The sequence below is a fragment of the Macaca fascicularis genome, chromosome 7 (assembly GCF_037993035.2).
Source record: "Macaca fascicularis isolate 582-1 chromosome 7, T2T-MFA8v1.1".
In the NCBI taxonomy this organism is placed as follows: Eukaryota; Metazoa; Chordata; class Mammalia; order Primates; family Cercopithecidae; genus Macaca; species Macaca fascicularis.
The window spans coordinates 5,348,654-5,492,832 of record NC_088381.1 but is presented as its reverse complement, the minus strand read 5'-3'; the positions used below and the strand labels follow the sequence as shown (position 1 = coordinate 5,492,832).

At 41.5% G+C, this 144,179-nt stretch overlaps 1 protein-coding gene across 11 annotated transcripts; it reads left to right on the top strand.

Moving 5' to 3' along the window:
• The first annotated feature begins 71,613 nt into the window (after positions 1–71,613).
• On the top strand, positions 71,614–137,380 carry MKRN3 (makorin ring finger protein 3). 11 transcript variants are annotated; one of them, XR_012414707.1, is made up of 4 exons: positions 71,614–72,924; positions 134,628–134,726; positions 135,024–135,085; positions 136,368–137,380. XR_012414707.1 is itself a non-coding variant. In XM_065547648.2 (3 exons), exons 1-3 carry the CDS (start codon positions 71,723–71,725, stop codon positions 136,441–136,443), a joined length of 1,065 nt encoding a protein of 354 aa, XP_065403720.1. In that variant the 5' UTR covers positions 71,614–71,722; the 3' UTR covers positions 136,444–137,380. The 11 variants fall into 11 exon arrangements, 9 of the variants coding, with proteins under 9 accessions (XP_065403720.1, XP_073851464.1, XP_073851468.1 ...); XR_012414708.1 differs by lacking the exon at positions 134,628–134,726; XM_065547648.2 differs by lacking the exon at positions 134,628–134,726 and having other exon boundaries at positions 71,614–72,649.
• Positions 137,381–144,179: the final 6,799 nt, after the last annotated feature.

The following is a 144,179-nucleotide window of genomic DNA, read 5'->3' as shown; positions in this document are numbered from 1 at the left end:
AGTGCCTTAGGAAGAGCAGCCCATGGGCATTGTTGGGAAGCCGTCTAAGTGTCCAAGGTAAAGTAATCTCCAATGCAGGAGGTGAAGTCATCTCCATTGGTGAAGTGTTGCTCTGGGGCAATGTTCTCTGAAGCTAAGTCATCTCCAGCAGTGAATTACTGGGCTAGACAGACCACTGTCATCTGGGATGTGAGACTGGGGTATCCTTCCCAAGTGGATAGCCACTAGGGTTGATGTGAATCATGTTTTTGTTCCTCTATTGTATTATAATAAAGCTGAGCCACTTGTGGAATTTGAAGGCAATGTTGTACCTGGAAATTTGACTTGCAAATATTCGTAAGGTCAAGGTGCTTTGTGGGTACACAGCTAGCTAAGGTAATGTCTGCATCTAACATGCTGCTGTACCTGTACCAAAGTGCTGGAACTCGACTGGCACAATTAACACTATAATTAATAGCATCTAAATCTGAATCTCCCAATAGTGGTGATAAGAAACATTTTACTACAAATAGGGTTTAAATCGCACAGCCAGATTTGCGTGTACGTTGTTAATAAGGTGTCAGGATTTTTGCCAATTAAAATCCTGAGGCTGAGGTTGGATATCCATCATTAGATTGTAGGCAGGTCCTCCAATTTAGCCACTTAGTATGAACCCTTTTCCCCAGTTGTTGGTTTGTTGGTGATAAGCAAGTGGATGAGGTTTTTCTTTTTGAGATGGAGTCTGGCTCTGTCCCCTAGGCTGGAGTGCAGTGGCACGATCTCAGCTCACTGCAAGTTCCACTTCCCGGATTCATGCCATTCTCCTGCCTCAGCCTCCCGAGGAGCTGGGACTACAGGTGCCCGCCACCACGCCCGGCTAATTTTTTTTTTTTTTTTTTTGTAGTTTTAGTAGAGATGGGGTTTCACTGTGTTAGCCAGGATGGTCTCGATCTCCTGACCTCATGATCTGCCTGTCTCAGCCTCCCAAAGTGCTGGGATTACAGGCGTGAGCCACCGCGCCCAGCCGTGGATGAGGTTTTGGGTTGTATTAGCAATACTTGATGACTTGTGGACCACAGCGTTTGCTATGTCTGTTTGAAACAATGGCTTACTTGGAGGGTTTGGACTACCAGATTGCAAACCAATGAAAGCACCCAAATCAATAGTAATAAACCCAATTGTCAACATAATAGTGCACAGCGACACATGACGCTTTGGTTATCTAACGATGATTATTTTTCTAGCATATATTATTACCAGGTAGGAATATGCAAACCTACCCTCAAAGGCTGAGGGAACTGAAAGACCAAAGAAAGAGGCTGACAAATCCAGTTTCTTAGAAAGAAATATTTAATATGAACAGAAGCTATGTTTCAGGCGGCCACTAGAGGGCGAATCCTTGCACTGGCCCTCTGGAAAGTATTCTTTATACAGCAAGCCTTCTTTGGGTAAAACATATGCAGCTGGTTATGTCTGAGACCCTTTAGTGAAACTGGTGACTATTGGGGAAGTTAGATAAGCATCTTTATGAAGGGTTAGCTATGCTGCAGGGATTGTTCCTTTAGGAGGGGTTAGCTATGTTGCAGGCATTGCTTCTATATGAGGAATTAGCTATGTTGCAGGCATTGTTTCTTTATGAGGGGTTAGCTATGTTGCAGGCATTGTTTCTTTATGAGGGGTTAGCTATGCTGCAGGCATTGCTTCTATATGAGGAATTAGCTATGCTGCAGGCATTGTTTCTTTGTGAGGGGTTAGCTATGTTGCAGGCATTGTTTCTACACAAGCAGTTAGCCATGTTGCAGGCGTAGTTTCTTTATGAGGGGTTAGCTATGCTGCAGGCATTGCTTCTATATGAGGAATTAGCTATGCTGCAGGCATTGTTTATCAGGGGTTAGCTATGTTGCAGGATTGTTTCTTTATGAGGGGTTAGCTATGTTGCAGGCGTAGTTTCTTTACAAGGGGTTAGCTATGCTGCAGGCATTGTTTCTTGACCTTGCTGCTGGAATGCCTTGGTATGCTGGAGTGAAACATCTGTCCTTACAGCAGTTTTGCTGCAAGATGGCATTATTCTTGCCATGCAACAGGCTGTTTTCCCACAATACTTTTGGAATATAGTGTTTATTCTCTTAATATCTGAATGTGAGTTTAAGTTACTAAGTGGAGTTTTCTATCTTTCATTCTGCCATTTTTGGGACTGGCTTTTGTTCAGTAATTTTAATTTCTGAGTGTAATCAGAGGATGAGCTCAGATAAATTATCCATCCCTTATAAAATGAATATTGAGGAAGATTTGGGGGAGTAAGTTTAGGTTCAAGTGAGTTCTATATCAGATGAACAGGTGCCTGACCTGTGAAACAATCTGATTAGCAAAAGTACCTAAGAGAGTGGTATCCTCAATCTGGGATCACTTTGAATCTGCCTTTAAATATAGACAGTGGTGATGGGAAGATTTTTTAAACTTGCTATAAGCCAGTTCCACTTCTTTAACTTAAGAGAGATTAAGGTCTGGGGCAAGATAGAGGCCGTTTAGGAATTCATTTAGTATTTTGTAACTTAAGTAGGAGTAATTTGAAGAGCCCACAAGACTTCCCAATTAATCCAGCTTCCTGGGGCCTACTGGGAAAATATAATTTCATTGAATGTTGTCTCTATGAGCCCACCATTGTTTTTGAGAGTAAAATGTGTACCTTGGAGCTATAGACCGAATGTCTGTGTCCTTCCAAAATTCATGTGTTGAATTCCTAACCCCAAGTGTGATGGTATTGGGAGGCGGGATCTTTAATAGGTGATTAGGCCATGAGAGCAGAGCCATCACAAATGGAATTAGTGTGCTTACAGAAGAGTCCCCAGAGGGCAAGCTTGACCCTGCTGCCGTATGAGGACTCAATAATATAGTACCACCTATGTGTGGGAAAATTAACCCTCACTGGACACAAATTTGCTGGCACCTTGATTTTGGACTTCCCAGGCTTCGGATGGTGAAAAGTACACTTCTTTTGTTCATAAACTATTCGGTCTATTGTATTTTGTTAGAGAATCTCCCAAAGGCTGAGACGGAATATTGGTTCCAAGAAGTTAGGGTGTTGCTGTAATAATGGAAATGTGGTAGCAACTTTGAAACTGGGTAATGACTAGAAGCTGGAATAGTTTTGAGGTGCATGCTAGCAAGCACCTATGTTTCCACAAGTGGCCTTAAATGATTAATTCCAGCGAGGGCTCAGAAGGAGAGAAGGAGAGCTGCAGAGAAAGGGTAAATCTTCTTTGAGAATGCCAAGATGGCCATAAGCCCAATGTTCATAGAAACATGGATGACAAAAGCCATTTTGATGAGGTTTCAGACAGAAATGAGAAACATGTAGTTGGAAACTGGAGGAAAGGAAATGCTCATTATAAAGTGACAAAAAAATTGGATGAACTGTTTTCATATTCTAGTGTTTGATGGAAGGTAGAACTTCTGAGAAAATGAATGGATAGTTTACTCAGGAAATTTCTAAGCCAAGTGTTGAAGGTGGAGCTTGGTGTTTCTTGAAGGCTTATAGTAAAATTCAAGATGAGAGAAATGGTCTAAAATGTTGTTAATCAAAAGGGAAGCAGATCTTAAAATTTTTGATTCTCAGCCTACCCACATTGAAAAAAAAAAAAATAAGAAAGCTGGCCAGTTGTTGTGGCTCACACCTGTAATTCCAGCACTTTTTGAGGCCAAAGTGAAAGGATCATATGAGGCCGGGAGTTCAAGATCAGCCTGGTCAACAGAGCAAGACTCTGTCTCTACAAAAAATTTTAAAATAATTTAAAAATTTAGTCAGGCATGGCAGCACACACCTGTAGCCCCAGATATTTGGGAGCCTGAGGCAGGAGGAAGAGCTGAGCCCTGGGGCTCAAGACTGCAGTGAGCTATGATTGCACCATTGCACCCTAGCCTGGGCAACACAGCAAGACCCTGTCTAGAAGAAGAAGAAGGAGAAGGAGAAGGAGTCATCCTCCTTTTAGGGAAAGAACAAGGGCATGGTCAAGTGACCATTTGATAAGGAGACTGATAAGGATTGGGCATGTAGCACAAGCCAGGTGCTCTTTCTCAAAACAAGGAAAGAATAACCAGGAAGGAAGTTTGGAGATTACGGAATCCGTCTCTCTCTTTACAGGCTTATGCAAGGACCTGGAGGGAAGAATGATTTCAAAGCTCTGCTCCCTGAATTTGAGCACAATCATCCTTGGCCGCACCGGGTGGCTCCAGTGGGCCCAGGTGCAGCACAGGTCATGGTGGTCTCCCTCCACACAGCATAGATGGTAAACCTCGGCAGGGTACATGTGGCGCCATCTCCAAAGAAGCACAAAATGCATAAACCATGGGGGTATGGCTACCCCACCCCCTAGATTTTGAAGAATGAAGCCAGGCAGAGCCTCAGGCTCAAGGCTCAAGCAGCGGGCTACCGTAAGTTTGGGGCCGTCACAGAGAGTCACCACTAGTGTTATGCCTAGCAAAGCCATGGGGCCCCTCCTCCAAAATTCGTATGTTGAAATATTAATTCCCAATGTTATAGTATTAGGAGGTAGAGTCTCTGGGAGGTGATTACGCAGAACTCTCGTGAATGGTATTAATGCCCTAATAAAACAGACTCCAGAGAGCTAGCTCACCCTTCTATCATATAAGGACACAACAGAAAGGCACCATGGATGCATCAATAAATGGGCCCTCATCAGATATCAAATCTACTGGCACCTAAATCTTGGACCCTCCAGCCCCTGGAACTGTGAGAAGTAAATATCTATTCTTTATAAAGTACTCAGTATTTACTATTTTGTTATGGCAGTCTATACCTCTGTTTCTGGAGAAAGCTGGATTTAGTTAAGATCTTTCCTGCAAAGATTGTGTGTGATGAGGAAGCTTTTGAGGTACCACACCGTAGTCTGGAAGGGCTTATTGTATCCCTTCCAGGGTGAAGCCAAACTGAGGCTGAGAAGTTTTTGAAATAGATACTGAACAATACGTATTAGTCACTTCCATAATAGGAAAATATGTATTGGTTGTCGACTGAATAGAATCAGAAATGTAAATACATACGGTGATGGGCCCCCCACCAGGTTACTTTAGGGTGTAGGTCCTCTGCTTGGCCCCTGAAGACCAAGTGGTGAGCCAAGGCAATGGTTACCAGCAGAGGACCAGGGGTTCCTGGGAACCCAGACATCCTGGAGCGTACAGGTTACCTACCAAGAAAAACTAATCCATTGCATGCAGTAGGCAGTGAGCCAAAAAATAGCTTAAAAGCAGCTTAGAAATATGTAGCAGGGAAGGTCTCTGGAGTTTTCCTGTTGCTGCCCAGGAATGTCCTGTATATAAGTCCTAAAACCCTCATGTACTCGTTGAGTTTGGTCACTTAGCTCCTTCCCAGGGTGTGGGGACATTCTTCTAAATATTCTTGTTTTTTTTTTTTTTCTCATAACAAAATAATATTGGGTATTGAATATGGGAGCCTTAACAAATGGGACCACAGCATTTTAGCTGTAGTAGTCTACCATGAGGCAATTTTCATTCTTCCCAGGGTTAAGAATAGGCAAAATCGGGCTGTTAAATGGAGAAGCAACGGGAATGATCATTCCTGTACTAATTTTCTTTTATATAAGAGATTTTAATCCTTGAAAAGTCTGTTTTTAGTTATATTAAATCTTATAAACTATTTTAACTGGGGGCACGTGGGGTCCTGTTTAATCGATCCAATTTGTAAATGCCAAATAATCGATTTAAGTTTAATTTGTTATTCATTGTGTTGGAACATAATTTAGAACAATGGGTATTATGATTGGGAAATTTAGGAAAAGAAATGAAGTGAAATATATCTATTTTTCTCTATTTTATATTTAGCTATTCTCATAAGATGATCAGGGTGTCTTGTTTAAATCTAGCAGGATCCCCAAGTGTAACTCTAATTTGAGCTCCAGTATTAAAGCCATGAACTTTTGTCAATTGCTGTATTGAAGTCAATACTAAAGTTAATTCAGGAACTACGTTGCAGAGGTATGAAAGCCAATCAGTGCATTTTTATCTGTTATATCAATTATTTTAGTACATTTTGGATTTCCAATTGGGTTAAATTACAAAACTTTGTTTCATCATCATCATCATCATCAATGAATTATTTTAGGAGTATCAGTAGTATTTCTTCCCCTTATATAATTTTTCTTTCTTTCTTTCTTTTTGTTATGGGCTTCTAGCCAAATAAAGACATGGTTTTTTTCCTATTTATGTCTGATAACTCATAGTACTGAACTTCTAGGTGGTTAGAGAAAAGGGGAGTGGGAAAAGAGTAAAAGTGGACTGCCATATGAGTATCTGTCTCTTGTTCCAAGGCTTCCTAGTTCACTTCACAGAGATTGGAGTTCGTACCTTGAGATTCATAGTGGTCTCTCACTGGGACAGCACAAGTTAGTTCGTTTGTCCAAGGTGTCAGTCTGTTAGGTTAATATGCAGATCCATTTACTAAAACCCAAACAAATGGTTAGAGGTCTTGCAATATTTAAGCAATGGGGTAACTTTATTAGGTGTTCTGGTAGGGGTTTTAGACATTAGATATTTTTTCCTTGCCCCTTTGGGTTAAACACTGGGTTATTGGTCTCCAAGGGTGTGACCAATGCTAGTCCTCAGGGTCTGGGGAGCTTGAAGATTGCTGCTGATAACAATGAAGTACACAGCAGCAACAATGATAGGTAGGCCACTGCTTCTATCAGAGCAATACTGATGAAATCAAAGTGTCATTTTTGTACATTGGGTGAGTACAATCAATACCTTCTTCCACAGGGATCAACTGAAACACAGGGGAAAACTAGAGTTCTTCACTCAGATAATGATTGTCTTAGTCTGTTTTGTGCTGCTGAAACAGGTCAGGGTTATTGGTCTAATTGTCTAAGGTGTTATCTGAGCTCATTGTCTCATGACTGAGAAAATTAATGAGCGTCAACACAAAAGGTGAGGTTGGAGTGAAAGTTTAATGAGCAAAAGAAGAAAGATCTCTGCAGCAGACGGCGGGAGCCCTAGTGGGTTGCTGTTTTTACAGTTGAATCCAAAAGCTTTTATAAGAAACTCCTGTCATCTCTGTAGCCGTTTGAGTAACTTCTCTTATCTGAAAAGCTGTCTGCACAACTCCCCCTTACCTATGTAGTCGTGGGTATGTCTCTAGGCAAGCGCAAAGCACCGCTTTTGTTTGTGTAACTGTGGTTTGTGTGAGGTAAGCCCCACCCCTCCCTGTGCAAGTTCCCATGGAGCCCACCATGTAAATATCTGAAAAGGGGAGGAAACTTTTTCCTAGGGGCCTGCCAGTTACACAAAGAACAAAAAAGGCTTTTACGCTGGACCTGCCTGCTTATCGATGCAGGTGCGGCCTGAGTTTTCAGGATGTTTTTGCCTGTAGCTGTAATTTTTCAGGAAGACTGCTTCTCTGAGGACCAGCCTCAACTGTTTGCTTAATTGATTTTTCCTTTTCTTCTCCCTCATTCCATGCCCCCTTGGGGAGGAGACCCTAACTGCTGTTAGGAAGATTGGGTGTTGATCTTTCTGGCTACTTCGTGCCAGAGAGGGGCGTTGTGTGGGGAACAGCAGCCGGGATTCCTCCTGGGGCTGGTGTACGGGTTCTCAGGAGAAAGGCACATTTATGTATGGTTCCATTTGCATTGTCGTTTAAAGCTTGATAGCCTCGAGGTGAAAAGAAACAATTTAGCTTATTAGAGGACATGTATTAAAATGAGAACAGGAGGGGAAGGACAGCTTGAAAATCTCGAGGTTGCTGAAATGCCCTGATTACTCGTTGCTATAGTTATTCTTGTTAAGATTTGGGTGAATGGGGTTTGGCTTTGGTTAGCTTCCTTTGTCTTCTCCTTCCAAACAAAGAGAGCTCTGGGTTATGGGCACTCTATTTACTCTTATTACCTGGCAGTATTTGTAGGAGAATTGCCCAGAACTAGAACACTGTTCCAGATTTTTACATCGCCCATTCCTTTCTGTCTCCTCAGAGCTGCAGCCAGAGATTGCTGGTTGGTTCACAGGAATAAGTGGGGTTCGTTTTAAATGCAGGCAAAAACTTAAAAACAACTAGTGAGAATAGATGTTAATGACAGATGTATGATAAGTTTTGAAACACAATTTCTCTCTCTCCATTACACATTTTTGTTAAAAACAAATCAAAATAGGACTGAGTTGTTTGCAAAATGGACTTTAGTCTTATCCTGGGCCTGATTATTTGTGTAAAGTGCAGCAAGAATCATTCTTTTCACATACACCTTTTAGATTGGCTTTGATGGAACTCTGTTCTACAAGGAATCTCAGACAGGATTTTCGGAAGCTGCAACCAGCCATGGGTTTGTGTCCTCAGATACCTGTGAGTTGGGTAAACTCCTCTTTTTTTGAGGTCCCAAGAGCATGTGTTTCCTGGGCCTGTCAGAAAGTGACATTCTTTACTCACTGCAGGTTAGGAACCAGGTACGGGGACCGTATAGACAAGGTATGAGGTCAGTTTTCCCAAGGGGCTTTCATTGGCTCTGCAAATGGAGCTTGACTCCTTAAAGAGAAACACACCCTTCCAGTCAAAGCCTTGGTAAAACAACCAGTTTTCCCCATTGCGTCTTGTTGCAAAAGAAAATGAATTCTTATTGGACTGATGCAAACAACTATATTGTTATAAGTCAAGAATACTCATAACCAGTTTCTGAATTCTAGAGGAACCAGGAAGAGAGAAACAAGCATGTTTCAAATTTTGTTCAAATTTTGTTCAAATTTTGTTACTTAATTGTTAAAAGCTGTAGCTAGTTCAAAAGAAAGTTCCCTCAACTCTGAAAAACAAAATAAGGATCAGCAATGTTCCAATCAAAAGTCAAAAAGCTTAGTTCAGTTTTCTATTACTTCAATCCATTCAGTTAACTCTTGTTCTGCCTGATATTCGTAAATGTTTCAGCTTTCCATGAATCCTATGCATTTTTCTGTTGTCACAAACCTGCATTTGAGAGTACCTGTTAAAGTCCTACAGCTGATTATAAACCATACTGTAAAGGGGATTAAAACAAGACAACAATTGTCTGTAAACAACAAAATGTCCAGGGTGGTTACAGTCAGAAACACAATTGACAAAGAAATTTGGTTACTGCTGTGGTTTACAATAGCTTAACATAATAATTTTAATTATAATTGATAACATATGTTCAGACATCATAACCTTAGATATTCCATATGGTTTTGGAACATACTTTTTGTTTTTCATTTTTGTTTTTGAGACAAATTCTTGCTCTGTTGCCCAGGCTAGAGTGCAGTGGTGTGATCTCAGCTCACTGCAATCTCTGCCTCCTGGGTTCAAGTGATTTTCCTGACTCAGCCTCCCAAGTAGCTGGGAATACAGGTATCTGCCACCGTGCCCAGCTAATTTTTGTATTCTTAGTAGAGACAGGGTTTTACCATCTTGACCAGGCTGGTCTCAAACTCCTGAGCTCGTGATCCACCCACCTCGGTCTTCCAAAGCGTTGGGATTACAGGCGTGAGCCACTGCACCCAGCCAGAACATATGCTAATATTGTGCACTGAAATATATAACCTGAGGGTGGTTAAATATCATTTTGGCAATCCCACATATCCAAACACGTCAAATAATCCTGTTTACCTCTCTTCTGGATGCTCCAGGGGCCCTCTGTAGCACTCAAAAGCTAGGGGTCAGGAAAGACAACTTTGAGATTGAAGTTTGATTTGGGGAAGCTGGTTGAATATATTAGAAGTTTAAAACAGTTGATATTATGAAATACAATTTTAGATTACCATAAGTCATTTATTCTGACAAAATGATGACTCAAAAATTTGAAAAGGCAAAAACCTTTTATTAGCCTTTACTATTACATGAAAATCCTGTTCAAGACAGAGAAGGCGAAATTTCACCATTGCATTAGCCTACTGTTAGTGTTAACCCCAATTTTTAGTGAAACCTTCTAGACAATTCTGTCTAATCTTAACAAGTTTCACCATGAGGTGAGATTTTCACAAACCTTTTATAACACTTCACAAGTTTTGCTAAAGAGCAGATTAGTGCCTTAAGATAACCTTGTTGTGCTTTTATTTCAATGCTCAATTTACAAAAAAAAAAAACCCTTTTGAATTTAGTCAATATGTTCACACAGAGTTTTCTTTGCAAGATTAATTGTTACAATTTTTCCCCAATTTGCTTAAACCTTCACTTTATCTCATTTAAGACAATCCTTTATCTCTAGGCAAAATGTATACTTCCATGCCTTCTTTTTTTTTTTTTTTTTTTTTGAGATGGAGTCTTGCTCTTTTGCCCAGGCTGGAGTGCAGTGGCATGATCTCGGCTCACTGCAAGCTTTATCTCCCAGGTTCACGCCTGGGAGATCACAAGGTCAGGCGATCGAGACCATCCTGGCCAACATGGTGAAACCCTGTCTCTACTAAAAATAAAAATAAAAATAAATTAGGTGGGCGTGGTGGCACGTGCCTGCAGTCCCAGCTACTTGGGAGGCTGAGGCAGAAGAATCATTTGAACCCGGGAGGTGAAGGTTGCATTGAGCTGAGATCATGCCACTGCATTCAAGTCTGGTGACAGAGTGAGACTTTGTCTCAAATAAATAAATAAATAAATTAATTAATTAACTAATTTAAAAATAAATAAATAAATATACCTATAGCTTGGATTCCACTTTCAATTATGCTGAACACTCTTTAAGAAAATCCTTTTTCGGCTGGGCGCGGTGGCTCACACCTGTAATCTCAGCACTTTGGGAGGCCAAGACTGGCGGATCACGAGGTCAGGAGATCGAGACCATCCTGGCTAACATGGTGAAAACCCGTCTCTACTAAAAAATACAAAAAAATAGCCAGGCGAGGTGGTGGGCACCTGTAGTCCCAGCTACTCAGGAGGCTGAGGCAGGAGAATGGCATGAACCTGGGAGGTGGAGCTTGCAGTGAGTCGAGATGGCGACACTGCACTCCAGCCTGGGCAACAGAGCGAGACTCCATCTCAAAAAAAAAAAAAAAAAAAGAAAAGAAAAGAAAATCCTTTTTCATTGATCAGAACTTTATAGAGAACATAAAGTGATCCTTATCATTTCTCTTACCAGTTAGCACCACTACCTGTTCACAATCATGTTCAGGTTCTCCAGTTTCCTCTGGGAGGAAAGTGGCTGGGTTCAGGCAAGGACAGATTTTCAATGAACTGTAGATCCCTCTAGCAGCACAGCTTAATATTTGAGGAGGCGATTGTTAACCAGAGACTTTCCTTAGAGGACAGCAGTCCTGCTGTGTGGGGTATAAACAGGTTATTTTCCCATGGTTAACTTGGTGGCCTCTGGAACCAGCAAAGCCACTGCTGCCACTGCTCGGAGGCAGGCTGGCCGTCCTTTAGGTACCAACTCGCTTAGGTAAATGATGGCTGCTGCGCTGGACCTCGAGCCTGAGTCAAAACTCCCAGGGCCATTCCCTTCCTTCCTGGTAGATACAGACTGAATCCTTTCCCTATGGGAAGACTGAGGGCTGGTGTTTTAAGTAAGGTTTGCTTTAGCTGGTTGAAGGCTTTCTGAGCCTCAGTTTCCCGGGTCAGAGGGTGAATTTTAACTGTCTAAATTTCTTTTATGAGGTGATATAAAGGGCAAGCTATTTTACCATAACCCGGTACCCATATTCTGCAAAAACCTTTAATGCCCAAAATGCTCTTAGCATTTTATGAGTTTTGGAAAAGGGAAAGGAGGAAATGGCTTAATCTTTTCCTCACCAGGTGCTGTGGTCCCTTTTGATAAGACTAGACCTACATACTTCATTGAAATCTGACAGAGCTGAGCTTTAGATTTTGAGATGCTATATCCTCTCTCAGCTAAGAAACTGAGGAGAGCCTCAGTGCCTCCCTGACTTCCTTGGTTGGGGCACAGAGGAGAGTGTTATTTACATACTGCTAAATTTCAACTTGAGGGTGAGAAAAATTAAATAGATTTTTGGACAGGGTCTGCTTCAGCAACTTCCTTCTGATGTCAGGGGCTACCTAACAAATCTGTTCATTATTGAATTGGGAGACAGGGAGGTGTGTTTCACTAAGTTCTCTCTCAGCCTTTCCATAAAGGCCAAGAAATTTTCATCTGTTTTTTTTTTTTAATCTATCATGGATAACTTAAGAGTAATTAAGAGGTTTGGCACTGGTTCTTTGCAAGTCTTTTAATATGCACATCAGAAAATGTTTTCTTTCCCTTGCAACTATGGGATTACTAGACTCCAATTAGGGTTTTCAAGGGGGCACTGTCTCTCTTCCTATTGGGAATGAAGATGCTGTCACTTTTTCACCCTCTTTCCCGTTTTGACTGGGTTTCTTTTTTTGACTGGCTATAGGCGACATGCTATTTGTCTCTGAATTTTTCTGCTGAAGTTAGGGTTTGGTGTAGGAGTAACCTAACATGTCGCCATGTAAGATCAAACACTTGAATTAGATTTTGGAAAGCCTCTCTATATATCTACTGGGGTCATCAGAGAACTTGCCTGGGTCTCCCCTTTGTTTGTCTAAGTTTTTACAATGAGAAGGGAACTTGAACTCTAGTAGCACCATGTCCATTGGACATTTCTTGCAGGGGCAACAGCAGAATTGGGGGTTGCTCAGAGTGAACTTCAGGGTCTGAGAGTTAAAGAAGATTCAAGCTGTACTTGAGGGAAGTGCAGGGTTGAAGACAGGTTGCTACCCATCTAAAAAAAGAGTAGGAGACAAGGCATCCCTAAGCTTCCTTTTTTTTGGAGTGACCCAGGGTAGAAAGAAAGATGAAAGGGCATCCCCCTTCACTTCTTTCCTCCCATCCTCTGGGTCCCAGTGACCATCATAGGTGCTGCCCATGGATGCAAGCATGGTTTTCACCCATGGATCCAGAAGAGCTATTTGGCGGGAATAGTCACACTTAACTGTTCATAGCCCTAGTCTTCCTCTGGTGCTTCCCCTTTAACTTCCTAATCTTGCATAACCAATATAGCCACTAGGTCACCCACGTAAGGGGAGACAAATTGTATGGGTCCTGGGAAAAACTGTGTAATAGTTGTTGCTGGGAAAGTCCCCCTAATGAAGGGAGGGTTCTGGCTGTACCTCCATATTCCACTATTATGGCCCAGACTACAGTATTCATTCCTACAGAATAGGCCCGACTGACTTCCAAACATAAAACCCTTCTTTGTTTAAATGCCAACGTAGTTGGACACAGAACAGGTGTCTCAAAAGAACATAAGGATTAAATGGCTGTCATCCCTTTGATGGGGACAGCACTGATGATAGAATTTGTCTCTCACGGATAGCTTGCTCCAGATATTGAAGGAGGAGTTTTTCTGTCTACAAATGGGACATGGAGCCTGGTACCCAGTAGAGGGAATAGGAGGGAAATGAATTGGGAAACTAAAGGTTTTGGACAAAGGGAAAAACCTTTGTTTTTTCCGTGGTGAAAAAATTCCCATTCCAATAGGTGGCGTGGCAGAGATTGGAACACCAAGTAGTAGTCTCCAAATGCTCTCCAGACGAAGGTTAGAGAGGGGAGTTTGAGGAGTGATAGGCCATCCCTGCAACGTGCCCCCAGTAAGAAAACATTGGTCCATCTCATAGAGAGGCTGTCTAGTTCTTCTGGCCAGTGCTGGCTTCTCACATGGAAAATGAAACAGCTTAAATGGATGGTTGGGGGATAGGCACTCGGGGAGAAATAACCCCCCATCCAACACCAGTGAGTACTATTATTGGGAAATAAATAGGTCTTAGAATCCCCCCAATTTCAAGAAAATCACAGAGACAGCAAGGTTTTAAATTACATTCTTGATTTCTCAGGCACTGGCTGACTTTACCCAGTAAGATTATATCCCCAGGTTGTAGAAACACCCACAACATTGCATACAAAGAAGGGATAGGAGATATAATAGCCATGAAAAGAATGGAAGAAAATGTGATATAAAAGTCTGGAGGTCCTGTTGTCAACACTCAATGGGCAGTCAGGAACTGGAGTTAGTCCAAGGGTCTTCAGGTAACACTGAGGTGTAGCTTCAGCCAGAAACCTTCAGTTGCCCCAGGACCTCCTTCCAGCCCCACACAATGGCCAGGCCCTGTGTGAGAGGAAACTGGATTGGAACAGAGCCAACATTCCCAACACTCAAGGGCAACTGGGGGATTGACAAAGTCCTCTCCAGCAAGTTTGTCCCCTGAATTTTAAGGCTGGCAGCCACACTTATTATATCTAAATGGCTGACAGGGCCCCAGTGTTTTTTTCACTCTTGAGAGGAAAAAAAGAAACAGAGGGCGAGAAACTTTGAAAATAAAACTAGAGTTAAGGTTCTGCTCCTACTCACCCTTTTGATGATCCCAGATGAGCCCCCACTAATGAAACAGATCAGGGTCACTGACCTTGTTGTCTAAAGTGCTGTCCAAGCTCATTGTCTCATATCTAAGAAAATTAAGAGGCGTGATTACAAAAGATGAGGCTGGGGTGAAAGAAGAAAGCTCTTCAAAGCAGAGATGGGGAGCCAGAGTAAGTTGCCACCTTTACAGTGAATTCAAAGCTTTTATAAGAAACTCCTCTCATCTCTGTAGCTATTTGAGTATCTTCTCGTATCTGAAAAGCTGTCTGCACAACTCCCCTGTACAGGACCCTGCCTGCTTATCTGTGCAGGTGCAGCCTGAATTTTCCCTAGGCTGCTCAATTTTTGCCTGTAGCTGTACTTTTTCAGGCAGGCTGCTTCTCCAAGGACCACCCTTAGCTATTCACCTAACTGATTTTTCCTTTTCTTCTCCCTCACTGTTGTAACAGAATATCAGAGATGGGTAACTTATAATGAAAACAAATGTATTTCTTATAGTTCTGGAGCTAGTAAGTCCAATATTGAGGGGCCAGCATTTGGTAACCTTCTTGCTACATAACATGACAGAAAAGATCACATGGACAAAAGAATGAGGAAGAGATCAAACTCACGGACTCAAGCCCTTTATAATTTGCATTAATCTATCCATGATGGTGGAGAGCTCATGACATAAAAACCTCCCAACATGCATTGGGGATTAAGTTTCCAACACGTGCTTTTGGGGAACACATTCAAACCATAACATTTTGTCCCTGGCCTCCCAAATCCATGTCCTTTTCACATATACAATATACTCCTTCCACCCAATAACCCCCAAATCTTAATTTATTCCAGCATTAACTCAAAAGTCTGAAGTCCAAAGTCTCATCTGAATAAGATACGGGTGAGACTTAAGACACAATACACCCTGAAGCAAATTCTCCTCTAGCTATTGTCTTGTGAAATCAAAACAAGTGCTTCCAAAATACAATTATGGGACAGGCATGGGCCATACATGTCCATTCCAAAAAAGAGAAATGGGGAAAAAGAAAATAACAGACCCTAAGCAAGTCCAAAACCCAACAAGAAAGATAATATTAAATGTGAAAACTAAAAATAATTTTTTAGTCCATGTAATTTTTAGCCTTCTGTACACTTTGGGGTAGGCTGGGCCTGCAATGTCTTGAGCAACCTCAGCCCCATGGCTTTACTGGGCTCAACCAATGCTTCAGCTACCTGAGGTTGAAGTCTCGTTCTGTTACAAACTACAAAATGTTAGGCTCCCTATGTAATGGAAGTTAACACGAGGCCAATCAGATTTCCCAGACAAGGCTTTAATTGTGGGGCTTGAGCTCAAGTGCAAGAGAGAGAGCAGAGGCACAAGGACCTTCTGGCTGGCCCCTTTAAAAAAGCGAGCAGGAATTTTTTTATCAGGCAAAGCATAGGCATTGAAATCAGGAGTGGGTTTGCAGTGGGCATTTCTTCCCCTTGTATACAAGGTTGAACAAAACATGTGAGGGGTGGGGTATGTAGGTCAGCATACCTGGTTGTGATGGCTATCTTAGGTAATGGTCCACTTGGGGGTCTGGATGGTGGCAACAAGGCTACAAATCAGTAGTTCAGCATTCTTTCCTGAGGTAGGACACTCCACAATCTTGGTTATTTCCTAAGGTATGTTCCTGGAATTCTTTGAGCAAAAGGACTATTAGTGGGTATGGCATCAGTGAGGTAGTGGTGTGGGTTTTCTGATCAGTAGGAATGCATGAAAGAATGCCCTAGTGGGGCTGAGTTGAAGCCAGTTCCCATCCCTACTCTGTTTCAACCCTCCCTGAGAAATGTTATCCTGCTTATTTTTAAAGACAAAGGGCTGAAGGTCTCCTCTTCTGAGTCTGCTTCCCGCTAGTCAGGGACATCATCGCTGCCTAATTTTTGAGGTCATAAAAAAATCCCTTGCTGACTAATTTAATGTGTTATAGGGGCTTAGCTCCTCCCCATAGGATGCTAGGGGTTGAAATCCTTGCACCACCATCAGCGTGGACTGCTGAGACCTAGAAGACATAAGCTTTAACAGTCTGCACCTCTGTTGAATATAACAAATAATTATTTTAAAAATCAAATAGCACCCAATGATCATTAATAAAATGTTTAAGCCTAGTTTAACAATGCTTATAAAAATAGATCAGATGTCATTTAGAATCTAAGTGAATAGGCTGGAAAACCAGTCTCTTGTTGTCTGAAATATAAGGCAAACAGATTTTTAGTAGAGGTATTTCTATAGAAACAGAAGAAAAACAAATGTTAATGGTGGGCATAATGTATCCAGATGTTAGACTCAATGCATTTTTAGTTACAGAGGAGGAAATTAGTGGCATTCTGGCACATTATTCTCATCTATACTAGAAGGAATAAGCTTCAGGTTGTAGGGTCTTAGAAAAAAGGTAATAGCAATTCTATTAAGTCAGAAAACTGTAAGGTAATTTTTTAAATGTTAGTGTGGAGACTTGTAGCCCAGAAAGAATTTAAGATTCAGTCCAAATTGCAGAAAATCATAAAAACCAATAAACAATGGACAAGGCTGGAATCTAATAACAGGTGTCTTATAAATTATTGTTGTAGCATAATTTTTATCTCTCTAGCCTCTCACTTTTATCAAAGACAAATCATGATAGGACTGATTTGTTTGCAAAATAAATTTCAGTGTTATTATGTAGGGCCTTATTATTTGCATAAAGACTGGCAATAATAATTATTTTCCTTATGGGTTCTCTTCTTAATTGGCTTTGCTAGAACTTTGTTCCATAAGGAATCTTGGATAAGACTTTTTAAGGTCATGAGGTCAGCCACAGATTTATCTGTGCCTGCAAATACTTGTATTCTCCTCTCAATGCCTCAAGATAATCTGAGGCTCTTGGACTTGTTAGAAAGTGACATTCTTTACTTATCGAAAGTCAGAAACCCTCTACAGGACCATATAGGCAAGGTATGAGGCCAGTTTTGCAAAGGGACTTTTATTGGCTTTATGAATCAATCACATGTTTTAAAAAGTAGTTTGAAAGCAGGCTACTCCAGTCACACAACCTTGGTAAAATAAACAGTGCTTCCGATTGTTTCCTGTTACCAAAAAAACACAGATTCTTATTGCACTCATACAAGTAACCATATTCCCATAAGTTAAGAATACTCACAAATTTGGGAGAAATCAAGTGGAGAGAAAGGAATATGCTCTAAATTTTGTTCACAGGAGTATATTCTACTCAACTGTTACAACACATAAATACTTCAAAACTGTTTATTTATTCTGGAAAATAAAATAAAAAAGATAAGCTGCATTTCAGGAAAAAAGTGACAAAAATTATTTTAACTTTCTATTAGTTTAGTCCATGCAATTAATTCCTGTTCTGCTTAATGTTTATGAAAACATTAGCTGCCCCAGAGAGCATTGGAAGTTGTTTTCTCTAATCTAATGGCTCGATTTCCAAAGTTATCAGAAATCTGCATTGAAAAGTGCCCATCATAGTCCTATATCTGATTATAAAACTGCCTTTTGAAAAGGATCAAAGTAAAACAACAACTGTGCATGACGAGAGTCTCAGAAAAGCCATGGTTAATAACGCAACTGATAAGGAAATTTGATTATTTTTGTGGCATCCAAAAATTTAACATAATCATAATGAGTTCTGGTAACATATGGAAACATATCAAAATTATCAGGCTTGCACAATTCTGGAACACATATATAAATAAAAACACATGGATACACATATATCACCCCCCCCCCAAAAAAAAAGCCAAACTCCACTTTATGCCTGATGATGCTTTTTGTATGATTTTAACATGCTAAATAAGCCACATGTGTCTTTGGACTTCAGGAGACCTAATATCTAAAAGGTTAACAACGTTGAAAGGGCTATATTTACAATATTATTTTGGAAAGCTTGTCAAATATTAAAACACTTGATATTGGCTGCTCTGCCTAAGGAGTAGCCATTCTTTATTCCTCTACTTTCTTAATAAACTTGCTTTCATTTTACTTTATGGACTCACTCTGAATTATTTCTTGCAAAAAATCCAAGAACCTTCTCTTGGGGTCTGGATTGGATTCCTTTTCCAGTAACATCTTTCTGGCAAATCCTGAAGGGCCTATACTGAAGAGACCCCTGACCCAAAGGAAAATCATCTGCACACAACACCAATTGGCCAAGTTTGGGTAAGTGGGTGCATTTACATGGGTAAAGAATGGGATTGAGTTAGACACCCAACTTAGGGGAGTTAGAGTCTCTCCTAGGACAGATGGGGTTAAAGGCCCATCTTGATAAAAGGCAAGGACGCTTTACCAAACCTGGGATCAAGGCCTAATTTAGGAAGGTTAGAGTCCTTCCTAGGATTTAGGGAGTTGGAGGCCCCTCTCAGTAAATTCCCTCTCAGCTGAGAACAGGTTTGGCACTACAGGATGTTAACTGGTATTCTCTTTGGATTAATCTCTCTTGTATTCTTTGCTGACAGCTATGGGTGACAGGATTAGGCATGTACAGGATTGTGGGACATGGGGTGCTTTTTCCACCCTAAAGGGGAAAGTTGAGAGCTGATGGGACTGCTGGAAAAGATTCCTTTGTTACCAACAAGCGGCCACCTGAGCTTTTGAATCAGTGTTGCTGCAATGGGGTGGGGGGTCTTTCTCTGGCCCCCTGAGCTCTTCGCCTTCCCCACCCCACCACAGGCAATGTTTTTCTCCTTTCCCTTTCCTTTCTTTCTTTGTGTAAACTGTTGAATGAATAGTAAAAATCACTGTCTACATCTGTCAGATGTAACCATGTGGTGGTACTTTCTCTTAGTCTCCACCTTCCAGGGGACAGAAATGTTGGGATTCATGTCATATCTCTAAAAATTATCTTGAGCATTTAAAACCTTTTGCAAGCTCAAAATTGGCTGCTCTAGACTCCCTCTGGGAAGAGCAAGGAAACCAACCCAATGCTGTAGCTCAGCAGCTAAAGCTTTGCCATTTTACAACGGTGACCCGGGTTCACTTCCCAGCTTAAATAATAAGTCCTTCCTGCTGGTTTGGTACCTGCATGACTCATACCATTTGTTGATTATCTTCTCCTCCATGAACTATCTTGAATTTTCCTTTCTCTGAGCCAGAAATATTTGCTATGTGGCCTAAATTCAGGTAATAAGGGATTTAAAAGAATTTTTTAGAGTGCTATAGTTAAAAGTCAGCTTAATTAAAAGTGGATATTCAAGCTCTAACAGCTTGGGACTCATTGGGAAAATCAGAGGAGGCACCAAAGACCGTTTTGGGAAAAACCTCTGTTTTCCTCATGAAACCCCAGGAATTGGAAGTGGATAGATCCTTCTCAAAACCTAAGGCTCTGTTCTGTTTTGCATTGCATTATCTTATGGTTTTGACTTTTGGGGGTATCAGAAATTACTTCACATTATGAAAGAGATTTGGTGTGTAATAAATAGGTAGGGAATATACTTTTAGGGATGGCTAATGTCAGTTATCGGGGGATACTCATATCTTTGCATGTTTGGATCAGAGAAGCATGCTCTTGGCCACCTGGAAAGTATGAAAATATCCCCACCTCCCACTGAGAGATAAGACTTCCATGGGAGATGGGCTGATTCCCTCTTTTGGGGTTCCATGATCTGATATAAAAATCAAACCCTTAATTTTTGGGAATCTCGTTTTTGCCTTCCAGTTGTGCCTGTTTATTAGGCCATAAAAGCTACATACTTTCCTGGCCCTGTTCCTCCAAGGGCTCCATCCTGAAGCCAGTAATCTATTTAAGAAACTGGCTGTATTAATCTGTTTTCATGCTGCTGATAAAGAAATACCTGAGACTGGGAAGAAAAAGAGTTTTAATTGGACTTACAGTTCCACATGGCTAGGGAGGCCTCAGGATCATGGCAGGAGGCAAAAGGCACTTATATGGTGGCAGCAAGAGAAAAATGAGGAAAAAGCAAAAGCAGAAACCCCTGATAAACCCATCAGATCTGGTGAGACTTAATCCACCATCACAAAAATAGCACGGGAAAGACTGACCCCCATGATTCAATTACCTCCTACTGGGTGTCTTCCACAGCACATGGGAATTCTGGGAGATGCAATTCAAGTTGAGATTTGGGTGGAGACACAACCAAACCATATCACTGGCAAATGAAAAATCTTTCAAGTACTGTATCTTTTGTCTGTCTGTGTATTTATATGTGTTGTATATGTGATGTCTATATATGAGAGAACTTTGATTAGTTGGCTTAAAATTAATGAGAGCTTAAATCAAATATTTTTTCAGAAAAGTAAAAACTGTAATGTCTTTTAGGTCATGTGACTTTAGTAATCTTCGGGAAATTAAAACAGCTTTAAAGATTATTGGTAAAATAAAGGCATTTTGTCTAAATTAGGCAGGTACTAAATGCTTTAAAAGTCATAAATTGCTTGACTTTTGAAAATTATTCAATTTACCTATCTAGGAGCCATTAGATTCTAGATAAGGCCTGGGGACATGTGGAGTTAGCTATGCCCCATAGCTATGAAAAGAAGGTTAATAAAGAAAAGATATTTTATACAAGAAATGATCTTGTATGGCAAATTCTTGATTTAAAGTAAAATGATTCATTGTTTAAAAAGAGGGATGTTTAGGACAAGTCAGAAAGTCCAAGCATGTCTTTTTAAGTCATGAAAGGATTCGTGAAAGGAAATTTATGCAAGAAATGTACAATGTAAATGTTATTAGGCCTCTTAGATGTTCCATAAAATGCCACTATGACTCGTAACTGTATAACTTACCTGCTTTACAGTGAGGTAGAGCCTGAGGACATGTGAAGTTAACTCTCTAGGCATTTCGGAAAGAGTCAGTTATCTGCACTTCTCTCTGATGTCCTAGGCTCCACACCTAGTACATAATTAACATTGCTTACTTATCAGGTTTTTCACCAAAAACAAAAGTTTCTAAGAGTTAACATTGTAACATGTAATTGAGACTACTGGAGGAACAGTTTTATATGCAAGGTGTGTAAGGAAAGTGAAATGTGTTTTTGGTAAAAGATTATAAGAAGGCATGGGAATTTGGATTTATTTTGCCCAGTTTAAAGGGTTAAAAGATTGTTTTAAGTGAGATAGAAAAATCTAAAGGTTTGAACAAGTTGTGAAAGGTTTATAAAAAATTAATTGTAAAATAACTTCTGTGTGTGAATATATTGGCTAATGTTAAAGGTGTATTATTCAGTTTTTCTGTAAATTGAACATTAAAATAAAAGCACAATAGGTTTTTCTTAGAGCACTGATCTGCTCTTTAACAAAAATTGTAGGGGATTATAAAAGGTTTATGAAAATCTTACCTTATGGTCAAACTAATTAAGATTGTTTAGATTTGTCTATAAGTTTTAATAAGAATTGGGATTGAAATTAATATTACACTAATATAATGGTGAAATTTGTCTTAGTTGGTATAAAAATCATACAGGAAACATTGTCAAATATGAAATGGTGTTTGGCTTTCTTTGGGCTGTATTTGTGTAAATATGTTATTGGTATGTGTCCTAAAATTATGGGAAACTCATATAATTGTGATATAACTTAGTGTATGTTATTAATAGTTGTAATTGTTATGTAAAGTTGTTGTATGCCACAGAAGTAACCTACATTTCCTTATCAATTGTGGCTTTAATACTGGCCGTCCTAATTAAGACTTTTTGTCATTCAGATAATTTTTGCCTTGTTTTGATCGTCTTTAAAAGCTGGGTTTATAATCAGCTACAGGACTTTCACAGGTGTTCTTAAATGCAGGTTTCTAATAACTATGGAGACTGTGACATTGGAGTAGAGGAAAACCTTTCAAGACTTATGGAGAGCTGAAATGTTTGTGAATATCAAACAGGACAGGAGTTAACTACATGGACTGAACTAATAGAAGACTAAAGTAATCTTTTTTACTTTTTTGCTTAAAATGTGGCTTATTCTTTGCTTTATTTTTCAGAGTCAAGAAAACTTTACTTTTGAGCTATTGAAAGCTTTCAACAATTGACTAAATTATACTCCTGTGAACAAAAATTGGAGCATATTTGTTTCTCTCTACCTGATTTCCCCAGAATTTGGAGAGTATTTGTGAGTATTCTTAACTTATAGTTAAGGCAATATAGTTATTTTCATAGGTATAATAGGAATTTTTTTGGGGGGTGGGCACAGGATGCAATTGGAAAAATTGGTTATTTTACCAAGGCTTTGACTGGAATGGCATGCTTTCCTTGGCCGGGCGTGGTGGCTCACACCTGTAATCCCAGCACTTTGGGAGGCCAGGGTGGTTGGATCACAAGGTCAGGAGATTCAGACCATCTGGCTAACATGGTGAAACCCCATGTCTACTAAAATTACAAAAAAAATTAACCATGTGTGGTGGCAGGCGCCTGTAGTCCCAGCTACTCAGGAGGCTGAGGCAGGAGAATGGTGTGAATCTGGGAAGCAGAGCTTGCAGTGAGCCAAGATCACACCACTGCACTCCAGCCTGGGTGACACAGTGAGACTCTGATTAAAAGAAAAATCAAACTTGATTTATAGAGCCAATAAAAGCCCTTTGGGCAAATGACTCATACCTTGTCTATGCAATTCCTGGTCAGGGTTCCTGACCTGTGGTAAGTAAAGAGTGTCACTTTCTGACAGGCCAAGGAGGCCCAGGTTATCTTGGGACCTCAAAAGGAGAGGAATTTACTCAACTCACAGAGATTTTATGGAACAAATCTATGGCTGGGCTTGGCTTTGAAAAGGTCTTATCTGGATAGTTCCATCAAAGCCAATTTAAAAAGCTTATATGTAAAATAATTATTCTTGCTGCACTCCATACAAAAAATCAGGCCAAGTATAATAAAGTAAATCAGTCTTACTATGATTTGTCTTTAGTAAAAGTGGGGGACTGGAGAGAGGAAAAAAATAATGTTTCAAAAACTAGGGTACACCCGTTATTAGATTCTAGTCTCATCAGTTGTTTTTAAGACTTTTTCTGCAATTTAGGCTGACTGCTTGTTCGTGTAAATCAACTGGTGATCTCCGACTATAGCTCAGAAGAAACAAGAGTGATGAGTAATGTAAAAAAAAGAAAGAAAGAAAATTGAATCAACATTCCAGTTCTGGGCGCACATTGGAATCAACTGATGACCCCATGTCAGCTTGGTTCCCACCCCATGTCTGCTTGGTTCCAACGGTTGCTGAGTTCATGGAAAACCTTATTTCGTTTACTTGGGAAATTTTTACTTATTTTGCTTTACTATTGTGAAATATATTGCGTTTGTACTCTGTGTAGAAATGCAGGATAAGCTTACTGAATGTTTTCTTAAATTGAACAATTATTAATCTTCCAATTATTACCTATTGTCAGAACTCAGATTTATGAAGGTCCCTCACCATACTGATGCTTTCTGACTGAGCTGCTTTCTATCCCAAATACAAGAGACCCTAACAGTTAGTCAGAAATAGCATCACCCCTATTCAGCCTGAAGAAGTGACAGAAGATGAATCTTTGTCCATCTACCATCCCTAGGATTAAGGGTTCTCTTAAAAAAGGGAGGGAGGAAATATTAGAGGCCTTTGAACTGGAGTGCCCCTATCTTGATAAGGAACTGGGTAAGATAAGGCTAGACTTCTTGGGCTGTGTTCTCAGTAAGTTTGGCATTCTAAATCACAGGATGAGATAGAAGGTTGGCAGAAGATACAGGTCATAAAGACCTTGCTGAGAAAACAGGCTGCAGTAAAGAAGCCGGCTAAAACCCACCAAAACCAAGATGGTGATGACAGTCTAACCTCTGGTTGTCCTCACTGCTCATGATGTGCTAGTTATAATGCATTAGCATGCTAAAAGACACTCCCACCAGTGCCAAAAGAGTTTACAGATGCCATAGCAATGTCAGGAAGTTGCCCTATATGATCTAAAAGGGGAGGAACTCTCAGTTCCAGGAATCACCTGCCCATTTCCCAGAAAACTCATGAATAGTATACCCTTTATTTAGCATATAATCAAGAAATAACTGAGACCAGCCTGAAGAACATGATGAAACTTCGTCTCTACTAAAAAAATACAAAACTAACCAGGAGTGGTGGCCGGCACCTTTAATCCCAGCTACTTGGAAGGCTGAGGCAGGAGAATCACTTGAACCTGGAAGGTGGAGGTTGCAGTGAGCCAAGATCACACCATTGCACTCCAGCCTGGGTAACAAGAGCAAAACTCCATCTTGAAAAAAGAAATAACCATGAAAATGGCAGGCTGCTGCTTTACCTATGGAATACCCATTCTTTATTCCTTTACTTTCTTAATAAACTTGCTTTCACTTAAAAAAAAAAAAAACAAACTTGAGATCAAAAATATTAGATCACAGATCATTCATTCAGCCTAAATTATTACTCAAAACTTCAAAAAGGCTAAAACCTTTTAAAATAACAGCACCCAATAAAGACAACGTGAGGCCAACTGAATCTGTCTGTTCTCTCTCCCCTCTTTTTCCCTTTGCTTCTGCAGTTTACTCTAAAGGCAAACAGAAATGTTTCACTATTTTTTAACATTATATTAAAAAGAAATAAATCTATTCAATTTTAATTAGTTTGATCATAAGGTAAGATTTTTGTAAGCCCTTTATAATTTTTTTATTAAAAAGCCAATTAATGCTCTATAAAAATGCTGTTATTTAGGCAGAGAGGCCCAGATTCTGGGTCTGCATCAGTGTACTTTCTACATTAATGTGATGTCCATAGAAAAACTAAATTATCCCCTTTATATTTTGGCCAACTTGCTCATATACAGGACTTCATTTCTAAGATCAATGTTTTATAGTTTTTTTTATACACTCTGTTCCCCAGGATGGAGTGCAGTGGCATGATCTCAGCTCACTGCAACCTCTGCCTCCCAGGTTCAAATGATTCTCCTGTCTCAGCCTCCTGGGATTACAGGTACCCACCACTACGCCTGGATAATTTTTATATTTTTAGTAGAGATGGGGTTTCACCACGGTGGTCAGGCTGGTCTCGAACTCCTGACCTCAGGTGCTCTGCCCACCTTGGCCTTCCAAAGTGCTGGGTTTATAGCATGAGCCACCATGCCCAGCCTTAAATCTTAAATTTAATCTTATCTCTATTTTCAAATTGTATTTTAGGTCTGGGGCACATATGCAGGTTTGTTATGTAGAAAAATCGCATGTTGTGGGGTTTGGTGTACAGATTATTTTATCACCCAGGTAATAAACATGATACTAGGTAGTTTTTTGATCCTTACCCTCCTCCCATCCTCAAGTAGATCCTTGTGTCTGTCGTTCCCTTCTTTGTGTCCGTATGTACTCAGTGCTTAGCTTCCACTTACAAATGAGAACTTAACATCTCCAAACTAGACAAAATTCAGTCTCTTTAAAAACTCACACTCCTATGCCTCTTTGTAATATTTTACCAAAAGCACATAACTCTTATTTTTAGTGAGAAACATAGGAGGGAAATTATTTTAGTTATATGTCAGGTGCAGAGCGTAGAACACAGGAAAGAACCGCAGATAAGAGCTGACTCTTTTCAGCACAGCTAGTGGACGTGGCTAACTCCATGTACCCAGGCCTTACCTGGAATCGAGTCACCCTAATATAACCAAGTTGAACAATTATCAAAAGCCATAAAAGCAGTTTATAAACATAAAGCATCTAGCAAAGACAATATCTGATCTGCCTAATTTAAACCAGATGTCTAAATTTTGAAGACTTCTTATTTATTTTACCAATAATCTTTAAAACTGTCTTTATTTACCAAAGATTACTAAAGTCATGTGAACTAAAGGCCCTAGTTTCCATTTTTCCGAGAAAATATTTTATTTAAGTGCTTATTTTTCTTTAAGTCATTAATTTTATATAAATATTCCACATACAACACATGTAAATGGACAGAAGCAGAACTAGTAGAATTATAATTTTTTTTTTACTTTCCAGTGTTTAAGTTTCTATTTTCCATTTTAGACCATCAGTCTCTTGATTACCTGTTCCTTGCTGTAAACAATTGTCAGCTAGAAAACTTTAAATTTGTATTTCTAAATGAAAACTTTTAGGTAAAACAGGACAGAGGATTTATATTTTACCCTAACTAAGAAAAACTGGTGTGAGTGAAAGTTCAGCTAAGATGTCCAGGAAAAGCAGACATTCTAATACATGAAGATTCCCTTAAACATGTAAATGTTTTCATTGTATTATTGGCTTTAGGGCAGAGCCTTTCAAGAAACAGGGCCAAGAAAGCATGCAGTTTGTAGGGCCTCATAAGCCAGCACAGTTGAAAGGCAAAACGGTTCCCCAGGAATTAAGGATCTGATTTTTACACCAAATCCTGGGTCCCCCAAAAGAGGGAAATGCTACAGGACAAGACAGTGCAATGCTTCCACAATGTATATCATCTCAAAGACATTTCTCCAAGGCTGGTGGGCAACCCAAAGTCAATCAGCCCATCCCCCCATTTCATGCCTTAAAGGGTGCCCAAGTGCATGCTTTTCTCATTTAAATGTGTGAAGAAGGAATTATTAGCCTGTAATAACCACTCTTGTAAGCAACTGCCATGAGCCATTCCTAGAAGTATATCTTCTACCTATATGTCAAGACTAAAACTTCTTTCATAATGAAAAGTCATTTCTGATGCTCCCCAAAGTCAAAAAAGTTCAGTATCGATGAAAAACAGAGCAGGGCCTTCGATTTTGAGAGGGATCTGTCCACTTAAAATTCTTGGGGTTCCATGAGGAAAGCAGAGGTTTCTCCAAAAACAGGGTCTATGGCACCACCACTCTTATTCCTAAGGTCGCCAGGCTGTCAGAAAATACCTGAGGTCCTTTTGTGTGGGCATTGAGGATGGCAAGAAAACAGACAGAAATCAATGGAGAATTATTCAGCTGACTGAGAAGAAAAAAAAAATTTCTCCAGAAACAAGATTCAATAAGAGAAAAAAGCATAAAGTTCTTTTAAATATATATATAACTTGGATATCTTTCTTAAATTACGCTGGCTTTCAACTCTAGAGCTCAAAAAAAAAAAAAAACTTTTAAATTGCCCATTACCAAATTCTAGCTAGGGCAAATAGCTGACAGCTGACACCTCTGGCTTTTAAACTGCTTCATGCTCAGATATTCTCCCAAATGAAACCAATAAGCCTTAACTATGATTAGGACATAACCACAGACACATGAGGTTTTTCCAAAGACAGAACAATAGTTCTCGCAAGATTTATAATCACTGTTAATGTAGCTCAGAAAAAAAAAAAAAATACATATATATATATATATATATAGAGAGAGAGAGAGAGAGAGAGAGAGAGAGAGACAGTAAATTAGAAGCAGTCCATGGAGGGAACATGAATCAATAAATGGCAAAAGTCCTACATGCATCAAACCAGAAAGAATTTGGTTCTCAAGCCAGGAATTGAACCCAGGATGCCATCATGAAAAGGCAAAACCTTAGCTGCTGAGCTACAGCAGAAAGCAGTTGCTGGTTCCTTTCCCAGAAGGAGTTACAGCAGTCATTTCTGAGCCTGCAAAGAATTTTTAACTGCTTGAGAGAATTCTTAAGGCTAGCCATGACATTATCATGTGTTCTTCCAGACAGGACGTCCGATGTAAACCTGAAAACTCCCACCCTCCAGATGGCCGAGACCAAGAAAGAGTACCTCAACATGGTCACAAAGTCAATTTCTCAAGGACATAAAACAAGACAGAAGGGAAACCTTACCGGTTTTTGTTTCTGGGACCTGAAGCAAAGTTTGAAACTCATCAGACTGCTGGGCCAGCTTGAACAGCAGGCTTACAAGGTCCTAGGCCCACCTTCTATCCTGTGGTACCCCTTTCCATGACAAAACAACACAGAAACACAATCGCATAGCACAAAGCACACCGGATTTGCTACAGCCTCACAGTTTGGCTCACGGTTTTGTTTTGTTTTTTAACCATTAATTAAAATCTTGCTGAGGAGACAAACAATGTTTTTTACTATTCACTTAACTGGCTTGCACAGAGAAAGGCCAGAAGCCTGGCTGGTAAGAAATTCTTACTGTTTTGCCGGCATTCCAGGATTCCAGGTTCCCTTTCTCTGCAGCTTCCAGAAAAGTAGAGTGGCTTTTGATGATCCTGCTCACTGCACCATAGCTGTGGGGGCCAAGCTGTGTTACAAAGGAAAATCATCTTTCTCTGTTTTAAGGAACCATAGGCAAAAGTCTCTCATTTTTGCAAGATGCTGTCCAATGGGTTGCATGGAGACAAAAAAAAAGGGGGGGGGGGTCGGGCGCGGCGGCTCACGCCTGTAATCCCAGCACTTTGGGAGGCCGAGACGGGCAGATCACAAGGTCAGGAGATCAAGACTATCCTGGCTAACACGGTGAAACCCCGTCTCTACTAAAAAATACGAAAAACTAGCCGGAGGAGGTGGCGGGCGCCTGTAGTCCCAGCTACTCAGGAGGCTGAGGCAGGAGAATGGCGGGAACCCGGGAGGCGGAGCTTGCAGTGAGCGAGATCCAGCCGCTGCACTGCAGCCTGGGCGACAGAGCAAGACTCCCTCTCCAAAAAAAAAAAAAAAAAAAAGGTGTCAAATTCAACACACAAAAGGAAAAGCAGATCAGGACGTGAGCGATGCAGACTTCAAACCCTGTCAAATGCTGTCAAGTTCTCTCCTCACAAAGACAGCACAGAGTCAGTAGGCTTACAGGCTGGAACAGACAGATGACAGAGCAGCCCACGGACTTCCCTTCTCCACAAAGTGTGGCAACGGGAGGAAAAGAACTCAGAAGACTTAAAGAAGATTGCAGAGTTCAAGCCAGGGTGCCAGACAGTTTCCTCTCAACGGAACCAACTGGCCGTTTCAATCCCTCCTGCACGATGTCTATTGAGACAGAGCCAACTGTTTCAACCCATCCCACACAGGGACCTTTTCAGGTCAGGCCGACGAAGTTAATGCAAAGCAAAGAAGAAAGGGAAGCTGGAGGAAGAAGGAAAAAGACACAACAAATTGGGGACAGGAGCGGAGGGAGAGTGTTGCCTGCAGGGCTGGCAAGGAGTCTCCAGGAAGCTGAAGAAAATCTCACCAGTTGCCACAACGCTGAATCAAATGTTTTGCCAGCATTCCAGGCATCCACTTCTCAGCTGCGAAGGGGTCATGTCTGGACATCCCACTGGCTCACGAACCTCCCTCTCCAGGGAGGAAATGCTGCTCACATCCCATGGTCTGGCTGCAGTCACCAGAGAATCACCCACATAATGGAAATTAACATGGGGCCACGCAGATTTCCCAGACAAAGTTTTCATTTCTGGGCTTGTATTCCAGTGCAAGGGAGACAGTGGAGGTGCAAGGATCCTTTAGCTGGCCCTCCAAAAAGAGACAGTGTAGAATTTTTAGTAGGCAAAGCATGGGAATTGACATCAGGGGTAGGGTATGGAGGCTGGGTCAGGCACCGCACGTGAGGAGTAGCGTACACAGGTCAGGATATCTGGTTGCGATGCTTGTCTTAACCAGCTGGTTTGGCCAATAGCAGCAAGGCTGTAAATCAATTGTTCACCATTCCTTCCCAAGGTGGGACACTCAACAACCTTGGTTCAATATTTCGGATCTCCTAAGGCCAGGTCCTGGAATTAAGTAAAGGGACTATTCACAGATATGGAATCAATGAGGTGGTGGTGTGGGTTTTGTGATCAGTGAGAATGCATGAAAGAATGCTCCAGCGGGGATGAACTGAAGCCAAACCCCATCCCTGCTCTGTCTCAATTCCTGTGTGTCTTCCAGGTTGGCATGGCACACTGGTAGTTCAACAGTCCTGGGGTCTCAGTGGCAGCCCCACCCCTGTGGCTACACAAGGCATTGCCCTAATGGGGGACTCTCTGTGGTGGCTTTGCCCCAGTGGAAGGTTTCTGCCCCCAAGTTTTCCATAGCATCCTTTGAAATCTACCAGTCAAGCCAAGTGTGGCATGGTTGTTTTTTTTTCCTCTTAGAGTAAAATGAGAGAAGGGAGAAATTATTTAAAGACAGAATTTATAATTAAAAGGGAATCAGAATGGAAAGATGAAAACCCTAAGCTTGGCTATCAGGGGAATCCCACCCCCAATGTTTAACACAGGTTCTTTTCTATTTCCTAGGTGTCTCAGCTGGGTTGAAAAATCAAGGGAAAGAGCACGAGAGAGAAATTTAAAGCTGGGTGTCTGGGGGAGACATCACATGTCGGCAGGATCTGTGGTGTTCCCCGAGCCATAAAACCAGCAAGTTTTTATTAGCGATTTTCAAAAGGGGAGGGAGTGCACGAATAGGGTGTGGGTCACAGAGATCACATACTTCACAAGGTAATAAAATATCACAAAGCAAGTGGAGGCAGGGGAGATCACAGGACCACAGGATGGGGGGGGGGAATTAAAATTGCTAATGAAGTTTCGGGCACGCATTGTCGTTGATAACATCTTATCAGGAAACAGGGTTTGAGAGCAGACAATCTGTCTGACCAAAATTTATTAGGCGGGAATTTTCCTCGTCCTAATAAGCCTGGGAGCGCTACAGGAGACCAGGGCTTATTTCATCCCTTCGGCTTCGACCATAAAAGACAGCACGCCTTAAAGGGGCCGTCTATAAGCCTACCTTCAGGGCACATTCTCTTTCTCAGGGATGTTCCTTGCTAAGAAAAATAATTCAGCGATATTTCTCCTATTTGTTTTTGAAAGAGGAGAAATATAGCTCTGTTCCATCCGGCTCACCGGTGGCCAGTTCAAGGTTACCTCCCTTGTTCCCTGAACATCGCTGTTATTCTGTTCTTTTTCTAAGATGCCCAGATTTCATATTGTTCAAACACACAAGCTCTACAAACAATTTGTGCAGTTGACACAATCACAGGGTCCTGAAGCGACATTCATCCTCCTCAGCTTATGAAGATGACAGGATTAAGAGACTGAAGTAAAGACAGGCATAGGAAATCACAAGGATATTGATTGGGGAAGTGATAAGTGTCCATGAAATCTTCACAATTTATGTTCAGAGATTACAGTAAAGACGGACATAAGAAATTATTAAAGTATTAATTTGGGGAACTAATAAATGTCCATGAAATCTTCACAATTTATGTTCTTCTGCTGCGGCTTCAGCCAGTCCCTCCGTTCGGGGTCCCTGACTTCCTGCAACACTTGGCCATGTAAAGAATAAAGAAGTATGTTCAGGAGAGAATGCTAATGGTGTGGCAAAGTGACCATTTCCTGGCCGGGCGCGGTGGCTCAAGCCTGTAATCCCAGCACTTTGGGAGGCCGAGACGGGCGGATCACGAGTTCAGGAGATCGAGACCATCCTGGCTAACACGGTGAAACCCCGTCTCTACTAAAATACAAAAAAAATTAGCCGGGCGAGGTGGCGGGCGCCTGTAGTCCCAGCTACTCGGGAGGCTGAGGCAGGAGAATGGCATGAACCCAGGAGGCGGGGCTTGCAGTGAGCTGAGATCCGGCCACTGCACTCCAGCCTGGGCAACAGAGCCAGACTCCGTCTCAAAAAAAAAAAAAAAGTGACCATTTCCTAAAGAGATTAATATGGATGAAAGAAAGCCAGGTTCTAGTCATCAAGCAATTGGAAAATGAGCTTGAAGGTAGTTCAGAAAAATCTTAGAGGCAAGCTGGGACCTGGAGGCCACCAGGGAGCCACAGCTCTTGGGTGCTGCACACCTCTAGAATTAGCACCACGTGCATGCTGCAGAGTTTACTGCTTCTACTTTAGGAAGCAGTAGGTTGAGCAGAACTTGAGCCCAGTTGAGCCAAGGCTGGGGTGACCAAAGAGTGCTGCACCAGAATGTGGAGAGCAGAGTCTTGAGGTAGCCCAGGGTAGCCAATTCTGAGATCTTGTATATGCCTTTTTTTGAAAATGTAGCCCTCAAGGTCCTAGCTTGCCAGAAATCCTATTTCTCCAAAGTTCTGCCTTCCAGAAAGTCCTAGGATATGAACAAAATTATGACAAGTTCTTTGCAACCATTTAACAAGAATGGCCTTTAACTCCAGCTTCCAATGCCTTGTTCCTCAGTTCCATCTAATACTTTGTCAGAGTAGCTTTTACTGTTTATATTTTGACCAGCATTCTAATTATTACCACTTAAGTGATACCTAAGAAATTCCAGATTTTGGCCGGGCGCAGTGGCCCATGCCTGTAATCCCAGCACTTTGTGAGGCCAAGGCAGGCAGATCACCTGAGGTCAGGAGTTTGAGACCAGCCTGGCCAACATGGTGAAACCCCATCTCCACTACTAATAAAAAAGTCTCCAGTTGTGGTGGTGTGTGCCTGTGATCCCAGCTACTTAGGAGGCTGAGGCAGGAGAATCACTGGAACCTGAGAGGCAGAGGTTGCCATGAGCTGAGATAGTACCACTACACTCCAGCCTGGGTGACAGAGGGAGACTCTGTCTCAAAAAAAAAAAAAAAAAAAAAAAAATCCAGATTTTCCCTCCAGTTCTCTTTTTCTGAGCCCTCAACAAAATGGGTCCCTAATGCTCTGTTCATAGTGATAAAGGCTTTTTCTAGCCTATTTCTCCAAATTCTTTCAGCCTCTGCCCATTATCCAGTTCCAAAGTCACTTCCACATTTTCAGGTGTTTGTTACATCAACACCCCCACTTATTGGCATCAATTTTTTGTCTTATTCCATTTTGTGCTGCTAAGTCAGAATACCACAAACCGAGTAATTTATAAACAATTGAAGTTTATTTGACTCATAGTTCTGGAGGCCAGAAAGTTCAGGGGGCTGGCATCTGGTGAGGGCCTTCTGGCTGTACCATAATATCTCTCACATGGTGAGAGAGATCAAACTTTGATCTCTCTCAAAAAGAGCCTCAAGCTCTTTTATAATCCACATTAACCCATTCATAAGAGTGGAACCCTCATGACCTAAATACTTCCCATTAAGGCTTCTCTCATTGCATAATCCACTTATTTATTCTTTTATCCTCAGCTATTATTTCTCCTTCTCTCCCTTTGACATTTATTTTTACTCAAACTCTCCACCTTTGGGAGGATGCTATGCTCAACCCATCTTGATCTACAGTACTGCTAGCAATACTGTTCTACCAAGTGCCTTCCTCTCAGCTCAGTCCCACTGATACAGGCTGAGGTTACATAGAGATAAAAATACAGAGCTATTCTAACCACGAGGAAACATGGTAGCATTCACTGTCAACCCCAACGGTGCCAGATGAAGTGAAGGGCACAGTCCATCCCCCTGGTCTTGGAATCACTTCATCAGGTAGGAAAAAAGACAATGAGGAGATACGGGGAAGAATTGTATAGCTGTATTAGAATCGTTCCCCAACCTCTTGATATGGTTTGGATTTGTGTCCTCTCCAGATATCATGCTGAAATGTGGAGCTGAAATGTGAGCACCCATGTTCGAGGTGGGCCTAGTCGCGGGGGTGTGGGTCATGGGACTGGATCCCTTATGAATGGTTCAGCATCATACTCTTGATGATTAGTGAGTTCCTGCTCAGTTAGTTCACACAAGATCTGGTTGTTTAAAGGAGCCTGGGAGTTCCTCTTCTCTCTCTTGCTGCTTCTCTCACTGTGTGACATGCTGGCTCCCCCTCACCTTCTGTCATGACTGTAAGCTTCCTAAGGCCCTCACCTGAAGCAGATACCAGCACTGTGTTTCCTGTACAGCCTGCTGGAACTACAGGAAAAAATAAACCTCCTTTTCTTTGTAAATTACTCAGCCTCAGGTATTTCTTTATAGCGTAATCAAAATGCTGGTTCAGTCACTCACCACTTGCAGAGTCCAACTACTAAGAGTGAGGTTTGGTATAAAGAAAGTGACTTTGTATTTCAAAGCTAGCTTAGGGGAAAAATTGCCGGCTTCCTGCTTTTAGGGTATCACTTCACTTTTGGAGAAGAATTTGAGCACATTTAAAGCGTACCTAACATGAACAGCATGTGGGTGGTGGGCAAGCAAGCAGGTGAGGGGTCTGCATGTTAGCTTAGTGTCTTATCTACAGGGAGGTCAAGCTGGTGACTGCTGGCATCTTCATGGGCAGGCATACTACTGGTTGTAAATTGACTGTTATCTCTCGAGGCAACCTGCTGGTGGGTTAGAATTCCTTTCGGGATCTCGTAAGCATGTAGTTACATGAACTTGTTCTGTAGGGAGTGTCTGGTGAAGGGCAGGTAAAAGGCTATATCTGTAATCCTAAAGGCCTAAATAGAAATTGGGGAAAATGAGGAAAGAGAAAATGAGAGAGAGAAACAAAATAATTAAACTCTCTCTTTGAAAAATGGGGGCCCTTGGTTACTATTCCCTACTGCCAAGTTCCATTTTATTTCTGCAGGACTTTTGTGGCATATGCGCTCTGGCTGCTTCCCGCTGAAAGAGGGCATACGCATTGGTGTCAGGATGAAACTGCTCTCTTTGGAGGTGGGAATATTCACAATACCTGGACTCACAGACGATACGTTTGGACCATTACGGTGCAAGCTCTAGAAAGTCTCTGGGAAAGGCTGTCTTGTATTCTCACTACAGAGGGCGCAACAGCAGAAAACTTCACAACACAGGGAATGCCCACTTCTGCAATCAGGGCCAAGGTTACAAGCGGCTTTTTCCACCTTGTCCTGACCTGACCAGGACACTAACCATTGGTCAAGTGACAATGTGGGATAAGGCACAGCTTTCTTTTATTGGTGCACATCTTGCAGGGCTATCTGAGACATTTTCCAAATTGTCTGGGATGTATACACAGATGTTAGTTTTAATTATAATGCATGCCCCCCATTTCTAATAGTAACTGGTTGTGATGAAAGGTTGGCTACATGTCTATTCAACAGGTTACAGGAAGAACTGTGAATACTTATGAAAGCAGTCATAATCCTGTCTAGTTCTTGATAATAGATTAGTTTTGTTAAATAGCTGCATCTCATCTAGGAAGTGATATTGCAGATGGGTGAGGCCTCTGTATATAATAAAGGCAAACAGATTTTTAATAAGAGACATTTCTGTGGAAAAAGAAGAAAAACAAAGTGTAATGCTAGGCACAATTTATCCAGATGTTAGACTCAAAGCATCTTTAGTTACAGAGGAGGAAGGTGGTGGCAGTCTGACATGTTTTTCTTGCCTGTATTACAAAGAATAATGTAGTAGTCATTTCATTTAGTCAAAAGCAGAAAAAAGGGAGAAAAATTTAAAAGTGTTAATTTGAGACTTATATCCCAGAAAGAATTCAGGATTCAGGCCAAATTGCATAGAACAATAAAAAAACAGTGGACAAGACTGGAGTCTAACAACAAGTATACTATAGTTTTTACTGAAACGTATTATTCTCTCTTCAGTCCCCGTTTATACTAAAGACAAATCATAGTAGGAACAATTTATTACAAAATAAGTTTTAGTCTTATTACGCTTGGCCTGAGTATGTGCAAATAGTGCAGCAAGAATGATTATTGGCCACATCGGTTCTTTTTAAATTTGGCTTTGCTGAAACTTTATTCCGTAAGGAATCTCAAATTAGACTTTAAAAGCATTGAGCCCAGCCATGGCTTTATCTGTGCCTGCAAATATTTGTATGAATTGAGTGAATTCCTCTGCTTGTGGTCCCAAGATAATTTGGGACTCCTTGACCTGTCAGAAAGTGACATTCTTCACTTACCATAAGCCAGAAACCCTGTGCAGGGCCTGCCTAGACAAAGTATGAGGCCAAATTTCCCAAGAAGCTTTTATTGGCTTTATAAGTCAACTTTGTTCTTTAAAGGAGTCTGTTTGTGTCTGAAAGTATGCCATCCCAGTCAAAGCCTTGGTAAATAACCAGTTTCTCCAATTGTGTCCTGCTACAAAAGAAAACAGATTCTTATTGGATTATGCAAATAACTATACTGCCATAAATTAAATATGCTTACAAGTAGTCCTTAAATTCTGGGGAAATCAGGTAGAGAGAAAGAAATGTCCTTCAAGTTTTCTTAACAGAAGTGTATTTTACCCAATCGTTAAAAGCTGCAAATAGCTTAACAGAAGAGAAAGGTGGCCGGGCGCGGTGGCTCACGCCTGTCATCCCAGCACTTTGGGAGGCCGAGGTAGGCGGATCACGAGGTCAGGAGATGGAGACCATCCGGCTAACACGGTGAAACCCCGTCTCTACTAAAAATACAAAAAAATTTAGCCGGGCATGGTGGTGGGTGCCTGTAGTCCCAGCTACTCGGGAGGCTGCGGCAGGAGAATGGCATGAACCTGGGAGGCGGAGCTTGTAGTGAGCCCAGATCGCGCCACTGCACTCCAGCCTGGGTGATAGAGCCAGACTCCGTCTCAAAACAAACAAAAAAAAAAAGAGAAAGATTTTTAGACACTGAAAAGCAAAACAAAAAGAATCACCAAACGTTTTAAACAAAAAATAGTAAAAGATTATTTCACTCCTCTATTAGTTGAGTCTATGTAATTAACTCCTGTTCTGTGTGATATTCCTGAACACATTGGCTCTCTATGGGAGTCTTGGAAGTTTATTTCTTCTATTTTAATGTCACAGTCTCCAAAGTTATCAGAAACTTGCATTCAAGAGTGCCTGTCAGAGTCATATATCTGTATTATAAAACTGCCTTTGAAAAGAATCAAAGGAAAATAACTGTTAGGACTATAAAGTCTCAGAGCAGCACAGTTAGCATCTGGTCATCTCTGTGGCACACAGTTTAATAGAGCTATCATAATTATTACTGATAACATACACTGAGACGTATCAGAGTTACATGAATCTTATATTATTTTGGAACACATACTAATAACATCCTTACATGAATATATCCTAAAGAAAGTTAAATAATATTTTATATTTGATAATGTTTACTTTATGATTTTAATATACCAAATAACCCCAATATGTCTCTTTTGGACTTGAGAAAACCTAATATCTAATAGGGTTAACCAGATCAAAAAAGGCTTAATTTAGAACTTAACTTTGGAAAGTTTTTCAAATATCAAAGATTTAAACACTTAATATTATAAATTAGAAACCCAGGTCCTTATAAATTAGAGGGAAAATATTTAGCCATTGATAGAGGGTAGAATCACCTTTCCAAACAAAACCCAATATAAACTCTATAAGGCCAACTGAATCTGTCTTTTTTTGCCTTCCCTTTTTTCCTTCTGTCATTTATTCAAACGGCAAACAAAACTCTTTCATTATCCATTAATATCAGATGAAAATGAAAATCCTGTCCAAAAGAGGAAGCCAGATTTTACCTTTGCAATAGTGTGCCATTAATTAAACCCAATTCTTAATAAAACCTTATAGACAAATCTATTTAATCTTAGTTTGACTATAATGTAAGATTTCAATAAGCCTTAAATTTTTTTGTTAAGCATCAGATCAACTCTATAAAAAAACCTGTGCTGTTCAGACACATGGGCCTAGATTCTGGCCCTGCATCAGTGTGCTTTTATTCTAATGTATAATTTCCAGAAGAATGAATGAATCCCCTTCAAATCATAGCCAACTTCCTCTTATCTACAGAACTTCCTTTACAAGATCAAAATTTAACAAATTGTTTACAACTTGTTTAAACCTTCGGTTTAGTCCTATTACTATTTTAGGTTAGGACGTCCTTAAAAACCTCTGAACCAGACAAAATTATATCCCCTTTAACAAAATCATATTTCCATACCTTCTTAAAATCTTTTACCAAAAACACATTCTACGTTCCTTATACACCTTGCCTGCAAAACTATTTCTTCAGTAGTCTCAAGTACATATTAAAATGTTAACTCTTAGCAACTTTTAGTTCTAGTGAAAAATCTGGTAAGTAGCAATTTTAACCACGTATCAGATGGCAGAGCCCAGGACAAGGAGCAAGCCACAGACAATGACACTTTCCAGCCTGCCCAAGGGACCTGGCTAACTCCATATGTCACCAGATCTTACTTAGAATCTACTGGCTATAAAATAGGCAAGTCAAATGATTATTAAAACTCAGAAAAGCAGCTCATGACCTTAAAGCATCCAGCAAACAGTATCTGACCTGCCTAATGTAAACCAAACATCTAAACATTGAAGAATTGCTTATTTTATTTACCAATAACCTTTTGGACTGTCTTTAGTTTTCAAATATTATTAGCATCGTGTGACCTAAAGTCATTCAAGTTTCTGTTTTTTCTGACCAGTATGTTTCACTTAAGCACTTATTTTTCTTTAAGCCAAATAATTGGCGCTCTTACATATACAAGTTCACATACACAACACAAATATATACATACACAGACAGGCAGAAGAAAATCATAGTTGCACAATTTTTCATTTGCTGGTTTTTAAGTTTCTTAATTGGATTGCTGGTTTCACAGTGGAGCCCTTTGAGGAACTGAGAAAGCATGCAGTTTCTAGGACCTAATATTTACCATACCTGAGAAGGAGGCACTGCTAGAAAGCAGAACAGAGTAAAAAAAAATTAAAGACCCCATTTTTATACCGAATCCTCAGTCTCAAAAAAGAGCGAAATGCTACAGAACCAAGTGCAGTGCTTTTACCATGCATTTCACTTCAAGAACATTCCCCCAAGGCTGGTGGGCAAAGCCAGGCCAATCAGCCCCTTCTGTAATCAGCTCATCCCCCATTCCATACCGTTTAGTTGCCCTACAGCATTATTTTTTATTTAACCATGAGAAGAAAGGAATATCAGCCTACAGGAATGACCGTTCACTATAAGCAACTGCCATTGGTCTTCCCTAAAAATATATCTCCTACCTCACGATTACACACCAAGGCTAAAACTCCTCTCATAATGCAAAGTAATTTCTGTTGTCCACCCAAAGACAAAAACTCAGGTAACACATGCAAAATAAAACAAGAGCCTTAGATTTTGAGAGGGGTCTGTCCACTTATAATTCCTGGGATTCCAAGAAGAAAATAAAGGTTTCTCCCAAAATAGAGTCTGTGGCACCTGCTCTGTTTATCTCAAGCAAGGAGTCCCAGACTGTCAGAAATGACGTTAGGTCCTCTAATGTGGGCATCAAAGGTGGCAAGAAAACAAATGGAATTCAATTGGCTGAGAAGAAGAAAAGAAAAGAAAAAAAAGAGAGAGAGAGAGATCCAAGAAGAGGAAAAGCATAAAGGCCTTTTGAATTTATATACACAGAAAGACCTGGCTATCAACTTTTAGGTAAGCTGACTTTTTTTTTTTTTTTTTTTTTTTTTTTTTTGAGATGGAGTCTCGCTCTGTCACCAGGCTGGAGTGCAGTGGCGCAATCTCGGCTCACTGCAGCCACCACCTCCCAGGTTCAAGTAATTCTCCTGCCTCAGCCTCCCAAGTAGCTGAGACTACAGGCACGCACCACCACGCCTGGGTAATTTTTGTGTTTTTAGTGGAGATGGGGTTTCACCATGTTGGCCAGGTCGCTCTCGATCTCTTGACCTCGTGATCCACCCACCTTGGCCTCCCGTAGTGCTGGGATTACAGGTGTGAGCCACACGCCTGTCCTAGTGAAGCTGACTTTTAACCAGAGAGCTTTTTAAAGAAAATCTTTTAAAACCTATTATTAGCAGACTCTAACTGGGACAAATAGCTGATACTTCTGATTTTTAAGCTCTTTTTTTTTCCCCAAAAGGTGTGCTCCCAAGAGAACCCAATAGGCCCTCACTAAAGTTATAACTTAACCACGGATGCATGCGGTGTCTCCAAAGAGATGGCAAACAATTTTCACAAGATCCAGAATTGCCCCTAGGGTATCTCAGATAAAAGAAAATTCAAGACATAAAATCACAAGTTGTCCCTGGAGGGAAAAATAATCAACAAATGGCAAAAGTTTCACAACTATCAACACAGAAATGACTCATTATCAAATCTAGGAATTGAACCTACAATTCCCACGTGGAAGAGGAAAGCCTCAGCTTCTGAGCTCTAGCACAAGGCAACAGCTAGTGCTTTTCCCAGATGGTGTCTAAAGCAGCCATTTTTGAGCTTGCAAAGGATTTTAACTACTCAAGAGAATTAAGGCTAGACATAACATTATCATGTACTCTTTTCAGACTCAAGAGTCAAAGCCTTATAATTTAACAGCACAAGAACTTTAAAAGCAACATAGACAGTTACATGGAGGCAATAATGTTTTCAAGTCCATAATTTGAATTAACTTTTAGATAACTTCCAAATTAGACAATATTCTTTTTCTCAATAAGAAGACATCTTCTTTGGAACATTTTATACAAACCTAGGAAGCAAGAAATCCTGAACTGCTTATCAGATATTAGCATTTTACAGATGAAAACCATTCCACAATTTTGGAACACATTTCGCATATAATAACTCTTTCTTAATTGGAAATAACCCAGATATCCAATGGCCATTCAAAATGACTTTAAGATTTTAAATTATACAAAAAGTTTACTGACAAGCATTTGTCTCATTTATATAAACCCAATTTTCCCATTTTTAACCATTTATTTAGATTACTTCTGAAAACTGATATTTTACACAAGGTCAGTCATTATTTAAAGTTATTTCCATGTTAACCATTTTTAAAACTTGTGAACATCAGGTGTTTATCTAAGTAAGAATTGTAAAGTTAAATATATGAGCATTTTGTTGTTAACTCAGATTTGGCTATTTTCATTAAATAATATCAAATGTCTTATTTATAAAAATTATAGAAAGATATTTCTGTTTGGGGCTGGGTTTGTATTTTGTATGTTGGCAATTCTCAAGACATTTATCATATTATTTTACCAATAATTTTAAAGTCAGCTTATTTATTAAAGATTTTACTTAAGTCACATGAACTTGTAAAGCATTGGGGCTTATTCACTTAATTTATGAATACTCCTTAACTTTCCTATAGCTTTTATTTCAGAATTCTAGCCATAAGATATCAATACAAACTCACCAGTTTCCAAACAAACCAACAAACAACAACAACAACAAAAACAGAAAAAAAAAGGTTGGATCCAAACAGTGGTTTTATCATCGCACCAGTAGAAAAGTAACAGCGATTTAAAGCATGCAGAAAAGAAAATAGAGAAAGGTGTAGCCTGGCCACCCTCTGCATAAGAACCAGCTTCTTGTTAGAGTGTGAGAAAGAAAAGAGGGTAACAAAAATATTAAAGCAACCGATAGGAAATTCTGGAGCCTTCCAGCCACTAGACAGTGTGGGGTGACTGCCCCCACCATTCTCATTTACCTTCCATCAGGAAGTCTCAGTACCCCAGGTGGGCAGCTCTCCCAGATAATCAGGAGGGTGAAACTGGAGGTGGAGAGTACAGGAGGAATCAAGGCACACACACAAAGTAATATATCGACACATGCAAACAAACAGCCTGCTTCCAAACGAGTCCGCAGTCAAGGGGGTTGGGTGAGGTCCTAGATCCCACTCCCTAGGTCCAAATGGCTCCATAGACAGCTGAGTCCAAGCTGAGCAAAGCTCCTATGGTGCTGCACAGGCAGACAAATACAAATGTTCAAAATGATGTCACCAGCAGCCAAGTCTTAAGTACAGCAGGGCCTCAGCAACACCTCAGAGAGTGGTCGGGGCATTCCGCCCAACCTACCCCGTTCCAAAGTTTGCCAGTTTTTTGGAGGTCACTTTCTTTGTACCAGCAAAGTGTTGAAGGCAGCAGACATTGATATAGTTAAGAATAAATTACTTAGGCAGATAGTAAAGGTATGGGAGTCCTTGGTAAGGCTTTTCTTTTTAATGAAAACCGGCTTCAAATTATTTTCCTTCCTAATAAAGATCAGCCTGTAAAATCGAGTGGCAGACATAATCCCCAATGTTGGAGGACAGCCTTGTGGGAGGTGATTAGGTCATGGTAGTTGCTTTCTCATTAATAGTTTAGCCTCATCCCCCTTGGTGCTGTTGTTGTGATTATGAGTTAGATCTCACAAGATCTGGTTGTTTAAAAGTTTGGCACCTTCCTCCCCTGCCACCTTGCTCCCGCTCTGGCCATGTGACATGCCTACTTCACCTTCTACCAGGATTGTATTTCCTGAGGCCTCCCCAGAAGGCTGAGCAGATGCCAGCATCATGCTTCCTGTAAAGCCTGCAGAACTGTGAGCCAATCAAACCCGTTTTCTTTATAAATTGCCCATTCTCAGGTTATTTCTACCAATGCAAGAACAGACTAATACAAGGGTACCACCTCACTTTTGGAGCATAAAGTGAGCACTTTTAAAGGGAGCCTGGCCGGGCATGGTGGCTCACGCCTGTAATCCCAGCACTTTGGGAGGCTGAGACGGGCAGATCACGAGGTCAGGAGATCGAGACCATCCTGGCTAAGGCGGTGAAACCCCATCTCTACTAAAAATACAAAAAATTAGCCGGGTGCGGTGGCGGGCAACTGTAGTCCCAGCTACACGGGAGGCTGAGGCAGGAGAATGGCATGAACCTGGGAGGCTGAGCTTGCAGTGAGCTGAGATCGCGCCACTGCGCTCCAGCCTGGGTGACAGAGCAAGACTCCATCTCAAAATAAATAAATAAATAAATAAATAAATAAATAATAAAAAAAAAATAAAGGGAGCCTAACATTAATGGCATGTGGGGTGGGGAAGCGAACAGATGGAAGGTCAGTGTGTTAACTTGATGCTTTATCTCCTGAGTTGTCAGGCTAGTGAGTGACTGCTGCTGTCCTCGTGGGCAGGCATACTCTGGGTTTTAAATAAACTCTTATCCCTCAAGGTAACCTCCTGGTGGGTGAGAGTTCCTTTCAGGATCTCCTAAGCACATAGTTAGGTGAATGTGCCCTGTAGGGAGTGTCTGGTGAAGAGAAATAAACAGCTGTATTTGCATTTCTAAAAGGCTAAGTAGGAAGTGGGAAAAAGGAGAAAAGAGAAAAGGAGTTAGAGAAAAAATGACTAAACTATTGCTTAGAAAAATGGGGGCACTTGGCTAAAACAGCAATGCAAATAGACTAACCTAGAAAATCGGTTCTGAGGAGTAGAGTGGTAAAGGAGTGAAACATTGCTGTGAAGATACCTGAAGATACGTAACTGTCTGGAGAACTAGGTAATGGGGCAGAGGTTGGAAGAGTTTAGAGGGCTCAGAAGAAGGTAAGAACAGGAGAGAGTATTTGGAAATTCTCAGAAATGGGTTTGACGGCTGTGGTCAAAATGCTGAAAGAAATACAGACAATGAAGACCAGGTTGATGAGGTCTCAGATACAAATGAGGAACTTATTGGGAGCCAGAGTAGTGTGCTTTAAGCAAAGAGCTTGGCTGCATAGTGTCCATGTCCTAGGGCTTTGTGAAAGGCTGAACTTAAGAGTGATGACCCACTCCAGCCTGGGCGACAGAGCAAGACTTCATCCCCCCGCCAAAAAAAAAAAAAAAAAAAAAAAGTGATGACCTAGTATATCTGGTGGAAGAAATTTCTTTTCTTTTTTTTCTTTTTTGAGATGGAGTCTTGCACTATTGCTCAGGCTGGAGTGCAGTGGCGTGATCTCGGCTCACTGCAAGCTCCGCCTCCCGGGTTCACACCATTCTCCTGCCTCAGCCTCCCGAGTAGCTGGGACTACAGGCACCTGCCACCACATCTGGCTAATTTTTTGTACTTTTAGTAGAGACGGGGTTTCACCATGCTAGCCAGGATGGTCTCAATTTCCTGACCTCGTGATCCTCCCGCCTCAGCCTCCCAAAGTGCTGGGATTACAGGTGTGAGCCACTGCACCCAGCCATCTGGTGGAAGAAATTTCTAAGCAGCAAAGCATTCATGAGGTGTCATGGCTGCTAGTAACAGCCTATGATCAGATGTGGAAGCAAAAGAATAATGTAAAATTGAAACTTTATTTGAAAGGGAAGCTCAGCATAACAATCTGGAAAATTTGCAGCCTGGCCATGTGGTAGAGAAGGAAAAAGCATTCTCAGGAAAGAAAAGCATTTTCAGGAAAGAGTTCTGGAGCAACCACTTACTAGAGAGATTTGCATGACCACAAGGGAGCCAAGTGCCAGAATAGTCAAGACAGTGGGATAAAGGTTGCAAGGGCATTTTGGAGGGTTTGAAGACAGCACCTCACATTATAGTCCCAGAGGTCTAGGAGCAAAGAATTGTTTCAGGCGCCAGGCCCAGGCTTTGCCCGGCTCAGCCTTGGGACACTGCCCCAGCTGCTCCAGTTCCTGCTGTGGCTCAAAGGGCCCCAGGTCCACCCTGGGCTGCTTCTTTGGAGAGCACAAGCTGCCACAGGCCTCAGAAGCTTCCACGTGGTACCAAGCCTGCAGGTGTTCAGAAGACAAGAGTGAAGGAGGCTTGGCAGCTTCCACCTGGATTTCACAGAATGTATGGAAAAGCATTGTGCTCAGGCAGAAGGCTGCCACAGGGGCCGAACCCTCACAGAGAAACTCTACTGCCGCAATGCCAGGGAGAAACATGGGGTTGGAATACCCATGCTGAGTTACCACCGGGGTACTGCCTAATGGAGCTATGGGAAGGCAGCCACTGCCCTCCAGACCACAGAATGGTAGATCCATCAGCAGCTTGCATCCTGCACCTGGAACTGAACTCCAACCCATGAGAGTGGCCACACGGGCTTCCCCTTGCTAAGCCACAGGGCACTGGGGACCTACCCCTTGCATCAGTGTACCCTGGATATGGGACACTGAGTCAAAGGAAATGATTTTGGAGCTTTAAGATGTAATGTCTGCTCCGTGGGGTTTTGTATGGTCCTGTTGCCCCTTTCTTTTGTCTGATTTATCCCCTTTGGAATGGGGATATCTACCTAATGCCTGTACCACCATCATATCTTCTAAGTAAATAACTTGTTTTTGATCTTACAGGCTCATAGAGAATGTACCTTGAGTCTCAGATGAGATTTTGGACTTTCGAGGTGATGCTGAGAGGAGTTAAGACTTTGAGTACTGGCAAGGCAAAATTGCATTTTGCAATGTGAGAAAAACATGAGATTTGGAGGGCCAGGGGTGGAATGATATGGTTTGGATGTGTGTCCCTTCCAAATCTCATGTCACAATGGGACCTCCAATGTTGGAGGTGAGTGTCGTGGGAGCTGTTTGAGTTATGAGGGTGGACCCCGTATGAATGGTTTAGCCTGTCTATCCAGTGGACACCCTCCCTTGGCCCCCCTCATGTTGAGTGTGAGCACACAGTTGTGAAGCAGGTCAGCCAGCTCCATATGCCTTTTTTTTTTTTTTTTTTTTGAGACAGAGTCTCACTCTCACTCTGTCACCCAGGCTGGAATGCAGTGGCCCAATTTCAACTCACTGCAAGCTCCACCTCCCAGGTTCACGCCTTTCTCCCATCTCAGCCTTCCGAGTAGCTGAGACTACAGGCGCATGCCACCACACCCAGCTATTTTTTTGCTTTTGTATTTTCAGTAGAGACAGGTGAAACCCATGTTAGCCAGGATGGTCTCAATCTCCTGACCTCATGATCCGCCCGCCTTGGCCTACCAAAGTGCTGGGATTACAGGCATGAGCCACCATGCCCAGCCAACCAGCTCTGTATGCTTTTATCTCCTCGTTTTAATCGGCAACTATTTTGACCGCCTGTTCCAATTTTCTATTAAACCATTACTCCTAGGATGATATGCAACACGATGTGTTCATTTGATGTGGTGTCTCTGCCCCTTGTTGCATACTATGGGTTCGATTTGACAACATGTAACTTGAAGTCCCAAATTGGTACAGTAGCTGCTGTTCTGATCCTTTCGTAATATTTTGAGCTTTTGCATCTACAACCAGGTATGCAAAACACAGCAGGGTAAAAATCTATTCCTGTCAGGACAAATTTACAGCCCCCAGAACTATTGTCATTGGTCCAGTGTAATCCACTTGCCAGCTATGTGCTTCTCCCTGGGTGACCTTCCCCATAGCTATCTTTGGTGTCTGTTTCTCTTGGTGGCACACAGAATAGTTCTTGCTGTCATTTTGTGCCTCAGCATGTATAAGGGTAACATGTCTAGATTCAGCCATCTCTGCATTGCTGCAGCATCCCCCACCCCCATGTTCACTCATTTCATGGACCTCAGGGGAGCACGTCAAAAGGTCCACTTGGTGGTTCCAATCACTCACCAAACCTGGAAAGGAGTTCTCTTAATGGGCATTAACAAGTCTTACTGTAATGCCCCCTTAAATTCACAGATAGACTTTAACGGGGCCGTGGCCCATACAGGCATCCCTTTAACAGTCCAATTCTCCACCACCCAGCTACCTGACCATATGATCAGGATTTGGGCTCTGCCCACGAGTCTGTAAAAACCCAAACATAGGAACTTGTACCATTGTTAACGTCTTCCATCACTCCTAGGAAAACAGCATGCAATTCAGCCCATTGAGCTGATTTAGTCTCATCTGCAATCAGAGCCTTTCCACCCACTGGTCTTTAGGCTGCAACTTTCCAAACAGGATGTTGTCTCTTCATCATGTAACCGCCATTTTTAAACCAAGCAACAGTTTGTTAGTCAATCAAAAGCTGTTCTTCAGGTTCTGTTGATGCGGCAAGAAGTTCCAGCAGCTCCTCTGAGGGTTCCGAAGTTGGTCCTGGGGGAAATGGCGCCATCTTCTTGGGAATACAGTGGTTTTCTCTTTTCATTCTGCAGTAGTATGCTTCTATTTGAGCCATTTCCTTTTTATCATGGAAATCTTCTGGACGCTGCCTTCCTTACTGGAGTGTTTCTCTGATATCACCCAAAATATGGATTTCTCAGGTTTCATGATTATTTTGTGTCCTTCAGTCATTGAGGCAGTCTCAACTAATGCCCAATAGCAAGCGAGTAATTATTTTTCAAAATAGTGTGTGCTAGGTAGCAGCATGTGGAAACTTTCTGGCCCAAAATCCCCTCAGTTCTTACAGGAGGAGATCACAGGCTTTTGACATAAGCTCCAGTCTGCATGAGTGTCAGTGACAGATACTTCCAAAATCATTTCTGAGTGGATACCAAGAGCCAGTCCACCCCATAAGGACTGCACGGTTGGCCACAGTAATCCCCCGTCAGTCACAACATGACTTCCTGCTCTAAACCCACCAGTTGGGACTCCCCACAGGAAACCTGCTGGGCAATGCCATGGATCCCAAGAAAGACTTTGGCTCACAGGTCATTTGCTCTTTCTGTCTCTTGCTCTCCCCACACTGGCTGAGTTCCCTGCAGCCCTGTGGTCACCCCTTACCTCTCTGGGATCTATAAGTAATAAATTACTCTATTTCATGGCTTTTGGTTTCCCTTCCTCATTATGTCTCATCTGACCCACACACCCAAACTGAACTCCACCTCTGCGCCTCATCAGGACTTCCCTAGAGGTAACCATCTTGGCTTATTACTACTCTCAACAAAGAAACTTCAAGGTCAAGTTGGAAAGAAACCATAACAATAAAAATCGTAACAATGGGTGCAGTGGACAGGGGACGTGGTCAGGACCAGGACCACGAGAAAGGAAACAGAATGCTGGTCAGCTGCACGTGGTTCCCCAGCTGGCTCTCCTGTCTGTGTAACACCATCCAGATGGTTCTGCTGCTTGCTGACTTGCATCCGTGCTGCTGTGCACCACCCCTTGTTGCATCTGTCCAGCATGACCAAGGCTACCCACTCTAAACTGTGGCTCTTAAAAAACGGAGTCCTTTCCAAGATCTACAAACTGCCAGCCCTAGCACTGCAAGAGGGGCAACCATAGTTGCTGTCATTCCCCTAAATGTGAACTACTGGTCAGAATCAAGGTGGCTAAACTATTCAAAGGTCGCAATTTGTGTCACAAAATTCTAGGAGAAGAAATAGGCAACCCCTACCTTGGTGCTGTGGATACTAGGCACGGACAACCAGTGCTTAGCAAAACCTAGACACGGAAACTGGGAGACTCCCATGTATTAGAGCCCAGGGTTGGCAGATGGTGTACTCACACCATCCAATAAGTGGGCCCCCCTGCACAGGAATCCAAGGACTTCCACAGGCGGTGGTGCTGCTGGGCTCTGCGAGCCTTATGTCACTGTTTTTCCTTGCTTCTGTAGCTCCTTGCAGCCTATGCCATGCAATGCAGACACCCTAGAGAGGGAGATGGCTGCCTACAAATGGGGCTGATGGAAACCACAAATGGAGACCACTCATCACAACAGGGACCACCTGGGACCCACCAGCTTGTCAGATAAACATCCAAAGAGAAAGGAAAAAAATAGCCACTTACAAATATAAGCCATTATAAGGATTTTATTTAAAAGGGGGGAAAAAAAGAAGAAAAGGGGCTGATAGCTGGGGAAAGAAGGTTGCTAAGAGACGCTGGGTCATTTTCTCTTCCCTCTTTTATCAGCCAGAGACAGAAACTAGGAACCATGGTTTCAAGTGGCTAAAAACCTAAAACAGAAAACAAAACAAACAAACAAAAAATGACTGCCACTTTATGTGATTACAAGTCAGAAAAAAAAAAATAAGAAGATGAACTTTAAGCATGGAACAAATACCAGTATGGCAAATATAATGATAGTGCTAGATCGTATCCCTGGACACAGAGGGGAAAATAAAAGATCAATGCATAAATTGTGTATATGTATATTTTAATACGACCTCCCAAAGTGCTGGGATTACAGGCTTGAGCCACCGCGCCCGGCCTATATATGTATATTTTAATACAAATATATAATAAATTAATAACTCGTATATATAAAAATATAAATTTAAACAAATTTTTATAATTTTATCCAATTGGAAATAGAATTTTCTATAAGTAATTCACATAACAAAAAGATAAAATGGGGCACCGATAGGCTTTTGTGCCTCTATGACATAGATTCTAACTCACCTTTAACAACTGCTAAAATGCACCAACTGACAAACAAAATTCACGGACTCAATACTGTGGCATAAATTAAAATCAACAGACACTTCTGTTCGTGCCTTCAAAAGAAAAAAAAACCTTTTATGGCAAAGGCTTTGACAACCTCTTCCCAGGCCTCCGGGAGTCTCGGAACCATTTATAATGGCCATTAATTGCCCCAGGCTTCTAATGGAAGAAATTGCCTCTCTCAGCCTCATGCTACACACCATTAAAACAACAAATGACTGGCTGGAAATAGAGGCTCTCACAGAACAGATCCTGAGCCTGTGACCTTCCACACCCAGCTACCCATTATCCTTTGGCTCACGGAAACAGCCCTGCACAAGCTCAGCATGGCTACAGAGGCCTCCCAAAGAGAGGGTGGAGCGAAACCTAAGCCCTCTGATATATGCAACTGCGGACAGAGACTCTTCCCTGTCCTCTATCCCTTGTCAAATGCCAGAGTGTTAGATATGGCCATCCTTTCCCCACACTTCTTGACCACCTGGGAAGCCCCTTGGGATTCACTGAGTGAATAGCAGTGGGAGTCTGTAGACTAAGCAGATGGCAATGATGAACATCCTATGCGGTGGGGCTGAGGGGACAGCTGCTGCTTCCCATCCCTTAGCCAGGACGTCTCTGATAAATGATGGGATAAAAACCAACAGACTCGGACCTTCTTCAGGCAGTCATCTTAGCACTGGATGCCCTGACAAAGCAATGACCCCATCATCATGTTTATTATAAACTATTAGGCCATTACTTAAAAACTGTTCTTTTCAAGGTAAAAAAACAAAAACAAAAACAAAAAACTTTGGGCATCTCTGGCCTAATGGACAGCCAAAATATAAATAAAAATCACATCTCCACCTATAACAAGGCCACAATACAAAACTTTGCCAGGAAATTCCTTTTTCCCTTCAGAGTTACAGGCTTTATTGGTACTAACCAAGACACACATAACACTTCTTAGAACACGCCATGCTGGGCTCTTGAGGAAGGGACTTAATAGACCTTCCATGTCCCTGATAGGAACCAGTAACTGCTTTCATGGAGAGACAGAATGGTCTCCTCGAACAACTTCTTTTCAAATTCCAATACAACAAATAAACCTCTAAACTTCTCTATCTTATCCCTGACCTTAACCTATCATTATACATTTTTGATCTTGTCCCTATCACAGAAGGATTGGAGAAGAGATCAAGGGCACATTCTCTCCCAAGACCCATTAACCATAGACTCACAACTAGGCAGCTGTTCGTCTGATATGGGATCCATTTGAACCTAAACTTCCATCAGAAACAAAAATCCTGTTGGGTGCAGCTATACACCATTCTACTAACTCCTGGCGTTATTACTGCTGATTTGAGTACTTTCACTGGTTTGCAATCTGGTGACCCGACTGTGAACCAAGTAAGATTGTAAACTACTGTAAGAGAGGGGACACATTTTAAGAGGATACCCTAGTCCCACATCCCAGATGACATCTCCCTGGCCCCAAATCCCACTCCTGATGATGACATCAACCTCAGACAACATTGCTCCAACCAAAGACCCTGTCATTGCAGATGACTTCTCCCCCTGCATGGAAATAATTTCACCCTGACACGAAAAACTCTGCCCCACCAACACCTTTGGGCTGTCTCTCCCAAGGAACAAATGGACACAGGACTGACTTTTGCTTTTCTTCCTGAACTCACTGTCTGCTTAACCAATGATCCCAGTATACTCCTTTGCTGTCTGCTCACATGTCCACCCATACACTCCCATACCTAAAGGAAAATCTGTTACTAAAATCAGTGAGATTGGCCTGGCGCGATGGCTCAAGCCTGTAATCCCAGCACTTTGGGAGGCCGAGACGGGCGGATCACGAGGTCAGGAGATCGAGACCATCCTGGCTAACACAATGAAACCCCGTCTCCACTAAAAATACAAAAAAATTAGCCGGGCGTGGTGGCGGCGCCTGTAGTCCCAGCTACTCGGGAGGCTGAGGCAGGAGAATGGCGGGAACCCGGGAGGCGGAGCTTGCAGTGAGCCGAGATCGCGCCACTGCACTCCAGCCTGGGCGACAGAGCGAGACTCCGCCTCAAAAAAAAAAAAAATAAAATCAGTGAGATTATTTCTTCCCCCTGGGTGGCACCTGCCTCATCTAAGCCAATCTCCTGGGAGAGAGAACCATCCACTCCATGACGGGTTTCCTACCACACCCTCCAGTTTCTGCCACAATCTCTCAATTTGTATATCCAAACAAATCTCTCAATTTGTATATCCAAACAAATCTCTCAATTTGCATTTCCAAACAGCTCTGCCCCTTGGTTTCATGTAATGCCACTAATCTTTACATATACTTTTTCAGTTCAACATAGGACAAAACAACATAACTTTCCTACTAAAATGCATACATCGTTTATTAAATGATCCTGTTCCCCTTATCGTCTGTATCTCCACCACTCAAACTGTAACTGTCTTACATTCAAAAGCTGATTCCAGGGACTAAAGGAGGGATTTTCATACATTTGTTTAATATCAGTGCTGAATATTATTGAATCTGACTTCCCTTTTCAGGCCTGACAGAAGCTGTTTGACACCCAGGCCTACTGTGTCACCTTTGGCGGAATTAAAATCTCATCCTCTTTCTGCGGCTGCTTAACCCACTTGTTCCTCACGCCACTGACCCAGCCCAAGGAACCCCACAGCCGCTGACCATCAGCGAACCTACCGGCCAACACTGGAGTCATGTAAATAAGCTCCCCCCTCACACATGTTTATTTCAAACGCCCCAATCCACAACCCCAGCGGGAAAGCCTAAGGGATAACGCCCACGGAGCTTACGCCTGGCCCCACAGCCCTCCTCTCTCCCAAGTCTCCACACACTGGGAGAGCTCACTGCCGCCCCGGACATTCTATCAGCGCCCCCAGAAGCACTCCTGACCTCTCAGGAACCGTGAGTAACACGTTTCTCCTGTTTCACTGTGCCTCAGCTGACCAACACATCGAAGCCTAACGTTCCCCTGGTGAGGGCTCCCCAGAGACAGTGGCTATCTTGACTTATACCCACTTCAAGACAGAGACCTCAAATTAGAAAGAAACCATAAATTATCCGGGCATGGTGGCCGGTGCCTGTAATCCCAGCTACTTGGGGGACTGAGGCAGGAGAATCGCTTGATTGCATCTTGGCTGCAATGACCCAAGATGGCGCCACTGCACTCCAGCCTGGGCTGGAGTTATTTATCTCAAATATAAATAAATAAATAAATAATAAATACATAGAAACAGTAACAATAAAAATCAAAACATTTGTACTTTTGGAATTTTTTCAATGTAGGTTTATCATATAGGCACAATGGATTATGAACTCCCTTTCTAGCCCTCTTGCCTCCCTGGAGAATGGAGTAGAGCATGGTGCCGGGGGTGGGTGGAACTGAAAATTCTAAGCTTCAAAGCTTCAAATGGTGGCTTGGTCTTTCTGGTGACCAGCCCCATCTAGGATCCCACCAAGGATCACCTTATTAAAACAAAAGATGCTCCTATAACCCAGAAAATTCCAAGGAATTCAGGAGCTCTGTGCCAGATACTCTAACCACTCAGGAAATTACAGAGGTTTTAGGAACACTGTGTTAGAAACTGGGGTCAAAGACCAAATATTAAACAGAAGCTTTTCGTAGCACCCTTATCACTCATCAAATTACAAGATTCTAGGGGCTCTGTGTCAGGAACTGAAAACAAACACACACACATACACACACACATACATATATATATATAATTTCTTATTTCACAGTACATACATTATAGATATGAAACATCAGCACAAAATTACTGAGAAATGTGCTATGTGGTTTATACTATGTAAGTTAAACTGTTAACTGCAGTGGTCCTGTGAAGAATTTATATTAGAAGGAAATACTTTGGTTTAGAATTATAAATAATAATTTAAATAGTATAGTGACTAAGTAGTCATGTTGAGATATAATTCACATGCCATACAATTCACCCATTTAAAGTGTACACATCCAATGTGTTTTTTCTTTTTTTTTTTTTTTGAGACGGAGTCTCCCTCCATCGCCCAGGCTGGAGTGCAATGGCGCGATCTTCGCTCACTGCAAGCTCCGCCTCCCGGGTTCACACCATTCTCCTGCCTCAGCCTCCGGAGTAGCTGGGACTACAGGCGCCTGCCACCTCGCCCGGCTCATTTTTTTTTTTTTTTTTTGTATTTTTAGTAGAGACGGCGTTTCACTGTGTTAGCCAGGATGGTCTCCATCTGCTGACCTCGTGATCCGCCCGTCTCGGCCTCCCAAAGTGCTGGGATTACAGGCTTGAGCCACCGCGCCCGGCCACACATCCAGTGTTTTTCAGCATATTATCATGTATGTGTCACCATTCCCATGGTCAGTTTTATAATGTTTTTATCAACTCTAAAAGAAACTCTGTATTCTTTACCTGTCATCCTCTTGTTCCCCACACCCTTCCGAGCCCTAAGCAATCACTAATCTACTTTTTGTCTTTATAGATTTCCCTACTCCGGGCATTTCTCATGACCACAATCATATAATATGTGGCTGTTTGCAATTGGCTTATTTTTTCATAATGCTTTCAAGGTTCATAGTTCATCATATATCCATCCTTCCATCCTTTTTATGGCTGAGTAATATTCTACGGTGTAGATATACCAGATTATTTGTATCCATTCATCAGTTGAGGCATGTGGGTTGTTTCTACCCTTTGGCTGTTGTGAATAATGCTGCTGTAAACATTCTTCTTTCGTTTCACTACTCCTAGGAGTAGAATTGCTGAGTAGTGAAGTAACTTTGTCATTATTTGAGGAACTGTCAGACTTTTTTCCAAGGTGGCAGTGGTATTTTACATTTCTGCCAGCAGTATATGAGGATTCTGATTTCCCCACATTCTTCTCACACTTACTATCTGGATTTTTTATTGTGGTCATTCAACTGAGTATGAAGTGATAGCTCATTGAGGTTTCCATTTGCATTTTCCTGATGATTGATGATTTCAAACATCTTTTCCAGTGCTTATTGGCCATTTGTGCATTTTACTTAGATGCCTATTCAAATCCTTTGTCCATTTTTTACGGGGTTCTTCTTCCTTTTATTGCATTATAAAAGTTACTTATATACTCTCAGTACATTCTGTTATCAATTGTATGATTTGCAAATGTTTCTGATGATCTAGATCTTGCCTTTTCACTCCTAATTGTGTCATTTAAATAACAAATATTTTTAATTTTGATGATGCCGCACTTACTACCTTTTATTTTGTTTCTCCTGCCTTTGTTGTCAGAGTCTAAAAATCCTTTGCCAAATTCGAGGTTATAAGATATACCCTGTGTTTTCTTCTAGGAGATTTAGTTCTTTCAGGTAGGAATATTTCTGATCCATTTTAATTTTTGTATATGGCATAAGATAATAGTGCAACTTTATTTGCCCCAGCACCATTTATTGAAAGACTATTTCCCCCTTGAGTGGTTTTGGCTCTCTTGTCAAACACCAATTGACCATAGATGTTACAGGGGTTTTTCTGGACTCCCAATTCTGTTACATTGCTCTATATGTCTATTTGTTGCCAGTATTATACTATCTTGATATACCATTACTTAGTACTAAGTTTTGAAATCAGAAAGCGCAAGACCTTCGAGTCTGCTTATTTTCAAGATTGTTTTGGCTATTTTGGGGTCCTTTGCAGTTTCATAAGAATTTTAGAATCAACTTGTACATTTCTACAAAGAAGTTGTCTGGGATTCTGATAGGGACTGTGTGGAATTAGTCCATCAGTTTGGGAAGTGTTGCCATCTTCATGTTAAGTCTTCTGATCAATTATGGAATGTATTCTTTTTTATTAATATACTATTTAATGTATTTCCACAGTGTTTTATAATTTTCAGAGTAAATGTTTTGAACATTTTTGTTAAATTTATTCCTGAGTATTTAATATAATTTTGGTCTCATTCTGTCACCCAGGCTGGAGTGCAGTGGTGCAATCTCAGCTCACCGCAGCCTCCATCTCCTGGGTTCAAGCGATTCTCCTGCCTCAGCCTCCTGAGTAGCTGGAATTACAGGCTCACACCAACATACCTGGCTACTTTTTGTATTTTTAGGAGAGATGGGTTTTCGCCATGTTGGCCAGGCTGGTCTCAAACTCCTGACCTCAAGTGATCTGCCTGCCTCAGCTTCCCAAAGTGCTGGCATTACAGGCGTGAGCCACTGTGCCCAGCTGAATTGTTTTCTTAATTTTATTTTTGGCTTGTTCATTGCAAGTGTATAGAAGTTCAATTGATTTTGCACCTGTATGTTGTATCCTGCAAACTTGCTGAGTTAGTTTATTAGTCCTACTAGTTTTTTTGGTGGACGCCTTAGGAATTTCTATATACAAGACCAAGTTATCTGTGAAATGGGTTAATCTTACTTTTTCAAACTAGAAGCCTTTTATTTCTTTTTATTGCTTAATTGTCCTGACTAAAACATACAGTACAATGTTGAATAGAAGTAGCAAAAGCAAACATCCTCCTCTTATTGCTGATATTATGGGGAAAGCATCCATATTTTCATCACTAAATATGATGTCTTACTGTGTACTTTTCACAGATTATTTTTATCAGGTTGAGGATGTTACCTTCTATTCCTAGTAGGTTAAGTTCCTTTAACATGAAAGGATGTTGGATTTTGTCAAATGTTTTTTCTGCATCTATTGAGATGATGGTACAGGGCAGGCCAGCAGGCTAGAGACCCAAATAAGACTGGATGTTGCAGATGGAGCCTGAGGACAGTCAGAATGCAGGATTCCTGCTTCCCCAGTGTGCCTCAGTCTTTTCTCTTAAGGTCTTCAAATAATTGGATGAGGCCGACCCAATTTATGGAGAGTAATATGCTTTCTTCAAAGCCAACTGTTTTAAATGTTAATCACATGTTAAAAAATGCCTTCAGGCTGGGTGCGTTGGCTCATGCCTGTAATCCCAGCACTTTCACCATCTTGGTCAACATGGTGAAACCCTGTCTCTATTAAAACTACAAAAAAATTAGCTGGGCGTGGTGGCGGGTGCCTGTAATCCCAGCTACTTGTGAGGCTGAGGTAGGAGAATCACTTGAAACTGGGAGGTGGAGGTTGCAGTGAACTGAGATCATGCCACTGCACTCCAAGCCTGGTGAAAAAGTGAGACTCCAACTCAAAAAACAAAACAAAACAAAACCTCTATAATCTTACTTCTTCCCCCACACATTTTGTTATTGATGTCACCATCTACATGTTTTGTATCATATATCCATTAACATATTTTTGTAGTTATAGTTATTCTTTATGCTTTTGTCTTTTAACTTTTATACTAAAATTAAGCAATTTATACACTGTCAATAGAGTATATAGTATCTGTGCATTTGTATGTATATTTACCTTAACCAGTGTGTTTTATACGTTTGTGTTGCTGTTTAGCATCCTTTTGTTTCAACTCAAAGTACGCCCTTTGGCATTTTTTGTTAGGTACGTCTAGTGGTGATGAACTCCTTCAGCCTTTGTCTGGGAAAGTCTTTATCTCTCTTTTGGTTTGCAAGGACAATTTTTTCTAGGACTAGTATTCTTGGTGCTTCTTGTGGGGAGGGGAATCTCAGGGTTATGCCCTTCACCCAGTCTTTCAGAGCTACCATTCTTTTTCCTGGCATTGCACTGGGAGGTCTGCATGCTGGATGCCTGGTCCACCCCCCTCCTTTTCCCTTAGAAGGCCCTTGAATCAACCCATGCTAGTGACTGAATATTTGTGTCCCCCACCCCAAATTCATATGTGTAGTGTAGTAGCCCAATGTGATGGTATATAGAGGTGGCGCCTTTGCAGGGTAATTAGGTCAGGCAGGTAGCGCTCTCATAAATTGTATTAGTGCCCTTATAAGAAAAAACGAGAGACGTGATTTATCTCTCTGCCACGTGAGGATATAGAGAGAAGATGGCCATTTGCAAACCAGGAATCAAGCCCTCACCACACACTAGATTTGCCACTTCCTTGATCATGGACTTCCTAGGTTCAGAACTGTGAGAAACAAATGGCTTTTGTTTATTTGTTGTTTATTTGTTTAAGCCACCAGTCTATGGAATTCTGTTATGGCAGACACATGAGTTATGTAATTATTACTTTTTGGACAGGGCTGGCCTGCAGTTTTACATCTAGGTTAAGTTATCTACAGATATATTTACCTATTTTCTCTCTCTGTCTGTCTCTCTGTCTCTCTGTGTGTGATAGATATTTGTGTAAATTTTCACTTTGAAAATTCTGTTCTGCTGTCAGTGTTGCTTTGAATATACAGAAATACTGAAAACATTATTTGTGCCAAATAAAATGTGCATCATATTAGTCCATTTTCATGCTGCTGATAAAGACATACCCATGACTAGGCAATTTACAAAAGAAAGAGGTTTAATAGACTAACAGTTCCACGTGGCTGGGGAAGCCTCATAATCATGGCAGTAGGCAAGGAGGAGCAAGTCATGTCTTACATGGATGGCAGCAGGCAAAGAGAGAGAGAGCTTGCGCAGGGAAACTCTGCCTTATAAAGCCATCATGTCTCATAAGACTTACTCATTATCACAAGAACAGCACGGGAAAGACCTGCCCCCATGATTCAGTTACCTCCCATCTGGTGTCTGCCACAACATGTGGGAATTCAAGATGAGATTTGGGTGAAGACACAGCCCAAACCATATCATGTACCTATAAAGGGGATGCTTTGGTTCATGGATATCAGTACTGTTTACAAGGATTTGCTATTTCTGCTTTTCAGATTTTACCTGGTGTCAAAATGAGAAATCTTTTTTTTTAATATCACCCAGCAATATGAATGTGCTTCCTGAATAATATAAAGCAGTTTCAAAGGACAATATGTAAACATGCTTAGTTATTTTAGAGCCTAAATAGCCAAAGCTATGCTAAGCAAAAAGAACAAAGCCAGAGGTATCACATTACCTGACATCAAACTATATTATAAGGCTACAGTAACCAAAACAGCGTGGTACTGGTACAAAAACAGATGCATAGAGCAATGGAATAGAGCAGAGAATCCAGAAATAAAGCTGCACACCTATACTCACTTGACCTTTGAACAGAATTGACAAAAATAAGCAATGGAGGCAGGGCGCATTGGCTCATGCCTGTAATCCCAGCACCTTGGGAGGCCGAGGCAGGTGGATTACCTGAGGTCAGGAGTTTGAGACTAGCCTGACCAACGTGGAGAAACCCCATCTCTAATAAATACATAAAATTAGCTGGGCATGATGGTGCATGCCTGTAATTCCAGCTACTTGGGAGGTTGAGGCAGAAGAATCATTTGAACCCAGGAGGCGGAGGTTGTGGTGAGCTGAGATTGCACCATTTCACTCCAACCTGGGCAACAAGAGTGAAACTCCATCGCAAATAATAATAATAAATAAATAAAATAAGCAATGGAGAAGGGACTCCTTATTCGGTAAATAGTGCTGGGATAACTGGGTAGTCATGCAGAAGAATGAAACTGGACTCCTACCTCTCACCATATACAAAACTTAACTCAAGATAGATTACAGATTTAAATGTAAAACCCCATACTATAAAAATCCTAGAAGAAAACCTAAGCAATACCATTCTGGCCATTAGCCTTGGAAAAGAATGCATGACCAAGTCCTCAAAATCAATTGTAACAAAAACAAAAATTGCCAAGTGGGAACCAGTTAAACTAAAGAGCTTCCACACAGCAAAAGAAACGATTGACAGAGTAAATACACAACCTACAGAATGGGAAAAAACCATTTGCAAACTATGCATACAACAAAGGTCTAATATCCAGCATCTTAGAAGGAACTTAATAAGAAAAAAACCACCCAACTAAAAAATTAGTATGTTAGATGGGCAAAAGACACGAGCAGACACTTTTTTTTCCCTCACTCTGTCTCTCAGGCAGGAGTGCAGTGTTGTGATCTCGGCTCACTGCAACCTTTGCTTCCTGGTTCAAGTTATTCTCCTACCTCAGCTTCCCAGGTAGCTGGAGTTACAGGCATGCAGCACTATGCCCAGATAATTTTTGTATTTTTAGTAGAAAAGGGGTTTCACTATGTTGGCCAGGCTGGTCTCGGACCTCTGACCTCAAGTGATCACCTTCCTCACCTCCCAAAGTGCTGGGATTACAGGTGTGAGCCACTGCACCCAGCCATGAACAGACACTTCTGAAAAGAAGACATACAATTGGCCAAAAACTGTGAATGCTCGACATTACTAATTGATATGGTTTGGCTGTATCCCCACCCAAATTCCATCTTGAATTGTAACTCCCACAATTCCCACGTGTTGTGGGAGGAACGCAGCGGAAGATGATTGAATTATGGGGACAGGTCTTTCCTGTGCTGTTCTCATGATCATGAATGTGTCTCATGAGATCCGATGGTTTTAAAAAGGGGTGTTTCCCTGCAGAAGCTCACGCTCTTGCTGCCGCCATGTGAGACGGGCCTTTCACCTCCCACCATGAATGTAAGGCCTCCCCAGCCACGTGGAACTGTAAGTCCAATAAACCTCTTTCTTTTGTAAACTGCCCAGTCTTACGTATATCTTTATCAGCAGTGTGAAAATGGACTAATGCACTAATCTTCAGAGAAATGCAAGTCAGTGCCATGAGATACCACCTCATGCCAATCAGAATGGCAATTATTAAAAAGTAACAAACAAACAAAACAACAGATACTGGTGAGGCTACAGAGCAAAGAGAATATACACTCTTAGTGGGAATATAAATTATTTCAGCCACTGTGGAAAGCAGTTTGGAGACTTCTCAAGGAACTTAGAACTACCATTTGACCAAGCAATCCCATTCCTGGTTATATATCCAAAAGAAAATAAATCATTCTATCAAAAGGACACATGTACTTGTATGTTCATCACAGCACTATTCACAATAGCAAAGATAGAGAATAATCCCAGGTGCCTTACAATGGAGGGCTGGATAAATAAAATGCGGTACATACATACCATGGGGTATTATACAGCCATGATAAAGAACAAAATTATGTCCTTCACAGCAGCATGGATGCAACTAGAGGCCATTATTTTAAGCGAATTAATGTAGGAACAGAAAACCAAATACTACATGCTCTCACTTACAACTGGGAATTAAATATTGGTTATTCATGGACATAAAGATCACAGACACTGGGGACTACTAGAGCGGGGAGGGAAGGATGGGGAAAGGATTGAAAAACTACTGGGTTCTATGCTTACTAGCTGGGTGACATAATCGATCATATCCCAAACCTCAGCATCACACAATATACCCACGTAACAAACTGGCACATGTATCCCCTGAATCTAAAATAAAAGTTGAAGTAATAATAATAATAATAATAATAATTATTATTATTATTATTATTTGAGACAGAGTTTCACACTTGTTGCCCAGGCTGGAGTGCAATGGTATGATCTCAGCTCACTGCAACCTCCACCTCCCGGGTTCAAGCGATTCTCCTGCCTCAGCCTTCCAAGTAGCTGAGATTACAGGCACCCACCACTATGCCCAGCTAATTTTATATTTGTAATAGAGACGGGATTTCTCCATGTTGGTCAGGCTGGTCTCGAGCTCTAGACCTCAAGTGATCTGCCTGCCTCAGCCTCCCAAAGCACTGGGATTACAGGTGTTAGCCACCGCGCCTGGCCAAAATTATTATTATTATTATTATTATTACTACTTTTTTTTTTTTTTTTGAGACAGAGTCTCGTTCTGTTGCCCAGGCTGGAGTGCAGTGGCACGATCTCGGCTCACTGCAACCTCCACCTCCCGGGTTCAAGCGATTCTCCTGCCTCAGCCTTCCAAGTAGCTGAGATTACAGGCACCCACCACTATGCCCAGCTAATTTTGTATTTGTAATAGAGACGGGATTTCTCCATGTTGGTCGGGCTGGTCTCGAGCTCTAGACCTCAAGTGATCCGCCTGCTTCAGTCTCCCAAAGCACTGGGATTACAGGTGTTAGCCACTGTGCCTGGCCAAAATTATTATTATTATTATTATTATTATTACTCCTTTTTTTTTTTTTTTTGAGACAGAGTCTCACTCTGTCGCCCAGGCTGGAGTGCAGTGGCACGATCTCGGCTCACTGCAACCTCCACCTCCCGGGTTCAAGCGATTCTCCTGCCTCAGCCTTCCAAGTAGCTGAGATTACAGGCACCCACCACTATGCCCAGCTAATTTTGTATTTGTAATAGAGACGGGATTTCTCCATGTTGGTCAGGCTGGTCTCGAGCTCTAGACCTCAAGTGATCTGCCTGCCTCAGCCTCCCAAAGCACTGGGATTACAAGTGTTAGCCACTGCGCCTGGCCAAAATTATTATTATTATTATTATTATTATTACTACTTTTTTTTTTTTGAGACAGAGTCTCGTTCTGTCACCCAGGCTGGAGTGCAGTGGCACGATCTCAGCTCACTGCAAACTCTGCCTCCCGGGTTCAAGCGATTCTCCTGCCTCAGCCTTCCAAGTAGCTGAGATTACAGGCACCCACCACTATGCCCAGCTAATTTTGTATTTGTAATAGGGACAGGATTTCTCCATGTTGGTCAGGCTGGTCTCGAGCTCTAGACCTCAAGTGATCCGCCTGCCTCAGCCTCCCAAAGCACTGGGATTACAGGTGTTAGCCACCACTCCTGGCCAAAATTATTATTATTATTATTATTACTACTATTTTTTTTTTTGAGACAGAGTCTCACTCTGTCGCCCAGGCTGGAGTGCAGTGGCACGATCTTGGCTCACTGCAACCTCCACCTCCCGGGTTCAAGCGATTCTCCTGCCTCAGCCTTCCAAGTAGCTGAGATTACAGGCACCCACCACTATGCCCAGCTAATTTTGTATTTGTAATAGAGACGGGATTTCTCCATGTTGGTCAGGCTGGTCTCGAGCTCTAGACCTCAAGTGATCTGCCTGCCTCAGCCTCCCAAAGCACTGGGATTACAAGTGTTAGCCACCGCGCCTGGCCAAAATTATTATTATTATTATTATTATTATTATTATTACTACTTTTTTTTTTTTGAGACAGAGTCTCGTTCTGTCACCCAGGCTGGAGTGCAGTGGCACGATCTCAGCTCACTGCAAACTCTGCCTCCCGGGTTCAAGCGATTCTCCTGCCTCAGCCTTCCAAGTAGCTGAGATTACAGGCACCCACCACTATGCCCAGCTAATTTTGTATTTGTAATAGGGACAGGATTTCTCCATGTTGGTCAGGCTGGTCTCGAGCTCTAGACCTCAAGTGATCCGCCTGCCTCAGCCTCCCAAAGCACTGGGATTACAGGTGTTAGCCACCACTCCTGGCCAAAATTATTATTATTATTATTATTATTATTACTACTATTTTTTTTTTTTGAGACAGAGTCTCACTCTGTCGCCCAGGCTGGAGTGCAGTGGCACGATCTTGGCTCACTGCAACCTCCACCTCCCGGGTTCAAGCGATTCTCCTGCCTCAGCCTCCCAAGTAGCTGAGATTACAGGCACCCACCACTATGCCCAGCTAATTTTGTATTTGTAATAGAGACGGGATTTCTCCATGTTGGTCAGGCTGGTCTCGAGCTCTAGACCTCAAGTGATCTGCCTGCCTCAGCCTCCCAAAGCACTGGGATTACAAGTGTTAGCCACCGCGCCTGGCCAAAATTATTATTATTATTATTATTATTATTATTATTACTACTTTTTTTTTTTTGAGACAGAGTCTCGTTCTGTCACCCAGGCTGGAGTGCAGTGGCACGATCTCAGCTCACTGCAAACTCTGCCTCCCGGGTTCAAGCGATTCTCCTGCCTCAGCCTACCAAGTAGCTGAGATTACAGGCACCCACCACTATGCCCAGCTAATTTTGTATTTGTAATAGGGACAGGATTTCTCCATGTTGGTCAGGCTGGTCTCGAGCTCTAGACCTCAAGTGATCCACCTGCCTCAGCCTCCCAAAGCACTGGGATTACAGGTGTTAGCCACCACTCCTGGCCAAAATTATTATTATTATTATTATTATTATTACTACTATTTTTTTTTTGAGACAGAGTCTCACTCTGTCGCCCAGGCTGGAGTGCAGTGGCACGATCTCGGCTCACTGCAACCTCCACCTCCCGGGTTCAAGCGATTCTCCTGCCTCAGCCTTCCAAGTAGCTGAGATTACAGGCACCCACCACTATGCCCAGCTAATTTTGTATTTGTAATAGAGACGGGATTTCTCCATGTTGGTCAGGCTGGTCTCGAGCTCTAGACCTCAAGTGATCTGCCTGCCTCAGCCTCCCAAAGCACTGGGATTACAGGTGTTAGCCACCGTGCCTGGCCAAAATTATTATTATTATTGTTATTATTACTACTATTTTTTTTTTTTGAGACAGAGTCTCGCTCTGTTGCCCAGGCTGGAGTGCAGTGGCACGATCTCGGCTCACTGCAAGCTCTGCCTCCCGGGTTCACGCCATTCTCCTGCCTCAGCCTCCCGAGTAGCTGGGACTACAGGTGCCTGCCACCATGCCCGGCTAATTTTTTTGTCTTTTTAGTAGAGACGGGGTTTCACCATGTTAGCCAGGATGGTCTGATGTCCTGACCTCATGATCCGCCTGCCCTGGCCTCCCAAAGTGCTGGGATTACAGGCATGAGCCACCGTGCGCGGCCCAAAATTAGTTTTTTAAAGATGACAAGTAATAGCAAGACTGTGGATGACATGGAGCTCTTAGGTATTGCTAATTTAACTATGGAATACAGCGACCACATTAAGAAACTACTTAGTAGTTTCTCAGAATGCTATACATGTAATTCCTTGCAATTCCACTCCTGGGTATGTACCCAAAAAAGGAAAACACATGGCCACATAAAAGCTCATGTGAATGTCCACAGCAGTGCTATTCATAATAGCCAAAATGTGAGAAAAAGAACCAAATATCTAATAACTCCTGAAAGGAGAAACAATATGTAGTATATTCATACAATGAAATATTCTAAAATCAAAATAAATGATATGTACAGAATGAACCTCAAAATGTAAAGTGAAAGAATTCAGACACAAGAGATCACATATCACATGATTCTCTTTAAGTATCCATAAATGGCAGATTCATGAAGATGGAAAAAGATTAAAGTTTGGCTAAGGCTGAGGGTGAGAATATTCCAAAATTATATTGTGAATAGGGTTGCAAAAATCTATAAATCTATTAAAGTCATTGAATTATGCATCTAAAACATTTTATGATGGTATGCCAATTATATATCAAGACATTGTTTAAAAAATATTTAATGAATTTTAAAAATCATATATTGTACACCAATGATGTCTAAGGTTAAATTCATTATAATTATTTTAATTCCTAATGCTAAGGACAATTTTTTCTTAATAGTATTGATTCATATCTTAAGGTCTGTTGTGTCCTATCCTTGTGTCATTAAGAAAAAGATTGAAAAACCATAGTTTCATGTTGCTAATATCAACAAGCACTTGTTGACAAAAGGAATCACAGATCTCCTATTTTTTTCAAAATTATCCTTGATATTTTGTTCCATTTAGTTGAAAACAATCTTGAAGTTCCCAAAACTTCACTGATTATTAGAGAAAAATATTCCTTTTTTAAGAACAAGAAAATTCTATTCCTAGTATCCTAAGAGTTTTCTTATAAATAGCTATTATTTTAACAGAAAAATATGGAATTTTGAGACCTTATTACTTGACTTTTCTCATTTAATATCTTTTTTTTTTTTTTTGAGACAGGGCCTAGCTCTGTCACCAAGACTGGAGTGCCGTGGTGCAATCTTGGCTCACTGCAACCTCCACCTCCTGGGTTCATGCAATTCTCCTGCCTCAGCCACCCAAGTAGCTGGAATTACAGGCACCCGGCAGCTAATTTTTGTATTTTTAGTAGAGACAGGGTTTCGCCATGTTGGCCAGGCTTGTCTTCAACATCTGACCTCAAGTGATCCACCCGTCTTTGTATCCCAAACTGCTGGGATTACAAGCTTGAGCCACCTCTATTGACATAATATCTTAATGTGATTATTGACACTACTGATTTTCAAACATTTAAATTACCTTTAATAACTAGAATGAATCCTTCTTTGCGTTTTATATTCTTTTATAGATTTGCATCAAAGATTATGAGCAACATAGATCTGTAATGTTCTTTCTTAAAAATGTAATAGAATTTATTGTGAAACTATCTGGTCCTAGAGTTTTCATTTTAATAAAATTAATAATTGTAATTAATTTCCTTTAACAGCTAGAGGGCTATTCATTTTTACCATTTACTTTTGTCTTACTTTTGATAATTCGTGGGTTTTCTAGAAAGCTGACCATTTCAAATACATTTCCGTATTAATGATCTAAGTTGTATATATCTTTCTAGGATCTCATTAAAGTCTGTATGAATATTAAGGATGTCATCACTGTTTATTCTTCATATTGTTTAGTTGAGTAATCATCATTTTTCTTCAGTGAACCTCACCAGAGGTTTATCAGTTTTACTGTTTTCAAAAATTGATATATAATAAAAATTGATATATAATAGTTGTAAATATTTTGGGAGTACATGTGGTATTTTAATACCTGTATATGAATCCTTTTAAAGAACCAAACTCTGACTATTCTTCTTGCTATACATTTGGGCTTTAAAAACTAAATTCTGTTATTTTTCTTATTTGCTTCATATATTTTATTTTGTTTAAATGTGTTATGTTTTTTGTAATTTCTGAATTGAATAATTAGATCAGAAGAAATCAGAATTTATCATTTTCTAATGTCTTACATATTAGAAATATGTATTATATATGCTAAGCTGTAAAATTTCCCCTAAAAAGCATTGCTTTTTAACTAGCACACAACTTTTTATATATAGCACCTTAATTATTAGTCAAATTAGAATATTTTCTGAATTATTTTGTATTTTTTCTTAGACATGTGGGTCATTTAGAAATATAGTTATTAATATCCAAATATATAATCTATTTTCCATTTATATTTTGTGATTTCTGGTTCCATTTCAATCAAGAGTCAGAATATATTCTGAATTATTTCAGTCTCTGGAACATGTGGGGCCATGCTTTAAGTTCAATATGTTCAATTTTTATATATTGCACACTCTAAAAAGAGGTGTAAATACTCCTACAACCACTTTGTTTTAAGATCATAAAAGATACTGCTTATAAACATTATACTGATTTATCTATATTGTAATCAAACACTGAAATTTTCAACCAATCTTCTGGATACTTTTCTACAGATGTCAAGAATTCAACTACATTTATACTTTAATGTGGTTAACAGAATTTTGTCATATTGCTATGACAAAGTAGAGTGTTTTTACATACATCAATTATGTCAGTAGTATTAATAGGTGAATAAATATCTTTACATTATTGTGGTCTTTTCCCTCTGCTATTCAATCAGTTCAATTGAATTGCCTATCAATTCAATTACAAATCAATTCAATTACCTATCAATTTAATTACAAATCAATTACCTATCCACCCTCTCATGGTCATATATATTAATGCTCTTTCTAATCTTTTATGTAGGACATGAACTTCATTGGCTGGCCATGCAGGTATGATTGTTCAATTGTACGATGGTACAATTTTCTTTACTGACTGCCTGAACATTTTGGAGGAGGAAAGGAACATGTAAAATTATGAGTATTTTTTTTTTTTAAAAAAATGAAAATCGCTCATTCTCCAAGCACCAAATTCCAGTTAATTTTGTCCTTTTTCCCTGTGGCCTCAGCATGCAGATCTAAGTGTAAAAATGGCACATCGCCTATGGGGATGCACCTCACTGGACCCCTTCCTGAAGAGAAAGGAGAAAATAGGACAACATCATTTTCATTTGACATTCTGCCCATGCCCTATCTTCTTTTTGTCATTTTTTTCCCCCTTCTGGAAATGGAGCTTCTTCCTTTCTTGCGAATGCATTTAAGGCTGTTAATTTTGCCTCTAAGCATGACTTTAAGTGCAACCTAAGTGTTTTAACATGTTATACACTTATTACCGTTCTGTTGAAAATATTTTCCAGTTTTCTTTGTGATTGCTTCTACCACCCACAGGTTATTTAGGTTACTTAAGGCCATCTTTTTTTTTCCCCTGAGCACTCACCACATTAACTATTTCCTGTCTTTTAAGCATCTACTTCATGTACGTAACCAGTTTCTATCCTTGTCCCGGATAAAAATACTAGCTTAAGATAAGTTATTTCCTCTGGCTATAAATTGGACATTAAGCACGTTTTATATGTTTAAAATACAGCAATATGACAAAATTCTGTTAACCACATTAAAGTATAAATGTGGTTGAATTTTTGACATCTGTAGACAGATCTGTTGAAAATTTCAGTGTTTGATTACAATATAGATAAATCAGTATAATGTTTATAAGCAGTATCTTTTATGATCTTTAAGTGGTTGTAGGAGTACTTACAACTCTTTTTTTATATTCATATTGAAATTTAAAGGTATTTTAAAGTAACTTTCTTGTTATCCAGTTATTCACTCAGGGTAATCAGATGTCTATTCAAAACAGCCAACAATGAGCTAAAGGAGTGCTGTTCCAGCCAGAATCCTACCGCTACCACAAGTGATGAAAGCACAAGAAATCCTCCACAAAGGTATTCTACAACTTTAAGTGCAACCTAAGTCTATTCTAAACTTCTGAACTAACGGTTGGAGAAAACTGGCTCTTTAAATTTCAAAATAAAAATCAGTTTGCCTATCAATATAAGGCAATAAATACTCATGCATCCACCTCTCGTGTGCCAGTAATTCCCAGGGACCCTATAGAAATCTTACTGCTGTGCAAATAGAGGGACTGACACAAAAACTCCAGTCACAGGATTCTCTGGGTGGTTCTAAAATAGAAGAGGCACGTATAGGTATCTTAAAGATCAGGCATCATTCCAATCACTTTATAAGAATTAATGAATTATTATAAATTATTAATACAGCAAACCTGCAAACTAGTCGCTATAATTCTTGCTGTTATTATTCCCGCTGTCAGATGGGATAAAAGAAGGTAACTAATTTGTGACAGGGGAAAGTCTCAGATAGTGAGTGGTGGATTCAGGATTTAAACCCACGATGCCTGATTCTGGACACTTGCATTTAACTTCCGCAGCCCTCGCAGCTGCCGGCGCCGGCGCTGCACACACAGCCCCGCTCCGCGCGCCCAGCCCCGCCGGGTCCCCGACCCTGCCGGCAGCCGGCAGTGCCTAAACGTTAGATCTGAAGGATAGGAGCGTGCTGAGAAGGATAATGCTTTTAGGCAATTAATTGTGTGTTCTTTAAATACGGGCATGTTAACCATACGGGGCTGGGCAGCGCATGCCTGAGCTGTTTGGAATAAAAGACTGCAGGATTTTGCAGTTTCTTTCTCTCCATCCTGCAGTCCACTTCTGAACTTGTCTCCCTCCTCTTGGGATATTCTTAGGCTGCCTGGACTTCACTTCAGCTCTGCTATCGCCCAGCCTTCCACTCATTCCACTCAGACCCCCAAATGCTGACCGGCCAGGGGATCCCATGCTACCCTGCAGACTGTTGTATGCACAAGAAATCCAGGTCCCAGCCTCTGAGGCTGTCAGTGCTTTGTTAGTAAAGAAGGCACAGCTGAGCCAAATAACCAGACAAATGACCAGATGTGTACTTTCTGAGAATTGTAAAAACAATATTGATGCTCAAAAAAAAATATGTATATCAGGGCAGGAATATGGACAAAGGCAGTCAGAGAAAATTATCTCTGAAGACATTTGGATAGGATGGGAACTAGTTTATTTTTCTCAAGATGCACTGCCCAATTATTTCCAGTTATTCAATTATTATTCATTTTTTATGGTATTTAAAATCATGGGATACATATTGGTTTATAACAGTTTATATGAAATATTGTTATGATAAAACTAAAAGATAAAGTCACTATCAGACTATAAGACATGAACACGAATGGCAGTTACACAGGTGGGCATTTGCAAGCACACACTGCCTGGCACCAGCTGCACAGCCTTGGGCAGGTAAGGAAACATTCTGCTTCTCAGTTCCCTTGTGTTAGATGAGATGGCCAAATACTATGTACAACTTCACTCCAATACAGTAACTACTAGCCCCATGTGGCTATTTAAATTAAATTTATAATTTTAAAAATGGACATTCATTTCCTCACTCTAGCCTCATTTCAAGTGCCCAAGAACCCCATGGAGCTAGTAGCTTTCATACTGTACAGCATGCATACATATATATATATAAATTGTTCACAGAAAGTTCTTCTGGACAATGCTGGTGTATCAAGAGAGGGTCAACTATGATTTAGATACACTGCTGGGAAAATATCACAATTAAGCAAATAATAGATGCAGTGCTAGGAAAATATCACAATTAAGCAAATAATAGTTTTATATTCAGGATTCTTTTGTTTGTGAATTTGTAGAGAGCTTGGCGTAGAAGCCTGAGAGCTGTGCTGCAAGTCTTTTTCTTGTAAAAATCACTGGGGCTGTCAAATCCTGATAAAGAGAAAGTTTATTTCAAAAAGTTCAAGTGAGGCAGACTTTGGGACAGCTTGCATGCAAAATATAAAACTCGGTAACTATCAAAAGGAGAAAAAGACAAATCCAACATTTCCTACATTCACGACGAATAATCAGCACCATTTTCAAATAATTATCAAATTAGAAAAAGACAACCTTTTAAAAACATTGAGCCTTTTATTTAGGTCTTCTGAAGCTAAAATGCTTTTCATTTTATTGTACAGCCTGAATTAGTTTAATTCCTAGGTTAGTTAACTTTTAATGTTGTTATGAATGTTATTAATTTTAAATGTTTACTTCAAATGTTATTGATAAATAAAAATGATTTTCGTATATTGCACTCCTGTCCAGTGTCTTTGCTAAATGCACCTATTAAAGCTAATAGCTTATCTGTAAATTATTCTTAATTTTCTGTTGCATTCCATCAATAATTTATTTCCAGTTATAACATCTTTTATTTCTTTGCTATTACACTAGCTAGGACTTGCAATAATAAATACAGATTTTTTTGCCTTTAGATTTATTTCAGAGGGAAAGTTTTAGAAACCTTTTAGATAATTATCTAAATTACAGATGTAACAGATCCATATTCACATTTATTTCTGCTCCTGTCATTTTTACTAATAGATGTTTCCAGCAATATGACTATTTCATGTAAATTTTCAAGTTTAATGTCCTAATTTTGTTCCTGATATTCTCTAATGATTTTTAATGCCTGTTATTAATGTAGTGATAACATATTTGAAATTACTGATGTTGGTTATTACAGCCTTCTTCATTTTTCCTTGATAAGTTTCACCAGAAATTATCTGGCTTCAATAAGCTGTTTAAAGGATTTTACTTAATTTATTTCCCTTATTTAATATTTGTTTTTCTTCATTGCTTTTCTTGGCCTTATTATTTGCTTCATTCTGCTTTCTTTGCTTTTACCTACCTAATTATAATTTAATTTGTTGACTTGGGTGATTATAAATATTCAGATATGTTTCCACTTTACAGATTTAGGCAACAAAATTTCCTCAAAGAAACTTACAGAAAAAAAAAAATCCAATAATATATAAAACGATATATCATGACACAGAAGGGCTTCTTATTAGAAACAAATTGGTCAGTTAAATATTTGAAACTCATAGCTGCAAATAATCACATTAAGAGAATAAAGGGAAAAACAAGATTATCTCAAAAAATATATAAAACTACATGACAGAATTCAGTATGCAGTCATGATACGTACTCTCAGCAAAGTAGGAATACAAAAAAATGATTAATCCACTACACGTATCTGCAAAAATGACAAAACGCTTATATATGGAAATTAAAGACCATTCCTTTGTGGATAGTATGCCACAACACAGCACAGATGGGGTTGAAAGAAAGCAAGAGAAACAAAGGGCTGCCATGAATTAAACCAGTAGAGAAAATAAAAGCCTGGGTCATGCAGGGGACAGTGCCTTATTCAGCCAGCATCAGGAATGATTGAAGTCTGGGGCTTCTACACAGTGGGAAAACGAGCATAGTAATCACAATAAAGAAAGACATCTGAAAGGTGCTAACTTAGCCTCGGATCAGAAGCGCTGTCTGCTAATGCCTTGCTGGTGAAAAGCGTATCCTGCGTAAGCCCTCAGAAATCCCAGAAAACAAAGACCAAAAGAAACGACGCTTTGTCAACAGAGCAAATCGAAAAAATCTTCCAGCAGTGACAGGGCATTAAAAAAAAAAAAACGCAGACATAAGATGGAGTGAATCAAAAAAGGATTTATCTAATTCATGTATGAAATGTTTCAGAATCTATTGGATTCTAATTTTTTTAAAGCAGACAGATACGAAAATACAACGAAGACGTGCATGACTGAAACCAAAAGAGATTAAAGTAAAACCTCATTCTCCTGAGGAAACGGTGTGAGGAGGGAATTAGGGGCTGCCGGAACACAGCGAAGCAGAGGCAGAAGGCAGACAAAAGGGGCTGGGTTGGTCCCTGCCTGTGTGAACAAAAAATATGTCAGATTGGAAAATTGCGGTAAAATCCAAGCGCGGCGCGTACGTTGCCCCCACAGGAAGTGTCCGCCGCGCTGCCTGTGCCCGGAAGTAGGTAGGAACACACAGTCACAGGCAGCCAAGAACCGGGGGGGAAGAAAAAGAGATGCACACTTCCCCTAGAGAAGCCTCCGAGCGCGGCCGCGACTCCGGGCCTCAAGCCCATAAAGAAAAAATACCGGAGACGTTCTGGCACCATTTCGGGGTAAAGAAGCTGCCATGGAAGAGCCTGCAGCTCCCTCAGAAGCCCAGGAGGCAGCCGGGGCCCAGGCAGGTGCTGAGGCAGCAGGGGAGGGTGTGTCTGGGCCGGACCTTCCCGTCTGTGAGCCCTCCAGGGAATCTGCTGCTCCAGATTCGGCCCTGCCACATGCGCCTGTGGGCTGGGCCCCCTTCCCTGTAGCTCCAGTCCCTGCCCACCTCCGCACAGGAGGCCTGAGGCCTGCACCAGCCTCAGGAGGAGGAGCATGGCGCAATCCGTTTCCAAGCCGAAGCAGCGGCATTTGGACAAAGCAGATCATCTGCAGGTATTATATACATGGGCAGTGCAAGGAGGGGGAGAACTGTCGCTATTCCCACGACCTTTCTGGTCGGAAGATGGCCACTGAGGGCAGCGTTTCGCCGCCTGGGGCCTCTGCAGGTGGAGGCCCTAGCACGGCTGCGCACATCGAGCCCCCGACTCAGGAAGTGGCGGAAGCCCCCCCGGCTGCATCCTCCCTTTCCTTGCCTGTGATTGGCTCGGCTGCTGAAAGGGGTTTCTTTGAAGCCGAGAGAGACAATGCAGACCGTGGAGCTGCTGGAGGAGCAGGTGTAGAAAGCTGGGCGGATGCCATTGAGTTTGTTCCAGGGCAGCCCTACCGGGGCCGCTGGGTTGCATCTGCCCCCGAGGCTCCTCCACAGAGCTCAGAGACTGAGAGGAATCAGATGGCTGTGGGCAGGGGGTTGCGGTTTTGCTATTATGCTTCCAGGGGAGTTTGCTTTCGTGGGGAGAGCTGTATGTTCCTCCATGGAGACATATGCGACATGTGTGGGCTGCAGGCCTTGCACCCCATGGATGCTGCCCAGAGGGAAGACCATATAAGGGCCTGCATTGAAGCACACGAGAAAGATATGGAACTCTCGTTTGCTGTGCAGCGTGGTATGGACAAGGTGTGTGGCATCTGCATGGAGGTTGTCTATGAGAAAGCCAACCCCAATGACCGCCGCTTTGGCATTCTTTCCAATTGCAACCATACCTTCTGTATTAGGTGTATCCGCAGGTGGAGAAGTGCCAGACAGTTTGATAACAGGATCATCAAGTCTTGCCCGCAGTGCAGGGTCACCTCCGACTTGGTCGTTCCCAGTGAGTTCTGGGTGGAGGAGGAGGAAGAGAAGCAGAAACTTATTCAGCAATACAAGGAGGCAATGAGCAACAAGGCCTGCAGGTATTTTGCGGAAGGCAGGGGTAACTGCCCATTTGGAGACACATGCTTTTACAAGCATGAATACCCTGAGGGCTGGGGAGATGAGCCTCCTGGGCCAGGTGGTGGGTCATTCGGCGCATACTGGCATCAACTTGTGGAGCCTGTGCGAATGGGAGAGGGCGACATGCTCTATAAAAGCCGTAAGAAGGAGCTTGTCGTGCTTCGACTGGCCAGTCTGTTGTTTAAGCGGTTTCTTTTACTGAGAGATGAGTTACCCTTCTCTGAGGACCAGTGGGACTTGCTTCATTATGAGCTGGAAGAATATTTCAATTTGAATCTGTAGCATTGTGCTGTGGCATGTGGTCTAGTCTGCTGAGGTTCTGTCGTCTGCTATTGCCTGTTTTCCCTGTGTTGACACTCTTATTGCTTTCAGGGGCTGTTGAGGCAGTGCTTCTGTTTTCTTGTCTATTCTGCATATCTTTCCTCCTAGGATTATGGTGATTATCTGTGTTTAAAAAAATAAGTCCTTAAAGTTACTGTTTTGGTGAAATTAATATTAATGTCAGCTTATGGCTTTTTTTGTCATCTCTGTTTTCAACAGGATTAACTCAGTTCTAGTGTAGTGTTTACTGAATTTCCACACTTATTTTGAAGACCCTCAAGAGTAAATGTGGCAGAGTGAAAGGAGAAGTTTTAATTGAACTAGTAGCTTTGTGCTATAATAGCCTTAACAAATGGACCCTCGCAGGGTCTTGCAGCTGCTCATCTGTTTACAGTTTGTTCTTTCCCTCCTTCCCCTTCAAGTGCACTTGTTAAACTGTGATGAACTTGTGATTTTGTGTTTTACTTGACCAAAACCAAGTGTATATGTTTACATGTTTTTATCCTGTTTAGCTTGACATGAAATAATTTATATTTGGAAATATATATTTAAGAATGATATATATATAATATATATGTATAAGAGCTATGTATTTGAAAATATATATAAAAGAATATACATCACAATATTTATGTTTATGTAATAAAGTAAATACAGAGCCGAAAGCTGAAGGTCAAAGCCTAACAGGATTGGCTGTTGTGTGGATGTGAGTTGTGTGAATAATCATTCTGTCCCTTGCACAGAAGCCAGTAATTAGCATCTAATGAAAAGGACTGTTCAAGTGGGTCTGGCCAAATGTAACAGATGCAGATCTTAGAGGACTTACAAAGCACTATATTGGTAATTCTTACAATGGCATTAATAGCTCACTCTATAAAAACAGAAATTGTGTTCCTACGCAGTTTTGCCACCTTCTCAATAATTCTTTGTAACAGCAAATCCTAGGCTCAGAGGCACAGTGCTTTGTATTTGATATACAAAGTCTCTAGACTTTCCCAACAAGGGGCTTTAGACAAAAGATTTCAACATAAAAGTAACAAGATTATAAAAGGGAAAATAGAACAAAAATACTAAAACCAGTGAGAATAAAATAATGGAAAGATAATAAAATATAGAAAGCACTAAAAACTAAGTGTAAGAGTAATATAGAAAATTTACATACAACTTAGATTAAATGAAAGCAGTTTAAAGACTGAAAGTCAAAGGCTATAAGACTTCATTACAATCAAAATGAAACATCCTATTTAAAATACACACAACATAAAAATACAGAAGCATTCAAAGTAGTAAGATGGGAAAAAAAACCAAACAGGTGCTGTGACTGTCTTGATTGTAGACAATGTTTATGGTAAGGATAAACACTTTGCTGGAGATAAAAAGGAATGATACATAAACATTAAATTGTAATTCACAGGAATATATAACTGTTCAAATTTTGTATACATTTAATAACGTTGTATCAGATACACAACTGATAAAAATAGAAAATCCTAACTCCAGACTCTTAGTGGACAATTTTAATACACCTTTTTAGTGACCAAACAAGCAAAGAAAAAATGAATGTGAAAGATAATTATGCCATTTTAATGACTTACCTGCATAACTTATGATCTGCATCAACTGCAAATGCACTTACCTTGGCTGAAGTAGCTGAAAAATATGCTAGGAGTGTGAATCTTGAGTCCCAGGTTATTCACACTGTCCTGACTGTCCAACAAATATGGCACATTTAAGAGTTTTTATACCATGTAATTTGCATGCAAAAGGATGAATTTGTCAGAACTACCTAATGTGGTACTTGCTATAATTTTTCTCATTATCCTGATGAGGTAAATAATAGAGAATTTAAAGGTTTTGCCCATAGAGTTTATGACCCATAGCTGTGAATTAGTGGAACAAAGACTGGAACTCAAACAGTGTATGTCCAGAGCAGTTGCACTTACCATGTTCACTAGGAGCAGGTGGACTAGCTGAGTGTAGCTGCTGGAGACGCAAGTACAGCCTTTAAGTATGGATGCTTCAGCCAAGTGGAGCAAAGATGGACATGAATAAGCTCCCGCAGAATATAGGAGCCATGGGGCTTTTGTCTATAGGCTGCCAGCTCAGTGATTTTAGTCCACTGCTTCAGAGTGTGCCTCAGCCTCCTATAATTTTACATTGCCTCTCCCTTCTTACATGACTCCTGGTGCTAGTAAGTACCTCAGCCTATTTGCCTGGACCTTTTGCCATATTCCTTTCCTTTTGATTCCTCTTAGCGAAAGAATTCACCAATTAGGACACCCTTGATGCCTGACTATCACTGGCATGCAAGGTGAGTGACAGATTCCAAATAAATTCCAAACATCTGAGGTTCCTGCCCTGCAGTTGTGCAGGAGAAAGAGAGATTAGATGAACTAAACAACCAAAGAATGAGACCAGATGGTGTATTCTCAAAGACTGTGCCAACACCAAAGTCTCAAAAAATGAGTCCCAGTAGTGGCAAAGCTTTCAGAGAGGTGTTTTTAAGCTGAGCCCAGAAAGCTGTGGAAAGTTTCTCCAAATGTACAGTTCCCTGCGTTGTGAAATACCATGTTTTTATTCAAATAGTATCTTGAGCCAGATAATCTTTAAGTTCAGGATTTATAGCAGGACAATGGTTAGTAGAAAATAAAGTGGCTTGGGAGACAAAGGATAGTTAGAATGCTGACTCTGCTTCTTACTAACCATTCAGTTTCACAGTCTAAGGAAGTTACTTAAATTTTTTGTACTTCAGTTTCTTCATATGAGAAATGGGTACAGTTCCACCTACTTTTGCAGGATTGTTGTGAGGATCAAATACAGTCTGGACAAAAAGCTCAAAACATAGTTTGTTGGTTTGTGTTTTTTTTTTTTTAGTGATCTATATAGATGTGAGATTTGTGCATATTTTTGGACATGAAAAGGTGATTGCACAGAAATTAATCACCAAGATTTTCTTTTTGAGAATCTTTGGAACTTGTATTAATGTAACATTATCATTTAATGATTATTTTGGTAAGCAAGGGGTATATTACCCTCACATTCATAATTTCAAAAAGATGAAGTATTTTTTCAGCAAAAAATACTCAGTTGAAACTAAATATGTGCTATTATCAGTTACTTAAAGTGTAACAAAAGAAATACATATTTTTGGCAGATTTCTAAGTGAGGAAAATAACAAAGGGACATTTTTAGACTATATGGGATTCCTTGTTCCGTCATCAGTTCATTCAGAAAAATGTCAAATAACAGAAGTATTACTGCCAGCAAGTCTGGGTGAAGTGTTACCAAGGGCTTTCCCACGATCTGACCACTCCCCTGCTGCAGTCAGGAACAAAGAAGCCCTTGCCACACAAAGGTCTGCTCTGTGCGTGGCGCAGTGTGTGTGCAGGCCCTCGCCCCAGGAGGACTCGGATTCAGCCCTGGGGTCTACAAAAATGGTATCATTTCAGCTACAACTAAAAAAGCCTAAAACAAGTCAGGTTTGCTTAGGTTTCATGTGTCTCGATTTGATGGATATCCACACATGCAAATATGCTAAGAGAAATTTACCTAGTAATTCTTCCCCTTCGAAGATACGGAAATCACTTTGTCTCATGGCTCACATGTCACTAAATCAATTCACTGAATTTCACTGACAGGGAAACATTTTCAGTCCGTAGTCTATGTCCGTATGCTCTTCCATTTTACAGTTTTCCAAACGTCGTGGAGGCGTGGTTTCTGTTGCCACAGCTAATGCTAAACTACAACTTCAGTGTGGGATAGAGTTAGGGTAGGGCTGGGAACAGGGATGTATGGGAAGTAACCCAGTACTAGTGCATAGAAGTAAATTAATTCATGTCAGTTTTTGCCATGAAAATATATATCACATTTTCCAATATTAAGGGAACAATAACAAAAATAATTATGAAATAGAGTACAGTGAAACTGTCAATTAGATCTAGATATTAAAAGTAGTACAGGCAACATTCTCTGAGGTCAATATAAGAAAATAAGCTACTACTGTCTGGGCACAGTGGTTCACACTTGTAATCCCAGCACTCTGGGAGGCTGAGGCGGGTGGATCACGAGGTCAGGAGATCAAGACCGTCCTGGCTAACACAGTGAAACCCTGTCTCTACTAAAAATACAAAAAAAAAAAAAATTAGCTTGGCGTGGTGGCGGGCGCCTGTAGTCCCAGCTACTCTGGAGGCTGAGGCAGGAGAATGCCGTGAACCCAGGAGGAGGAGCTTGCAGTGAGCGGAGATGGCGCCACTGCACTCCAGCCTGGGCAACAGAGCAAGACTCTGTTTCAAAAAAAAAAGAAAAGTAAAAGAAAATAAGCTACTACCACTTTTAATTGTCTCTCATAAATAATTTGATGTAGGAGTGAATTCAAAATCATTTAGAATATAATATGACAATGGCAAATTATACATACCATAATATACAGGATACTTCTAGATCTGTACTCAGTATAACTCCTAATTTTAAATACTAATGTATATTGTCTTAAAAACATAAAGAGCCTAATTAACTAGGTATTCAAACCTAAATTTTAAAAAGACCACAGCATGAACACATGCACACATATACACAAATACATACAAACACAACTAAGGTAAGCAGGAGGAATTAATAAATATTAAACTAAAAATCTGTTGAACAGAGAATGAAAATGTAAAGGCCGATTTTTTTTTTTTGTAAAAATAATTAGTAAACAGATAAACCACTGACTTAAAAAATAAAGGATAAAGTACAATTAACATAGGAAATGTTAATCAGAGGTAATTAGAGCTAAAAAGGCACTAAAGAAATGGGAAATAAATCCTTGTTATACCCAAGGGAAAGGTACTTGAAAATATGAAACAAAATTTAACAGTTTCAACATAAACATAAATTTCCAAACATCAATCCAGAAAGACAAATCTAAACGAAACTATTGCTAACAACAAAAAAATGAAGTTGTCTAAATTGCACTTACTCCCTACTCCACACAAAAAGAAACAGAAGACATTATCCCCTGAAATTTACTTACACATTTAAGTAAAATATATTGCAATGCTGTATAAACCATTTCTTAGTCCATTTGAGCAAATATCATAAACTAGGTGGCTTACCAGCAACATAAATTTATTTCTCACAGTTCTGGAGGCTGAGAGGTTTAAGAGCATGGCACCAGCAGCTTGGTGCCTGGTGAGGGTCGGTTCCTGGTTCATAGGTGACCATCTTCGTAAGAAGACACTGTCAAGTGTCCTCACATAGTGGAAGGCACTACCAACGCCACTGGGACCCCTTTAATTGTGCTGTTTTAATGTACAATAAAATGTATTAAAATTAAAAACTATAAATAATTACATAAATATATTTGTTTTCTTTTTTATGGGTAGTTTGTTTTTCAGTGGAGAAGTGCTTGAAGCAATGCCATATGATAACATGTTCTAGTGAATGTTTTATGCAAGTTAATCAAGAATACAATACAATATAAACCATGAGGGAATCACAGTTGTGGGGGCTTAGACACAAAGCTGTGTATACCATTTGAGCTGGTAAATTGGAGCCTCTTTTATTAAGGGCATTAATCCCATGTATGAGGCCTCCACCAGCATGACTCCAACACCTTCCAAAGGTCCCATCTCCTAATACCATTACCTTAGAGATTAGATTTCACTGTAGAAATTTTGGAGATACACAAACATTCAGTATACAGAACTGCTATGGTTTGGATATGGTTTGTTGAGCCCACCAAGTCTCGTGTTGAAATTTGATCCACAGTGTTGGAGGTGGGGCCTGGCAGGAGGTGTGTGAGTAATGGGAGCAGATCCTTCATGAATGGCTTTTGCTGCTGTTCTCTCAGAAGTGAGTGAATTCTCTGAACTCCCGTTAGAACTGGTTGTTAAGAAGAGCCTAGGCTGGGCACAGTGGCTCATGCCTGTAATCCTAACACTCTGGGAGACAGAGGCATAAGGATTGCTTGAGACCAGGAGTTTGGACCAGCCTGGACCAACATAGTGAGACCCAATCTCTACAAAAAAATAGAAACAATGAACCAGACATGGTGGTGTATGCTTGTAGTGCCAGTTAATCAGGATGTTGAGGAGGGGAGGATTGATTGAGCCCAGGAGGTTGCAGCTGCAGTGAGCTATGATTGTACCACTGCACTCCAGCCTGGGCTGCAGAGTGAGACCCTGTCTCTAAAAAAATAGGAAAACAGCCTGGCAACTCCTTTGCCTCCTCTTTCATGATGTGATGTCTTCTCCTATTCCTCTTTCATCATGAGTGGAAGCTTCCTGAGGGCCCTCACCAGAAGCAGATATTGGTGCCATGCTTGTGTGTGTGTGTGTGTGATGGATTTTTGCTCTTGTTTGTGGTGCCATGCTTTTGTGTGTGTGTGTGTGTGTGTGTGTGAGAGAGAGAGAGAGAGATGGATTTTTGCTCTTGTTTCCCAGGCTAGAGTACAAAGCCGCACTCTTGGCTCACGGGAACCTCTGCCTCGGGTTCATGCGAGTCTCCTGCCTCAGCCTTCCAAGTAGCTGGGATTACAGGCGCCCACCACCACGCCCAGATAATTTTTGTATTTTTAGTAGAGACAGGGTTTCACCATGTTGGTCAGGCTGGTCTCGAACTCCTGACCTCAGGTGATCCACCCAACTGGGCCTCCAAAAGTGCTGAGATTACAGGCATGAGCCACCACACCCGGCTGGAGGCATTATTCTTTTACAGACTCCAGAACCATAAGCCAAATAAGCTGCTTTTGAAAACTATATTATTCAGTTTCATATATTCCTTTATAGAAACAAAAATGGACTAAGACCAGAAAATTGGTGCTGAGGAGTGGAACATTGCTATAAAAATACCTAAAAGTTTGGAAGCAGCTTTGGAACTGGGTAATGAGCATAGGCTGGAAGAGTCTAGAGGGCTCAGAAGAAGATAGGAAGGGAACTCCTGGAACTTCCTAGAGACTGGTTGTGACCAAAAATGCTGATAGAAATACCGACAGTAAAGGACATGCTGAGGAGGTCTCCGATGGAAACGAGGAACTTACTGGGAACTGAAGCAAAGTTATACCCTAGCAAATACTTTGGCTGCATTGTGTATACACTCTAGCACTTTGTGGAAACCTGAACTTAAGAGTGATGGCCTAAAGTATCTGGCAGAAGAAATTTCTAAGCAGCAGAGCATTCAACAAGTGGTATGGCTGCATCCAACAGTCGACAGATATGGGAGCAAAGGAAGGACTTAAAGTTGGAACTTATGGTTAAAAGGGATACAGAGCATTAAAATTTGGAAAACTCAAGCCTGGCCATGAGAAAGAAAAGGAAAGAGCATTCTTCAGGAGAGGAAATCTGAGGAGGACAGCTGAACAACCACTTGCTAGAAAGATTAGCACAGATAAAAAAAAAAAAAAAAAAAGAGAGCCACTTGGTAATAGAACAGTGTGAAAAAAGTCCAAAGGCATTTCAGAATCTTTGAGTTTACTCCTCCCATTACAGGTCCACAGGCCTAGAAGGACAGATGGCTTCTGGGCCAGGCCCAGGGTGCTGCTGCCCTGTGCAGTCTTGGGAAGCTGCTTCCCACATCCTGGCTGCTCGGACCACAGCTAAAGCTCAAAGGGCTCAAGCTACTGCTTAGACCACTGCTTCAGAGGGTGCAAGCTGTAATGTTTGGGGCTTCCATGCGGTGCTAAGACTGCAGGCACACAGTATGAGACTGACTGAGGCTCTTTGTGGGTTGGCGCCCCCACGAAGTGTCTCCACCACGCACCGCCTAGTGGAGCTGTGGGAGTAGGGTTGCCATCCGCCAGACCCCAGAATTCTAGAGTCGCCAGCGCATGCACTCTCAGCATGGAAAAGCCGCAAGCACTGGACTCCAACACATGATAAGAGCCACATGGGCTTCACACAGCAACGCCATGGGGACAGGGCTGCCCAAGGCCTTGAGAGCCCACACCCCATACCGTTGTGCCCAGGATGTGGGACATGGAGTCAAAGGAGAATATTTCGGGGCTTTGAGTTTTTGTATCTGCCCTTCTGAGTTCTAGACTTAATATGGGGAGTATTACCTCTTTCTTTAGGCTGATTTCTCCCTTTTGGAATGGGAATGTCTAACCAATGCCTGTGTCACATTTGTATCTTGGAAGTAAATATCTTGTTTTTTATTTTACAGGTTCACAGCTGTAAAGAACTTGCCTGGAGTCTCAGATGAGACTTTGGACTTTGGACTTTTGAGTTGATGCTGGACCAAGTTAAGACTTTGTTGATAGGATGATTTTATCTGGCAATGTGAGAAGAACATGAGTTTTAGGGGGTCAGGGGCAGAATGCCGTGGTTTGGATATGGTGTCTTTGGCCTCACCGAGTCTCATATTGAAATTTGATAACCAGTGTTGGAGGTGGGGCCTGGTGGGAGGTGTTGGGAATATTGGGGTGGATCCCTCATGAATGGCTTGGTGCCATTCTTGCAGGGATGAGTGAGTTCTTATTCTGAGTTCTCTAGAGAACTGGTTGTTGAAAAGACCTTGTCATTTCATCCTCTTCTATCTCGGTTTCTCTCTTGCCATGTGATGCCTACTCCCCTTCCCTTTCTGGCATGGGTGGAAGTTGCCCCAAGTTCTCACCAGAAGCAGGTGTTGGGGCCATGCTTCTTGTACAGTCTCCAGAACCATGAGCCAAAGAAACCTCTATTTTAAATAAATTACTCATCCTCAGGCATTTCTTCACAGCAACACAAACAGACTGAGAAGCACTATTTCATAAAACAAAATAAAGGTGTACCTACATTACTTACGAATGGTATATAACGTGGTATCAAAATACTGCCAGTTCTAGTTCATTTTGTGCTGCTATAACAGAATACACATGCCCCTTGACTTATGGTGGGGCTGTGTCCCAAGAAACCTGCCATAAATAGAAAATATCATAGTTGAAAATGCATTTAATGTCCCTATAAACCCATTATAAAGACAAAAAATCGTAAGTCAAACCATTGTTAAGTCCAGATGCTCACTGAATTACACTGGGGTTACGTCCTGATACACCTGTCGTGAAGTTGAGTAATCATATGTCGAACCATCATAAATTGGGGCCCCTCTGTGCCTGAGACTGGGTAGTTTACGATGAACAGAAGTTTATTGGCTCATTGTTATGGAGGCTGGGAAATCTAAGATTGAGGGGCCAATGTCTGGAGAAGGCCTTCTTGTTGCACTGTCCCATGGCAAAAGGGCAATGAGCATGAGAGGGAGAGGGAGCAAGAGCTTGAACTCAAAACTTCCAGCCCTTTAATAATTGGTATTAATCCATTCATGAGGGTAGAGCTCTCATTTCCTCAGCATTTCCCATTAGGGCTTACCTTCCAACACTGTTATATTGGGGATTAAGTTTCCAACACATGCTCTTGGGAGAACACATTCAAGCCATAGTACCAACATAGTGTAATACAAAAATAACTAGAGATATGTCTCATTTATGAATATTGATGCAAAAAATAGGAAATGAAATATTAGTGAAAGAATAGCACAGTTGAAAAATAAGACATTGGCCGGGCGCAGTGGCTCAAGTTTGTAATCCCAGCACTTTGGGAGGTTGAGACGGGCGGATCACGAGGTCAGGAGATCGAGACCATCCTGGCTAACCCGATGAAACGCTGTCTCTACTAAAAAATACAAAAAACTAGCCGGTGGGCGCCTGTAGTCCCAGCTACTCGGGAGGCTGAGGCAGGAGAATGGCGTGAACCCAGGAGGCGGAGCTTGCAGTGAGCCGAGATCCGGCCACTGCACTCCAGCCTGGGCGACAGAGCGAGACTCTTGTCTCAAAAAAAAAAAAGACATCAGGAAGTAGTGGATTATATTCCAGGAAAACAAAGATGGTACAATATGAAAAAATATTTTTTCTTAATATATCAAAGGAAATAATCATATAAGCAACTTCATATCTATCCCAATAAAAATAAATTTGTGATCCGAGGTCAGGAGATCAAGACCATCCTGGCTAACACGGTGACACCCCGTCTCTACTAAAAAGTACAAAAACAAAAAATTAGCCGGGCGTGGTGGTGGGCACCTGTAGTCCCAGTTACTCAGGAGGCTGAGGCAGGAGAATGGTGTGAACCCGAGAGGTGGAGCTTGCAGTGAGCCGAGATTGCGCCACTGCACTCCAGCCTGGGCGACAGAGTGAGACTCTGTCTCAAATAAAAAATAAAAATAAATAAATTTGTGATCAATTTGCTTTAGTGTATATAATACAGCTATTTAAGGCATAAATATATTTATATATGTATATTACCAAATTAAATTTTTGAGAAATGAACACACAAAAACACATAACTAATGAAAGGAAATCAAAAATTAACATAGGAAAATTAAAATATTAAATATAAAGGCTGAGACTTTGAAAACAATTCATAAAATCACTAAACTGATGAGGAAAATGAGAAAAAATAAAAACAAAATCACATACACACTTACATTCAGTAGGAGGATTTCACAACAGATATTCTATTAAACAAACATAAGAAATCACTCAACCAGATGTAGATTAATTGCAAAACTGAAATTGATAATTTTCTAGGCATTTATCATTTATCAAACATTGGCTATAAAACATGACAATGTAACCTAGTTAACATAAAATTAAAATGATTATCACAATTTAAATAGGGATTCTCATAAAACCTTTAAAGAACAAATCATTAAAGTGCTATGTAACACAATCCAGAAGTTTAAAATGGAAGGGTCACTGACATGTTTAATTATGAATGACACAGAATTTTATATCAGAATATAATGAAGATAGTGAACACACACAAACACCCATTCACAAATACATGCAAACTAATGATCAAATTTATGAATAATGATGCAAAATTTAAAGAAAATATTAGAATAAAAATATTTCAGCATTGTATTTCTTTAATCGGTCAAAAAGATAATCCTATAATCATCTCTTTTGATCAAGCAAAAACAATTAGATTTTTCTCTCCTTTCTTCACTGTTAGTCATTATTTTGATGTATCAATCAATGCAATTGTATACAAGGCCAAATAATGAGACATATAAATGATACATCCTTCAAAGAAGGATTTAAATTCATCTGAGATGTTGTATGTTGAAAATCTGAAAATTTCTGTAAAACTTCAAAAAATAAAAATCAGTAAAATTCTAGGAGAATAATGTGGATAAGTTTCATATTATAGAAAATGTAATAAAACACCTATTTTTGTTATCACAACAATAAACTACACAGGAACAATGTACTTTAAATTTAGGAATAAATAAAAATGGAATAAATTTAACAGTGTGTTAAGTGTCTTCAGGAAACCATAAATACTTAAGCAAATGAAAATAATATACTATATAATTTGATAGGGAACTTTAACATTACCAATGTGCCAATTTTTTAATGAATTTACCAAATTTCTAATAAAGTACTGCTTAGGGAAAAGTCTTATTATAACTGTGTCCTTCCTCTATTCTCAACCACAACAATCACGAACGCAGAAAACCTCGGTAACTAAACGTGGGGGCATTTCACACACACCAAGCAGCAGACACCAGCTGGGAATCCTCCAGTTTAATTCCACGGCTGTCTACCTGAAGATAGTGTCAGATCCCACGGGGAGGGGGGCCAGCCGGCCCCAAGACTCCTCCCACTCCCTAGACACCGGTCACAAGTCCAGGCCTCTGGAACTTCTGACCAGTGGGCTTCAAGTTGGCGTTCCCACAACCCACTCTTTGGATTTGATTAATTTGCTGGAGCAGCTCACAGAACTCAGTGAAACATGTTTACTGATTTATTACAAAGGATGCAGATGAAGAGATGCATTTGAGGAGGCTATGGGAGAATGGGGCGGAGCTCCCGGGCCCTCCTGGAGTGCCACCCTCCAGGAACATCCAGGTGTTCAGCTATCCAGAAGCCTTTTGAGCCCAGTGCTCTGGGGTTTTTGTGGCAGCTTCATAACATCAGCATTCCTTCCCCCAGGGTATGGGGGGTATTGCCCTTTATGGAATGAGGATCTTCTGATCCAAAGGCTGGGTGAGATTAGAGTCCTCCTGCCTTGAGGTGGCTGAAAGGAGGTCAGGAGAAGGTAGAGAGATCCTGTTTCCTAAGTCCTGCTCCTGAAGCCTAACACCCAGTATTATTTTTTTTTAAAAGACTGTAATAAGGGCTATGGGAGTTATGAGCCAATAACTGTAAATGAAAACGTGTGTGTGTGTGTGTGTGTGTGTGTGTGTGTGTGTGTGTATCATAACAACACAAGTACAAACTAGTTCTTTAAACAAAAAACTATTATGAAAGTTGATAACGTTGTGGGGGAAAAGCCAGTAGGACCAGAACATTTTAGAATTGAAAACCATCCGGTCAATGAACTTTACCAGGTCTTCAAACAGTGTCATATTGCCAGCAATATGAAGAGCAGGTAGTGGGACTTGAATTGATAAAAAATATATACTAAAAAGGTTCATAAATAGACACATGTATTGGGTTTATGATAAAGATAAAAGGATTATTCAATAAAAGTTGTTGGGTGAATTCAGGAGTCATTTAGAAAACTAATATATGGGCTCCAAATAGCATACTTTAACAGCAGTATAAATTCCACTTAAACAAATACAAAACCAGAAAAGGATTTCCTTTATATTTTAAAGTCTTGGAGTCAAGAATGTCTTACAATGACATATACTATAAAACTCTTAAAAGTTTGACCATAATTGTAGCAATAACTGCATAGGGTCTCCTGTGTGCCAGGCTCTGTTCTAAGATGGTTTATCCCAATCCTTCCAACCATCCCAAGAGGTAGGCACTATTAACCCCTTGTAGTAGCTGAGAGCACTGAAGCTGAGGGAGGCTCATAGACATGTCTGTGGCACACAGTTAATAGACTTGCCCATCTGACTGCAGAGCGGGACCTCTCGTCAACTGCTCTGCCTTACAGATGTAACCAGTTTAAAATGAGCTAATGAATTCGGTATGAGCAGCTTCCCCACCCCTAAAAAAGTATCAAACTATAAGAATTTATTTCCATAATATATAAAGGCTTCTAATAAAATACTAGTAACTTAAATCAACAAAGTAGAAATCTTGCACAGAAAGCAAAATGCATATAGTTTGAAGATGGGGAAAAGTTGTCAAGCATCACTAATAATAATAATTATTAAAACTGATGAAATTTCCATTTCCTCCCAATTTGTCAAAAACCCAGATGTTTAAAAATACTCTGTTGGGGGAATAGGCATACATTGCTTGCAGGAGTATAATTGGTACAATTTCCATAGAGGAACATTCGATGATAACCAAATCATGAGTTCACATATGCATACACCTTGACCAAGCCATTCTATTTTTTTTAAATGTGACTGCAGGTTTATTCTATACATACAAAATCTTTCAAGTACAAGGATGTTAATCTCAGCCTTCATTATAAGGGGTGCAGTGGCTCACATCTGTAATTGCAACACGTTGGGAGGCCGAGACAAGGGTCTCACTTGAGGTCAGGAGTTCCAGACTAGGCTGGCCAACATGGCCAAAACATGTTGGTATTTTGTATTGTGAAAATACAATACAAAAATTAACCAGGGGTGGTGGCACATCCCTGTGTTCCCAACTGGGGAGGCTGAGGCACAAAAATTACCTTAACCTGGGCCGGGCGCGGTGGCTCAAGCCTGTAATCCCAGCACTTTGGGAGGCCGAGACGGGCGGATCACGAGGTCAGGAGATCGAGACCATCCTGGCTAACACGGTGAAACCCCGTCTCTACTAAAAAATACAAAAAACTAGCCGGGCGAGGTGGTGGGCGCCTGTAGTCCCGGCTACTCGGGAGGCTGAGGCAGGAGAATGGGTAAACCCGGGAGGCGGAGCTTGCAGTGAGCTGAGATCCGGCCACTGCACGCCAGCCTGGGCAACAGAGCAAGACTGTCTCAAAAAAAAAAAAAAAAAAAAAAAAAAATTACCTTAACCTGGAAGGCTTAGGTTGCAGTGAGCCGAGATCGTGCCATTGCATTCCAACCTGGATGACAGGGACGGACTTTGTCTCAAAAAAAAAAAAAAGAAAAAAAGACACTGGAGACAGAGACCTATACTCATAATTTTGTTTTTAAACTTTTTGATGTACATTGTTTTAGGTTTATCTTGGATCTGTATTTATATTTTTAATACATGTAAAAATATATGAGTGGAGGAGGCTGGGTGCAGTGGCTCACACCTGTAATCCCAGCACTTCGGGAGGCAGAGGCGGGCAGATCACGAGGACAGGAGATCGAGACCACGGTGAAACCCCGTCTCTACTAAAACTACAAAAAATTAGCCGGGCGAGGTGGCGGCGCCTGTAGTCCCAGCTACTCGGGAGGCTGAGGCGGGAGAATGGTGTGAACTCGGGAGGCGGAGCTTGCAGTGAGCTGAGATCGTGCCACTGCACTCCAGCCTGGGCGACAGAGCGAGACTCCGTCTCAAAAAATATATATATATATACACACACACACACACACATATATATTATATATAGACATATATAATACATACGTATATATACATATATATAAGAGCGGAAATGGTGCCACTGCACTCTAGCCAGTGTGACAGAGCCAGACTGTCAAAAAAAAAAAAAAAAGAAAAAATTAGAAAAGACAAATCCAACAATAGGCAACTGGTTAAAAAATGGCATAGACATACAATGGAATATTATAAAACAAGATTTTAAACGTAAACATAAAAAGAGGAAATTTGCTTGGGCTGACTTGGAAATATTGTAAGTAGGAAATATACATGTGCTAAAGTTTATAATATTATATCATTTGTATATAAAACCAGTGATAGGCCTGGTGTGGTGGCTCACACCTGTAATCCCAGCACTTTGGGAGGTTGAGGAGGGCAGATCACCTGAGGTCAGGAGTTCGAGACCAGCCTGGCCAACATGGTGAAACCCCATTTCTACTAAAAATACAAAAATTAGCTGGGTGTGTTGGTAGGCGTGTGGAATCTCAGCTACTTGGAAGACTGAGGCAGGAGCATTGCTTGAGCCCTGGAGGCAGAGGTTGAAGTGAGCCAAGATTGAGCCACCACACTCCAGCCTGGGTGACAGAGCAAGACCCCATCTCGGGGGGGGGGGGGAAGCAGTGATAATCAGATATATCAGATATGGTGTCTATGCTTGTGTGTGCATAAGTCTCCTGAAAAATCATACGTAGGTGAAATGATATCTGTATCTATATATATCTAAATATGTACACACCCAATGTGTAGGAAATACATACTTCAATATGTACGTGTGTGTATATATCTACCTATATATAAATACAGGAGAATGTGTGTATATATATAATAGATATATGTGTGTGTGCATGTAAAATAAAGCAGAGCTTAAAACTGAATGTCAGTTGTTAAAACAGTTCCTTTGTGAGTGTGAGTTTTTGTGAAGAGGGAAAATGTGTTTGGTTAGACTGCAGTGAGAAAAATTAAGTGGTTTAAGGTAAATATTGTGAGGACACAGCAATGATTTGCTGCTGCTAAATCACTATGACGCCAGAGCTGGCTCTCAGTGCTCCTACAGATGCAGACATAGGTTTACTGATCAGGCTTGGGACTGTCTGATATTGCCATGTGATAAAATCTGTGCATCAGATACAAAGGTCTTTATACTCAATATTCTGTATTCTCCTGAGCCTCTCTAAACTAGATGTTTTTCTGAAAAATTATTGAAATAGTGACTAAAAATCTGTGAAAAAGAATAAAAATAAATTTGTAAGAAGTGAAAATTAACCTAGAGCAAGCAAGATAAATAGAAATAAAAAAGCAATATTGAAAATTAAACAAAATCCAAAAGAAAGATTTTCTAAGTTTACTTATATTTGACAAAGTGAATTTTAAGGCACAGGTATTAATAGAGAAAATGAAAAAAAATCCATGACTCAGAAATGTAAAGGAATTTTAAATTTTTATCCACATAATTACATAGCCTCAGAATATACAAAGAAAAATATGACAAAACAGCCAGGCATGGTAGCTCACGCCTGTAATCCCAGCACTTTGGGAAGCCGAGGTGGGTGGATCATCTGAGGTCAGGAGTTCAAGACCAGCCTGACCAACATGGTGAAACCCTGTCTCTACTAAATACAAAAATTAGCTGGGTGTGGTGGCACATGCCTGTAATTCCAGCTACTTGGGAGGCTGAGGCAGGAGACTCACTTGAACCCTGGAGGCAGAGATTGCAGTGAGCCAAGATTGTGCCATTGCATTCCAGCTTGGGCAACAAGAACAAAACTCCTTCCCCCCGCCCCCAAAAAAAAGGAAAAAAAGAAAAGAAAAAAAAAAAAGAAAAAACAAATAGGGGAAATCCATGAGCCTACAAACTTAGTAGACATTTTTAACATACACAGTAGTCACTTATTTTAAAATACTGTTATATTTGGATGACACAATGAATACAGTGACCCTAATTGTCATGTTTAGACTCCTACACTCATCAAATGTAGAAAAGTCACTTCTCATGGTATGACAGCAGACAAAAAAAGGCAACATGACCTGGCCAAAAGCTCTGAATTCCAGATGACTTCTCTGATAAAAATAGATCACATAAGTTTACTGTGTAGTAGGCAATGTGCAGATGAGTTGATAAGGATAATCTAATTCTCATAACCCAGAACAATATGCTAGTTAAGAAACTGTTTTTCCTTTTTCTTTTTTTTGAGACAGAGTCTCACTATGTTGCCCAGGCTGCAGTGCAGTGGCATGATCTCAGCTCACTGCAATGTCCGCCTCCTGGGTTCAAGCGATTGTCCTGGCTCAGCCTCTTGAGTAGCTGGGATTACAGGCATGCACCATCATGCCTGGCTAATTTTTTGTATTTTTAGTAGAGATGGGGTTTCGCCACATTGGCCAGGCTGGTCTCGAACTCCTGACCTCAGGTGATCCACCCACCTTGGCCTCCCAAAGTGCTGGGATTATAGGCATGAGCCACCACACCCAGCCAAGAAACTCTTAACTTCTCAATACTCAATGTCAAGTCCATACTGAGAAAGTTGTGGAGTCGGGATTTGAACTTGGGTTATCTATTTTCAGAATACCTAAGTTGACTTCCTCCTTCTTTCCTGCTACCCTTTTGATCTGGAGGGTGTTGGGAAGAATCTGCCTACAAAAAGCTGCTTGGAGAAAAGCATATTTTCTTTATTGTAGGTGGGCCAGACACAAGAGAAGTGCTGAGTTGCTGGGAATAGAAGACTGCTAGATCCACCTGGTTTTGTCTATCCATCTTATCTTCCTCTAAACAACAGGTTACTTGTTCTACTGCCTGCACTATGCCTAGTTCCTCAAATTCATACAACAGCACTCTCCTTGCTCTGCTTCCTTGTTTCCAGGGCCAGTGGTTTAGTCTCTTTAACTGTGACTTTGCTTATTTCTTTGAATATTGTCTCTTTCAACATATTGCCCAAATTCTTAACTAGGGATAATAATTTGGGTATTTTGAGAAGCAGACACCAATACAGGAGTAAATGAGCAAGGATTTTACTTGAGGGCATTCCCATGAGAGAAAATGGGGAGCACGCCAGAAAGGCTTTGATATACTTTGGACCACACTGCATGTCTGTTTCTGTGTGAAGGAGAGACAGAAGGCAGGCAGAATGGAAGCACTGCTATGTAATCTAGTAGAGGCTCAGCAAGGCCATCCCGAAGCCATAGTCTGCCATCACTGGAGTTTTATAACTCTCAGAAATAGGCCTGGTCACATTTAGTTATTAGCTGGGAGCAGGCCATGGAAGTATGGCTTTGACAAAAATGTGGTAATGGATTTCAGAGAATACTAACTGGGCCTGCTGGGTTAATTAAAACTCCCTGTAGTTGAATGATCCGGAAGGTATTGAATGTTCATGCTGCTAGGCATAGTGATTGTATTAGGATTCTCCAGAGAACCAGAATCAGAACTTATATTCTCAGGATTCTTCAGAGAAACAGAACTTTTATCAAAATACCATGGTTCAGTCTAGGTCCCGCTGCTCACCACACAGAATGGCAATTGCTGGGACAACAAGTATTGCCACGGAAGAAGTATTTAATCAAGCGCCGTACCTGAGGAAAATGGGAGATAAAGTCAAATCCATCTCCCCAACCAAGTAAAACTGAGTTTATAGAGTGGGAAAGGTGGAAAAACAGGAATTAGAGAGGGGTAAGGAAACAATCATGATGGATGAGGGGTCTGGTGTCTCACTGGATGTGGTGGTCTGATGAGTTTCAATTCCTTGCCAGAGGGTTTGTTTCCTAAGGAAGGAAGTCAGTAAGACAAATTAAGTTTCAAATTTTAAGACTAGAGAGGGTCAATTTCTATGTTTATTCCAAAAAAAAAAAAAAAACCATAAATATCAGTTCCATGGGATAATAGGGCCGGTTATAGTCCCCCCACCTTTCTATTTATCCGTCCCTCAACATGGGGAACCCTGTGGTCAATCCTTCTGTCTGCCTCATGCTGAGGAGGGGCATCATGGGAGAGTGACGAGGAATGAAAAGGTAGTACCTGGTTAGCATCCAGCTTGCTGGAGAACCATAATTAAACACACATACACACACACTTGGGGAACCCAACAGAACAAACCTAAGCCTCCCAAAAAGTATTCCTGATTCATTACATCCACTTTCAAAAAAGTATGGTTTAATCCTTTAGGGGAGAACAATAGCGAACTGAAAGGTGTGTGGTCCCTTAATGATTTCTTATTTTAGGTCTTTGGGCTTTGAATGCTAACTTAAAGCTGTCTTTGAGGGTTCCAAAGACCATGACTGTTTCCCTTGGAGGGACCCCAGAGGGACTGGTTTTACCTGAGTATGTTGAATTTATGGCTTAACACCAGCTAACTTGAACTAGAACCTGTTGGAAGCAAACTCAGACTAGTTAATTATTTCCGAAACAAGGTTAATACCCTCTCATTATAAAGCCAGTCCCAAGGACCTGCCTATGAAGCATGTCAGCTGCTTCATCTGGGCTGCTCCACTTGGCTTTCATAGGTTCCCTCCTCTCAAAGTAAACAGATTTTTCAGTGACTTTTATCCAATTCCCCAGGCTGGCTGTTCTCTCAGGAACAACCTCCTGTATGTCTGGATTGTACATACCCATCTGCAGTTGTTCAACAGTGAGCCGTGGGTCCTGGATGAACCAAAAAAAAAAAAAAAAAAAAAAAAGCTTTGCAATTCTGCAGCATTTGAAAACAAAGACATTGCTCCTAAATTAGTTACTTTCACAATCCTCTTTAGCAAAGGGTCTTCAGGAAGCTGTTGATACCAATCTATAAAATGGAACAATTCCTTCACATTATATCCTCTGGTTTCAGCAGTTAATTGGTTCTGCCCTTTCCCCACACTGGAAACCATAGGTCTCAGAGATACTGATTGGAAACCACAGGTCTTAGAGATACTTTTTGGTTGCCTAGGCTAATTTTCCCTTTTTGTGGGTAGCCTTAAAGCTGGTGATCTGAGCTCAGACAGACCCATGTCTGAGTCTGGTCTAGCTTTCAGATCCAACTCAGCACTCTCTTACCTTTATTTTAGCTATTATAGATAACAATAACAAAGGGATTAAATATTTCACTTTTCCCTTTTAAGTTTGCATTTCATTATGCATCCAGTGAACCAACTCCCCAGGACTTGAATCCATCTCAGAATTCCATTCATAACTTTTACCTTTCATAACTGAATGCAGCACAGCTGCAGCTCCACGCCATGGGTGACCACATTGCCACCCAGGAGTCAAAGGTTAATCCAGTAACAGGTGAACTATAGCTTTCTTCTGAAACATGATTTTTCTTTCCTTAGTCCCCCATTTTTAACAATGACAAATCATAGTGGGACCAATTTATTTACAAAATAAGTTTTCTTATATTTGACCTGATTATTTGCACAAAGTCCCGCAAGAATTATTGTAGGCTCTTATAAATTGGCTTTGCTGGAAATTTTCCTAAGGTATCTCTAATTTGGATTTTAAAGGCTTTTTAAGCACAGCCAAGGATTTGTAAAAAGTAGAGGTTCCTCTTCAAAGACTTTCCTCCCCATCTAATTAGGAATAAATAGTAACTTCTGTTAGAAGCAAAATGTATTCACAGACCTGTGCCAACATTCTTAAATATCTGCTAGCCGTAATAAAGAAATCAATGTACTTTATGTTCTTAGCGCCCACAATTTAGCCTAAATATTTGCCCTGGCTTGCTTATACTGTTCCAAGCATTAGGTCATAGCCTGTTCCTCTTCCTTATTTGAAGGTGTTTTTACCTTTCTCAGCATTCCATAAGTTGCTTCCTCCTTCCTTTGTTCTCCTCTGCCTTTGCCTCTTTTAAAAAGTTCTAAGTTGCTAGCCAGTCAGGACAAATACAGAATGTGAGGTCCCGTTCCAGCCAATGGCAACCAGACACAGCAGTAGGGTGGACGCGTCTGGTTATAAATGACGCTGTCTCCTTTATTCAGTGTACTCTCGTGGCAAAACTGCTGGCGAGTGTACCCTTTCTGCAGAAAGTAAAAATGGCCTTGCTGAGGAAATTAAATGTATGTCCAAGTGCTATTTCTTTATGGTACCAGGGAACAAGCATTTCTAACAGATTTACCTGTGCCTGCAGATACCTATATAAATTGGGTGAATTCCTCTCTTCTTGAGGTCTCAAAATAACATGAGGTCCCTGAGACTGTCAGAAGGTGGCATTCTTTGTTTTCCACAGGTCAGAAGGCCTGCGAAGGAACTGTGCAGTTAAGGTACAAGGCCAGGCTTTCCAAGGAGCTGTTACCGGCTCCATAAGGCAACTTCAGTTTCTCAAGGTGTTCTGCTGGTATCTGAAAATACATTATTCCAGTCCAAGCCTTAGTGTCTCCAATTGTGACCTGTTATAAGTCAACTTCAGTTTCTCAAGACATTCTGCTCATATCTGAAAATATGTTATTCCAGTCCAAGCCTTAGTAAAACAATCAGTGCCTCCAATTGTGACCTGTTATAAAAGAAAACAGATTCTTATTCAACTTATGCAAATAACTATATTGCCATAAATTGAGAACACTTGTAAATAATTTCCAAAATCTGGAGAAATCAGCTGGAGTGAAAAAAAAAAATACTTCCAATTTTGTTTACAAGAGTATACTCTGTCAGTTGTTAAACACTATAAATAGCTCAAAAGAAAAAATTTTCTTTAAAAAACAGAATGAAAATAATCGGCAATCTTTCAAACAAGAAAAGCCATAAAAATTATTTCAGTCCTCTAGTAGTTCAGTCCATGCAATTAACTCTTGTTCTGCTTCGTACTGGGTTAGCAGTCTTTAAGTACACACCAGCCTTTTAATTACAGTCCTGCATGCTTTCTCTCTAGTCCAATGGCACAATCTCCAAAGTAATCGGAAACCTATATTCAAAAGTCCTTTCCATGAAGCCCCCTAAGCAGTAAGTTTTAGACTGTGGCTGATTGCAAGCTGCTTTTTGAGAAGAATCAAAGTAAAACAGTAATTGTGGATGACAGATGTCTTAAGACAGTCATAAAGACAACTTGTCACTGGTAACTTGGGATCTTTCCTTACTTTGTACCAATTGCAAAGAAAGAGCACCCAGCTGGAAGCAAAGTGGAGCATGTTTTATTCCTGGCCAGGAAGGGAGAAGGCGAACTCTTGCTCTGAAAGCACCTTCTCCCCCGAACAACAGAAGGCATGGGGTTTTAAAGGACTGCTTATGGCAAGAAAGAGAAATGTTAGCATGTGCAAGGTGGACTCCAGACCCACAGGCTCAGTTCATAAACATACATCTTCATATAACCCATGTACATAAAATAGTGGAGATTTTCTTTTTTTGTGGGGGGGGGGATTTTGGTATTATAATTAATAATTAATGATCTGAAGGCAACTAAGATCATCTGTTCCAGCTTGGGTGCTTTTGGGGGTCTTACCTTCCTTTCGTAGCTGGTCAGTGGTCATGACCTTCTGGCACCATCCCGGGCCCACTGGGTTCTTAAGCTGTTGTGCCTATAAGTAAGGGACTAAAGAAAATCAATAAGAAGAAGAACTTTCCCAGTTATTTCATCAGGGTTGCCTTAGAAACAAAATCCCTCCTCTGTCTGTTTGCTCCTCATTCTTGTTGGCTGCTGAGGGGTGGGGTCCATCTTCTAGAACTGCTTTCTGCTGTGTATGGGCATTGTCATTTCATAAGTTAGAGGAGAAAAATTTTTCCCTTGCTATTCTAAGGTAGGCCTGATTGTCACCAGGCTGCAGCCCTAATTGCCAGGATCCTTTCTTGATTACCATTTGTAGTTTGATTGCTTCCAGTTCCTTACTGACAAAGCTTGCTGAAAGGCTAAGAATACAGGGCCAAAAAGCAGTAAAAGTATGATCATCACCAGTGGGCAAAGGAAGGGGAGGCACAAAATCTGGTTGGGCAGGACACCTTTTACTGCATTCCAGATGTCGTTAGAGCTAATCTTGGTTACCCCAAAGGAGCAGAGCCATTCTGCTTGCTTTAACATTTCCTTTATATTAACTTCTATCTCCCCAGAGGTGTTTGCTGAGGTGCAACAGGAGGTATTGGTGATCACACCTACTTCTTGTTTTGCTAGTAGATAGTCTAAGGCCAACTGATTGTCCGGTACTACATTGGCTAGTGAATTGAAAGAAGGCTGTATATTTTGAAGAGCGTTCCTGGTATTACATATGAGATTTTTGACTGTCCAGGTTATATTTCTCAGGGTAGCCTCACGATAGGCAAAGCCCTTCAAGGGGCAGCCAACCATACAGCAAGTACTATACCTACCAGGATCAGCCCAAGAGCCTTCTTAGACTTATTGTAATGGCAGGTTTTGGTATGAATGGTTATTCCATTGGGTCCCATAACACCTACTATATATTGTCCTGTGTGTATTACATTATCTACACAAGGGTCAACTACCACCAGCAATGGAAAAGAAAAGGTAGCAGCAGAGGAGCCGTTAGGGAGGTGGTGGTGGGGAGAGCCACAGATGAACATATACCCTGGGGATGCACACACCCTGTGGCAATGGGGAAGTTTAGCCAATGAAGTAATTAAGAGCCCTGAAGGGGAGGGTGAGTCTTCTGACAATGAGGGGACAGGGGGCCTTTCTGAGTCCAGGTGAAATCTATCTTTATTACTGAAGCTATTGCTGGAGGTGGGTAGTAGAGTCCCCAATATCCCTTGTTGCTTGAGGTAGGTGCTGGACTATATGAGTCATTGACTCTTGGAGTAAGATCCATGCAACCCACAGACAGGGGAATCGCTCATGTGTACAGGAACAGGTGTGGGTTGGACTTTAGATTTTCATGGCACCTGTGTAAGGTTGAAGTCACCTCCCCAAGGACACACAGTGTGCAATGTTCCTCAAGTCTGGAGGTGCCTGTGATATGTCCGGCAGATTGTTCTGGCTGGCTATAATATGGGAGAAGTTGACTATTGCCTTTGTGCCCCAGAGACCTTTGGCTGCTGATATCAAAATCACCAAACAGCATAAGAAAAAAAGAAAGAATATATTTGTATTTATCTAGGCTAAGCACTCAGAGGTGGCTAAGAGATAAGGATAGTATTAGGCAAAGGGTCACTCATTTAAGGAAACACTATGGGGCTTTCAGGGAGTGCTTGAGGGAGTGTGGTTGAGGTATATGCAGTATTTTATCAAGATGCCAGAGGGATATCAATCAGGACTAGCATGGTCAAGATGTTCCAATAGGGGCCGGGCGCAGTGGCTCATGCCTGTAATCCCAGCACTTTGGGAGGCTGAGGCAGGCGGATCACAAAGTCAGCAGATCGAGACCATCCTGGCTAACATGGTGACTAAAAAAATACAAAAAATTAGCTGGGCGTGGTGGTGGGCACCTGTAGTCCCAGCTACTTGGGAGGCTGAGGCAGGAGAATGGCGTGAACTGGGGAGGCGGAGCTTGCAGTGAGCCGAGATCGCGCCACTGCACTGGGTGACAGAGTGAAACTCCGTCTCGAACAAACAAACAAACAAAACAAAGATGTTCCAATATAAAAGGAAACAGAGCCCTAAGCCAGGGACCACCTGTGAGGACTACAGAACAAGTCCTAATGCAATCAGAAGCAGACAGCACAAGAGTGACACCAAGAACTCTCCTGGAAGGTAGAGACAAGTTTTATAGCACTGACCTCTTTAGATGGGTCTGAGTATTCTTATCTTTTGGGAGTCAGGTTGGGTTTTCAGAACAGCAATTTTAAATCCGAGATGGATTCAGCCTGGGACGAGGGAGTTTCCTCCACTGGTGTATCCACCTGTTTCACTTGTGTGTGATGAAGCTGCGGGGTGACGCCCTGAAGTTTTAAGGCAGAATGTGTGGTCAGTCACTAAGTATGGTCCCATCCGTTTTAGACCTAATTGCCTCTCTGGGCTTTGGACCTTCCAGGTTTTCAGATATGCCCAATCTCCATGGACGTAAGGATGCAGAACCAGATCTGTCAATGACAGAGAAGCCTGTTTTCTGTAAGCTTCAAAAACATAGGCCACCTCCCTGATATGTAATACATATTTTAGTTGTTCCTTTTCCTGTAGACTCAGCGCCTTCCCCGTGGCTGCCTCTGGGATTGGTGGCCCACACATCAGTTCGAATGCACTCAGTTTCTAAGTGCTTTACAGACAGGGTGATGATAGGCCAAAGCAAGGGAAGAGAGGCAAGTGGGCAAGGTAGAGAGCACGGCCATGTGACAGGAAGGCAGGCATGGCCGTGGTTGAAGCAGTGGGACACAGGCACCAGAAGGCAGAAGCTGCAGCAGCAGAGAGAGAAAAAGAGACGAAAGACAATTTAAGCCATGCACAGAACGAATACCATTGAGCTCAGGCATGCCTGGCACTTTCTTCAGGACCAATCAGGCATCCCCAGTCTCCCAGTCTGGTCCATTTGTTTCCGATGGTCTCCCCGAGGTGCCTCAATTAAACCATGGGTATTTCCTTCCATTCCCAGAATGCGATCCATAAACCTCACAATGGAGATATCTTCCAATGCCCCAAAAGTGAGATACGCCCTTTCTTGATGCCTTTTTCCAATTTGATAAATGCCCGCATTACCAGCTGTCACAGTCCTCTCAGGGTTGTGGCCACTGGCCTGATGAGGAGAGGGCTGACAGGGTGATGGGCTTGGATACAGAGTAGGATGGTCATGGGCTCAAGCTCCACCTGCAGACACGCCCAGCAGACACTCCAAGCCGTGACAATTTGACCTGGGTGTTGGCCCAAGATAAACTGCTACTGCCCACTGCTCCAGCTGCTGGGAGTCACTGGTTAGGAGGTGCCACTCTGTCCCCAGCTGAGGGAGGCCATGGCCATCCTGGACAAGCGTCCAGAAATTGTCACTGTTAACTTGAGTTCTTTCCCTACTTTGTGCCAGTCACAAAGAAAGAACACCCAATTCGAAACAAAGGCAAGCAAGTTTTATTTCTGGCCAGGAAGAGCTCAGGCTCTCACTCTACATGCCCCTTCTCCAGAATAATAGAAGACATGGGTTTTTAAAGGTCTGGGTACAGAGAAGGAGAGAAACATAAGCACGTTTTGGGGTGGGAGTCCACCCACAGGCTCCATTCATAAGTATACGTCTTCACACATCTTTTTTTTTTTTTTTTTTTTTTAAAGTCAGAGTCTTGCTCTGTCACCCAGACTGGAGTGCAGTGGCACAATCTCGGCTCACTGCAACTTCCGCCTTCTGGGTTCAAGTGATTCTCCTGCCTCAGCCTCCTGAGTAGCTGGGATTACAGGTACCTGCTACCACACCCCGACTAATTTTTGTACTTTTAGTAGAGACGGGGTTTCACTATGTTGGCCAGGGTGATCTCGAACTCCTGACCTCAGGTGATCCGCCTGCCTTGTCCTCCCAAAGTGCTGGGATTACAAGCGTGAGCCACTGTGCCCAGCCCATACAACTTATATATACAATGGAGGGGTTTTTTTGCAGGAGAGAGAACTTTACCATTATAATAATATGTTAATGCTCTAAAGGCAACTAGGGGTCTTCTGTTCCAGCTTGGGCAGGTTTGGGGTCTTATCTCCCTCTGGTATCTCCCTCTGGTCAGTGGTTATGAAGCTCTGGCACCATCTGAGTTCTTGAAATAGCTGTGCCTATAAATAAGGCACTAAAGAAAAACAGTAAGAAAAAGAACTTTTCCAGCTACTTCATCAGGGTTGCACTGGTAACAACTTGACAAGGAAACGTGGTTATTTCTGCAGTATACAATAATTTATTATAGTAATCATAATTATTACTGATAACATAAACTGAGACATATCAGAATTTTAGGAATCTCATATAATTTTGAAACACATTTCTAACACATTTATATAAATATACCCCAAGGCAAGTTAAACACCATTTCCTACATGACAATGCTTGCTATATAATTTTAACATACTGAATAAACCTAATATATCACTCTTGGACTTCAGGAGGCCGTAATATCTAACAAGTTAGTTTGAGGTCAGAAAGACTGAAGTTATAACTTGAAATTTTGCTTTTGAAAAGTTTGTCAAATATCAAATGTTTAAAACACTTGATATCACAAAATAAGATTATAGGTCACTATCAAGTAATCATTCATTTAGCCAAAATGACAGAATATTTAAAAACACACTTTTACTCTTTGATACAGTTTCCCAAACAGTGAGCCCTAATAAAGACAGCATGAAGCCGACTCAGTCTCTCTCTCTCTCCTTTTTTACCTGATGTTTACTCAAAAGGTAAACAAAAATCTTCCATTATTTCTTAATATTACGTGAAAAATTTGTTCAAAAGAAAAAACAATTTTGTTGTTTTTTCTATACATTCTTTGTACCATGTATTATTAATGTTAAAGCTAATTTTAATACAAATTTATAAATGTATCTAATTTTAATCAGTTTGACCATAAGGTAAATTTGCCATAAACCTTTTATAGCATTTTACAGTTTTATATTAAATAGAGCAGGGTCTGCTGTGGTGGCTCATGCCTTTCATCCTGATATTCTGGGAAGCCAAGGCAGGAGGATTACTTGAGCCCAGGAGTTTGAGACCAGCTTGAACAAAATTAGTTGGGCCTGGTGGTGTATGCCTGTAATCCCAGCCACCAAGAGGCTGAGGTGGGAGGATCACCTGAGCCTGGCATGTCAAGGCTGCAGTGAGCCATGATTGTGCCACTGCACTCCAGCCTGGGCAGACAGAATGTATCTCAAACTACATAAATAAATAAATAAATAAATAAATAGCGCAGATCAATGCTCCAAGAAGACCCTGTTCTTCCAATATAGGGGCCCAGATGCTGGTTTTGCATTATTGTACTTTCAACATTAATAATTTATAGAAAAACTCTGAATTATCCCTCAAAATTGGCCTTCAAAATCTCATGCACCCACATCTTCCATGACAGTCTGTGGGCCTAGAGAGACTGAATAATAATTAATTTCTGAACCTGTGTCTCACAAAAGCAGTTCATTTTGATGGTTGCTTTCTCCCTGGTCTGAAGGCAAAGCTTTGAGTTGTGTCAATGTTCAAGATTGAGAAGAAGGTGGTGCCTTTTTCAGACCCAGGAATCAAAGCCCTGTAATTTAATAGCACAAAGATTATAAAATGATAAAGAAAGTTATCTGGATGTAAAAGCCTTCTTTTATTCTCAGTTTTTGTAAGTGATTAAAAACAACTAATAGCAATGACATAGTCATTATCTTGATAAAATGTCAAACCTGTTTCTTAGGCCAGTGACCAGAAGGCAAAGAAAGACCTTCTGCAGTGTGATTGCCTCTCCTTATGGGAAGCCACTTAGACAACCTGAAAGGCAAACCTGATGAACAATTTAAACATAAAGAAAAAGGCTTTTTCAATTCTCGTGAGTACAGAATCAAGTTATACCGGAGGAAAGCACTGCTTTTCTAGACCCTCAAGATAAACATGTCAGCATCAGGCCACAACAGCCCTTAGAACCTGACAGAAAAAATTAATTACAGGAGTTGATGAAAAAGTTGAAGGAGAGAATGATCATCTCAGTCCTTTTCAAGTGGAGCATAAAAGCTGAAAGCAGCAAGACACAACACAGTTACAGTTCTGAGATATGAATCTGAGAAGTTTAAAAAAGAAGTCGATTGTAGAATCAAAATCAAAACCTCTTGCACAAAACTGTTTCCCATACAAAATTATTCTCTTTTCCTTATCACCTTTCCTACCTGGATGACCTGGGCTCAAGTGATCCTCCCATCTCAGTCTCCTGAGTAGCTGGGACTACAGGTGTGTGTCACTACACCCAGCTAATACATATTAATGTCCACAATTTTTATTTTCACATCTCTCTCCTATACTTACTGGTTCCTTTCTTCCTTGTTTCATAAATAACTTTCCAAGTACATAACTTCAGTCAACCTTTGGATAACTTCTGAATTATACAAAATTATTTTTCTCAATGAGAACACATCTTCAGCACATTTTATATGCAAAATTATATAATAACTAGAATTCTCATTCTTAGTAACCTTAAATTTTAGTGAAAACCTAGGAAGCAAGAAATCTTGAACTGTCTCTCAGATTCACTCTGTTGCTCAGGCTGGGTGCAGTAACAGAGTCACGACTCACTGCAGCCTTGAACTCCTGGGCTCAAGTGATCCTCCCATCTCAGTCTCCCGAGTAGCTGGGACTACAGGTGTGTGCCACCACGGCCAGCTAATTTTTATTTTTATTTTTTGTAGAAACAAGTTTCCTCTGTGTTGCAGGCTGGTCTCAAACTCCTAGGGGTCAAGCAATCCTTCTGCCTTAATCTCCCAAAGAGCTGGGATCACAGGTGTGAGCTACCATTCCTAGTCCATAATCCTTTTGAATGGAAAATAACACAGACATTCAACAAGCATCTAAGATAATTTCAATATTTAAAATTACACAAGGAGATCACCTACAGCATTTATCCTATTTATATTTTGTTCATTTTTAGCAGTTTATTCAGATTACTTATAAGAATATAGATATTAGAGCTAGCCATTATTTCCTTGTTAACCATTTTTATAATGTGTGAATATCAGGTGTTCACCTAAGAAAGAAACTTAAAGTGAAATATATGGATCTTTTCACCAATAACTCAGCAGATTCAGTTGTTTTCATTAAACCAACATTAAATTAGTCTTACTTAAAAGTCACACAGGCCAGGCACGGTGGCTCACGCCTGTAATCCCAACACTTTGGGAGGCCAAGGTGGGCGGATCACGAGGTCAGGAGATCGAGACCATCCCAGCTCACACAGTGAAACCCCGTCTCTACTAAAAATACAAAAAAACTAGCTGGGCGAGGTGGCGGGCGCCTGTAGTCCCAGCTACTCGGGAGGCTGACGCAGGAGAATGGCGTGAACTCGGGAGGCGGAGCTTGCAGTGAGCTGAGATCGCACCACTGCACTCCAGCCTGGGCGACAGAAAAAACAAAAAAATCAGACAAAAATTATTTTGTTCTTGCCTTGCCTGGGTTTACAGTCTCACACATTTTTGTGCCATACCCTGACCCATTAAAATAGCTAGCACAGACCAATATAAAATCCGGACAAAAATGTGTGCTGACAGTTTCAAAGACATTTGTATTTTTATTTTATCAATAATCTTAAAGCCAGCTTATTGATTAAATATTTACTTAAGTCACATGAATTTGAAAAATACTTGGACTTATTTATGAGCAGTCTTTTATTTATAAGCCAATTTGGTACCCAGTTAAAACAACACACAACAAAATAAACGTTCGTACACATAAACTCATCATACACACACCCATAAACAAAGGTCCAATAGCTTCTACCTCCGAACTCCAGCTATTAGATAGGAATACAAACTCACCGGTTTACATACATACTCAGGTTGCAGAACGTTCTCCTTAGTTCAGCTAAAGCCAGGTTCTTGTCACATAACCAGAAAAGATTAGCCTCACGGATACAGAGAAGGGTTAGGAGCGGAATTGACTGGGTGAAAAGGAAAAAGAAAAAAAACTCAGCGTAGTGACATGGAGCCCTGCTAACTGGCCCTCCACCTCACAGACGGAATCCCAGGGCGCCCCAGGGGAAGTGAGAGGCCAGGCTCCTCCCTGCTGCAAACAGCAGGAACTTCTCCAGGCTCCACCGCGTCCTCCTAGTGCTCAGGTGGGCGTTATTCAGAGAGAATCAGTGGGGAAAAGGTGGGCTTCATCTGCGACCAGCAGTCCGGTTTTTCAGCCTTCAGGCTGTTTTCGGCTCGAAGGGAGGGTTTCGCCAGGGACCCTTGGCCACCACCTGTCTCTATTATTCACATGGATAAACTTTGCCCTGATAGGTAATTTAATGAAAGCTGTGAAACAACATTTTGGGTAAAGCAGTGGTAGCTTAATTTTAAAGGCCAAACCTTCCCCGACCCCAGAGAACACGGGAGCTAAACATACCACAGAAGAGCATCACATACTAAGCACGTCTAACTCTGCTTAGAACAGCAGTATAAAATCCAGGATACATGGGACTCTACCCTGCTTTCCTGTTCAACAGCAAAGTGAAGACAGCCCTACAATTCAAAGACTTTCTGAGATCAGACAAGGTCGCGCATGTCCAGAGTTCCCGGAAGGCCTTAGCCATCAGCCCACAACTACATTCAGATCAACCCCAGTGAGTGCAACTACAGGGGGCTGCATCCTGGGATTGAACCTCAACCTCCCCGCAGCTACATCAACCACCACACGAACAATCAAGAAAACGCAATTCCCTGGAACCCGGGAGGCGGAGCTTGCAGTGAGCCGACCGAGATCGCACCACTGCACTCCAGCCTGGGTGACAGAGCGAGGCTCTGTGTCAAAAAAAAAAAAAAAAAAAACGGCCGGGCGCGGTAGCTCACGTCTGTAACCCCAGCACTTTGGGAGGCCGAGGCGGGCGGATCACAAGGTCAGGAGATCTAAACCACCCTGGCTAACACGGTGAAACCCCGTCTCTACTAAAAATACAAAAAATTAGCCGGGCGTGGTAGTGGCGCCTGTAGTCCCAGCTACTCGGGAGGCTGAGGCAGGAGAATGGCGGGAACCCGGGAGGCGGAGCTTGCAGTGAGCTGAGATCCGGCCACTGCACTCTAACCTGGGTGACAGAGCGAGACTCTGTCTCAAAAAAAAAAAAGAAAGAAAAAAAAGAAAAAGAAAAAACGACAAACAAAAACAAACAACAACAAAAACAAAATACAATCCAACTGCTGCAGCAATGAACAAGCCCCAAAAGTGTCCAAACTGAAACAGTATTTCCTCTCTCCATCAGATGGACTTATTCAACCTGCAAACAGAAATTATTTTGCCATTTCCCAAATTGAGAGAAGCACATCCTGCTCTCTGGTACCCACAAACGATACTTGCCCCGACACACAGTTACTAACAAGCCCTCAGGAGTGTCCAAACTGAAACAATCAGGTGCTTTCTCTCTCTTTCTGTTGGGCTTGTTAAACCTGCAAAATGCCTTTGGAATTTCCCAACTTGAGCGGAGCAGACCCCACTGTCCCGGCCCACAAAAGGCACTCACCTGTCCAGATGCGGATGTCAAATTTCAAAGGCTGTTCTTCCTAGGCAATCAGGAATGTGGTTGAGGCTGGCAGTGGCGGTGCCAAAGACAGAGAGACTGAAACTCACCTCCAGCCATAAAATGGCAGGCAGCTTCTTAGGAGGGCTTCTGAGACTCCCAGCCCTTGGCAGCAGCTGAGCCACGAGCAACAGCAATGCATTCCAGATCAGGGAACCAAAATCTGTTACCAAAATGCTAGGGGTTTGGTCTAGGTTCCACCGCTCGCCACCCAGAAACCCAATCACGGAGACAAGTATTGCCAGGGAAGAAGGCTTTAATCAGATGGTACAGTCAAGGAGAGCTAGAGATGAAATCTCAAATCCATCTCCTTGACCAACTAAAATTGAGTTTATGTAGTGAGGAAGGTGGGAAAACAGGGATTAGAGAGGGGGAAGGAAGCAATCATAATGGATGAGGAGTCTGGCATCTCATTGTCTGGATGCAGTGATCTGGTGTTTCAATTCTTTGCCTGAGGGTTGGTTTCCTGAGGAAGAAACTCAGATGAGACAGAGGTAAGTTTCAAGTTGGAAGACGAGGGAGGGTCACTTTCGATATGTATTCAAAAATCCTATAAATATCAGTTCTGTGGGACAATTGGGCTGGTTACAGAACCAGAACCTATAATAAATGATTTCTTACAACAAATTGGCTCACACAATTATAAAAGCTGAGAAGTCTCATGATTTTCCTTCTGCAAACTGGAAATCCAGGAAAGCTGGTGGTGTAGTTCCATCCAAGTATGAAGGCCTAAAGCTGGGAGAGCCAGTGGTATAAATTCCAGTCTGAGTACAGGAGAAGACTGAAGTCCAGGCTCGAAAATGAACTGAGCAAAGTCTCCCCTACCCTGCCTTTTGTTCTATTCAGAACTCCAGCAGACTGGATAAGACCCAGCCACAATGGAGAGTGTGCTCTGCTTTATTTTGTCGACAGACAAAATGTTAATTTCATCTAGAAACAGCCCATAAAATATTTAACCAAATACCTGGGCACTCCATGGCTGAGTCAAGTTGACACATAAAACTTAACCATCCACCTCTTGCCAACTTGCCACTCATACACATCTCCTTAAACCATATTTAATCTCCAAATGAAGGCAATAACAGGTCATACCTCCAACAAATGTGATACAACTACACTGCATACCCTGAAAATGCATTAATCCCTTCTCAGAAGTTGAGATACAATCCTTGAGTGATGTTTATTCTTCTCCATGTCATGTAACTTAAATGCTGTGATGTAAAGTTAACAATACTTAAATACTATGATAATTGGTCAATGCATCTTATGTTGCATGATAAGGGGTTAAGAAATTGAGTGCCATAGCTTGTTCATGTCAATACTGACTCAGTATCCAGCTTGTCCTGTCTCTGACTTGTCGCCCTTGAGCTACATTTTCTGTGGCAGTCTCCACACATTTCCCATTTTTGTTTTCTAGATAAGGCTCCATCCCATAAAGTGTTTGAACACCTTACTTCTGCCTTGAGCCTGGTGACCCTGATAATATATCCCCCTGAGTTTCTGTACCGAGCCTGTCCACTCCCTTCAATTTAATCAGTCAACCCTTGTTGCAGGAAACCCACCTAGGTAATACCCTGGACCCCAGTAAAGTCTTCCGCTTACAGGTTCCTCTTTATCTCTCTTGCTTCCCACCCGCTAGTTGAGCATGCGGGTCCAAGACAGCCCCACTTTTCCCATTGGCCCTGTGAGGCATGCTGCTCTCTTTGCTGAACTGTGAGTGATTAACTTATTCTTTTGGCCATTTCACTCTGAGTGTTCCTCACTGTGCCACACTTGACTACACCAAGGCGAGAAACACCAGATCACTGCATCCAGACAATGAGATGCCAGACCCCTCATCCATTATGATTGCTTCCTTACCCCTCTCAAACTCCTGTTTTCCCGCCTTCCTCGCTACATAATTTATTTATATATCTAACTTAAATACTTTTAAAAGTCATAACAGCTGGCCTCACTGTTGGTGAGGGACACCCTGGAAGTCCTTTTGACTGCTCTTGGCTGACAAACTGGCTGACCAGAGTGGCTATGACCATCTAAGAAGGCTCAATAACTTGCTGGCCTAGGACCACACTGCAGTGTGCTGCTGGTGCTGCTTATGTAGAGTGCTAGCAAGACTCCTATCTTAAATTGTGGAGTTTGAAAATCAGAGTCCTCACCTCCCCAGAGTATATTTGGCCAGCTATGACCCAGAAAACTGGGAGGACCTCCTCCATCACTCCTGGGAGTAAATGGTTCTGAGTCACACTGGTTGCAGAGTCAGGAAAGGTCCTTGCAAGCTAGCATGATATCTTGCCTCAGTTCTCCTGCCTCAGCCTCCTGAGTAGCTGGGACTACAGGCACCCACCCCACCACCACACCTGGCTAACTTCTGTATTTTTAGTAGAGACAGGGTTTCACCATGTTGGCCAGGCTGGTCTCGAACTACTGGCCTCAGGTAATCCACCTGCCTTGGCCTCCCAATGTGCTGAGATTACAGGCATGAGTGAGCTGAGATCACGCCACTGGACTCCAACCTGGATGACAGAGCGAGACTTTGTCTCAAAAAAAAAAAAAAGAAAGAAATATATGGAGAGGACAACTCCTTTACCCCCCATTCTGCTGTATCTGTGGATGGTATTGGGAACAATTTACAAAGGCCCTACTTAGAAAGAGGGGTGTCCCCACTAACTAGGGAGTCATGATGCCTCATACAGGGTAGTGCTGTCGGGATCTGCCATCCCACTGCTACTGCCTTTTTTGTTGCTATTGTTCTTTGCTCCCTAACTCTATGGGTTACTGAAGGTCTAACTCCTGATGCTCAGTGGCAAATGACTTAATGACTCAGATTAAAGGGCTGGAACATCTCATTCCCATCCATTGCAAGATCCCTGAGGAAATCAGCAAACTATTAAAGAAATTTAAGGCCAGGCGCAGTGGCTCATGCCTGTAATCCCAGCACTTTGGGAGGCTGAGGCTGGCAGATCACGAGGTCAGGAGATCGAGACCCTCCTGGCTAACATGGTGAAACCCCGTCTCTGTTAAAAATACAAAAAATTAGCCGGGCGTGGTGGCGGGCGCCTGTAGTCCCAGCTACTCAGGAGGCTGAGGCAGGAGAATGGCGTGAACCCGGGAGGCAGAGCTTGCAGTGAGCCAAGATTGCACCACTGCACTCCAGCCTGGGCGACAGAGTGAGACTCCGTCTCAAAAAAAAAAAAAAAAAAAAAAAAAAGAAATTTAAAAGTGCCCATCCAATGGCACCTGGGCTCTGCTGGGGGCTACAGCCCATCAACATGCTAAAGCCTTGGTTTCAGCCTCACAGAGGTTGGGGCCTTGCCAGACGATCCTGCCACTGTTGCACTAGTGGGAACCAGTCCAAACCCAGATGAAGTCAATTAGAACATCCAAAAGAGGCAGGCAGCTACCTACAAACAGAACCAGTGAAAATCACAAATTTTCCCAGAGGCCACTGGCAAGGTCAAACTTGAGGGTGAACAATAGGACCTAGAAACCAAGACCAGAAACTTTATCCAATTAGACGTTCAAATTATTCTTTTTTTTTTTTTTTTTTTTTTTTGAGACAGAGTCTCGCTCTGTCGTCCAGGCTGGAGTGTAGTGGCCGGATCTCGGCTCACTGCAAGCTCCGCCTCAGCCTCCCGAGTAGCTGGGACTACAGGCGCCCGCCACCTCGCCCGGCTAGTTTTTTTGTATTTCTTTAGTAGAGACGGGGTTTCACTGTGTTAGCCAGGATGGTCTCGATCTCCTGATCTCGTGATCTGCCCGTCTTAAAGATTTTGTACAAAGGGATGATGAGAATGTTATAGGTGGCAAATATCAAACTCTCAAAGCACCAAATATGTTACTGGCGGAAGGTATCCAAGTTACCAGTCGGGAATCCCTACAGGTCTGCAGCAACCTCAATTCTTGCCTCCTCAGAAGAAAGAATTCGACTGAGGGGCGTAAGACAGAAAAAGAGACCGAGGCAAGTTTTAGAGCAGGAGTGGAAGTTCTTTTAAAAAGTCTCTAGAACAGGAAAGAAAGGAAAGTATGCTTGGAAGAAACCCAGGCAGGCATGTGAAAGTCAAGTGCAGTGTTTAACCTTGATCCTAGGACTTTCTAGGCTGGCCGGTTTCCCATGCTTCTTCCCTTAGGGTGCGCTGCCCATGTGTGCAGTGCCCTCCTTACGCTTGGGAGGTGAGAACACGGTGTGTTTAGGAAGTTGTATGAATGCCCATCTGAGACTTTCTTCCCTTTTCCGGTGAAGTGCCCCCAGAAGGTCATACGCCTGCCATTTTATCTCTTAGTGCGCATGCCCAGGCTCACTCGCCCAATACCTGAGATTTTATTGGAAGCCTCTTTTGCCTCTCCCTGGCACCTGCATTCAATTAACACTTTAAAGCAACAGGTGTGGACCATCAGGATATGACCTTGCCCTGGTGCCCGCTGCCAATTTATCACTTTTCGAGAGGCAATGTGATAACTGCCTTACCATCGCCTGACATTCCTAGTGGGTGGGGGAGAGCCCTATCCTGCCCCACTCATGCCCGTCTGCCTACTGTAACAAGAATGTAGTGCTATTCATATAATTTTATATTGACCTCAACACAGTTTCCAGTGCCCCGTGTCTTCCCCATTTCCTCAGTGCGGTCAATCCAGATATCTGGATTGTACAGCCTCCCTATGGGATAGCTAGATACAACCTACTTGATTGGTCCCACTGACCTTCACAGCTCATGTGGAATGCTTAGATGTGTCACAGCGACTGCCTCTCAGTCATGGCATGACTTCCTGGAACTCAAACCTACTTGCTCTACAAGTACCGGTTAAAACTTCCCACAGGAAACCTGCCTGGGTAATGCCTTGGCTCTCAATAAGCACTTTTACTTGCAGGCCTTTTGATCATTACCTCTTGTTTCACACACAAGTGTGCGTGTCCCAGATGCCCCCACCCTTCCCGTCGGCACTCAGACACGAGCTGCCCTCTTCTCAATGGGACCTGTAAGGAATTTGCTGCTTCTGGTATTTCATGTGTTTTGCTGTACTGCCTCCTCTGTGTCTTACCTGACTCACACACCCAAACCTGACTCTCCTTCTGGTCAGGAATCTCCCAGAGAGCGGCTATCTTGGTAGGAATAGAGTGGACAGTCAGGCACCTCCATGGCATTTGCTAGGACAAACAAGTTTCAGGTGAGAGGGACAGCTGGCCACTTGTCAGAGTTTCAGGGATTCGGCTGTACACCAACATAAAGAGGTATTCCATAAAGGAATATCGTCAACATCTGCGACCACCTGCCCTGGAGCCCCAGCAGGATATGGCTAAAGTTTATACCCACTCTCCAGAGAGAGAGAGACCTCAAGACCAAATCAGAGAAAAATCACAATACAAGAGGGAGCAGGTTTGTTGTTACATATGTTTAATATAGGGTCAAGTTACTACTAAGGGACACTGGGGTGAGGCATATCCTCACAATTAGGTATAAGCAAAGACTTCCAAACCTGTCACTTATTAAAGGGTCCTGTATATTATGAGCCAGATTCTGACATGATTATCAGGGCCCTCCGAGGGGTCAAACTAAATCTAGAGAAGCTGAACTCCCAAAATAGAAGGGAGGGTTATAGAATACTCAGATGATGAGTACTGACTGACCTTCAATCCAAAGAGGAGAAGAGGAGGAATGAGCATGGCCCTTGCTTACTTGGGCTTTTAAGCCAGGCAGAGGCTCATCCCCTAATAGCAGACATTGCTGCTGAGGCACAGGGACAATGGGAAACCACCAAGGACACTTGGTCCCTTTGAGGTAAAATTGGCGTATGGTTTAGTGTGTATGTCATTTCTCTGAACACCCAAATAAAAATGATAATGAACATATTTCTTACTCAGAGGAGGCCCCTTTTGACCCCGAGTCAATAAAATACTTTTTTTCCCAAGGGGTATTGTCCAGCTACCATAAACAGTTCTCAGTTTGGTGAGGGCAGCTCACACTATCTATGAGGCTTAGATGGAATTGATTTACTGGCTGGCCATGAGGAAAGCATAAGTAGCGATTCTCAAATGTTAGTGTATTCTCAGCCAGGTGCGGTGTAATCCCAGCACTTTGGGAGGCCAAGGCTGGCAGATCACCTGAGGTCAGGAGTTCAAGGCCTGCCTGGCCAACATGGCAAAGCCCCCTCTCTACTATAGGAAAAAAAAAAAAAAGCCAAGTTTGGTGGCGTGTGCCTGTAATCCCAGCTACTCAGGAGACTGAGGCAAGAGAATTGTTTGAACCCGGGAGGCAGAGGTTGCAGGGAGCTGAGATAGCGCAACTGTACTCCAGCCTGGGCAACAGAGTGGGAACTCTGTCTCAAAAATAAATAAATTAATTAATTAATAATAATAAAATGTTAGTATATCCTCAAATAATAGTATAATAACAAGGGGGACTTGCCTTTTACAGGAGGCTTGGACAAACCACACCAGTGCCACCACCACAGTCACCTCAACTACCACATAGCCCATGAGCACCCCCGAGCTCCTAATCACCCCTTACATTGGCAGTTAAGGGAGACAGAGTGCTAAGCTAGGTAATTTCAGGACAGCTGGCATCCAAACTTCAACTAAAGATGCTCTAATACAATTACAGGCACAATTTCAACCTAGTCAGTTTGAAAACATCTGCACAAAAGCCCTCTGCTGTTCAAGACAATAGCCAATAGCCTCACTCATGCGTTGCCATTCCTGACCCGCACAAGAAGAGATGCCTCTCAACCTCTACCATAGGGGTCTGTTGGCTCTGCAGGTCTCGCCCCACCACCCGGAGACAATTGCCCTCTGGTGGTTCACTGGAATACGAAAAACTCACAGACCTTTCTGACATTATTAGATACGGGTGCCCAATTCGCAGTACTTCTGAAAAATCCTAATAATTATAATGAAGGAACACTTTGTGACTGACAGGGGATTGCCAGTAAAGCAATCTCTGGTAAACAGGTGACCTTTGATGTAAGCATTGGCTCTATTTTTATTAAGTAACTCCCAGTGCCTGTGGCCCCACTGGCTGTCACTTTCTCTATTGTAGGAATGGATACATGTTAGAATCAAGTCAAATCCTTAGTGCTACTGGTGGGAGAAATGGGAACCAGTGCACAGTCCCATACCAATAGAGATGGTACATAACCCCAATATCAAATAAAACAGGGTACTGAGGGCTACATAGTTACTGTCATTACTGACCTTCTCAAGGGGGGTGTCATTGTTTCTGCAAATTTCACCATTTAGTGGCCCCCTCAAGGCCTCTATAAGCGAATGGAGATTAGCCCCAGGCTGCCACAATTTAATCACTCAGGTCCGTCCAATAAAGGCTTTAACCACAAACGTTGCAACTGATAATACCGGTGCGTTTTTCACAGCCAATGACTTGGCCAACATGTTTTACTCAATCCTATTGTAAAGAATCCTCATAGCCAGGTTGCTTTCACTTTCTGGTTTTTTGTTTTTTGTTTTGTTTTCTTTTTTTCTTTTTTCTTTTTTTTTTTTTTTTTGAGACGGAGTCTCGCTCTATCGCCCAGGCTGGAGTGCAGTGGCATGATCTCGGCTCACTGCAAGCTCCGCCTCCCGGGTTCACGCCACTCTCCTGCCTCAGCCTCCTGAATAGCTGGGACTACAGGCGCCCACCACCACACCCAGCTAATTTTTTGTATTTTTAGTAGAGACAGGGTTTCACCATGTTAGCCAGGATGGTCTCGATCTCCTGACCTCGTGATCTGCCCGCCTCAGCCTCCCAAAGTGCTGGGATTACAGGCGTGAGCCACCACGCCCAGCCGCTTTCACTTTCAAAGATGCCCAATATACGTAAGTTCACATGGTTACCTCTGGGATACTTAAATAGTCCTGCCTTTGCATGTAATCTATGCCAACAGGATTTACAGAGATACTTTTTTTCATCGCCATTGCTGGCATGGCATTGATGTTATATTACTAATGGGAGCCTCCCAGGGGACAGTATGAACAGACCTTACTACTCTCAGAAGGTAGGGGGATGGGTCATAGCTCCCCATAAAAGACGAGGGCTTTTGACCACTGTTAAATTCTTGAGGATCATGTGGTCTCCAATGGTCAAGGTGTTCTCATGACAGTGAAGCACCTCATTCTCACAGGATACATCCCCAGGGCACTCAAACATGCTCAACATCTCTTGGGGCTTTTCCTGCCCTGAAGGAGATGCCCTCACCTGTCACTTGTACTAAAGCCTACATCTTCTATTTAAGTCTCTTCTACTTACGCCTATCTATGCCTCTACACGAAAGCCCACTTCCGTCCACTGGGAGGGACCCCAACAAGCAGCTTTACAATGAGCACAACAGGTTTTACCATCTGTTCTCCAGGATCAGCCTCTGGATCTAGTCCTTGGCCACCTTAGAGTATATATCATGGAGTCTCTACACTAAAAATGATTATAACTCGCTGCTCATGAACTTTTGAACCAATAAGCTACCATCAGTCACTAACCTCTGTGCAGCCTTAGAACACCGGATCCTGTGGAGACTGAGGTGCTCACACAGCCTGTGGTGCTGCAAACACAAATTCCCTTTCTGCCTTTGGTGCAGATGTTTCCCAACAGTGGCTTGGCACAGCCATTGACACCTCCTTGTTACAATAAAAATGGTCCCTGCAAGAGAGGACAAAACCTGACATTCAAGGGATTTCCAAATTACAGGAGAATGTAGCTTCCCCCACACTCAGCCCGGTGCCTACTGCAGTTGGGGAATGGGGGAGGGCACCTCCACTGCTTCCTCCTTTTGCCAAGTAGGGTGCCCCTTGGTCTGACACGGAAAGAGAGTCAGGGTACCATCATGCACTGCATGACATTTAGGCCAACAACAGACTGCATATACAACGGGGGTCCCATAAGACTAATGGAGCATATATAGAAAGCCATCTAGGTTTCTGTAAGTACACTCTAAGATGTTCAAATAATGATGAAATCACCTAACAACCCATTTCTGAGAACATACCCCATGGTTCAGTAATACATGCCTACACGTCAATGGCACTGCCACCATTGTACACAACACAGCCTCTTAAAGGGCAGCAGCAAACCACCCAGTCGTAAATACCCACTACTAGAGGACAGCATTGGCATCCTTGGATCCAACCAATCAAAAGAGCTTGTTGCAGTTCCCTTGGCTACAAGAGATGCCCAAAAGTGGGGACTACTAGAGTTTTACATTTTTACTGACTCACAAACTGTGGCCAACTGCTTGGCTATCTAGATGGGACAGTGGACATTAAATAACCTTATTATACACAATAAAACCCATTGGAGCACCTGCAATGTGGAAGGAAATGGCCACCATCACACATCTCCATTTCGTCTCACATGTGTGGGCCCAAACCAATGCCACTAACCCATAGCTCATTTCAAAAATATTGCAGACATGCTTACAAAACAGGAAGTCTGTACCATCTTTCCAGACATTCTCTATCTTCCAGCAGGATGGGCACAGGCTAAGTAGGGACACTGAGGCACCTCTACACTGGTGGACTGGACTATCACTGGGGCATTCCATTAACTCCCTCTTCAGCCAAAATGGTCACTTACGACTGCACCATGTATGCCAACACTAAGCTTTGGATGTTTTCCTGCTGGGACTGCATTCCTGGAGTGGATTGACCTTGTTCACACTGGCACATTCACTACGTTGGTTCACTTCCTCCCAGCAGGGTAGCCACAAAGAATGCTCTCACTGTGATTGACTGGTTCACAGAGTTACTTTTAGCCTATCCCGGCAGACGCACTGCTGCTTCCACAACTGTGGCCAGACTCACCAATTCCATCTTATTGCATTTGGGTGCCTACAGGTCCTTGACTCAAACCAGGGCATTCATCTCTTAGCACCTGCTGTTCAACAATGGGCCAAAGACCAAGGCATACAGTAGAACTTTCACTTAGCCTTCAGACCTCAGGCACCAGGCCTAACTGAAAGACATCATGGCTTTTTCAAAGACCTATTACTCAAATCACAGTGAGTTCTTGAACCCTCAATGGGTGGCCACATTTATACAAGCTCTCATGCTCCTTAACTCTGGCACTACAGGTTTCCACATATCATGCACCAAGTACGTCAAACCCTTTCCCATGGCTCTGATATCATCAGGAGACTCCCCTCGCTCACTTCATTGTGGGAGAGGACTGCATCCACATTCATTCCTCGATAAAACTCACCACACACTTTTAATTTTTCAATCATCTGCCAAATTTCCTACATTGGTGGACCAATGTGGGTTGATAACAAAGTCTGACTCCCAACAATTGAAAGAAAAACTGTGTGTCCCTCATGCTTGCTGCTTGACCATTCATACCCAGAACCAGCTAGAGCTAAGCCCAAGACTTTACTCAAGTTTTAAGGATCTGAAAACTAGTTAATAAATCTACGTTCTATGCCTCACAGAGATCATTGTTCCTGGTCCCAGCAGCAGCATGGTCTGGTCACAACTTTGGAGGCAAAAAAATTACAGCTAGTGCATGCCAGTCATTTTAGAAAATGACTACCATTTGACTTCCCATGTTGGCCTGTGATCAATACAAGGCCCAACACTCCATATGGGAAGCACCTATGATCAAACAGGCCCTGGACGTATGTCTAAAGCAATCCACTGGGAGAACGTGCAGATGCTTGCAGTCACAATTCAAGTTTCTCCTCCCAAACAAAAGCCAGGGAGACTTCTCCATTGCCTGTGTTCAGCTCTGTTTTGTGTCTTAGTCTTGTTTGCTTCATGGGTGCTGGGGTTACTCACCTACCCTCGGGGCTTAGCTCCTGAGTACACTGGAACATGCCAACAACACACTTTTTGCAAACAGTTGAACCACTGGGTGACAAAACAGAATGTTGGAGGCCCCTCCTCGTTTTATTTTATTTTTATTATTTATTTATTTATTTATTTATTTATTTATTTATTTATTTATTTATTTTTGAGAATGAGTCTCGCTCTGTCTCCCAGGCTGGAGTGCAGTGGCGCCATCTTGGCTCACTGCAAGCTTTGCTTCCCAGGGTCATGCCATTCTCCTGCCTCCCGAGTAGCTGGGACTACAGGCACAGGCCACCATGCTTGGCTAATTTTTTTTTTTTTTTTTTTTTTTTTGTATTTTTAGTAGAGACAGAGTTTCACTGTGTTAACCAGGACGGTCTTGATCTCCTGACCTCGTGATCCTCCCACCTCGGCCTCCCAAAGTGCTGGGATTACAGGCGTGAGCCACCGTGCCAGGCCGGCCCCTGCTCATTTTTTTCCAGCCAGCTTGCCACCACAACTGGCTAAGTTATCTGCCTTCTGTATCACATGGGACAGATGTCAACAGTGCATGATTCCATTCCATCACATAATCTACAAGCCATTTTTCTAAAATGAGAATGGCCTTCCAAATATAATCAAATTAAACTTTCTTGGCTAAACACTGTTCAAACGTCCCAGCCCGGAACAAACCTCCCAGCTCATTCAAACGGCAGCCATAGGACAAAACCTTTGACTGTTGAGAGGGACACCAGAAGATAGTCCTCAATTGGCATACAGTTGTGGCCAAAGTGTTTATCTACTGTAGATGGACGCTACAGGCTCATCTGGGCTGAAGGCAGTAAAGAACTTTGTGCTCTCACAATGAGCTTCTGGAGGTGACAGAGATCTGTAGTCCTAGCAGCCACCATGACGCCCACACAGCTATTCTTACCCAAGCCTCCAAATTATATAAGACCTCTGGACCACCATAGCAGACACTTACCTTTCATGGATTTCCACCTGGGAGAGATTTTTCTTCTCCAGGGTGACATGCATCTGCAAAGATGACATTGGCTGAGATTACAGTGCCCTAGCCAGAGAGGTCATCAAAATTGGGCACTCTGGGCAAGTCAAGTTGACACATTAACTTAGCTATCACAGTGATGGATGGATAATGAGATCTCAACCATGACCCTGCCTTTGAGATGCTCAAACTCCTAATAGAGTGTCTATCTTAGGGACTGAATTTGCTAAACAAGTAGAGAATAGGCCAGGCGTTATGTTCTCTGAGACTCTGTAATAATAAAAAAGCAGAATAAAAATGCTTCAGAAAAGTCAGGGCAATATAGCAGGCTTGGGAAGTTGGGGAAAATCTCTTAAATAAGGGGCATATTGGCTGAGCCTGGACAGTTTTCAGGTTCCCCCAGATACGTGTCATAATTTCTTTTACAAATATGTGTATGTTTATATATGTGTGTGTGTGCGAGCGTGTGTGCGTGTGTCAATGGTACATAAAATATGTATAATATAAAATATAACAGTATCATTTACACACACATATGTACATGTACTATATTTACATGCATACATACATACATTAGTCTAGGTACCTGGTAGAATTATATTTTATGTTATTCTAATATATTTAATATTACACATTCTACATAAATCCATATGAATACTAATATGCTATTTATATTGTATGTATGTATGTGTAAATCATACCAGAAAAGTGGGATAAATTATAAAAGTCTTTATTTTTGGTGTCAACAGAGAGTTTTGGAAGCAACAAAAACTGTAGGAGTTAAAATTCTGAAGACAAAAACAACTTGCAAAGACGTATTAATGACCTACTGTTGCTCTTTTTTCAGAAGTATTTGTTGAGTGATGTTTCAGGCTGGAAGTGGTGAGCCACTGACAGGGATCAGAGAATTCCCCACAGAATTTGGCAGTCACGTGAATGGATTTAGAAAGATAAAGTTGGAAATGAATTGTTGCAGCTAATTTCTCCCTGAAGACATTGTCTACATTCTGAAGCTAGATCTGGTGGCAGAGGAGACGAAGGAGCTCAGTATTTCCACATAGTAACAACAAACATTCTAAAAACAAACAAGAGAACAATCTTATTTACAACAGCTTCAAAAAATAAAATATTTAGAAATAAATTTAACCAAGAAGGTGAAAGCCCCATGCACTGAAAAATGCGAATAATAGAAATTATGGAAGACACAAATAAATTGGAAGATATTCTGTGTTCATGGATTGGAAGAATAATATTGTTAAAATGTCCATACTACCCAAAATGACCTATAGACTCAATGCAATTTCTAACAAAATTGTAATGTAATTATTCATAGTAACAGAAAAAACATAGAATTAATGTGGAACCACAACAAACTCTGAATAGCCAAAGGAATCATGAGTAAGAAGATCAAAGATGTAGGCACCACGTATGTGATTTAAAACTACACTACAAAGCAATAGTAATTAAAACAGTGTGATACTGGCATGAAAATAGACTCATCAGCTGGGTGCAGTGGCTCACACCTGTAATCCCAGCACTTTGGGAGGCTGAGGCAGGAAGATCGTGAGGTTAGGAATTCAAGACCAGCCTGACCAACATGGTGAAACCCCCGTCTCTACAAAAAATACAAAAATTAGCTGGGCGTGGTGGCATGTGCCTGTAATCCCCAGCTACTCAGGCGACTGAGGCAGGAGAATTGCTTGACCCCAGGAGGTAGAGGCTGCAGTGAGTCGAGATTATACCACTGCACTCCAGCCTGGGTGACAGAGCAAGACACCATCTCAAAAAAAGAAAGAAAGAAAAGAAAAAGAAAACAGACTCACCAACCAATAGAACAGAAAATAAAACCCAGAAAAGAATACATGCATATATAGTCAATAAATTTTTAACAAAAGTGCCAAGTATACATATTGGAAAAGGAACAGTCTCTTCAATAATCAGTGTTGGGAAAAGTGTATATTCACATGCAGAAGAATGAAATTGGATCCTTATCTCATACCATGTACAAAAATATACTCAAACTGGATTAAATACTTAAGTATAAGACCTGAAACTCTAAAACTACTAAGAGAAAACATAAGGGAAAACCTATACAACATTGGTCTGGGCAATGAGTTTTTGGATTTGACCCCAAAATCACAGGCCACAAAAGCAAAAATAGACAAATGTCATTATATCAAAATAAAAAGATTTTGCAAAACAAAGGAAACAATTAATAGAGTGAAAAAACAACCTACTGTTTGGAAGAAAATACTTAAAAGCCATACATCTGATAAGGGGTTAATATCCAAAATATATAAGGAACTCAACTCTGCAGAGAAACAAACAAACAAATAACCCTATTAAACATAGAGAAATTACTTAAATAGACATTTCTCAAGAGAAGACATAAAAATGGTCAACAGATATATGAAAAAGTGTTTGACATCACTAATCATCAGAGAAATGCAAATACAATCTCCAACGAAGTATCACCTCACACCTGTTAAAATGGTTATTGTCAAAAACATGAACAATTCGTGTTGGGGAGGGTGTTGAGGAAAGGGAACCTGTGTGCACTACTGGTGGGAATGCAAGTTAGTGCAGCCATTATGGAAAAATGTATGGAGGTCCTCAACAAACTAAAAATAGAATTATCATAGGATCCAGCAATCTCACTTCTGGATATTTACCCCCAAAATTTAAAATCAGTGTGTTAAAGAGGTATGTGGCCGGGCGAGGTGGCTCATGCCTGTAAACCCAGCACTTTGGGAGGCCGAGACAGGTGGATCAGGAGGTCAGGAGATCAAGACCATTCTGGCTAACACGGTGAAACCCCGTCTCTACTAAAAATATAAAAAATTAGCCAGGCGTGTTGGCGGGTGCCTGCAGTCCCAGCTACTCCAGAGGCTGAGACAGGAGAATGGTGTGAACCTGGGAGGCGGAGCTTGCAGTGAGCCGAGATCGCACCACTACACTCCAGTCTGGGCGACAGAGCGAGACTCCGTCTCAAGAAAGAAAAAAAAAAAAAGAGGTATGTGCACTTCCATGTTTGTTGCAGCACTATTTCCCAAAGCCAAGTTATGAAATCAACCTAAGGGGCCATCACCAGATGAATGAAGAAAGAAAATGTGGGAAAAAATAAAACGTGGTATATATACCCAATAGAACACTATTAAACCTTAAGAAAGAAGTTCTGTCATTTGTGACAACATAGTTGGAATTGGAGAAAGTTATACTAGATGAAGTAAGCCAAGAAGAAAGACAAATACTGTGTGACCTCACTCATATGTGGAATATAAAACAATCCAACTCAAAGAAGTAGAGAGAAGAATGGTGGTAACCAGAGGATGGAGGGATAGAGTTAGTGGGGAGATAATGGTCAAAGGGTATCAAACCTCATTTAGACAAGACAAGTAAATTTTATTTTCTTTGGAATGTATTGCACAGCATGGTGAATACAGCAAATGAAAATGTATTGTACATTTCAAAATCATTGAGAGTAAATTTCAAATGCTCTCCCCACAAAAAAAAATGGGTATGTGGGCTGATATACATGTTATTAAGTTCGATTTCACATTGTATTTAAGCATCATGGCATTGCTTTGTATTCCATAAATATATAACTATAATTTATCAATTTACAGTTAAACAATAAAAATAAATCTTTACAACAACAAGAACAATAAATAGTCAACACAGGGTGACTTATTTTCACCAGACAGATGAGGAAAGCTTCCCTGAGCAGATCACTTCAGATCTCAAGGCTATGAAGGTATTAGCCAGGATAAGAGCAGCATGTGAAAAGTGTCTGTGACTGAAGGACACATGGTGTTTTGGGGGAACCACCGTAAGGAGAGAGAGCTGGTGCACAGAGAGAGGGTGAAAGGTGATCATGGTGGAAATGATGCCACCACAGTGACGAGCGAGGACGTTTATTATAACGACATCTCATAATGGAATGGAAACTTCACAGGAAACAGATGGAGGCTGGAAGTAAATATATGCACACACACAAATAGGCCAAACAAGAGAACTGGTATGGTCAGAATCTTTGTGTTTTCCCAAAATTGATTTGTTGAAACCTAACCCCAAGGTGATGGTACTAGAAGGTGGGGGGCTTTTTGCTGGTGATTAGGTCATGAGGGTGAAGCCTCATGAATGGGATTAGTGCCCTTATAAAAGGAACCTTGGAGAGCTCTTTCACCCTTTCCTCCATGTGAGGACACGGCGTAAAAACAGCCATCGGTGAACCAGGAAGCAGGTCCTCGACAGACACCAAGTCTGTCAGCACCTTGACCTTGGATTTCCCAGAATACGAATCTATGAGAACTAAATGTCTGTTGCTTATAAACCACCCAGTCTATAGTATTCTGTTATAGCAACCTGAATGGACTAAGACAAGAACTAAAGGAGATCCCATAGAGCAAAATAAATAACTTTCAGGAACTTTATAAAGCATTACTTACACCTAAATATCAGCAGATTGATTAGAGGGAAGGGTTCACAGACTGCAGTGATACCCACACCACAGGTTGAGGACACAGATACACTGTAAAAATTTTTATTTAATGCCATTTCCTGCACTGGTCTATTCATTCCCAACCCTTCTCGCGTATCCAGTGGTATCCTTCAGTAATTCTCCCCTCTTTCTATATATTATTAATGTATCACAATTAAAATATTCTCATGAACATAAAACTCTGCTGGAATTTCTTTTTTTCTTAACTTTACTTTAGGTTCCGGGATACATGCGCAGAGCGTGCAGGTTTGTTACGTAGGTATACATGTGCCGTGGTGGTTTGCTGCACCTGTCAACCCGTCATCTAGGTTTTAAGCCCTGCATGCATTAGGTATTTGTCCTAATGCTCTCCCTCCCCTTGTCCTCCACTCCGCAACAGGCCCTGGTGTGTGATGTTCCGCTCCCTGTGTCCATGTGTTCTCATTGTTCAACTCCCGCTTATGAGTGAGAACATGCAGTGTTTGGTTTTCTGTTCCTGTGTTAATCTGCTGAGAATGATGGTTTCCAGCTTCATCCATGTCCCTGCAAAGGACATAAACTTATACTTTACTTTTCTTTTCTTTTCTTTTTTTTTGAGACAGTCTTGCTCTGCCGCCCAGGCTGGCATATAGTGGCATGATCTCTGCTCACTGCAACGTCCTCCTCATGGCTTCAAGTGATTCTTTTGCCCCAGCCTCCTGAGTAGCTGGGACTACAGGCACCCACCACGACACTCGGCTAATTTTTGTATTTTTAGTAAAGACGGGGTTTCACCATACTGACCAGGCTGGTCTCGAACTCCTGACCTCGTGATCCACCCACCTCAGCCTCTCAAAGTGCTGAGATTACAGGCATAAGCCACCGCGCCTGGTGAACTCATTCTTTGTTATGGCTGCATAGTATTCCATAGTGTATATGTGCCACATTTTCTTTATCCAATCTATCACTGACAGGCATTTAGGTTGGTTCCAATGCTTTGGTATTGTAAGTAGTGCTTGTGCTGGTATTTTTTATCTCAACAGGAAAACCTCCTTACCCATAGTTCTGTATCAGTCATTGCCCCATATCTTTGATTCTCTTTAAAGTGAAACTCTCCAAAACTTTGTGTATACTCACTATCTCCAATTCAGCTTTCTGTTCTCGCTCTCTTTTTTTTTTTTTTTTTTTTTTTTTTTTTGAGACAGAGTCTCGCTCTGCCGCCCAGGCTGGAGTGCAATGGTGCGATCTCGGCTCACTGCAAGCTCCGCCTCCCGGGTTCACGCCATTCTCCTGCCTCAGCCTCCCGAGTACCTGGGACTAAAGGTGCCCGCCAATATGTCAGGCTATTTTTTTTTTTTTTTTTTTTTTTTTTATATTTTTAGTAGAGACAGGGTTTCACCGTGTTAGCCAGGATAGTCTCGATCTCCTGACCACGTGATCCACCCACCTCGACCTCGCAAAGTACTGGGATTACAGGCGTGAGCCACCGTGCCCAGCCTCTGTTCTCTCTTAAAGTCACTCCACTCTGGCTTTCACCACTCACCTCTGTTGGAGCTTCCCTTACAAAATTCATGGATGACCTCCATGTTGCTGAATCCAATGGTCCATTCTCAGTCTTCATCTTGCTCTACTACCCACAGTATGTGACACATCTGATGGTGTCCTCTTCAATGACATACCTCTTCCTTTGGCTTCCAGAAACCCCTCATCCCCTTAGTGCTTCTCTTACCTGGTTCCTCCTTCCTCCTTTTTTCTAGATATCTCCTCTATAAGTTAACTTCCTAATGAAAAGTGCATCCAGGGTTTCATCCCTGTTGCTCTGCTCTGCCGACACTCACTCCCCTGATGACCTCATCGAGTTATATAGTTTTAAATAGCATCTATATGTCGATGACACCAACATTTATATCTGTAGTACAAACCTTCCTCCTCTGTTTCACTTATATGCCCAACTGTCCATTCAGCATCTCTATTCACATGTCTAACGGATGTCTGATGCTTTTAAAAGTCCCAAGAAGAACATTTGGTGCCCCATGAGTCCCTCAAAAACGGTTCCATCAGCAATAACTTTCCCATTTAATTGGTGGTAAATCCAGCCTTCCCAATTGCTCAGACCCTTGCATTTGTCGTGAGGTGATTTATTTTTGTGTGCATAATCTATGGAGCCTGGCGGGAAATTTTGTAGGCTCTACATTATGTATACATATATATCTAAACACACACATATAATATATATAGCCACTTTCTCAAAACCTTCATTCCCGTCACTCTGGTAAAAAGCCACCATCATTTCTAGCCTAGATCATTGCAGTAGTTTTTAAAGAAATTTCCCTACTTCCACCATTGTGCTCTTACAGTCTATCACCAGTGGGGCAAGCATAGCGATTATTTCAAAACCCAAGTCATGGCCGGGTGCGGTGGTTCACGCCTGTAATCCCAGCACTTTGGGAGGCCGAGGCAGGTGGATCGCAAGGTCAAGGAATCGAGACCATCCTGGCTAACACGGTAAAACCCTGTCTCTACTAAAAATACAAAAAATTAGCCGGTCGTGGTGGCTCACGCCTGTAATCCCAGCACTTTGGGAGGCCGAGGCAGGTGGATCACGATGTCAGGGGATCGAGACCATCCTGGCTAACTGGGTGAAATCCCGTCTGTACTAAAAATACAAACAATTAGCTGTGCGCGGTGGCGGCGCCTGTAGTCCCAGCTACTCGCGAGACTGAGGCAGGAGAATGGCGCGAACCCGGGAGGCAGAGCTTGCAGTGAGCTGAGATCGCGCCACTGCACTCCAGCCTGGGCGACAGAGCGACACTCCGTCTCACAAAAAAAAAAAAAAAAAAAAAAAAAAAGAAAGGAAAGCACTTCAGTCGCGCTGGCCTTCTGTTGTTCTTTGAACACCGGACATTCTTCAGCCTTCGGGCATGTACACTGGCTTTCCCTCTGCACAGCGCATATTGTTAATGACCTCACCGTCTTGGGGTCGTTGTTGAAATGATTTGATCTCATTCGAGCCTTCCCTGGCCGTTCCACATAAAATTGCAGCTCTTCCTGAAAGCTTCATCTACTTTGCCTTGATCTAGCTTTTTCTTTTTCTATAGTGCATTATTACTTTCTAAAATAGTATATAATTTGTATGTTTATCTATATTGCTGATTTTTTGGCTTTTCTAGTAGAATGTAAGCTCCATGCGGGCACTACGTTTTATATTTTGATCATTTTATATATCAAAAGTTCCTGGAGTAGTTCCCAGAACACAGCAAAAATATACAAAAATTTACTTAATAAATGAGTACTTGAATGAATGAGTCGTGTAGGACTGCATTTTGAAGAGAATCAAGGAGAATAAAGCCCTCTTGTATGGCCCCTAACCCTTGCTTTCCTGAAATAGTTCTCAGCTATTTCAAAGAATCTTAACAAGGATCTTACCTTGAAATGGTAGAAAGTTCTTAATTTTAGCAGATCTGAAAGAACACAAAATGCAGTAGAATTTTAGAAACTCTAGGCTGTAACTCTTAAAATCATCATAGTGAGGTAACTGTCATCAGATTAATTTAATTTATGACATAATTGTAAATAAATTTAAGTCCCCAATAGAGAAAACGTGGTACATATATACCATGGAATACTACACAGCTATAAAAAAGAACAAGATCATGACCATTGCAGGAATATGGATGGAGTTGGAGACCATCATCCTTTGTGAATTAACGCAGAAACAGAAATCCAGGTACCATATGTTCTCACAAGTGAGAGCTAAATGTTGATGACACATGGACAGAAAGAGGGGAACAGCAGACACTGGGGCCTACTTGAGTAGGGAAGGTGAGAGGATGGAGGGGATCAGAAAAAGTAACTTTTACTAGGCTTAGTAGCTGGACTATGAAATAATCTGTACAACAAACCCTTGTGACACAAGCTTATCTATATAACAAACCTGCACATATATTAATAACCTTGGACCTAAAATTAAAAAAAAAATAAAGTGAAAAAAAGTTTAAGTCCCCATTGCTGCAATGTCACTGATGAGTGGTAGAGCAAGATTCAAGCACGTGACCTCTACATTTACTCCAAGTGCCTGTGTGAGCACACACAGACACACACACAAAAACACACACCCACACAAACACGCACTCACATGTGTGTACACACTGACACAGAAACACTTTCACACACAAACACACACACAAAACACACATAAACACAAATACAAAAAGGCACCACATACGCATTCACAAACAAACACACAGATGCAGGAAAACTCTTTCACATGCACAGATACACAGTCACACACACCAACACTCATACAGTCAAACACATACATACGCCCACACAAACACAAAAGCGCACCACACCCAAAAACATTCACACACAAACACACCATTCCATGCAGTGTACATGCACAAAACACCCTTTCACACAGTCACCCAGTCACATACACCAACATGCTAACACACATTCACACACAAGCACAAACTAACACACAAACAAGTGCACACTTTTACCCAGAAATACACACATTAACACATGTGCACTCACACACATATAGTCACACACAGTTACACACTCACATTTAATCACATAAACATACAAATACACATTGGCACACGTGTACACTCTCACACAAAACGCTCTTTCACACACACACAAAAATTCACACACAGCCACCCACATTATACAAAACACGAACACACACACAGAAACATAGACACACACAAACAGAACCACAAAGTGCTCACATTTTCACACACAACACACATTAACATGAATACATACACAAATGCATAGTCACACACAGTTACATACTTTCACATACTCACACACGTATACATATGCACACACACAAAATACATTCACTGTGCATACAAAAAACACCCTTTCAGCCGGGTGTGGTGGCTCACGCCTGTAATCCCAGCACTTTGGGAGGCCGAGGCAGGCAGATCACGAGGTCAGGAGATCGAGACCATCCTAGCTAACACGGTGAAACCCCGTCTCTACTAAAAATACAAAAAATTAGCCGGGCGTGGTGGGGGGCACCTGTAGTCCCAGCTACTCGGGAGGCTGAGGCAGGAGAATGGCATGAACCTGGGAGGCGGAGCTTGCAGTGAGCTGAGATCGCGCCACTGCACTCCAGCCTGGGCAACAGAGTGAGACTGTCTCAAAAAAAAAAAAAAAAAGAAAGAAAAGAAAAACACCCTTTCAAACACAGAGACACACCAAAAGTCACCCTGTCACACAAACACATAAGCCACAACTCACAAACACAAAACACTCAAACACACACGAACTAACACAAGTGCACACAGTTTTGCATACAAACGCATTAACGTGTACATACACACACACAGCTATACACACACGTGTACACACAGATACACAGTCACTAGTCACACACACTTAAATACACACTCACATAAAAACACAAACACACACATTGACACATGCACACAAACACACACATTTAAACTTACACACATAAACATGTGTGAACGCACTTGCACGCAAGCGAACACAATTTCGCTAGTGCAAATGGTCTTACGATGCTATGCATGCAAGCCTTTGGTTACTTTCAAGGCCCCCAAATGACACTGACACTGACTGGTGACTTTTCCAAATCAATTACACTTAGACCCTAGAGTTTTTAACCAGACAGTTTTACACACACACAAACACAAACACATACAATTCTTTCTCATACACACGCACCCACTTCTGCTTGTCTTCCATCTATTTCCCACGATTATCCTCTACCAGTCCTCTATTCAGAATTAATTTCTAGACCCTCGCTTCCATTTCTTCATTTTTTCTTTTTCTTACACCACTCTTATCAAATTCCTCTTCTTAGTACCTTATTTCTGCTAAACGCGATTCATGATTTTCTGTCACCATCTAAATCTGTGTGCAGTACTTGATCGTCTCTTTGCCTGGATTCCTTACCCTCATGTTTTCCCAGTGCCTCTGTGGTTCTTTTGAATCTTGTTTTTGAATTTTCTCTGTTGTAGGTCTTTCTTCCACTGCCTGCCTGAACTGGGATGCTTTCCAGAGTCCTCATGCCTGGCTCCTTTCTCGTCTGTCTACTCAGCCTTCAGCGTCTCAGTCCCATTCAGGGTTTCATCCACCGTCTGTGCTGACTCCCACATTTTTCTGTCCACTCATATTTGGAGCTAAACACAACCATATGTATGAATGCTTTCTGGAACATCCAAAAATACTGTCCAGAATGAAGCAATAAACAAACAAATAACAACAGCAAAGGACAACCACATCTACCTGTGTGACATTATTTCCTGGACATGCAATGCAAATGTCACTATCACAAATGGAATTTATCACTTCTGTGCCATCTCAAGATCTCCCCTTCTGTCTTCACTTTTCCGCCTAAAAACATCCATCTCTCATCCGGTTCCTCAAGCCAGAAAACTTGGCTCTATCATCATCTTCCTATGTCCCCCTTGACCTGGAGTGCAAGGTAATTAGCAAGTTCTGACTTCTTGAATTCTCCAATTCTGTCTTTTTTCTCCAACCCACTGCCACTGTCTTCATTTAGTTGGTTTCTGCTCTCTGCTGGATTGTTGCAACAGCTTGTGTCTGGCTCCCTTGCCATCTTAATTATCCCCATGCCAATTCATTCACTTTACCTAAGTCAGGATGATTTTTGTAACCTAAAGAGAAGGACTCTCTGTCCTGAGTATGTAGGATTAGAAAGTTTTGGAGTAACCGTACAGTTATCCAGGTGGAAAATTAACCAGTGTCCCTTGCCACAGTCATCTCCACTGAAATGCTGTATCCAGGGTGCCTGCCTTCTCACTGCCCAGAAGGACATGGTTTGGATGTAGCCTCCCGCCATGCAACAGCCATGGAATGGAGCTCACCTTTCCCATTACAGGTACTGATAATGTCTCACCTTCCCTCTACAAACCAAATAGCTAATAAACCACAAAGAATATTTCCGCTTTGATTTTCTGTAGAGTTCTGCCAGTTACCACAGAGAGATGTAAAATTTGGAATTTGGGACAGAAACTATGGGTTGTGCGTTTCGATCTCATTAGCACACGCCCATGTCCCATATCTGAGAGGCAGTCTCATGGGAAGATTTCATCATCTCGTAACTTGCATTTTCTCTGTCCCTTGCCACAGTCATCTCCCTTGAAATGCTGTATCCAGGGTGCCTGCCCTCTCCTTGTCTGCCCCCACTTCCCCTTGTTGTATAATGGGATCCTGGGCACCAAGCGGCTTTTATACCACCTCTTATGACCACGGCTTCTTAGTCACTTTTGCTTCAGCTCAGTTTAAGCTGATTTAGCAGTTGATGGAAAGAATGGTTAATTTGTTTTCCTAATTGTCTGCTAGCTCTGGAAGGGAAGGGGAGGAATGCATTTTCACCCTAAGGATAGTGAAGGAAGGGGTCTCCTTTATGAACGATAGATGGTTTTCTCTCTAAGAATCTGAACCCATACAAAGGCATCAAAGGCAACCCAGCCTAGTGCAAATGGTCTTACGATGCTATGCATGCAAGCCCTTGGTTACTTTCAAACCCCCCAGATGACACTGACACTGGTTGGTGATTTTTCCAAATCAGTTACACTTACGCCCTACAGTTTTTAACCAGAGCACTAAAAGATGGAAGGATTTAGGAGAATGAAGAGAAGGTTGTTATTTTATCTCTTCCAAAAAGTAAATTTGATTAAAACATTCAGAGACCTCCTGTTGCTATTAGAATGAATAAAGGCCAAACCTATTACTATAATGCATGTTCTCTTCCATTGTATTATTTCTTCGTGTTTCCAGATGTACTATTCTCTATTTCCAACCCCTTCTCATGAACACGTACATGTATGCACACACACGAATGCAAGCACACGTGAAGCTTTAGCAACAATGATCTTCTCTCAGTTCTTTAAATGCACCATACTTTCACCAGAATACATCATTCCTATCATTCTTGATCCTTCCCTGCCTTCTACTCTACCCCATTTCCTCCCACCCCATGCACTATGATCTCTCTCTTCTCTGGGCCTACATCCATGCTTTGCTTCTGTTTGGAACATCTCATCTCCATTATTGTAACATTCATTTGGCCAAGTTTCGATTTCAGTGACATTTCTGACAGATAACATTTCCTAACCTTCTTAAATTGATTAACTATCGCTGATTTGTGATTCTATAATCCATTGTACTTTCACTATCATTAAACTTATGTCATATTATGATTGCATTATATTGTCTACCTACCTATTACTTACTCTATCTTCCCTCCCACCCCTACTAGTCTGGGAACTCCAAAATACATAGATCAAGTCGTTTTGCTCACCATATACCTTATGCTATCCATGTCTTAGGTGACTTTTCACTTAACAGCCATCTCGCTTATCTAAGGATTGCTGCCGATACAAAGGATTAAGGCATAATACGTAAGTCTATACCATGTAATTTGCTCCCTCAAAGCTCAGTTGAGGCATAAACTTTAGGCTTTGGTTCCCCAGAATCGATACCCACCACCCTCTAACCACCAAATGGTCTATTCTAGATGGTGACATTGGGTTCATTGTTAGACACAGTGGCATCTTTGTGGTCAATTGGAAGATCTGGCGCATAAAAACTTTAACACAACTCATTGTTTCTGAAGAAGTTTCTAGGGACTTCATCTACGTTTTATAAACATTTGTCTCTGACCTGGTACAAACATAGAAAATGTACAGGCTTTGATGCCTGACTCTCATTGAGTTGAACAATAAATGGCTACTGAAAAGTTATTCATTTATTCAACACATTTTACTGAGAACTTACTATAAGTCACGCACTGCACTAAGAGCTGAGGCATAAATAATGTGGAAAGGAGACACTACTTTTGCCATCATAGAGCTTTATAGCCTAGTAGGAAAGACAACTACTTATCAGAGAACTCCAACAGTTATGGCATGTCCTATATAGCATGGACCATGTATGCACCCCTTTCCTGAATCAGAGGGTCCTTTTTTTTCTCTTTCCAACTTTTATTTTAGGTTCAAGGGTTTGTGCAGATTTGTTGAATGGGTGAATTATGTGTAACAGGGGTTTGGTGTACAGATTACTTTGACACCCAATTAATGAGCATAGTAACTGATAAGTAGTTTTTCAGTTCTCATTCTCCTCTCACCCTCCACTTTTAAGTGGGTCCTGATGTCTATTGTTCCCTTTTTAGTGTCCTTATGTACTAAATATTTAGCTACCATTTGTAAGTGAGAGCATCAGCGATTTCATTTTCTGTTCATGTGTTAGTTTGCTTAGGATAATGACCTCCAGCACCCTCCATGCAAAGGGCATTATGTTGCTCTTTTTTATGGCTGCATAGTATTCCACAGTGTATATGTACCATATTTTCTTTATCCAGTCAACAGTTGATGGGCATCTAGGTTGATTCCATGTTTTTGTATTGTGAATAGTGTTATGATGAACATACACATGCATATGCCTTTATGGTAAAATAAACTACATTCTTTTGGGTATATACTCAGTAATGGGATTGCTGGATCCAATGGTAGCTCTGTTCGAAGTTTTTTGAGAAATCTTCAAACTGCTTTCCACAATGGCTGAACTAATTTATATTCTCAACAGCATTGCCTTTTCTCTGCAACATCACCATGTGTTATTATTATTATTAATTTTTACTTTTTAATAATAGCCATTCTGGCTGGTATAAGATAGTATGTCATTGATGTTTTAATTTGTATTTCTTTGATGATTAGTGATGTTGAGCATTTTTTTCATATCCTTGCTGGCCACATGAATGTCTTATTTTGAGAAATGTCTGTTCACGTTCTCTGACCATTTTTTAATGAGATTGCTTGTTTTTTAACTTGTTGATTTGTTTAAGTTCCTTATAGACTCTGGATATTGGGCCTTTATTGGATGCATATTTTGTAAATATTTTCTCACATTTGTAAAAATAAATATGTGGCTTTATTTCTGGATTCCCTAACCTGTTCTGTTGGTCTTTGTATTTGTTTTTGTGTCAGTACCATGCTGTTTTGGTTACTGTAGCCTTGTAGTATAGTTTGAAGTTGGGTAGAGTGATGCCTCTGGCTTTGTTCTTTTTGCTTGGGATTGCCTTGGCTATTTGGGCTCTTTTCTGTTCCATATGAATTTTGGAATAGTTTTTTTTTCTAATTCTGTGAAAAATGTCCTTGGTAGTTTGATAGGAAAAGCATTGAATCTATAAATTGCTTTGGGTAGTATGGCCATTTTAACAATAATGATTCTTCCTACCATGAGCGTGAAATGTTTTTCCATTTGTGTTGTCTCTGATTTCTTTCAGCAGTGTTTTGTAATTCAAGTTGTAAAGGTCCTTCACCTCCCTGGTTAGCTGGATTTCTACATATATTATGTTTTTTTGTATGTTGATTTGACTCTCAGCTTGGATGTTATTGATGTATAAAAATACTACTGATTTTTGTACATTGATTTTGTATCCTAAAACTTTAAGTTGTTTATGAGACCTAGGAAGTTTTGGACAGAAAACATGGAGTTTCCTTAGGTATAGAATCATACAGTCTGTGAAGAGAAGATAGTTTGACTTCTCTTCCTATTGGAGCCTTTTATTGCTTTCTCTTTCCTAATAGCTCTGGCTGGGACTTCCAGTACTATGTTGAATAGAAATGGTGAGAGTGGGCATCCTTGTTTTGTTACAGTTCTCAAGGGGAATGCTTCCAGCTTTCGCCCATTCAGTATGATGTTGACTGTGGGTTTGTTACAGATGGCTCTTATTATTTTGAGGTATGTTCCTTCGATACTTATTTATTGAGGGCTTTTAACATAAAGGGATGTTGAATTTTACTGAGAGTCTTTTCTGCATCTGTTGAAATAATCATGTTTTTTTTGTTTCTAGTTGGTTATGTGATTAATCACATTTTTAAAAATTTGCATCTGTTGAACCAACTTTGCGTCCCAGGAATAAAGCCTACTTGAATGTGGTGGATTAGCTTTTTGATGTGCTGCTGGATTCATATTTTGCTTATATTTTGTTGAGGATTTTTACATTCATGTTTATCAGGGATATTGGCCTGAAGTTTTCTTTTTTCATTGTGTCTCTACTAGATTTTGGTATCAAAATAATGCTGGCATCACAGAATGAATTAGGGAGGAGTCCCTCCTCCTCTATTTTTTGGAATAGTTTCAGTAGTATTGGTACTACTGAATTTCTTTATATGTCTGATAGAATTCAGCTGTGAATCTCTCTGGTCCAGGACTTTTTGGGTTGGTGTTTTTTTAAATTACTGATTCAATTTTGAAACTTATTATTGGTATGTTCAAGTTTTCAATTTCTTTCAGACTCAATTCCAGGAATTTAATCATTTCCTCTAGGTTTTCTAGTTTGTGTACATAGAGGTGTTCATAATAGTCTTTGAGGATTTTTTTGTATTTCTTTGGGATTAGTAGTAATGTCCCCTTTGTCATTTCTGATTGTGTTTATTTGAATCTTTTTACTTTCTTTGTCTAGCTAGCAGTATACCAATCTTATTTATTGTTTTAACGAACAAGCTTTTGGTATCTTTGATATTTTATATGGTTTTTCTCATCTACGTTTCATTCAGGTCAGTTCTGATTTGGGTTATTTATTTTCCTCTGTTACCTTTGTTGTCAGTTTGCCCTTGCTTTTCTGTTCCCTTAGGTGTGATTTAGTTTGTTAATTTGAGATATTTCTAACTTTTACATGTAGTCATTTAGCACTGTAAACTTTCCTCTTAATACTGTTTAGCTGTGTCCCAGAGATTCTGGTATGTTGTATCTGTGTTTTCGTTAGTCTCAAAAAATGTCTTGATTTTTGCCTTAATTTTATTGTTTACCCAAATTCAGGAGTAGATTGTTTAATTTCCATGTAATTGTGTGGTTTTGAGAGATCTTCTTGGTATTGATTTCTATTTTTACCGCACTGTGTCTGACCATGTAGTTGGGATGATTTCATTTATTTTGAATTTGTTGAGAATTGCTTTGTGGCTTAGTGTGTGATTGATTATACAGTATATGCCATGGGCAACCGAGAAAAATGTATATTCTATTGTTGTTCTGTTAGGTCTGTTTGGCCAAGTGTCGAGTTTTAGGTCCTGAATAACTTTGTGAATTTTCTGCTTCTATAATCTATCTAATACTGTCAGTGGGGCGTTGACGTCTCCCACTGTTATTGTGTGGATATCGAATTGTCTTTTAGGTCTCTAACAAAATGTTTTTTTTTAATTGGGTGCTCCAGTGTTGGTTGCATATATATTTAAGACAGTTAAATCTTCTCATTGAATTGAACTCTTTATTATTATGTAATGCTCTTCTTTGTGTTTCGTGATCATTGTTGGTTTAAAGACTGTTTTATCTGAAAGAATAGCAACCTCTGCCCCTTTTTTTGTTTTCATTTGCTTTATAGATTTTTCTTCATGCTGAATCAGAGGCTACTTTCTGTAAGAGTCACTCTAAACTGACTGTGACTAGGTGCTTATTCTGCTACCAATTCCCACTGTATTCAAATAACTCACCCTTGGTCCTAGAATTATCTACAAGTGTCCAGAATCACTGGATACAAAACAAGGAAGGACAGATAAGCACAAGATGCTCAATGACTGATGGGCTGACTTCTCCCAAGAGAAAGTCCCAGGAGAAACAGACCTGAGCACTGAGTCAGGATCCTGCTATAAAAATGATTTGTGTGGCCGGGCGCAGAGGCTCACGCCTGTAATCCCAGCACTTTGGGAGGCCAAGGCAGGTGGATCACGAGGTCAGGAGATTGAGATGACCCTGGCTAACATGGTGAAACCCCGTCTCTACTAAAAATACAAAAAAATTAACCAGGTGTGGTGGCAGGCACCTCTTCCCAGATACTCGGGGGGAGGCTGAGGCAGGAGAATGGCATGAACCCGAGAGGCGGAGCTTGCAGTGAGCCCAGACTGCGCCACTGCACTCCAGCCTGGGCGACTGAGCGAGACTCTATCTCGAAAAAAAAAAAAAAAAAAAAAAAGAAAAAGAAAGAAAGAAAGAAAAAAAAAGGTTTGTGTTGTAAAAGAACATCCATTTGTATCCTATCATCAACCTCAGCTTTATCCTCATGTCTCAAGATCAAATTTTATCCATTCCTTTCTTTCTTCCATCAGCATGTTCTCTTCACCTCTTAGGGCCATTTTAAAACTAACTCTGTAAGTGTGAAACCGAATATTTCTTTTCATTGTCTTTTCAGATACCAAGTTTTACTCTTTGGAGTCAGAGTTCTGGTTGCTCCTTCAAAGTAGGTGACTCCTGTCTACAAGTGTGCTGATCCTCAGAGTACACATGGGAGAGAGGGAGAGGAAAAATGTGAAAAACCCAGATAAATATTTCAATGTATCATCAAGCCATGTGTCCTTTCTTGGTTCAGCATTGAAATGTACAGAAACATACTTCTTATTTCAGGGACTCCATTTCTATCCCATCTCACCTGAAAAGGTAGCAACTACAATTCTGTGCCATATATTTGCTCCCCTGGAATACTAATTCCCACTTGCTTCACAGACACATCACCAAGTACCAGCAAGATTCCATAATTCCTATGAGTCCATAACGGTAAAGTGCCTCCTTTTCCTTTCCAAATGAGAATTTTCACTATGGTTATTTCTCGCCTCCCCCCTATTGGCTGTTTGAAACATAATTTATCTTTTTAGTTCCTGGGTCCCTGACCTCGACAAACCACAGCAGGACTTGGTGGAGAAGACCGAGTGTAATTCTGAAATCCTGAACTTTGAGCTGGATTCAATACATAGGTGAATTTTGGATTGTCTCCTCTAGGGAGAGTGTGTTCAACATTTAAAAGGAAGGGTAAAGTGGATATTTGATAAACACAAGGGCTAACGTGGCAGAGGGAAATGCTGTGATTGCATCAAACCCTGTTTTCCCTTGGGCACACAGCTGCCCTACATTTACCATCCATAGCTGCAGTTAGTTGTGGTCACGCGACTGAATTCCAGCTAATATAGGTAGAAATAAAGTACTCCACTCCCAAATACAGTTTATAAAAATCTCTGACATAATCCTCCACCCTCTTTTACTTTCTCTGACAGGTGAACGGCATGGATTCTGAGAACCAGGAGGACAGCCAAGTCGTAAAAGGATTGGTGCCCAAGTGAGTCCTTGAATAGCTCATGGAACAGAACTTCTCAGTCTTCACTCCCCATTATCCATACTGAAGTGTACATGGTTAATTAATGTATAACTAAGCCACTGAGATTCGGGAGTTTCTTTGATTGCAGCTGGTGTTTAATTTCTGAATAACTAAGAAGGAATACATTTTTGAGGGCATGGTATTTGATCTGCAACCACCCATGGTTTTAGAGAAGAAGCAACTCATGTGGGAGTATGTGGGAACCAATTATTCCAGTTAGACAAACAACGTACCCAAAGCCCAAAGTCTGGGAGAATGTGTTTAAGAAACAAACACACAACAATGACAAAAAAATAATATACCTGGTTTCTAGTGAATGGAGGGGAGAGTGGTAGGAAATGAAGTTTATAAGAGGAATGTGGAGACCAGATCCCATAGGACTGTATAGACAGTGAAGAAGAGTTCACATTTCATTAAAATTGTGATGGAACCTCATTGGAACATTTTAAGTAGAGAAAATCCATGATCTTACTATGATACACATGTTTTTTTAAAAGATTAATTGAGTTACTCTTTGGAGAAAGAATTTTAAGGATACGGAGAGGATGACAAGGGACCAGTTAGGAGATAATAATCTTCCAGGCAAGACATGTTAGTGACTTAAACAAGATTATTATAATGGAAAGAGGAAAAATTGATACATCCCACTGAAACATTCAATTAATCAGGTCTAAAAATAATACGGACTATACATTCATGTAATAATTATATTAAGATATGTTGTGATTCACTTAAGATGATGGCAAAAATATTAAAGGGGAATATTAGGAAAAGTTATAGGAAATAATCACAAACCTTTTGAAAGGCCAAAAGATTACATAACTTGTCGCAATTGAACAGGCTAAAGGCAGCCGGTTCTTACTTTAGAGCATTAAGTCACAGGGTAAATACTAGGAACAATAGGGGATTCCCCAGTTAAGTGTGTTTACGGTACCTCCATTAACTAATCTTTAAGCCAAATGGCCCTCTGTCGGGGGGGGGGGTGGGGGGAGCGTGGGGGGTCGGGGTACCTGGCGGGGTGGGGGTGGGGGGAATGGGGGGGAGGTCAACCAGAGAAATTGCCCCCTAATGGTATTTACTTTAAACCATGGTACCTAAGCTCGTAAAACTACTCTCTTAACCATGTTAATTATCCTCCAGTGTGTTTACTCAAAGCTTCTGTTGTTAATTGTATACTAAATAAATGCCTGAAGTGCAAGCTGCTCCGGACCAGCAGCAGTGACAAACCTCTCTTGGTGTGCAGGCAGTTGGACACTCAGCTGGACTGGCAAAACAAAATATCTGTATGGAAATGTACATTTTATTCATCCGTCGTTTGAGTCAGGGTGTGCGGGCAAAATTCCGCAGCTAATGCCCTCTGCTAAGACGCCACAGCTCCACCGGGCCCCCGTGTAACGCGCAGAACCACAAAGATACAGTACAATGGTTACGTTAACAAAACATATGGGTCATGAATTCTGTTATGTTCAGGACAGTTATAGACAGTCTGCAGGGAGGCCTAGTTTTAGCTTTTGTAGACTTAGTATCAATGTAGTGAAGCCTGTAAAAGTTGTTCACAGTAGTAAATACAAAAAGCTGTTGTTTGATGTAGTGGCCACTAGATGGCCCGATAAACTCTACTTCACAGACCTTGGAGCTAGAGACAAGTGACTGCAGTTTGTTGCTGAAGACTATATAGTATAAAAAGTCTTTGTTGTTGTTATTGTGAATGGAAAATAATTATCGACATTATACAAATTAAACAGGTTCATATCGAAGAGGCTCTGCTATAGAGTCCTACAAAATGGAATTAAATAAAATTTCTCTGATCTAGAAAAACACTCATTTTAGAATGAAAAATAGTGATATGCATGTGTGCAAAATGTGTAATCTTACTCTCGGGCTTCAGTTTCGTGATTTTAGATCACTTCCCTCTTTTTTGTGAGAAAAGACAGCTCCTAGACACTCATATTTCAAACTGTGTAAATACTGAATAATACAATGAAGAAAAGAGTCTAAAACAAGGACTCGCTGTGCACTGTTCACAGGTTCTTGAACATGTTTTATAAGGTATTCTTTTGCTTACTTATGAACTTGGTTATTTGTGTTTATTTGTTGAATTGTAAGAGTTCTTTGTGTATTTGGGTGCAAGTCCTTTATCAGATACGTGATGTGCAAATATATACTCCAAGGCTGAAGCTTGTCTCTTCATTCCCTCAAGAGTTAATTTCACAGATGGAAAAAACAATTTTAATAAAGTCCAATTTATCAATTTTTTATGGGTTGTGTTTTTTATAGTATCTAAAAATTCATCAACAAACTCAAAGCCATGCAAATTTCTCCCGTTTTCCTCTAAGAGTTTTATCCGTTTGCATTTTATATTTAGTTCTATAATCCACTTTGAGTCACTTTTTGTGTAAGATGTGAGATCTGTGTGAAAGTTCACTTTTTGAATATGGACATCCGATTTTTCCACCATCATTTGTTAAAAAAGTATTCTCTTTTTTTTCTTTTTTATATGGAGTCTTGCTCCATCGCCCAGGCTGGAGTGCAGTGGCGCGATCTTGGCTCACTGCAAAATCCGCCTCCCGGGTTCACGCCATTCTTCTGCCTCAGCCTCCCGAATAGCTGGGACTACAGGCACCGCCACCACGCCCGGCTAATTTTTTGTATTTTTAGTAGAGATGGGGTTTCACCATGTTAGCCAGGATGGTCTCGATCTCCTGACCTCGTGATCCACCCGCCTCTGCCTCCCAAAGTGCTGGGATTACAGGCATGAGCCACCGCGCCTGGCAAAAAAGTATTATTTCACCACTGAATTGCCTTTGCACCTTTGCCACAAATCCATTGACAGTATTTGTGTTCATTCATTTATGGGTTTTCTATTGTACTCCATTGATCTATGTGGCTACTCTTTCACCAGCGTCACGCTGTCTTGATTTTAGAGGGAAAGCATTCTTTCTCTAATCATTTAGAATAAAGTTAACTGCGCATTTTTCATATAAACACTTTATTAGGTTAAGGAAGATCCCTGCTATTTCTGGTTTTCAAGTCTGTATATCGTGAATGGGTGTTGAATTTTGTTGGGTGGAGTGTATCTTCTACATCTATTGACATGATCATATGTTTTCTTATTTATACTGTTAATAGGATGAATTATATACATCAGTATTTATAAATGTTGAATCAGCCTTGCCTTCCGGGAATGAACCCCATTTGGTCACATTATATTTTTCCTCATATGTATCGCTGGATTTGATTTGTTAAAATATGTTAAGGAGATTTGTGTCTCAATTAATCAGAGGTATTGCTCCACAGTCTCCTTTTTCGGTAATGTCTTTATATGGTTTTGGTTAATGCTAGCTTTATAAATGAATCAGGTAGTGTTCATATGAATATGCTGGCTTCATAAAATGAGTTAAGTAGTATTCCAACCTCATACTTTCCAGAAAAAAAAAAAGTGTTAATTTGTACTAGTTCTTTTTAAAAACTTGGTAGAGGCTGGGCGCAGTGGCTCATGCCTGTAATCCCAGCACTTTGGGAGGCCAAGGCAGGAGGATCACGAGGTCAGGAGATCGAGACCATCCTGGCTAACATGGTGAAACCTCGTCTCTACTAAAAATACAGAAAAAATTAGCCGGGCGTGGTGGCGGGTGCCTGCAGTCCCAGCTACTCGGGAGGCTGAGGCAGGAGAATGGCGTGAACCTGGGAGGCGGAGCTTGCAGTGAGCCGAGATCACACCACTGCACTCCAGCCTGGGCGACAGAGCGAGACTCCGTCTCAACAACAACAGCAACAAAAATATTGGTAGAATTCATCTGGGCCTGGTGTTTTAGGAAGACATTTCTCCTTGAGTGAGTTTTGGTAGTTGGTCTCTTTCAAAGAACGGCCTCATTTCATCCAGGTCATCAAGTTTATGACACAAGAAGGCTGGAGTGGCGCTGGACTGGGTGCACTTCCCTCCCCCAAGATGGGATGAGATTTCGGTATTCCTGTCTAAAGCTTGCTCTCAGAGCTTCCTCTAGCCTAAGGTGCCCAGTGGCTTCTGTTCTGTATCTTACATCCTGTATCTCCCTGGAGTAACCTTCTCCCTGGATTTCAGGGTGGCAGGTTGCCCCGTAACCTTAGTTCCCTGATGGGTTTAAAAAAAAAACTCATTAAATTTCTATTCAACCATATTTTTCTTCATTTGAAGACAGAAATGATACTTTCATGCCCTTTATATGTCAGATTAAATAAGTTGATTTTTTAATTAGTACGATAGGGATGCATAAAACCCGAATTGAAAATGTGAGATATTGCTAAGAAGCCTTTCACGAGACCTTGGTTTCAGACAGGATATTTCACCATACCATCTTCTGAAAAGATCAGGGAGTTAGCAGCGTCACTATGTGACTACGAGTTTCCTTATAGCATTTCTTTGTACTTCCCGGTTATCAGAAGCCTCACAATCAAAGCTTGCAGACTTTAGTACAGCAGTGGAGTTGCAGAAGTGTTCTCTCAGGATTCAACATGAGCAGTGACGATGGACCATGTCTCTGACAAACTTTATCTTTCTAGGCCTCAGCACACACCCCTAGGAAGGGCACCCTGGGATCTGGTGGCTCCTACTTGCCTAGAGCCCAGGAGTTTGTTTCAGTCAGCACTATACTCTGTACACACCTTCCAGGCTTAGGAATGCAACTAGCACTAGCTACCCTTTCATAAAACATCACATAAACCTTTCAGGAAATTCTACAATCCAGATCTGATTCGTTTTGGCACCTGTTTCGTAGAATCAGTCCATACAAACTCTGTAAAGACAAGTGGCTCACCTGCTTTTTCAGAATTATTTAAATGCATCCAAAGATTTCCCCCCCATACCTTGAAATAGCTGTCTCCAGTATCAGACAAAATCGGGTGCTTTTAAGGTGGTACGGCCGTAGGCTAAAACAATTTTAACAAAAACAAAAATCGACAACTGGGATATAATTAAACAAAAGAGCTTCTGCATAGGAAAAGAAACTGTGAACAGAATAAACAGACAAATTACAGCCTCCAGAATGGGGGAGAATATTCACAAACTATGCATCTGACAGAGGTCTAATATTCAGAATCTATACAAATCTTGATTTTAGACAGTTTATTTCAGACAGTTTATTTCAGACAGTTGTTGTTGAATTGAGCTTAAATAACTCAAAAAGCAACAAACAATGCCATTACAAAGTGGGCAAAGGTCATGAACAGACAATTCTCAAAGGAAGACGTATGAAAAAATGCTCAACATCACTAATCATCAGAAAAATGCAACTCAAAACCACAATGAGATTCCATCTCAAAGCCGTCAGAATGGCTACTATTAGGTTGGTCCAAAAGTAATTGTAGGTTTTGTTATTACTTTCAATGGTAAAAACCATATTAAAAAGTCAAAAAATAAACGATGCTGGAGAAGTTGTGGAGAATAGGGAACACGTATACACTACTAGTGGGAATGGAAATTAGTTCTGTCACCGTGGAAAGCAGTTTGGAGATTTCTCAAAGAACTTAAAACAGAGTTACCATTCCATCCAGAAATCTCATTACTGCGTGTATACCCAAAGGAAAATATATCATCTACCAGAAAGACACACGTACTTGTATGTTCGTCACAGCACTATTCACAACAGCAAAGACATGGAGACAACCTAGATGCCCATTAATGGTGGACTGGATAAAGAAAATAAAGTACATATAACCATGGGATACCATGCAATCATAAAAAGAACAAAATCTTGTCCTTTACAACAACATGGATGGAGCTGGAGACCATTATCCTAAGCGAACTAATGCAGGAATAACCAACCAAACACCTTCTAAGTGGGAGCTAAACACTGAGTGTGCATGGACATATGATGGGAACAATGGACACTGGTGATGACTAGAGGGGGAGAGAAGGAGCAAGGGTTAATACACTACCTTTTGGGTGCTGTGCTCACTACATTCATGACAGGATCATCCATACCCCAAACCTCGGTATCATGCACCTTACCCATGTAACAAACATGCACATGTACCACCTGAACATAAAATAAAAAGTGAAACAAAATAAAATAAGATGAAATAAAACTACTACTAATTTTGAATAATGGTTTTTCTTAATGATTTTAAGGAAAATACATCCCTTGGGTGTATCTTTTCTTATGAGGTCCAAAAACTTCTAAGAATATCACATCATCCTAGAAATGGGGTGATGGTCACTTCCTTCTCTGCTAAGGTATGGGAAAAGTGGTCAATATGGTGCTAAGGGCAGCTGGCCCCAGCAGCACTGACCAGTTGCATCAACCTGGGTTCACTCGTTGTTCAGCCTGCTCATAACCACTTGCTGAGCTTCCTGAGGGATCCTTCCTGGAAGCCATAGGCAAACATATTATATACTAACCCATAATCAGTTAAAAGGACAACAAAGCAAATTAAGTCTCCAATTCCTTGCTCTTTACTCTATTCATTTAACTCAAATTAATCTCCCCAAACAAGCCAGTCATTTATCCCAAACTTTGACAAGACTGGTTTTCCAAATCAAAGTCCAGTCGCCCCAGAAGCCTAAACAGGGAGTGGCATATCCGAGGGGAGAGAACCACAGAAAAGCAGTGACAAGAGGCAATGCCAGACTTTTGAAACCACTCTCAGAGAAGTCACAGTCACACTGGAGCAGAGGACCGGGAGACAGATCACGAGAAGCAGAGAACAGCAGCACCAGTGTTCTTAACACTGGCTCCAAAGTGGTTCCAGCTGGCTTTAGATTCCAGCATCGCCGGTTAAGTGACCTGCAGAAATGCACTCAACTCACAAGCTTCAGCATCATTTATAAAATGGGAACAAACACCTTCCAGGGTTTTTGAGAAGATTGAATGTGATACTCCATGAAATATGTCTACCATGTGTTGCCATGCAATACAAGTATGATAAACACACGTGAGAAAATGAGTCTGGGGTTCGTATGTTTGGAAGATTTGTAAACTGTTTCACGTTTATAGTGGCTGCAATTATTTTCCTTCATTCTCTACCACTTTTGGATTTTCAGAGATACTGCTTTCAGGCCGTGGGACTCTCCCAAGTTCTTGGCCTGACATGGGAAGCCCACAGCTGTGACTGACTCCACTCTCACACCCTGCACTAGGCAGATTGGAAATGTGCACCCTAAGGTGGGGATTGAACTCAGTAACTCAGTGCCAGAACTCCGAGCATGCAATTGCAGAGCATGACAGAAAGAGCCTGAGCATGGGCTGGGTGCAGTGGCTCACACCTGTAATCCCAGCACTTTGGGAGGCCAAGGCAGGTGGATCATGAGGTCAGGAGTTCGAGACAAGCCTGGCCAACATAGTGAAACCCCATCTCTACTAAATATACAAAAATTAGCCAGGCATGGTGGTGCATGCCTGTCATCCCAGCTACTTGGGAGGCTAAGGCAGGAGAATTACTTGGACCAGGGAGGCGGCGGTTGCAGGGAGCCCACTGCAGTCCAGCCTGGGTGACAGAGCGAGACTCCATCTCTGGGGCGGGGGATGGGGGTGGGAGGGGGGCGGGGGGAGAAAGATCTCAGCACAACTGCACGGTGGGAGTAAAGAGGATGTTCCTCAGCCGTGGAGAAATGCAATGCATGCCACTATCCCCCAGTACAAAACACTGTCACACAAAATGAGGATATGCAGGCTCACAAAGGAGCATGGCTGGCGCACCCTCGGGTAAGGTACCACACCCTCACTCTCAGGGGAGGTGGAAGGAATCCTATGTGCACACTTACACCTGCTGCAACCATTAAGCCTCTGAGTCTCACATACTATGTAAAAAAACAAGGGCTGAAAGTAAACATGATTCAGAAGTGAATCAAGCTTCGTTGTAATTCATGGTCGTTGGTTATGGTAATAATGTTTCTGCATGGTATTTTACCTTCAAAAAATTTCTATTCGAGTAAAATTGACTGGGGAGATGAGATATTCCAGCTCATGTTTGTCTTGAGGTTACTTAGAGCCTCCCCAGCACCCACCTGACCTAGGGACTCTACAAAAGTCAAAGAAGTGGTGCTGGTGCATGAAACCAGGAATCTACAGCTACTTGGAGGAGAAGCACATAACTTTTTGCCCAAATCAGACTGTGGAATAATTAGGATCAATTAACATGCTTGTAGCTATAAGTAAAATAAAACTCAACTAAAATTACTTTTTAAATGCCCTACAGGTAGGGCATTCCAGGATTTCTTGATACAGTGGCTCAACCAGATCACTGAAGCCATGGGTGCTCTCTGCCTTTGTTCCTGAGATCTTTGGTGATGTTTCTTTCATGACTGTGTGTTACTAGAGCAGTTCCAGGAATCCCATGCAGGTATTAGAGCATTCAGTGCTGAAGACAAACTATTTTCTTTTCTTTTTTCTTTTTTTTTTTGGCAGAGTCTCGGTCTGTCACTAAGGCTGGAGTGTAGTGACTGGCACAATCTTGGCTCACTGCAACCTCCGCCTTTCAGGTTCAAGCGATTTTCCTGCCTCAGCCTCCCCAGTAGCTGGGTTTACAGGTGTCCACCACCATGTTTGGCAAATTTTTTGTGTTTTTTTGTAGAGACGAGGTTTCACCGTGTTGGCCAGACTGGTCTCGAACTCCTGACTTCAGGTAATCCGCCTGTCTTGGCCACACAAATTGCTGGGATTACAGGCGTGAGCCACCATGCCCGGCCATCTCTTTTTAAAACAATGCTTTTATTATGGAGGAAAATATCTCCAAACCCTTCCGACTAGATTTTGCCACATGTGCGTGAATGGAGGATGATACTTGAATTTATTGTGATTAAACTGACCCTGGATGAAGGAAGGGATTAACTTTAATGAATAAATTGGACAGTAAACATCCTTACAAAATCAAGTCTCTGTCAGCAAAGAAGGAGATGGGATCGAGTGGAAAGAGTGGAAATGGGAAGCAACAGAGAATGCTACACACACTTACTTAATGCTTTTTTTTTCTTTTTTTTTTTTTGAGACAGAGTCTTGCTCTATTGCCCAGACGGGAGTACAGTGGCATGTGGTGCCATCTCAGCTCACTACAACCTCTGCTTACCAGGTTCGAGTGATTC

Coding starts and splice junctions, on each gene's coding strand:
- MKRN3 (XM_073995363.1), top strand. CDS start 71,723: ATGGAAGAGCCTGCAGCTCCCTCAGAAGCCCAGGAGGCAGCCGGGGCC. Junction 72,925..134,627: donor ATGAGCAACAAGGCCTGCAG/GTATTTTGCGGA, acceptor TTATCTTTTTAG/TTCCTGGGTCCCTGACCTCG.